The 141800-nt window shown below is 33.3% G+C and overlaps 19 protein-coding genes and 2 long non-coding RNA genes across 28 annotated transcripts in view; 9 read left to right on the forward strand and 12 right to left on the reverse strand.

Moving 5' to 3' along the window:
• Positions 1 to 1437: 1437 nt before the first annotated feature.
• LOC131015401 (GATA transcription factor 12-like) lies at positions 1438 to 3529 on the reverse strand. Its single transcript, XM_057943782.1, has 2 exons — positions 3021 to 3529; positions 1438 to 2559 (listed from the first exon to the last, which is right to left on the reverse strand). The coding sequence occupies exons 1-2, from the start codon at positions 3339 to 3341 to the stop codon at positions 1759 to 1761; spliced, it is 1122 nt and encodes a 373-aa protein (XP_057799765.1). The 5' UTR covers positions 3342 to 3529; the 3' UTR covers positions 1438 to 1758.
• Positions 3530 to 8406: 4877 nt separating this feature from the next.
• LOC131015434 (uncharacterized) lies at positions 8407 to 11853 on the forward strand. Its single transcript, XM_057943837.1, has 11 exons — positions 8407 to 8658; positions 8736 to 8780; positions 9036 to 9092; positions 9540 to 9609; positions 9806 to 9847; positions 10037 to 10110; positions 10660 to 10730; positions 10829 to 10911; positions 11065 to 11174; positions 11381 to 11443; positions 11565 to 11853. Exons 1-10 carry the CDS (start codon positions 8494 to 8496, stop codon positions 11441 to 11443), a joined length of 780 nt encoding a protein of 259 aa, XP_057799820.1. The 5' UTR covers positions 8407 to 8493; the 3' UTR covers positions 11565 to 11853.
• An 8889-nt stretch (positions 11854 to 20742) lies between these two features.
• On the forward strand, positions 20743 to 26452 carry LOC131015330 (homeobox-leucine zipper protein ATHB-8). Its single transcript, XM_057943687.1, has 19 exons — positions 20743 to 21156; positions 21871 to 22084; positions 22192 to 22351; positions 22491 to 22591; positions 22685 to 22775; positions 22873 to 22968; positions 23058 to 23171; positions 23276 to 23359; positions 23476 to 23631; positions 23711 to 23785; positions 23922 to 24028; positions 24096 to 24288; positions 24377 to 24562; positions 24653 to 24733; positions 24813 to 24947; positions 25022 to 25347; positions 25641 to 25746; positions 25829 to 25978; positions 26167 to 26452. The coding sequence occupies exons 2-19, from the start codon at positions 21873 to 21875 to the stop codon at positions 26311 to 26313; spliced, it is 2520 nt and encodes an 839-aa protein (XP_057799670.1). The 5' UTR covers positions 20743 to 21156; positions 21871 to 21872; the 3' UTR covers positions 26314 to 26452.
• Positions 26453 to 31261: 4809 nt separating this feature from the next.
• Positions 31262 to 34461, forward strand: LOC131019169 (cell wall integrity and stress response component 1-like). Its single transcript, XM_057947855.1, has 2 exons — positions 31262 to 31331; positions 33962 to 34461. Exons 1-2 carry the CDS (start codon positions 31262 to 31264, stop codon positions 34459 to 34461), a joined length of 570 nt encoding a protein of 189 aa, XP_057803838.1.
• Positions 34462 to 35831: 1370 nt separating this feature from the next.
• LOC131015328 (leucine-rich repeat receptor-like serine/threonine-protein kinase SKM1) lies at positions 35832 to 40522 on the reverse strand. Its single transcript, XM_057943684.1, has 3 exons — positions 40180 to 40522; positions 37258 to 39841; positions 35832 to 36417 (listed from the first exon to the last, which is right to left on the reverse strand). Exons 2-3 carry the CDS (start codon positions 39761 to 39763, stop codon positions 36044 to 36046), a joined length of 2880 nt encoding a protein of 959 aa, XP_057799667.1. The 5' UTR covers positions 39764 to 39841; positions 40180 to 40522; the 3' UTR covers positions 35832 to 36043.
• Positions 40523 to 49214: 8692 nt separating this feature from the next.
• On the reverse strand, positions 49215 to 51103 carry LOC131015506 (uncharacterized). Its single transcript, XR_009098566.1, has 2 exons — positions 50867 to 51103; positions 49215 to 50105 (listed from the first exon to the last, which is right to left on the reverse strand). It is a non-coding gene; the product is annotated as an uncharacterized LOC131015506 (long non-coding RNA).
• Positions 51104 to 58131: 7028 nt separating this feature from the next.
• On the forward strand, positions 58132 to 58956 carry LOC131019171 (aspartyl protease AED3-like). Its single transcript, XM_057947856.1, has 3 exons — positions 58132 to 58153; positions 58534 to 58755; positions 58837 to 58956. The coding sequence occupies exons 1-3, from the start codon at positions 58132 to 58134 to the stop codon at positions 58908 to 58910; spliced, it is 318 nt and encodes a 105-aa protein (XP_057803839.1). The 3' UTR covers positions 58911 to 58956.
• Positions 58957 to 60062: 1106 nt separating this feature from the next.
• LOC131015451 (uncharacterized) lies at positions 60063 to 60961 on the reverse strand. The gene has a single exon (XM_057943865.1). It carries the CDS (start codon positions 60754 to 60756, stop codon positions 60169 to 60171), a length of 588 nt encoding a protein of 195 aa, XP_057799848.1. The 5' UTR covers positions 60757 to 60961; the 3' UTR covers positions 60063 to 60168.
• A 7422-nt stretch (positions 60962 to 68383) lies between these two features.
• Positions 68384 to 71897, forward strand: LOC131015392 (caffeoylshikimate esterase). The gene is given in 8 exon segments (XM_057943773.1): positions 68384 to 68924; positions 69855 to 69893; positions 70004 to 70074; positions 70424 to 70488; positions 70600 to 70689; positions 71081 to 71092; positions 71094 to 71174; positions 71273 to 71897. Coding segments are annotated over 8 exon segments (1218 nt in total). The 5' UTR covers positions 68384 to 68502; the 3' UTR covers positions 71711 to 71897.
• A 251-nt stretch (positions 71898 to 72148) lies between these two features.
• On the reverse strand, positions 72149 to 81483 carry LOC131015323 (ribosome biogenesis protein bms1-like). The gene is given in 21 exon segments (XM_057943677.1): positions 72149 to 72779; positions 72911 to 73114; positions 73198 to 73254; positions 73256 to 73468; positions 73849 to 74058; positions 74700 to 74759; positions 74761 to 74940; positions 75035 to 75253; positions 75323 to 75428; positions 75787 to 76133; positions 76292 to 76373; positions 76375 to 76480; positions 76644 to 76740; positions 77652 to 78115; positions 78262 to 78502; positions 79053 to 79263; positions 79353 to 79543; positions 80053 to 80171; positions 80325 to 80415; positions 80497 to 80643; positions 81231 to 81483. Coding segments are annotated over 21 exon segments (3651 nt in total). The 5' UTR covers positions 81369 to 81483; the 3' UTR covers positions 72149 to 72611.
• A 4210-nt stretch (positions 81484 to 85693) lies between these two features.
• Positions 85694 to 86502, reverse strand: LOC131015457 (lachrymatory-factor synthase-like). Its single transcript, XM_057943875.1, has one exon. The coding sequence runs from the start codon at positions 86378 to 86380 to the stop codon at positions 85856 to 85858; it is 525 nt and encodes a 174-aa protein (XP_057799858.1). The 5' UTR covers positions 86381 to 86502; the 3' UTR covers positions 85694 to 85855.
• Positions 86503 to 91489: 4987 nt separating this feature from the next.
• Positions 91490 to 92274, reverse strand: LOC131015455 (lachrymatory-factor synthase-like). The gene has a single exon (XM_057943873.1). The coding sequence runs from the start codon at positions 92135 to 92137 to the stop codon at positions 91607 to 91609; it is 531 nt and encodes a 176-aa protein (XP_057799856.1). The 5' UTR covers positions 92138 to 92274; the 3' UTR covers positions 91490 to 91606.
• Positions 92275 to 96613: 4339 nt separating this feature from the next.
• On the reverse strand, positions 96614 to 101460 carry LOC131015352 (casein kinase 1-like protein HD16). Its single transcript, XM_057943726.1, has 16 exons — positions 100837 to 101460; positions 100336 to 100467; positions 100184 to 100257; positions 100023 to 100092; positions 99869 to 99924; positions 99681 to 99752; positions 99068 to 99162; positions 98905 to 98971; positions 98678 to 98807; positions 98385 to 98603; positions 98136 to 98278; positions 97889 to 98063; positions 97680 to 97770; positions 97440 to 97597; positions 97162 to 97350; positions 96614 to 97085 (listed from the first exon to the last, which is right to left on the reverse strand). Exons 1-16 carry the CDS (start codon positions 100921 to 100923, stop codon positions 97026 to 97028), a joined length of 1818 nt encoding a protein of 605 aa, XP_057799709.1. The 5' UTR covers positions 100924 to 101460; the 3' UTR covers positions 96614 to 97025.
• Positions 101461 to 103395: 1935 nt separating this feature from the next.
• On the reverse strand, positions 103396 to 106799 carry LOC131015436 (protein SAWADEE HOMEODOMAIN HOMOLOG 1-like). Of its 2 annotated transcripts, none has more exons than XM_057943839.1 (9): positions 106641 to 106799; positions 105767 to 105852; positions 105637 to 105682; positions 105412 to 105547; positions 105268 to 105331; positions 104698 to 104749; positions 104334 to 104477; positions 103774 to 103893; positions 103396 to 103694 (listed from the first exon to the last, which is right to left on the reverse strand). In XM_057943839.1, the coding sequence occupies exons 1-9, from the start codon at positions 106692 to 106694 to the stop codon at positions 103635 to 103637; spliced, it is 762 nt and encodes a 253-aa protein (XP_057799822.1). In that variant the 5' UTR covers positions 106695 to 106799; the 3' UTR covers positions 103396 to 103634. The 2 variants fall into 2 exon arrangements, with proteins under 2 accessions (XP_057799822.1, XP_057799824.1); XM_057943841.1 differs by having other exon boundaries at positions 105412 to 105541; positions 106641 to 106797.
• Positions 106800 to 110552: 3753 nt separating this feature from the next.
• On the forward strand, positions 110553 to 116039 carry LOC131015467 (histidine-containing phosphotransfer protein 4-like). Of its 2 annotated transcripts, XM_057943889.1 has the most exons (8): positions 110570 to 110823; positions 110899 to 110969; positions 112163 to 114697; positions 115080 to 115210; positions 115315 to 115383; positions 115462 to 115533; positions 115690 to 115762; positions 115854 to 116039. In XM_057943889.1, exons 3-8 carry the CDS (start codon positions 114638 to 114640, stop codon positions 115872 to 115874), a joined length of 426 nt encoding a protein of 141 aa, XP_057799872.1. In that variant the 5' UTR covers positions 110570 to 110823; positions 110899 to 110969; positions 112163 to 114637; the 3' UTR covers positions 115875 to 116039. The 2 variants fall into 2 exon arrangements, with proteins under 2 accessions (XP_057799873.1, XP_057799872.1); XM_057943890.1 differs by having other exon boundaries at positions 110553 to 110969; positions 111834 to 114697.
• Positions 116040 to 117481: 1442 nt separating this feature from the next.
• LOC131015426 (cell division control protein 2 homolog A-like) lies at positions 117482 to 121071 on the reverse strand. Of its 2 annotated transcripts, XM_057943820.1 has the most exons (9): positions 120991 to 121061; positions 120195 to 120817; positions 119933 to 120117; positions 119612 to 119732; positions 119239 to 119412; positions 118718 to 118881; positions 118502 to 118589; positions 118362 to 118415; positions 117482 to 117896 (listed from the first exon to the last, which is right to left on the reverse strand). In XM_057943820.1, exons 2-9 carry the CDS (start codon positions 120201 to 120203, stop codon positions 117807 to 117809), a joined length of 885 nt encoding a protein of 294 aa, XP_057799803.1. In that variant the 5' UTR covers positions 120204 to 120817; positions 120991 to 121061; the 3' UTR covers positions 117482 to 117806. The 2 variants fall into 2 exon arrangements, with proteins under 2 accessions (XP_057799803.1, XP_057799804.1); XM_057943821.1 differs by lacking the exon at positions 120195 to 120817 and having other exon boundaries at positions 120987 to 121071.
• Positions 121072 to 123407: 2336 nt separating this feature from the next.
• LOC131015480 (early nodulin-93-like) lies at positions 123408 to 124766 on the forward strand. The gene is made up of 4 exons (XM_057943904.1): positions 123408 to 123573; positions 123711 to 123772; positions 124117 to 124192; positions 124593 to 124766. Exons 1-4 carry the CDS (start codon positions 123525 to 123527, stop codon positions 124679 to 124681), a joined length of 276 nt encoding a protein of 91 aa, XP_057799887.1. The 5' UTR covers positions 123408 to 123524; the 3' UTR covers positions 124682 to 124766.
• Positions 124767 to 127845: 3079 nt separating this feature from the next.
• On the reverse strand, positions 127846 to 130982 carry LOC131015441 (syntaxin-51-like). Of its 5 annotated transcripts, none has more exons than XM_057943848.1 (7): positions 130884 to 130982; positions 130616 to 130664; positions 129969 to 130189; positions 129300 to 129505; positions 129120 to 129220; positions 128995 to 129039; positions 127846 to 128204 (listed from the first exon to the last, which is right to left on the reverse strand). In XM_057943848.1, exons 3-7 carry the CDS (start codon positions 130184 to 130186, stop codon positions 128073 to 128075), a joined length of 702 nt encoding a protein of 233 aa, XP_057799831.1. In that variant the 5' UTR covers positions 130187 to 130189; positions 130616 to 130664; positions 130884 to 130982; the 3' UTR covers positions 127846 to 128072. The 5 variants fall into 5 exon arrangements, with proteins under 5 accessions (XP_057799831.1, XP_057799830.1, XP_057799828.1 ...); XM_057943847.1 differs by having other exon boundaries at positions 130562 to 130664; XM_057943845.1 differs by having other exon boundaries at positions 130545 to 130664.
• Positions 130983 to 132509: 1527 nt separating this feature from the next.
• Positions 132510 to 138265, forward strand: LOC131015339 (uncharacterized). Its single transcript, XM_057943705.1, has 9 exons — positions 132510 to 132899; positions 133237 to 133597; positions 133757 to 133981; positions 134225 to 134484; positions 134789 to 135009; positions 135438 to 135563; positions 136462 to 136635; positions 137527 to 137664; positions 137732 to 138265. The coding sequence occupies exons 1-9, from the start codon at positions 132725 to 132727 to the stop codon at positions 138071 to 138073; spliced, it is 2022 nt and encodes a 673-aa protein (XP_057799688.1). The 5' UTR covers positions 132510 to 132724; the 3' UTR covers positions 138074 to 138265.
• A 275-nt stretch (positions 138266 to 138540) lies between these two features.
• Positions 138541 to 141376, forward strand: LOC131015425 (protein REGULATOR OF FATTY ACID COMPOSITION 3, chloroplastic). The gene is made up of 5 exons (XM_057943819.1): positions 138541 to 138979; positions 139158 to 139215; positions 139672 to 139728; positions 140437 to 140514; positions 140837 to 141376. The coding sequence occupies exons 1-5, from the start codon at positions 138704 to 138706 to the stop codon at positions 141268 to 141270; spliced, it is 903 nt and encodes a 300-aa protein (XP_057799802.1). The 5' UTR covers positions 138541 to 138703; the 3' UTR covers positions 141271 to 141376.
• A 398-nt stretch (positions 141377 to 141774) lies between these two features.
• The window catches only part of LOC131015483 (uncharacterized), a 598-nt gene continuing 572 nt past the window's right edge, over positions 141775 to 141800 (reverse strand). Inside the window, exon 2 of the long non-coding RNA XR_009098517.1 lies at positions 141775 to 141800. This exon is cut by the window's right edge and continues 296 nt beyond it. This is a non-coding gene — a long non-coding RNA (uncharacterized LOC131015483).

Raw genomic sequence — 141800 nt, forward strand, 5'->3', positions numbered from 1 at the left:
TTCTGAAATCTGAACTGTATTAAACCTTGGAAATTCAAAAAAATATAAATATAAATATAAATATAAATAGAAATATTGAAGATTGTGGTTTCTCACATGGAGTGCATGAAAGTAGGCACGTCTGACTCTAAAAACTCTCCCTTTTCAAATTTTATGTATTCTTTCTCGAAAATCAATGCATATTGGGTGGTAGAATTGATTTCTGTGCTAAAAGATATCATTGTCAAATATTTAACCCCAAATTTCTAATTTTATATGCATCACAAAACGAGGTAACTAAAGATAAACACCAATCCAAATGCTGTTAAATAACTAACAAAGATGAAATAAATAAATAAATAAATAAATAAATAAATAAATAAAGAATACAATAAAAAGTATCTACTTCTGTACTATATTAAGTTAACTAACATTCTCTGTAAATTTATCTTTCGAAATTAACATCTGCCTCACTGAAATTCATGCATCTAAACAAACATTTACTTGCATAATTTTTGTCAAATAAATTAATTTAAATTTTCTTCTTGGAGTAATTTTATTTTGGATACATGCACATTTTTTGCTCATTTCAATTAGAAATGACTTGTTTTCCTATTAATTAGAACTAACTTGTATCTTTGGGAATTGGGACTACAAAAAAAATATTTCTGAATAGTATTTTCAATTTTTAATTTTTAAATGCATACAAAATACATAAAGAAATGGATGAAGAGAATAAAAAAGTATTCAATGAGTTGAATATCACATAAAATAACTTAATTACCACAACCAAATGGTTATGAATGTCTTTCTTAATCATCTAAATGAGCAATAAATTATGTATGCTTTATTATCAGAAGAATAAATCATTAAAGGTTTAGACAAGACGACGAGGAAAATAATTCGAAGAATCATAACACAATATAATTGTACAAATAATTTCACATAAAATAAAGTATAATAAAGTATTTCTTCATAGAAGTTTTACTTGTAAGTTGTAAACCCTCATTTTTTTACACAATCACATTTGTAAATAATTATAATTAATTTTATATTGTCTAGGAAAAGGCGAAAAATTGAAGATGCCGACGCTACCGACATTTATGTATCAATTGGTAGTTCAGTTTGAAATAAATGCATGGAAATATTATCGTTTACCTCACACGACTAAAAAACAAACTAGGCCACAAACATATATAGATAATATAATACTATACTCAAATTTTTTTTGAAGGGATAATATACTCAATTTTGAAAACAAATATTCAAGTGTAGTATCTCAATTTTTTAAATTCTTTTTTTTTTTGTAATAAATCAATTAACAATAATATATAATAACAAAATTTAAAAATTATTAACATAAGGAATCTCATCCACACGCACATGCAATTATACACAAAAATCGAACTTAAATTTCAAACGACTAAAAAATAATTTGAGGATAAAAATGCAAATATATATGAAGCTCTTCGAATTACGAAATTTTGTTCAATAATTATTGCTCAAATACACTTCAATTTAGGACATTAGTCCCTCCTCCCTACCCTCTTTTCTCTCTCCCTTTTCTTTTCTCTTTCTTTTTTTCGGGCTTTTACTATTTCTTTTCCCATTTCTAATTTTGATAAATCTGAAAGTCAAAAGCCCGACAAAATCCGATGAGTTAGGATTCGATTGTCCTAATAAATTAACGAACTAAAAAAAAATCTCTAAATTTTCAAATAAAAAAACCTCTACCCATAAATAAAATAAAAAGAAAACCCTGATTTAATTAATTAGTCCCTAAATCAGCTGGCGAAAATCCGGCCCAATGTGTTGGTGGATCAAGTAATCGTCCGCCGCGGCGTTGGACACGTCGAAGATGACGCTCTGGTGGTGGTGGTGGTGATGGTGGTGGTTGAGGAACTGGTGCTGGTGCTGCTGCGCCCGCACCATCTCCTTCTGGCGCCGCAGCTCCAGCACCTTCCGGTGCGAGTTCGAGTGCTTCGTCAGCACGAACGTCGGGCTCGCCGCGGGCCGGTACTCGGGCACCAACCGGCCCGACTTGTACCGGACGCCGCAAGCATTGCAGAGCGTCTTCGGGCCCATCGGCCCGGTCCGCCACTGCGGCGTCTTGTCGGTGGCGCAGTGGAGGCACCTCCGCCCCTCCCCGCCCCCGCCCGAGCTCTCGGGCCCCGCAGCGGAGGAAGCGGCCTCCTTCCTCCGCTGCTGCGCCCCGGGCGGCTTCGGCGACTTCTTTCCTCCAGTTCCCGCCGTCGCCGTCGCGTCGGACTCCGACGAGGACGAAATGGCGGGGACGTCCGGCGCCGTCGGCGGCGGCGACACCATGAGGAGGCGGGAGGTCCAGTTGCCCGGGGCAGCGCGGGAGCGCTTGCTCCGGGCCTTGGCGGGAACCGACATTTCGGAGAGGAGCATCGGGCCGGGCCGGGTCGGTTCGGGCTGGAAGTGGTACTGTTGGGCCTGTGGGGCCTCGTTGGTTCGGGCCTTCATGCCTTGGATGAGCTGCAGCTTCTGCAAATCCTCGCTTGAAAATGATTCGTCCACGAAGCTCGATAGCCACTCCAACTCAGCCAAATCATCATACTGTAAAAAAAATTAAAATTACACAAAATTAAAATTAAAAAAAATGTATAATCCTTCACTTTGTTTTCCTTTCTACGTAGAATTTTCTCTGAAACATATATTCTAAATTCCATGCTACTTCTCAGCTAAGAGACAAGAAAAAAAGCTCACGCTTTTATTCTTTTATATATAGAGAGGAAAAAGAAGTAGAAAAAATTAAAATTTAAACATTTACGTACTTAGGGTTAAAAGCAAGACAAGAAAAAACTATTAAATATTTATTAATTTCCTAACAAAAAGAAAAGAAAACAAGAATTTGATCGCTAAACTTATACACATTGATGAATTAATTGTCGTAGGTTGCATGAACCGTATAACATTTTCAATTTCAACTATTTGGCATAGCCGTAAATGGTTAATTTCTAAGGTTAAAGGTCGATAAATTTCGAGTTATTTATATTAAAAAAAAGGTATAGACTCACCGGCACGCAAAGTTCGTTAGAGAAGTGGCCGTCGGCGGCCTGAAAATACGGCTGCTGGCCGCCGGCGGCGGCGGCGGCGGCAGCGGCGGTGGAGAACGAGGAGTTGGAGGAGGTGTCGACGGGCGTAGCGGTGGAGGAGTCGGCGTCGGCATCGGCATCGGCGTCCGCGTCGACGTCGGCGCCAATGCCGTCGTCGTTGGGGAAGTCGAGGAGGTCCTCGATGATGAAATGGTCGGCGGCTTTGGCGTCGGCGGCGAGGCGCTTCTCCGCCGGGAATTGGGAGTTGTAGTAGTCGGTTTGGAAGAATTCCGGCGTCTCCATTGTGGGGGAGAGAGAAAGAGGGAATGGGAGTCGTTGGCGTTGAGAAATAGGAAGTGGAATGTGTGTGTTTTTGGTGAGAGAGAGAGAGAGAGAGAGGAGTGAGAATGTGGGAGAGTGAGAGAAGTGAGGAGAGGGGGTTTATTTGCGCTTCAAGGGGGACAAGGAGGGGAGGGCACCTAAAAAATTGGAATTTGAATAGGGAAATTATGGCTTTAAAAAGAGCTAGGGATAGTTAGTTTTTTTTTTGTCAAGAATATTATGGCATGTAAATATTATATGTAGGAAGAGTCTACGAAATTAGGAATATTGGTTTAAAATTCCATACAAGATTCTCTCTTCTCAACAATATTGTGTCATGCACCTCCTATCTCTATGTTACTATAGTTTTTAGAGGGAAAATGGATATAATCAAGATTAGAATGAACAATGTCTAGGAGCAATGAAGAAAATTCTAACTTTCAGATCATTACATTTAAGAAAAAAATATAGTAAATTATGAGTTGTTCGATGAAATTCTCGCTGAGCATATAAAATTCATGTTTGCAGGTATGATAAAAAGCTTTGTATCATTTGTGGCTCAACGAATGCGATCCACGATGTGTATTCAGACGACATGTGAGGAGAGAATCAATCGCAAATCATTTATTAAATACCTAATAAATTAAGACGACGCCAATTCCAAATGGTCATTTTCGATTAAATGGTTATAATTTGGGTTATTAAGATGTATATGCCCTTATGTATACTGCACATTGTATATAGTTAGTCTAATTACTACTTTAATTAATTTATCATAGGAAAAATAATTGAATTCTTATTGCACACCGAAAGTAGAGATTGTGAGTTCCCCACATAAAAAATAAGTTCAATTTACTCAATTAACCCAAATGAAAATTCAAAAAAAAAAAAAAATCCAATTTCTAGAAAACTTAAAAGCCCCAAAACTTGTTTTGCATATTATTATTTCATTTAGATATTGTGGAGACAAAGTGAGGGAGTTTGGTGTTATGATTGGGGCATGTATAAATTTGGTGGACCACACGTGAGGTGGTGGTCATAGTGTTTACTTAAGAACTAGGTCACCTCAAAATGTACACTTTTCTTTCAAAATAAAAATATATAATAAAATAAAACAAAAATAAAAATAAAATAAAAATAAGAAGTTAAGAGTGTTATGGGACCATCCAAAGTAGGGGCTCGGAGCTAGGATTTTATGCTTGTGTTATTTTATTAATTAACAAATTATTAGCACACAATATTTAGCATTAATTTTGTCAATGATTACATGTCACTTCATGTCAAAAGTAGGGCTCTAGTATGAATTTTGTGTTATACTATAACAATGACACTTGTGGATTTAATTAAGAAAATTAATTATATGTCGCTTCAAAAAAAAAGTGTATATGTGTATGTTTGGGAATTAGCTAGGTATTGTAATTTAAAAACGCTATATATTTGTTTTGGAATTTTCATAGTTTATAGAATTGGTTGATCGCATCCAATTTGGTGATAAGATTAATTGAATTTCAATTGAGAAATTTACTAGTTGGGAATTTTGGACGATTATACATGCATATATATACTAAAGAATTGGAATTGAAAATTCAATTAAAATTTTATTGAGGGAAATCTTATTATAGCCGTCTTTCATAAAAACATAAGTTTTATAGCCCTAGTTTATAATAGATAAGTTATATAACCATTTTAAGTTTAAAAGACTACAACACCCTTTGACTTTTTTGTACTCGATGGTGTACACGATAGCACCACCGTGTACACCATCGAGTACTCGATGATGTACACGGTGGTGCCATCGTGTACACCATCGAGTACTTCGATTACTCGATGGTGTTATAGAAAATTTTCAATTTTTTCAATACTCGATGGTGTACTCGATGGCACCATCGAGTACTTCGAGTACTCGATGGTATACTCGACGGTGCCATCGAGTACACCATCGAGTACAAAAAAGTCAAAGGGTTTTATAGTCTTTTAAGTCTAAAATGGCTATATAACTTATCTATTATAAACTATGGCTATAAAACTTATGTTTTTATGAAAGATGACTATATGTGATAATTCCCACAAATTTTATTATTCTATGATTATTTGAACAAAAAAATTTACAAGCATGATTTCTTATTTTAGCCTTTAAAAATGGCTATACTTTATATACCATGCTTTGATTTTTATGGAATTTGTAAATTACTATTGTTTTAGTCATAATTTATAAGATATATATATGATCTATTTTGTATAGATACAAAACTGATATTGACCCCAACTTTAATTACAAAGATGAAATATTAGTTATGCTATCGCATTCACTATATATGTGAGAATAGCCTTACATGTCTATCTACTATAGAGACGGTATAATCACTAACCATTTACCCTCAATGAATGTCTACTTTTAGATAAGATGTTTCAGTATTTATTTATTTATTTAATTAATTATGAATTTGAATCAAGAGAAACTAGAATAGAAAATACGTAAACTGGCAACTTCACATGCAATGATACTTTTCTTTGAAGTAAATAACAAATATCTAGATCAAAGAAAACACATTTGGGTATATATGCTAATAATCACACTAGTAGATAACACTATTTGAAGTTATATATCCACCCAAAGAAAAAAAAAAAAAAAAAAAACTTTTACATATATACATTAAGGGTTCGTTTATTTTAATGGAAAAGAAGAGATTTTTTTTCCCCCACCATTTTCACATGTTTACTATAATAGAAAATTTTCTCCGAGCATGGTGGAATATTTTTTTGAGCAGCTCCTTTTCACTCATTTTCTCTTCAATGTTGGTACTATTATCTTTGGATAGTGTTGTGAAAATATTTTTCAATATTTTTTTTTCTAATAATCATATGATAAAAATATATATACATATTTTTCATCTTATTTTATTCATTATTTTTCAATAAATTTTTTTTACAATCAAAGTAAATGTATGTAGCCTAAAGAGTTAAAAATCTAAATTAATTAAAAGGTGGGTCAAGCCAGAATCTTCATTTAATTAATTTAATTAAACAGACGCTAGTGGTGCGTCATTATTTCAGATAAGTTTAATAATTATAACTCCAAATACATTCACAATCATGTATGATTTGCTTGCAAGTTAGAATACTATTGTCTATTAACAAAGTAGTCATAAAAATTATTCACAATAATTACAATAATATAGTATTACTACAAAGCTAAAATGTTGATTTAAATTTCACCCACCGAATTGTAAACAATACAACTGCGATTAAACCGCACAGAAAAGTAGTTCTATTTTTAGGATTAGTGAAAATTGGATAAAACTAAATGCTCCTTAAATTTTATAAATTCAAAAACAATTTTGTAAGAAAAAATTTAAGAAGTTTGTCTAAAACTGCACGTGACAAAGGGTGGAGAGAGTGTCAGCTTAGCATGTGAGCGAGCTAAGCTTGTTTTCAAAGCGAGAAATGGTAGTCAATGCCACGTGGCGGTCACTGATTGGGTTTCGTCTTTTCTTTGATGTTTCATCATATTCGTAGCTCGCAACAACGTGTCAGCACGTGCCTCCCCTTCGCACGTGCGCCTTACCAAGTCACGTGCAAGGGACGCCTTCTCTCCTTTCCCCCCTCTATTATTATTATTATTATTATTATTATTATTATTATTATTATTATTATTATTATTATGTGAAATGGGTGAGTAATTTGTGGTCAAATCAAATACTATGAGTTTGAACTAAACGATATCGTTTCATCACAAAAATCGAAAAAGATTAATGACTTATGTTTAATGTGATCAATTAGCGTCATATGCAAGATTGTTGAAAAAAATATTTTAAAAGGAGATTATAAACTAATGTTTGAGAAATACATTATACACAATTATACATTATAGCTAAACTAATGTTTAGTTATGACATTGTAGCTAGAATTACTTTATGTAACTTTAAGAACAAATGTTGAAAGTCTTGTAAAATTGGAAATTATGTTTATAGATTTACACAACTTAAATTGTTTTATAATTTTGGAATAGGAATATAGCCTTAAATATTAAAATATGCCGCCGGAATTTTACGTGGATATAGATATAGAGATGTGGATTTCATACTATATATTTTTGCTTTTCTTATCGCGCGAAAATATCATACCAATAATTGATATGGATTTCATAATAAAAATTTGATATATGATTTTTTATTCGCCAGAATTTGAGATTCGTGTTTTTATTAACAAAATGTTGATTTGTTGTGTACCGATTTGTCAAATTTAAAAACGTGACATTATTGAAAAAAAAATATCAAATATTAAAATTTCCCTAAATATTACATCATTTTTATAATTTTTTCTAACGACTACTTCGATCACAAACACTGTCATATTTCATATTTCTTTATTTTTATAGTCAAAAGCATAAGATCAATATTGTTTCGGAAGATTGCAAATAGCCCTATATTTTTTTTGAAAGGAAACGAAAATTTAATAGCTTAAATCCCGACTAACCAAATCTAAGAGTCAAGCCGGGAAGCTTGATTCCCAAAACAAATCATCAAAATTAGAAAAAGCAAGATGAGCTAAATGGTAAGCTACAAAATTAGCTTCACGTCTAACATGGCAGAAACCCACTACGCAGGTCTTTCGCGCGAAAGAAAAAGCCTCGCACAAAACTCCGCACAAATAGCCCTATATTTATACTAGTCCATTTTAAATGCACAATGTGATGAAAAGCAATTCGAATTAAGGATCTATTATTTAATTTTTTTAAAAAAATATTTTTACTATGAAGACAACTTAGAGGCGTTTGCGGAATTGTAACTTGTGACACAATATTGGCTTTTCAAAGGGATGTTTAAAAAGAACAATTTATTTTCTAAAAAAATCCCAATTTTTTTTTTAAATAATAATAATAATAAAAAATTGGTAGTATTACTTGATGTATTAATCTAAAGGCCCGTTTGTACGGGCCTAATTCCAACCGGGTCCGTTTACAGCGAAAATATATATTTGTAGGCCTAATCAACCGGGTCCGTTTACAGCCCAAATATACATTAATGGGCCTAAACAACCGGCCCGTTTGCAGCCCGAATTATTGCTCAGAAATTTCAAGGTGGAAATCTAAAGCGAAAAATTTCCGATTTTGCAGAGATCTGCGGATTCAGCGATGTCGTCGATCGGCCAGAACGCGAATCCAGTGAACTGGATGTACCGCATGGTTTCGGAACCGCACTATTTGCTGCATTGCTTGGCTTTCTTCTCCTACATTCCTGTTCGCTGCTCCGCCGCGCAAGTCCTCTCCTCTCGCAGCTCAGCTCATCTTCTTCACCGAGTAATTTTGATCGGAAGTTTATGTGTTTTTTTGGTTAAGGTTTTCCGGTTTGTTATTGATATGGTTGTTTGTTGCAGGAGATTCAAGCGTTGCTTTCCTTTTGTGTTTTAGCTGCTATCAAGGTAGTCCGCCCCCACTATTTTGGTTAATTTCGATCGAATTGTTTGATTTATAGGAGATAATGAGGGTTCGTGTCGATTTCTAAGCATCTGTGTTGTTAGTTATGTTGGAATTGGTCTTGGAATATCTATTTGATAATTTAGGAGAAATAGTAGGAGCTGAGTGATGCTTTTGTTATTGTCTTAAATTTTTGAATATTTACTGGAGATCATCGTTTCTAACTGGTTATCCTAATTTATCTCGATGCTAACTTGCAGGTGGTGAGAACGGAATCTTGGGAGGCATTTGTATCAGATGCTTTATTTTATGCAAAGGTATCATAGTTGCTTCGTTTTTTTTATCTTGGATTTGATATGTGATTGAGATGTCATTAGACAAGCTGGTGATTTTGATAGAATACGAGTACGAGTACAATCTCATGCATTATGCACGCATTACTTGTAAATAGTATGCATTTTCCTTAGGATCAAAGTTTGATGAATAGAGAAGAAACTGAACCTTCTGTAACGGAATACTGAAATGAATTGAAAGACGGGTATGAGCCCAAAGTATTTTTTCGAATTTAATGTTTTCGTGTTAGCTTTGTGTAATGTGCAAGCAGATTGCTTGCAAGGAAGTAGTGTTTGAAGAACTTTGTGTTATTTGGTGAAGAAAAGAATTGAGGATAATGTGAAATAATATTTATACTGCATATAATTTTCGACTTGCGTATCGTAGGCCTGCTTTGTAGTTTGTATATATTAACTTGATTTTGTGTTCAGATTTTCCTTGCTGCTATTGCTTTGGTCCTGGACTATCACTTGGCTTTATGGTATGCTCTAGCGTTTTTAGGTATGTCTTGCACGATTTTGTATTTGTTTCTCTCCCAAATTTGCAGTTTCTGTTTTATGTTTATATATAAGAGCTTGAAGTAGTATACTAAGCAACGGATTTGGACTAACTAATATTTCTTCAATAATCAGCTTTAATTTGGTATACCTAAATTTTTTTCAACTCCTAATGTATTTATCTTGCTTCTTTATGACAGTTATATATATCATTGCCCAACAACCTGCATATGAAGGATTTGGTAAACTTATTTTAGAGCTCAAAGAAGTTCATTCTTTTCTCTTCTATGTTGACTTTGTTTCTGTTCCATTAAGTTTATAATAGCTTTTGGGACTTTCAAAGTGGTGAATATGCATAGCATAACATTCATTACTTTGATATTTACCGTTTTTTCATTTTTTTTTCTTTTTCTCTTCTTTACTTTAACTAGGTGCATCAAGTCCTTTGACACCACTCCAGTTGGAAACCTTGCTTACTGAAGTGAACACATCAAAATTTTGGATGGTTGGTGTGTTCTCTCTCTTAGTACTTGCAACAGCAGCACTACTATGGTTGCATGTGTGAGCATGAAGGATGGTGTTTATGAGTAGGTCTAGTGAGCTAGTTAGAAGACAAACAGAAAACATAATATTGATTGACAACTCCATCTGTAATTGCTCTAATTGAAAGGGTCAAGAAACGTAATTCTAGCCTTAAAGGGAAAAACTTGTCAGAACTATCTTATTACAAAGAGCAATACTTTTAGTTAAAAACGTAGTGCTTTTATAACCTGAACTATTACTTCTACTGAAGTAATAGATTGGGCCCTTTATTTATGGACTTCATTCATGTTTCATAAGAGACTTGTTGGTTCTTGTATAAATTACCGTGAAATTCATTTTAATATTCTAATGTAGGTGGAACTTGTAGAATTTCATCTTTTTTACAAGTGCCAGATTGATATTTCTAGTACTTTGTTATTTGTGCTTTTCTATTACTACAAATGCTTTGTCTGTTGGTTGGTTATTTCTCCTTGGCAGAGAATTCCTCAATTAACTTTGTCCAATTTTCCAGGTGGAATTTCGTTCTCTGTCTACTTCCAGTTGCATCCGAGCAAGTTCCTTTATTCCTGAACTCTCGGTTACGTGAGTTTTCATTAATGTTTGAACTTATTCCTCTTGTTAGTCATGTGGATGTTATCTCATTTCTAAGCCGTCTCATACTTGACTTATTTCCTTTGCAGATTCTCAAATAAAAATTTATCATTTGTAACAATCGATCTTGGACTCTTTCCAAATGCTGCTGAGAAGTTCGGAATCAGCCTTGGTAGGAGCCATTTTCACTAAAAGCTCATGGTTGTTGCCACAAATGCTTTTGTAGCCGTCTTGAAGTCAATTTTTGAGTATTAAGTTTATAACATTTTCATTTCTGTTGTATATATGCCTATTCATGATTGTTTGATGGGGTAACTGATAACAGGAAGTCTACACCAACTTCCGACATACATATTGTTCCATGATGGAGCTGGGATCTTACGATTACCTGAGACGGATTATGAAGCAAAACTTTTTGATCCTCCTGTGTCCAAGGTTATTTTTGCTAACCAATTACATTATCCTATGACACAATAGCGGAATAGCTAGTTTATTGATGTTTTTGCCTATTCGAACCTACGTTTCATTCAGTGTGACCTTGTTTCTTACCTGCAGTATTTCTCATGAAAAACAATGTCTGATGGCATTCTTTTATCCAATTGCTTCTGTTGATAATCATAGTTGTCGAACTATTGTTGCAGAAACTTCTTTGCCGGCATTTTGAGCTTGATAAACTGCTCCTCGACTACATAAATGGTAAATAGGTAAGCAACAGAATTCTGCCCATCCCAACACAAGAGAGTTTCCATGCTTTATCATGTTCAAGATTCCGGTTTAATCTAACAAGCGTCTGACAATTATTTATACGAAGTCACGTTTTTGCAGGATATCGTTCCATCTGCTAAACTTTGGTTGATCGAGAAATGTTTAGTTGGTCAAAACTTGAACACCGTGGTCCGTGGCAAAATCTCTTATTTAGAGCTATACATATTTACTGGAAACATTGCTACTGGAGGTAACATGTTGTAGTTCTGTTATCTGGCATACTTACTTTTGATAATCAAGATTTCTATTTTAGTAGGAAATTTTGAAATATTTTTTTACTGCTTGCTTTTGATTTCTGTTCATATCTGAATATCGCCTGTTTATCTTTTATTTATCATAATCTTCTTTAGCCTGAGGTGCAATATTTATAAAATCAATAGTTTAGAAGTGGAGTGTTTAAAGATGACATACAATATTAGGTATCACAGATTGAGAAATAGTGTTTTTATTCCATGACATGAAATATATTATCATCCCAACTATGACCTTGTTTTTGGGCCACTTTAATAACCGAGAATTAAAATTAAAATTTAATAATAGTTGTGTCTTTCTAATAGAGAAAATGACCTCTATATTTCTCCTAAAATAACCTCAAATCTCACATAAAAAACAAAGGCAATATTTTAGTTTTTTCATGGGCCTAGTTTTTACATGGGCTAAGTATTTGGGTACTCTAATATCCGATTCTAATATTTGAATTGGATATTAGAATACTCGACAAGCTAAATCGGGTCTGGGTATTTTGAAGTTAAAAGAAAAAATAAACAAATCGAGTTTTGATTTTTTTATGTAATTTACAAAATTAATAATATTAATAACAATATATGAGATATTAAAATCAAATTAAATGTTTGAAACAAAAATGATCATTCTAACTTGAATCAAATGTGAGTGGTGCTCACGTAAAGAATTGTAGGATATTTTTTTTATAAAAAAAGTGACAAATCATGTACTACTATTTACTATATTTCCTACGTCTACAAAAATATTGTCACAGTCTGAACGCCTCAAGTTTTACTATATTTTTCGTCCACGTAAGCACCTTCCTAATCTATTTTTGAAAATAACCTCATTAACTATCACTTTTCCACATATTTACACACATTATCACTAATTAACTCATCATTTTTGAAAATACCTCTATTAATTATCATTATTTTTTTTAATTTATGGACCTGGTCCTCTTTTACACTCCCAATTTCACAATTTTCATTTCTTAAAATTCGTGTTTATTTTTTTAGGAAGATATCTTGTCGTCGAGAGCGTAATTTTTAGATACATTAAATATTGAAATATAAAATCCTATTTGTTTCCCTGAATTTGTTGGCACCGATTTGTGCCATGTTAAGTGCAAAACTGCCAGAACATAGTATTTCCCATTTAGAAAAATGAAAAGATTAAAAAAAAATGATAAAAATGAAAAGGAAAAGGGAGGGGGCCGCCGCCGAATATTCTTTCTTGGCGCCGCTTTCGTGGGGCCCGAGCCACAAGGTGTCGGCTCACGCCCAAGCCGACCCACTGACACCTTCTTTTCATGCTCCCACTATATGCCATCCGCGTGGACCGTATTTTTGTACGTATCTCTCTGCGCCGCACCGTATCCGAATCTCTCTTTTGTCGCTACGCCTTCATTTTATTATATATTTCACATTCATTCAAATCTACTATTACTACTACTAGTAGTCATTTGATGTTGAAACACTTGATTTTTTTTTTTGTCCTCTTCCAAAACGTATTATTGGCTAATCATCTCTTAATTCAAACATAGTAAGAATTTTTATTCTCTTTGTCAAGGATTTCACATGGTGGGTGTTGTATGTGAATAATTTCTTAGGGTAGGATTAGGTAGTAAATCTATTTTAAAATATGAATATACGATGAATTTAAAATAATAAAATTTTGCTATCGTACGATCTGAACTATGTGTCGCAACATGAATCTATCGTCAATCTGCATGACTTAAGAGTTGAAATAAATTTTTATTTTGATCTAATTCCTAATTTATGAATCTATGTATTTGATGATTTTTGCATCTTATCCAAACACATGGACTAGTGCTAGATTTCTCCATACTTGTGGCGTTACTTGAAGTGTTAATATATTAAAGTACCCACTTTCTTATAACAAAAATAAATTTTACCCACTCAAATTAAAACTTAAAATTTTACCCACTTTTTTGTTGAATGGACTAAATTACCCTTCTATATAAATGGGCAAACCCTAATTTTATTTCATTCTCTCATTTCTCTCTCTCTCTTCTCTCTCTCTACCCGCTGATCTCTCCTCTCTCTCTCTCATTCATCAACGCCTCTCTCTTTCTCTCATTCATGTATATCGCCTCCCACCTCCTCACATTCTCCTCCATCTCCGCCACGGGAGGCAGCACGGCGGTGGCCGCCGAGGGCGGCCATTGAGGCGGCGGATCGACTGGAGCACACAGCGGTGGCGGTCGAGGACGGCCATGGCGACATCGGCGTTGCCGCCGCGCGTTCCTCATAGCAGATCGTCCCTCCGCCGCCGCCTTGGACTGGATCTCTCGATCTGTTATGCCGCCGCCGCCTTGGACCGGCGAAGGTTCGATGCCGCCGTCACATCTCTCTCTCTCTCCTCTCGCTCTCTCTCTCATCGCAGTTCTTCTCTCCCTCTCGATCTGTTCTGCCGCCGCTGCCTTGGACCGGCGCCGCCCCGTCCTTCACCTACGACGCCGCCTCAGTGCCGCCCTGCCCCGAGTCTGCATCATCGCCTCGCTCCGGCTCCGATCTGAAACCCTAGAAGTTCTTAAAAAATGGTTAATTTGGTGATGGATTGAAAATGGAAAATGGTTAATTTGGTTAATTTCCTGATTTCCGATTTGGGGGAGTGGCAGGAGCAAAAAAAAAATGGTTAATTTGGTGATGGATTGAAAATTGATTAATGTTCTTGTATTCAAAACTAGATCTATAAATTCACAACTTAAATGTTCTTAAATTCACAAGTAACTTGAGGAATTCACAACTGAATTATGAATTCACAATTGAATTATCAGCATTGAATAGTGTTGGTTGTGAATTCAAGTTTTATTGGTTGTGAATTCACAACTTGAAATAGTGTTGGTTGTGAATTCACGCGAATTCACAACTAACACTATTTATAGTTGTGAATTCAAACTTTAAAACTTGAATTCACAACCAATACTTGTTATTCAGTTGTGAATTCGAGTTTTAAAGCTTGAATTCACAACCAAAATTTATTTTGGTTGTGAATTCACTGGTTGTGAATTCGTGGGTATTTGTAAAAAATTTATATGCAAGGGTAAAATGGTCAATGTGGGTATTTTTTTAAGTTTTTATATTAGTGGGTAAAATTTATTTTTACTATATAAAAGTGGCTATTTTCAAAATCCACTCTTACTTGAAAGGAAAACTTTAATATTTTTTTTATGTAATGTAGAGATATAATAAAAAATGAATTGATTTTATTATTTGAATGTAGAGCCTCCAAGTTGCTTCCAACGAAGTTCTTGCATCAAATTCTTCATCCTTGAATCAAAAAAGGCATATGCCTTGAAAAACTAATGTTTCCTATTTCTTATCACAACTAAAGAATAAGAAAAGACAAGGGGGCACAATTTCAGGTAGATGTTCTATTATTTATTTACCTTTTTATGATAAAAAAATGCAAAAATAATAATATTTCAGTATCCGCGGAATTGGAATTTTTCTTATTATATAGCATTAGAAAAGGTATGTAAGGCAAAAAACAGATAAAATAAGCCGGGAAAACTGTGTATGATTATGTGAAACGAGAATAGTCCGTGACTTCTCTCAGAACGCGACAAACTATGTGAAGCGAGAATAGTCTGTAACCTCTCTCAAAGCGTGATGATTATACGCAACGAGAATAGTCTGTCACCCCTCTGAAAACGTGACAAGACAATTGAAATAAAAAAATAAAAAATAAAATAACAGTTACAAATATTTTTCCCTTCACTCACACCTGTCTGATTCGCAATTTTAGAAGGTTAAAAAAGTCGTTAAGTGAGGCCAATGATGAATAAAATATGCCGGAAAAACCGTGTATAAATGATTATATGAAACGAGAATACTCTTTCAAAATGTGACGAGGCAGAGAATCAAATCCTCGAACCCAAACAGAATTTTTCAAAAACAATAGTTACATATCCTCTTTCTGCAAAAATGCACTTATCCGTTATCCCATCTACAATTTCATTAATTACACGACGAGATAGACCTAATAGATTATTAATAAGATATAATAATCAAAGGGAGCTTAACTACATGTTGTATTCTATATTTCTATGTCTATCTGTTATTTTTATCATAAATAAAATCATTTTAATAATGAAAAAGCGGAACCACGTTTGGAGCGCACGCGCGACGGGGGCGAGTGGAGGGGGCGACAGCGTTAGCGTGAGAAATAAATAAGAGGAAAAAGAAAAGAGGAAGGCGGGGGGCGTGAAGCACGATATAAAGTTACGCCCAATCTTCACGCGTGCGGGCCACACTCCTAGAATTGTGGGCCCCCACTCCAGATACGGTCTGCTCCCGTTAACCACACGCCAGACATATTTCTGCGACACGTGCCTGCTCCTTTTTATTTTATTTTGTAAATAAAATTAAAAAAAAATTATTTTTATTTTTTTATTTATTTTTAATAATATATTCATGAGTAATGTTTCTACTTACTATGATTGTGAATTTGTGTTTGGGTGTGACGTGGTTTGAAATTTGGGTGTTGGAAGTGTGTGTGTGTGTATATATATATATATAAAATTATTATATGTTTGTTGGTTAGTACTTAGCATATATTGAAAGCACAATCATTAACTACGAGATGGGAATTATAGATGAATGATTTAATTTTGCGGTGGATTTAATTTGAATGAGACGAGGAGAGTGATAGTTAGGTGAAGTTATGTGGATATTGATTGGTAGCCTAATTAAGTAATTCACATCTTCTATTGTACAGTCTTTTTCAGTGTTATATCTATTGTCTTGGTGGATGATTAATACATGACAATATTAAGGGAATATTATATAGATAAAAATATTAAGAGCTATTATTGGACATGAAGATTAAAAAGAGGGTAATTGATGCATAAAATGAGTAGGTGGAGAATATTATTTTAAAATTATTTTAAGTGAATATTGATGTATAAAGTGAAGTGGGCCCACTGTTAATAAAATTTTAAATAATTATTTTTTTTATTAAAAAGATATAGGACATTACTAGTGGAACGTCCCAATATAATAACTGAGAATAATGAGATGGAGAGATATAACATATGACAATATTAAAGAGGCTTTTACTTTTGGGAATTAGTCTAAACAGATAAAAATAGTATCTAATCAGTTATTTACTTTGAGAACTGGAATTTGGATATTCTAAGGTCCTTGATAAAAATTATCATTTGAATTAGTTTTGCTTGATTCATGCGTGGGATTGAAGATATCTTTATAATGACGACAAGAAGGTTTATGATTTGGAGTTTATATAAGAAAAATATACACCATTAACATTTGATAATTTTAACCTTCATATTTGCATACAATAGATAATGTCACATGATTTGACAATTAAAGGCAATTAAAAATGATGGTAACCCAATCCTCCAACAAAAAAGTAAAAATGAATAGAGCAAAGGCAATTGAGTCTTGGAAAAGGATTTTTTTTTTAAAATAAAAAAATAGGAATTTTCAAACTCAATAGTGCATGGGTAGAAACTTTATTGATTGACCACAAATTATATTTAGTCTAATCGAAGGGCACTAATGACTAACCCTCTATCAACGGAAAAAGCTTAATTATTCCATAGGTAAAGAAAAAAAATCACCTAATCTTTCATGTTGGTGCTTACACGTTTTTTACCCCATTCACAAAAGGTTTTGACAAAGTTTTGGATTATTTTATATTGATATAAAATACTACTCCATCCGTCCCCACGAATCTTGACACGTTTTTCTTTTTGGATAGTCCCACGAATCTTGACACATTTTCAAATAATAATAATTATTACCTTCTCTCTCCTACTTTATCACCTTTATTACATTCTCTTTCTTATTTTATCAATTTTATACTTTATTAATTACACACTTAAAACATTAATCTACAATTTCTTAATTCTCGTGCCGAAACTAAACGTGTTAAGATTCGTGGGACGGAAGGAGTACTACAAAGTATCGTTTAATTTACGCATTGTTATCCTTGAAACTCATTTTTGTTTGGTCTACATTAGAGTGCTTAGAAATGGTAAAACCTAGAGATATATATAAGTGTATTGGTATAGCCACTTCGATTGGTCTGCCATTTTCAACCAAAATATGTTGGGATTTTAATTTCAAAGTTTTAGTGGGCAGAATTTGAGGAAGACCAGTGCATGATATGGAAATTTTTGAGAGCCTATTTTCTACAATAGGAACAACCATTGTTGACTTGGTATAAATATTCCAGAAGATATATAGGAAAATCCCATATATATATAGAGAGAAAAGAGGTTTTGTTGAAAATACACGAACAAGTCAATTATTTTATGAATAAGTCAATATAACAAACGAATAAGCATTCTCATCTGGATTCAGATTTTGGAAGAGACGAGATTTTCACCACATTAACTGAATACAACTATTCGTGAGCTATGACCATATCACTTTTTTAGGTGATGATGGACCATGGATTTAATTATACAAACTATATAAAATAAATTCATTATAATTAAATTTGCTGTAAAGTACTATAATGATTTTTTTTAAAATAAAATTTTTGTCATTTATGAGATTTGAGCTTTCGGCCACAAATATAAGTGATTCGAACCCTGGATCACAAATTCACTCAATAAGTTATAAATTTATGAATTTACAAAAAAATTTCCTAATTTAAGGATTAATTTTTTTTAAATTTATTTAAAACATTCTCCAATACATATAAATATATATGGGATTGGATGTTGAATAAAATGGTGTAGCATGTAGGTAGATATCTGACATGACATTAAATGGGGTGGAGAATCAGAAATGGTAAGTGATGATATATTTAATTTAGAGACAAATGGAATGTAGGAAAAAATGTTGATACTTTTAATAAGTAATAATAATGAGAGGTGTCGAGAAATGATGAGGAATGAAAAAAGAGCATGATTCTGCCCCTAAAAGCTTACGAAATTTTCATCTAAGAAACGCATGCATACCCTCTTTCATTATTCTGTCCTTCCTTCCATTTTACCCCAACCCCCCCCCCCACCCCACCCCACCCCACCCCACCCCCCAAATAACTCAAGAATTTTGTAATTAATAGTTACTATACTGGACTTCATTATACATGTTGTATACTATTAACCTATAAAGTTATTCATTATAATACTATGGATTATAATTCATATAGTATATAGTAATATGTTGAGATAGTGAAATATTTTGTATGAGTATTCACTTCATTTTGTTAGGTCCGAGTGTCGAGGCTGTTTATTGTATTTGGACTTCGAGAGGAGGTGTATGAAGGAAAATAATTTGAAATTTAAATTAAAAATGGATTGCGAGTATTTTAGTGAGAATGAGAATCACATTTTTTTTAGTTACATATTTACTTATTAAATGGAGGGGAATTTCTTATTTTTTTGAGCGGCATTTTGTTATAAATGAAGACGATAACATGCATAGAATGAGAGACGTTTTCATAGTCAAGGTTGCATTTGGATTTTGTGGAAAAAAAGAAATGAGAGACGTTTTCATAGTCAAGGTTGGGATACTAAATAATTTGTCTTGGAGATTAAGATTAGACTGTGGTGTTGGAATAGGATCTTTAAGATCATTGATAAAGAGATCGAGTTGGACTCCTGGTGCTCCAACGATTTATTATGTAAACTGCTATAAAGTCCCACCTTGGTACCGCTGGTACCTTTCTTAATATTATCCTTTTTTTCTGATAAAAAAAAAAAGATAAACATGCATAGAATAAAGGGAAAACTTGTTACAATTGTTTGTAAAGAAGTTATAAAGAGATGCTTAGTTGAAAATCACAGAAACAAATACAAGAATTTAACTTGTTTTTGAAGATTGAACTTTGATTCTTTATTGGCCAATACTTTTTTTTTAATAAAAATCATATTCCTCAAAAGAAAGTAGGCGTAAATTTTAAGAAATAAAACTTTGAATAATTATTCAACATATATACACATGGTCTTTTCTATTAAAAGATTCCAAACTTGATAAATAAAATAAATAAAAAGATTATCACACACTAGTTCTCAAAATTCTACCATGGCACACTCAAAAACAAATAATAAAACTTGCCAAACGCGCCATATAAAAAAGTGGGATTTGGCTTTAGCTCTTTTTTGGTGATGTTGATATGAGTAGTAAAGATTTGATATATTTGGGCAGACACATGTTTGGGAGTGGGGAAATGAAATTCTTGCATTTCAATCACCTAACATATTTTTATATTAGATTTTGATGAAACGACATGTTATATTAATAATAGTGAAATAACACGAAATCCGAAAAACTTTACTGATTTTTGTTTACTCCTCATGAGTTATTCAAGGATATTTTTTTTAATCAAATATTCAAGTGATGTGTATTGGAAATATTACTAAAATAATTCTTATAAAGTTTGATCTACCTATATCATCTTAGCTTATTTTAAATTCTAAAGATAGTTTAGCAATCTATTATATACATATATAAATTTCACTAAAAGAATCTCTTTGTATGTAAAATTAATTAAAATTGTGACAAAATTTATCTATTTTAAGATATACATATCAAGAGAATGGATTTAAATGAATCTAGGCATCTACTGTCTAAAAATTTGTGATTTAAGATTCAAATTCCATTTTTTTAAATTTCATAATGTTTTATAGTGAATTTATAATAAATTTATTGAACTTTCTTCAAATTATGATTTTGCATGTAAGTTAAAAAGTTTCGCGTGTCAATTACTAAACTCTAATGATTTAATATGATTTTTCTATCAATTTGAATTTCAGTCTAACAAAAGTCGAATAATTGACGTTGTTTTACATGAAAACAACATCGTTTCAGCCAATAGTGTCATGCTAATTATTCGACCGGTCATGTTAATATTACATTTGGTCGTAATTATAATTGATAGTGAAATCATACTATTAAATCAATAGTTGAGTAATTATAAAATCAACCCTCATTATAATTTATATATAATTAACTTATAAAAGAAATTGGTAATGAATAATAAAAAAAGAAAAAAAAAAGCAAGAAGAGCAACAGCAGAAAGCAAAACAAGCAGCAAAAAAGAACATCCAAACTGATTTCACTCCCTAAAAATGGTCTCCACTTCCACCTTCTGTCCCCTCTCTTCTATATCTCTATACATACACACACACACACATCAAAACTTCCTCATTTCACTCCTACACACACACACACACACACACACCATATGTGTATAATATGAAATCTTGAGCTAGCGATCTCGGAAGCCGATTCAGCTCATTAGCTAATATTATTTCTTGATCGCGTAGAGAAAGAGGCTGCAATCTTTCCCAAAAAGGGCCGTCTCTTGAAATTCAAAAAAAAAGTTAGGAAACGGCGAGCATGGAAGATCTGCGTTTAGTGCTTCACGCTGCGAGCTTCTGAAGAAACAAGACGCTACCTTTTGCCTTCAAACAACCCCACAGGTTAGTTAGCTAGCACCCCTTTTTTCTGGCTTTCCTGTTTTGCAAATTGCAGCTCTGTGTGTGTGTGTGTGTGTGGGTGGGTGGGTGTGTGTGTGTGGATTGAAGAGAGGTGGAAGTTTCTAGACGCTTCAGACGCAAGCTTTTCGCCTAGAATCGGATGTTTATGCTTGATTGAGAAGACACATGTGATTACTGGGAAGAAACAAAAACCATGTATATTTATTTATTTTATTTTATTTTATGTGAGTATATATGTCTCTATCCATGTATGGTGTTATTTATTTGTATATGCAGAAGATAGATAGATCCACACACGCATTCCACACTGTAAGAGCCGTGTTCCTCTCTCTCTCATGTGGTGGGATGCCATGGATTTGTGATTTTATGACCATCTTGAGAGAGAAAGTTGCCAACTTTACTCTATTTTAGTGTTCACACATGTAGATGCAACCTAAATTTGGTATGAGTTTCAAGAAATTAGGGATGATGGGATTGAGGGATTTCACAGTTTGATCAAATGAGTCTTCCCTTTTTTCCCTTTTGGATATAATTCGTTAAGGCAGAATTCTTGAAGATGGGCATAGTAAAGTGTTGCAAGATTTGGTTTTTGATGATTTGAGCTGATTAATTGGGATATTTTGTCGTGGGAAGAAGTTGGAAAAAAGAAAAAGGCTTTGTTTCTTTGTCTGAGTGAAATCTTGATTTTGATTGAAGTTATGATGGCGGTGACCTCTGCCTGCAAGGACAAAATGGGGATAGACAATGGCAAGTATGTGAGGTACACCCCGGAGCAGGTGGACGCTTTGGAGAGGTTGTACCACGAGTGCCCGAAGCCGAGCTCGTTGCGCCGGCAGCAGCTCATCAGGGAGTGCCCTATCCTCTCCAACATTGAGCCTAAGCAGATCAAAGTTTGGTTCCAAAACAGAAGGTATATATAAACATATACTATATGATTGAAGCTTTGGTTTGAATAAGGAGATTGAGCTTATGTAACATAGTTAGTTTGTTTTATCTAATTCTTGTTTCTTGATGCAGATGTAGGGAAAAGCAGCGGAAAGAGGCGTCGCGCCTTCAAGCTGTGAACCGGAAATTGACAGCCATGAACAAGTTGTTGATGGAGGAAAACGATCGGCTGCAGAAACAAGTCTCTCATTTGGTGTATGAGAACAGTTTCTTCCGACAGCAAACTCAAAATGTAAACAGCTTATCCTTTTGAATTCTTTGATTTGATTTGATTTGATTATCTTTTATGCTATAGTATTGTCCTATGATAACTAACAATCTTGGCTTCATTTCCATATTTATGATGATGATATTGTCTTCTCGTTTTATAGGGAACGCTCGCCTCCACCGATAACAGTTGTGAATCGGTGGTAACAAGTGGTCAGCACCACTTAACTCCTCAAGATCCACCCAAGGATGCAAGTCCTGCAGGGTAAGGAATTTTATCTGCTGTTTTTCCTCGCTTTAGAAGAAAAAAGATCACCTGTTGCTATGATTTAAAAGTCGTGTTTTGTGTGTTTTCTAGACTGCTGTCCATTGCAGAGGAGACTTTAACAGAGTTTCTATCGAAGGCTACTGGAACCGCTGTGGAGTGGGTCCAAATGCCTGGGATGAAGGTAATTTGATCGAACATCTCACATTTATCGCCTGATTCTTATTTCTCATAGTTGATTTGTCTAATTTATCTGTGATTCTACCCTCTCTCGCTCGCAGCCTGGTCCGGATTCCATTGGAATCATCGCTATTTCTCATGGATGCAGTGGTGTAGCATCACGTGCATGTGGCCTCGTGGGATTAGAACCTACTCGAGTAAGCTTATGCAAACCATTTTTAACTCATTTCTTTTCCCCTCTTCAATTGAGTTGAGTTGATTTTGAATATTCTTGATGCTTGATCAGGTGGCCGAGATTCTCAAAGATCGGCCTTCATGGTACCGTGATTGTCGTGCTGTGGACGTGCTCAATGTAATGTCTACCGGGAACGGTGGAACAATCGAGTTGATGTATATGCAGGTAAGGAAAAAAAAATCTTCTTTTTTCATCTCTATGTCTTGGCCTTTTTTTCTCCTTAACTTTCTGCTTATCTTTACTGAATACTTCCACACCTAATGATTCAGCTCTACGCGCCAACTACTCTTGCGCCGGCTCGAGACTTCTGGCTGCTACGCTACACTTCCGTGATGGAGGACGGCAGCCTTGTGGTATGTATCTAAATCACTAAAAAAACAGAATATTGATATCTTTCATTAAGGTTTAGTTTCTTTTATGTGAAGGGAAGTTTTAGTAAAGACTGAGATTCCGATTTCTGCGTGTATAGGTGTGTGAAAGATCTCTGAACAACACTCAGAATGGCCCCAGCATGCCGCCTGTGCAGCATTTCGTACGAGCAGAGTTGCTTCCTAGCGGATACCTAATAAGGCCGTGTGAAGGGGGTGGATCCATCATTCACATAGTCGATCACATGGACTTGGAGGTATTTTATCCCCTCCGTTGATTTGTATCGATGCCCGATTCTTGAGCCGATTTGGGTAACAGTTTGATTCTTCTTTCAGCCTTGGAGTGTTCCTGAAGTGCTCCGCCCTCTGTATGAGTCATCAACGCTGCTTTCTCAGCGGACGACCTTGGCTGTAAGGATCGATTTTGGTCGTTTCTGCCCTTATTATTACATGATCAAGAATTGCAACTTATGTTTCACTTGTTTTTTTCAAACAAGTTTCTGTCATTTCACCTCTATACTTAACAAGAAATGCTTCTTCATCTCAGGCTTTACGCCAGTTGAGGCAGATCTCTCAAGAAGTTTCTCAGCCTAATGTAACGGGTTGGGGGAGACGACCTTCTGCTTTGCGTGCTCTTGGCCAAAGATTGAGCAGGTCAGTATAATGCTCCTCTCTCTCTCTCTCTCTGGTGCAGTATAGTGATCTTAATGTGACAATGCAGAGGCTTCAACGAGGCTGTAAATGGCTTCACGGATGAAGGGTGGTCGATGATAGAGAGTGATGGCATTGATGATGTTACCGTGCATGTAAACTCCTCTCCCGGGAAGCTGATGGGAACGATTCTAACATACGCAAATGGATTTCCGTCTATGAGCAACGCGGTGCTATGTGCTAAGGCATCCATGCTGTTACAAGTAAGCACATCGACTGTGAATCCAAATTTCGTGTTTCAGCAAGATTCGATCGAACCAAAAACCTTACATTAGTAACGCCTTCTTGCAGAACGTACCTCCTGCTATACTGTTGAGGTTTCTTCGGGAGCACCGGTCCGAATGGGCCGACAGCGGCATTGATGCCTATTCCGTTGCTGCTGTCAAAGCCGGGCCTTGTAGCATCCCCGTTTCTCGCGTTGGATGCTTCGGAGGGCAGGTGATCCTTCCCTTGGCTCACACCATTGAGAATGAAGAGGTGAGTTTCCACATTTTATATGTTAGTTTATATCATATTTTACATAGATTGTGTGTGATCTCTAAATTGTTGATATCTTGCTTGAAATAGTTCATGGAGGTGATTAGGCTTGAAAATATGGCTCAATATAGAGATGATGTGGTTATGCCTAGTGACATCTTCCTCTTGCAAGTAAGTAATTAGCAAAAACTATAGTAAATTTTATTTTGTTTCTTTTGTATAACTCCTAACACGGCGATCTCGTGTGCAGGTCTGCAACGGCGTGGACGAGAATGCTGTCGGGACGTGTGCCGAGCTCATCTTTGCTCCGATAGACGCCTCTTTCTCCGATGATGCTCCTCTCCTTCCATCCGGTTTCCGCATCATCCCTCTCGAGTCGAAAGCCGTATGTTTGAATGTTTGTTTCCCTTTGTTGTTCGTTCTCATTCCTTGCTTACACCGTTAGGGCCGGTCGTGCAGGATGCCTCGAGCCCTAACCGTACACTCGACCTCGCGTCCACTCTGGAAGTCGGGGCTGCGGGCGGCAGAGCGTGTGGCGACCAAATGAGGAGCCAGGGGACCGCGAAGTCCGTCATGACGATCGCGTTCCAGTTTGCGTTCGAGATCCATCTCCAAGAGAGCGTAGCGGCCATGGCGAGGCAGTACGTTCGTAGCATCATCGCGTCTGTTCAACGAGTGGCGTTGGCGCTCTCGCCTTCTCGTCTCGCCCCTCATGCCGCTCTACGCCCCCCTCCCGCCACACCGGAGGCGCAGACGCTCGCGCGTTGGATCTACCAAAGCTATAGGTATCGTTCCGTAAAAATTAGAGTTGATTGCATCTACTAACACGAACTTTTACACGATCTCCGGTTACAACGTGACCGTCGCACTAAACACGACCTTTACAATTTTTGCAATTTACGATACTGATCTAATTTCCGGCCGGGCCGGATTGACTTTGCCCTAATGAGCGGACAAATCCTATGCCACGTCACTTAGGCCCGACCGGAAATCGGATCAACGTTGGTAAACCAAAAAACGCGTACAAAAGAACACGTTTTTCGAGAAATTCTCGAGCTCATAATCTCTATTTCCTTAGGTTTTTCTTGGGCGTCGAGCTACTCAAACCCGCGGCAGAAGGCAACGATTCTATACTCAAAACACTCTGGCATCACTCTGATGCTGTGCTATGTTGCTCACTAAAGGTAATAACATCATCTACTCTTATGCTCGTCTCGTGTTCGTGTTCGTGTCATTATCATATCTGAACATTCTCGATTCATGCAGGCGTTGCCGGTTTTCACATTCGCGAACCAAGCGGGGCTCGACATGCTCGAGACCACCCTAGTCGCCCTTCAGGACATCACGCTCGAGAAAATCTTCAACGACGATGGGAAGAAGACGCTCTTCGCGGAGCTCCCTCAAATCATGCAACAGGTAATGCAAAATAAAAATAAAAAATCTTCACTACTAGCAAAGTACGTGAAAATTTTAAATTTTCACGTACTTTTTTTTTTCTCGTAAGTACGAGTACAAGTGCTTGATATATATTCATCGCTCGTTTCTTGAACTCTGCTCGTCTCTTCAAAACCACCTCGTCCTTAACCCGACCCTCGTTGCTGCAGGGCTTCGCGTGCCTACAAGGCGGCATCTGTTTGTCGAGCATGGGGCGGCCGATCTCGTACGAGAGAGCCGTCGCGTGGAAGGTTTTGAACGAGGAAGAAGATGCACACTGCCTCTGCTTCATGTTTGTTAATTGGTCGTTTGTTTGAGACACAAAACATACAAATTTCGCAGGAAAATCAAAACAAGAAAAAGAAAAAAAAAATGTTAGAGATTTAAACATCACATTTTGACCTCTTTGTATGGATTGTGATTCTCCCTTCATTTTCAGCTGGCTACTTGGCTTAATTATCCTCTCTTTAATTTATTATTATTATTAGTTTTGTAGTTTAACAAAAAATATCCTAAATTTATGTTAAATTCTGTCTTGAATTTATTTATGCCCATCAGGATATCCTGCTTTTCAATGTTATTTTGGGTGAGAAATAATTTATGTAATCTATTCTTCAGTTCTCTTGTACATTGATTAATTTAAGGGTTAATTGCTATAAATAATTTAAATTTAAAACAATTACACCAACACTACTTTTAATACTATTTTGCCGTTTTTAAAATTAAGGAATACCCCCTTTTTTTTCCGGCAAAGTTTGTTTGACGTGTACGTTTAAAACGACATTGTTTTACCGGTAATTTTTTTGAGAATATTATAATTATAAAATAATAAAATATGATATTGTAATTGCGATATTTTATAAAAATGTAAATTTGGGTAAAAAAATACATATTGTTTTTTCAGTATAATTAACCCGCAATAATCTATACTATATTAAAAATGGAGTTTCCAATTTAAAATCAATTTCAAATTGATTTCAAAATTGAGTGACAATATTGTAGTTATAATAAAATTGAAGGTTTATGTTTAAACTATATATATATATTTCTTTAACTTCTTACTTGTTGTTACATTTCTTTCTAAAATTGAGAAATTCGATTAATTATAAAATATTTAATATGCATATCAAATTAAATATCACGATAAGAGCTTTAATATGATATATTTTACAAAAATATTTGATTTAAAATGTAAAAATTAAATTTGTTTAAATATTAAAGTTTTATAAATTTCTCTATCCTCTCTCATCTTTTTTTGAATAAATATATTTTTAATTCTTTTTAATTAGTATTTTATTTTTAATTTTTTAACTTATTTTTAATTTTTATTTTTCATAATATCAAATTTATAATTGTGATTTTGTTTAATATTAAATTCAAATAGATTCAATTAAAATTAATTTTTTTTTATATTTATAAGTATAATAATTGAATTAGTATTAATTTTATATAAATATAAAAATTAAAAATATTTTTCCGTGCAGTGCAATGGCTAGTTTAATTACACTTTCAGTTTCTTGATTAAATAATTACAAAAAATGATCTCGTCAAACACATTCAAAATTATTGGACACGAATCGTTAATCAAGAAAACATCCTAATTCCTAAATTTCAAATCAATGAAAACTTTGGTAAATAAAAGACCTTTAAAAAAAAAAAAAAACAATTAACCAAGAATAGATAAAGAGTTTGTCAAATGTTAAACGTGATGTTGATTTCAATTACTAAATTTGGGAAAACATTTCACTAATTCTAAACAAACGTCACAATCTTGCGATGAGTGGTGTCTGATTTCTATTGCTCAGAAATTCTCACAGCGACCCCTCCATTATAGAAAATTTGCCTTTTCCTCCTCTTTTTCTTTTCCCCTTTTTTCTTGAATGAGGAGAAACAATATTTGATGGAAAAATAAGAGTACATTATTACTTTGCCTTATATATATACACACATTGTGGGCACAAATATGTGAATCGACACTTTTTTTAATATTCATTTCTTTATTATTTTATTTAATTTTCATTATTTTTTTTGCTTCTACTAGTTCACATCTTTTATTAGTTTTAAAACATTGATAGTTAACTTTTGGTTGTTTTTGTCTACTATATAAGCAGGGACGGAGCCAGTATCTATGCTCAACTCGGCAATCGCCTGGATTTTTTTTAATTATTATATTTAGATTGTATATTTTGGTATTTTTTTAATAAAATTATAATTTCGCTCGCTCAAATTTGTTTCATAAACATAAAAATATAATTTCGCCAGTCTATTTTTAAAATTCTAGCTCCGTCTATGTATATATAAGGCTTTAGGGTTTGATGATTTTAGGGTAAACTATTTGTGCTATGCTATAAATCAATCTTGATTATGATTTATGAGTACACAAATATTTGAATTAACTCTACGTGTGTAAAAGCATACAGTTTAGAAGGTTCACACAAATTAATCATTAAACTTTAGGATATTAATTTTCAGTGATATTTACAAATTAAGCATCATAAACTAATTATTAAAAATATATAAAACCACATATAGTTCTTCACGTAATTAGTGTTCCATCCTAAATTTATGGATATATTAATAATCATCGAAAGCTCATCGTGGGCACACCAATATTTTGTTTTCCCTTTTACCTCTTTTCATCTTATCTCTAGCTGCTTAAACAGCATGCTTTGTTTGACAAAATATAATTGAGTGGTAAAGAGGTTTTCCACTAAGTGTTATTCACATTTAAATATTATTACCAACACTTTCTCCAACAGTTTGAAGTTGTGAAATTAATTTCCCATTGAATTTTGGCAACACCAATTTCAAGAAAATCTTGTTATGATTATTTCACACATCTTTTGTACTTTGAATGTGGTCAAAAGTTTCAAAAATATTCAAAGGCCCTTTAGATGTTATATAGTATGTAAGGAAAGTGGCTTTAAGTAGAATTTAAATATTTTCTTATTTGAGGTTGAATTTACACTTACTAAGTCGCCCCAATTTGTTCCCCACAAACACAAATATTGACTTGAAAAAAAATTCGAATTTATTTTGTTACTTTGGCATGTGTTTTAAAAGAGTGGTTGCATGATTGGTCCATAGCAAATAGGCGTGCTTCAAATATGTGTGCCAAAATATAGTTCAAATTGTCGGTTATAATTTGGAATTTATATTCACATATAAAAATAAAGAGAGGAGATCATGTACTACTCAAGCTTTAATTAAGAGAATACACTCGGATGTATCGTACAATCGGGTTACACCTTCACTTAAACTTTGATTCGTACCTTAATTTGAACTCATATCTTGACCCAACCCATATAAATAATATTATTCTGGATACGGGCCAACCCGGTTGTACGATACACCCAGGTGTACTCAAGATTTTGTGTAACTTAATAGTACTTGAATTCATTAGTTGATCTTATTTATTTAATAATTGAGACTCTTTGAGTTTTCAAAGTTTTAACGGGGTTTAATAATAAGAATGGTATAGCCCCTAAAATTTGGTAAGAATGGTATGAACGTATTTTTTCATTGTTAAATCTTAAATATAAAAAGTTGCATACTATAAAAAAGAAGTACATATTATTGAACACAAACATGCATGATGTTGAACACAAACGTGTATTAAAGTGAATTCACGAGTAGATAATACATGTCATATTTAGAAGAAAAAAAAAACCCTGATTGATCAACGCAAAATACATCTAATATATCGTCCAAATTTTCACTATGAATAATTCAATTGAGTACTGTACATTATATTTTTATTAACACTCATATTTTATACTCCCTTCGTCCCATTAATAACGTCCCATGTACTTTTTGGCACAAAAATTAAGAAAATTATAGTTAGTTTATAAAATGAGTTCGTGAAAAATATTTAAATATTATTTTAAGCGTAAGTGGGCCACATTGTTAATAACATTTTAAATGATTAATTTTTTTATTAAAAAAGGTAAGCGACATTACTAGTGTGACGTCTCAATATATAGTAACTGAGACATTACTAGTAAGACGGAGGGAGTAATATATACTTTAGCACACATATATAATTAATACGTAGGATTATATTAATACATAAAGTATACATTACTTTTTAAAAATAATCAATTCATACATATATACAAATTTTAAGTATGTACTTCATGTTAATTAGTACATACAAATTCGTAAATTAATAAATATACATTTTCGTTTGCGTCATACCATCTATTTTTCCTACTTAAGTCGTTTTCTAAATTATATATATACTCGTAATTTATTTAGTAATTTGGCAACCGTAGATGATCAACAGATTCAACACCAATAATTTACGAAATTAGACTGCAAAATCTTTGTTTATTTCTAGGAGATTTCGATGTCTATTGTGGACATGATACAACCAACTAAATAACCTTTACAGATGTGATTTATGTAAAGATTTTCATGTGATTAAGAAAACAGTAGTTTAGCTGTAGAAACTAATATAAAAAATAATAAATATATGACAATAAGTCAAGAAAGTACTCAAATATAATTGTTGTCAACTAGATCATAATTTATCCAGACAAAAAGGTTTATCCTCTGACAAAAAAAAAGGAAAAAGAAAAAAAAAAGATAAATTTGCAAAGGGTAAATCTATCTCCTCAGACAAAGATTCTTAATAAACACTTTGTTCTATACATGCTTTTGGTCTTGTGCATGTCAAAGCTCAGGCACCAAATCTCTTATTATCAGAAAGCTATAATTCATTACTTTCTTTTACCCCCATTTTATTCAATTATATTTGAATTTTTCTGGTTTTAATATAGAAAATTAATGCTCTTGATTGAAGTGGGTTGGTATGCATGGAGGATTCCCATAATTGTCTGCACGTGTGTCCCCAATCAAAATTTATCATTACACAAAATCTTCAAGAGAAAAATAATATATACATAGGTGTCTGCTAAAATAAAAACACCCCTTAAAATAAAAACACTTCTGTTGGATCATTATAAAAAAAATGAAGTTAAGTACACATTGAGCTTCCACACCTACTTATTTTTTATTTATTTTTTAAAATTATCATCGAATAAGGTAACTTTATACTCCCTCAATCCCAACAAAAGCGGTTCGTATTCTTTTTTGAACCGTCCCAACGAAAATGGTGCATTTCTTTTTTTGGTAATAATTTTACACTACAAACAATGTGACCCCACACACCTTTACACTGCAATCTTATTCTCCTTAAATCTTGTGTTGAAAAGAAGCGCACCGCTTTCGTTGGGACGGAGGGAGTAATATATATAAGCATGCATGGATAAAGTAAGCGCCACATCGGCTCGGTATTACCACGTAGGCGCCATTGTCAGCTCGGTATTGCCACGTAGGCGCCAGCTAAGACCGGACCTTCACCAGAGGTAAAAACCGTGGAAAAATTGTTCAGGCGTTTAAATTCAGGGAATATTTGATAAAAAAAATAGTTCATGGAAAGTTTGAAAATCACACCAAAGTTCATGATTTTTCACGTAATTAACCCTTTATATATATTATATTTAGTAGGTATTTGATAATTAATCAATAATGAACCTGTATAACCACTATGTTGAATGATAGTACACCATAAATTAACATATATCACTATTTTAATTTTCAATTATGCAAATTGCAATAGAAGGGATAAATTTATTCTATAGTATATCAAAAGAGAGAAGTGACGTTCTTCCATCTCTTTAACTCTTTTGATCAAAAGTCGAATTTCTTTTTTTCCAAATAAGAGGAAAAGGGCCTTTTTCAACGGAAAGAAGAAGAGAGATGAAGAACTTTTGTGCATGGTCTCCAAGGAGTTATGATTGTAATTCTTGAATCTTGTGAGATGATAGCAAAAATAAATTTTTTTTTTACTATAAGAAAAAAAAAAGGGAGGAGGCAAAAGAAACTTCATATTCATGACAGCAAATCTTAGCTGTTTGATCTTTTTCGTATGTCAGATAATTTATTTCTATATGCTTAGACTCTTCTTTGTGGACAGAATCTTCTAGTTCTCATTGTTTTAGTATGTTAAAAAAATATTAAAAAAAATGAATAAAAAGAATACGAAAGAATTGTGAAGCACCATGATTAGAATGCAGAAAGAAAAAGTGTGTTGAATATTAATAATTTTATTTTTATGGATAATTTTTAAATTCAACTGTCAAATGGGATTGATACTAGTTTTACTATAGGTCTGGAACTCATGATTTTGTGGCTTTATAATTGTAAAATGATATACTATACTACTTATTGTTAGACCCATATATGATATATGCTAGGTATTTATAGAACAAAAATTTTGAAATCAAAACTTGATAAGAAAAATGAAGGATTTTATTTCTTTCTTTAAATCGTTTATATATGTACACTGAGCTTGTAATTTTTAATTTAAAGCTAATTATAAAGCTGATTTATTAGTACTACCATTTATTAATGCCACTTTCAAAAATGACTCACATGCTAGAATAAACATCTACTATATGCTTATGCTATAATGAAGTAAAAAATTAATTAGATGATTTTTTATGGTTTTAATTAGTATTTTTTTTTAATTGTATGACCATCCAAACTCGATTAACACGAAGAAACAAAAGGCGTGGGTATAAACTTTAAATTAGCTAGAAAAAGGTAGTTATGGAATTTTTTTTAAATAATATATAGTATATTAATTATTTATAGGATGTGTGTGGCCGCCTAATGCTTAATCAATGGAGCCTTCTATGGTTTATCTTATAATCATATATTAATTGTACATAAAGTGATTATTACAACATCAGCTGCGCAGCCTGTAACGTAATGGAAAAACATGATTAGAAATTATGGTGTTCTAATTAATTATATATATCATTTAATATTGATTTTAAACTATATAAAAAGCAATAAGCCTCGTAATTATTTTTAATCTAATGATGATTTTAAAAATTGAATACATCATAAGACGTACCAAGACTAAATGAATTTAATAAGCCTATGAATTGTCCTCGATCGAAACTATATAATTGGTGTGCCCTTCAAATTAATAATGTGAATAATTTTCTCAATTAATTTAAAACATAAAAGTATTATAATTGATCAGGACTACTTTGTCTAAAATTAAGCAATTACTCATTGTCATTTTGTATTAGTTTGACCTAATTAAAGTTCTCGAATCCAAATTCACAATCTCATGAAACAAAATTAAAAAGAAAACTAAGGAGCTAGGTTAAGATGCATGAGATGAAATTAAGATTTAATTTTTTATTGACTAATATTATATTAAAAATAGAAAATCTAATAATTAAGAAAAAAATTCGTATATCAATTTCGTGCTTTGTACATTGAACTTTTGCTCTCTTTCTATCATAAAGTAGTGTTAGACAAAGAGACAAAGGTATCATCATCATTATTTATCAGACCATAGAAAATAAATTACATATATTTATATAATTTGTAATATATGGTCCCTCTCCGGCAATTAGAATTTCTTTTGTTTTTTCTTGTTGACATAACATGGCTGTTGATCACGACCCTTCAATGTTAAACCATATGTTATATTGAATTTCTGTCCCTTCTTCCAAAGAAAAGTAAGTTACTATTATTATATATATAATGTGAAAAAAAAAAAATTAAAAGTGAGTACTATTGGAAAATGGCCTTTCGACAAAAAGAAGAGGAAACTATATACATATATGTTGGAATTGAATACAATGTGTGACATCCTAACCTAAAGAATAGGGTTTGACGTTCAAATTCGAATATATATATATATATATATATATATATATATATATATAATTATTCATTTATATATATGTCTCCCTTTCAAGTCTTATTTTTTACTCCCTCCGTCCCACTCCAATAGGCTCGCTTTCCTTTTTGGGACGTCCCACTCCAATAGGCCCAGTCTAAAATTGGAAATAATTAGGGCTTTAATAAAATTCAATAGTTACTTAATTAAGGGAGATATACCCCTTAATCTACTCATTCAAAATAATTTCACTTCAGATTTTCCCCCTCTCTCTCTCCGGAACCTTCCCCTTCCCCCTTCCCCCTTGCCCTTTCCGTCAACTTCCCCACCGCCGCCATTCTCCGTCACCGCCGCCCCCTCCCCCTTCTCTCTCTCTCAACCGCTGACTCTCCAGAGCTCTTCCGCTTCGTCGTCGTCTTCCTCCTCCTCATCCTCCAGCGGCTCCTCCTCCGCGGCATCTTCTTCGTCCTCCTCCTCGGCCAGCAGCAGCGCCGACGAAGATGAAGAAAACGACGCCAATCGCGGCGAAGTGAGGTCCGGCCACACAGATCCGCCGCCGCCTCAAGACTACAACCCCTATTGTGCCGCCGCCGCCTCTCCTTCGTCGGTGGACTGTTCGGAGCCCCCACCGCCGCCGTTCTCCGTCTCCGCCGCCGCCTATAAGGGTTCTTCATTTGCAGATCTTGATTTAGGGTTTTCATTCTCATATCTTGATTTAGGGTTTTCAAGTCTCAAGTCTACAACCTCTGTTGCTTAATTTGTTGCTTAATTTTTGTTGCTGAATTTTTGTTGCTTAATTCTGGCCACACAGATCCGGCCCCTTTTCTCATGAATTTTGTTGCTTAATTCCGGCCACACAGATCCGGCCCCTTTTCTCATGAATTTTTGTTGCTGAATTTTTGTTGCTTAATTTGTTGCTTAATTCGTGCAATAAGATCTTGATAATGAAGCAAATATGATTAAGAAAAAAATAAGGGAACACTTAAAACCTTAATTATTGGTGGACCACATCATTTACCTACAAAAAAAATGAGTTTCTTAATCTCCATGCCGAAAGGAACTGGGCCTATTGGCCTGGGACGGAGGGAGTAGTATAATCAGTTTGATGCTTGAGTCCAAATTAAATACATATAAACCTAAATAATAGGGTTTTTTTTTTTTTTCATATTGGTTTTTCAATTTCGTGATGGTCACCCGTGCATTTCACAAGTACTACCATGATTGCTCACTAATTAAATATGATAATGTTGAGTGGTTTCGCAAAGTATGTGAGATTGCAAACCTATACTTTATATAGTAATATATACGATACGTGACACTAATTAGGGCCGCAAATGAACATATCTACTCACAAATTATTTGAGACATGACTTAGAAAAAGTTCGTTCGGAGTTCGAGTCGAGCTCAAGCCTGATAATACTTAAACGAGTTGAGTTTGAGATCGAGTCACATATTAATTAATTAAGATGAAAAGCATAGTTGAACATTTATATATCAAGTTTTTCCCAACTTTTTAACGAGTTTGAGCTCGTACGTCATATATACGAACATCTAACGAGTCGAATTCGAGCTCAAGCTTGAATTCGACACTATCAAGTATCACACGAGTTCGAGCTTGATAAGTGGGCGACGAGTCAAGCTCGACCAACAAAACATAAGCTTGAATTAATCGAATTCAAACCGAACTCCAACACTCGGATATTTAAACGAGCCAAGCTCAAATCTGTTAGTATTCACTGCTCAACTTCTCAGTAATCTCATTGAAAGAGGAGGTGAAAATTTATTTTTCGAAAAATTGTTTAAATATTGGGAGCGTGGCTTAAGTCAAGCTTAGTTTTGTCAAGTTTAAGTTTAACTTATTTAATTAATTCATATCGAGTCAAACTTATTCAGATTTGATCAAGCATATAAACAATTTTTTAAACAACTTGGAATCTTTGTATATAGATTGGAATGTAAATATTAATATATTATTTCCTGTAAACTATATATGCACATATATACATACTCGACTCATTTATAATTTCAGTTACCACACTGTACACAACACAAAAACTTAAAGAAAGTAAAAGGAAAACAACAAATTCATTCTCAATAGAAATTAAAATTAGCTACTTAATTATAATGATATATATAATATATAATATATATTCGAAACTTCAATATCCTATCTACAATTATACACTCAGTAGCATGCCATTATTACAGCATCAACCAAAAGATTCATCAACAACCATTTCTCTTATACTTTATGGCCATTAAAAAAAAACTAAAATCAAGAAGAAGAAAAAGAAAAAAGATAAAAAGAAAACCCTGAACAAAATCATGAAAAAAAAAAACTAAATAGTAGCAGAAAAAAGCTTATTAAACCCTGCAGATACACAGGAACTCGGTCTCACGATGGACTCCAAATTCTTGAGCAAATCCGCTGCAGAGGGCCTGGCGGCCGGATCCCCTGCGGTGCACTGCAGCGCAAGATTCATGGTCTCGACCATCTGATTCTGGCGATCAGCCAAGGCTTGATGATCGCCCTTCATCGCCGTATCAACCCACATCTCCACGTGGCAATCGGAGTAGCAATACCTCGCCCATTCCACCACGCCGCCGCCGACCCCGAGCTCCGCGTTGTCGGCCCGGTTCTTGCCCGTCAGGAGCTCGATCACGAGAAGCCCGAACCCGAATACGTCGCTGCTTCGGGTCGGGCCTTTTGATCCTGTAGAATTTTTGCAAGAAAGGGTTTTTTTTTGTTAAAAGAAAAAAGAAAATGAAAAAATATGTATACGTTGCATGGACATATGATTACATGCAAAAAAATAAAATAAGATGAGTTTATGAAGCTGCACAATGATTTGTAGCACCCTTTTCTTTTTTATTTTTTAGTATTTTTTATTATTTGTTTTTTTTACTTTAAGTACACCACCAAAGATTGTACTTGCGACAAAAAAAAAGTGAGACTCATTTCGATAGCTTTCTTGATTGAATTTATGCATGCACGAATGAGGGATTTTGGATTGTATTGTTATATTTAATTATTACTTATGAGAGTATATATATACAAAATTGGATTATAGTAATAAAAACCTGATTTTTGTAAAAATTACAAACTTTACACTTAACTTATGCCTTGTAATTGTATCAATTCGAATTCAAGACTACGAAATTATAAATACTTTATAAGTTAAATGCAAACTATTCGTAACAATTTTATATTCACTACTATTTTTATTTAATACTATAATCCTATATCTATATGTTTGAAGAAATGAAAATCCACTATATCTATATGTTTGAAGAAATGAAAATCCACTAGGAACACGATCGATTCAAATAACTCAAAGAATTAATCACTTAAACCACTAAGAACATCGATGTTTGCATTTATCTTGTAACATATGAGTGCATGTTAGAATTAATTTAATTTCTAATTAAGATTCGAATTCGAACTCAATTTTTGTCATCTCATAACCTAATTAAGTATCTTCGCAGAAACATGCACAACAACAAAAATCGAAAAAAATTTAAAGAAAATAGTTATTTGTGGAAAATTAATTACCTTGATCAACATAGGAATTGAAACTCAACCTCAAGCGCGCTTCTTCTCTCTCATCCACCATCACTCTCTCAGCTGCCACCTCTCCCACCACCACGCTAGGTTTGCAGCGGCAATGCAAATACTTGAGCGCTCTCGCGATCCCCACCGCGATCTTGATCCGACGGTCCCAATTCAATCCCCCCATAATCTCGCTCAAATTCTTCCCCTCCACGTATTCATACACCATCACCGCCGCCTTCTCCGACCTGCAAATTCCCAACAGCTTCACCACGTTGGGGTGGCTGAGGTGGGCCCACCGCCCCCACCACTCGGCCGTCGGAGCCGCCGCCGCGATCTCCTTCGCGAAGAAGTTTTTCCGATTCGACGACGATTTGCCGACGTACGACAAACCTAGTTTCCCGCTGGCGACGAGGTTTTCCTCCCTCATGGCGGAAACGACGTCGTTTGCGGTGATCGACCGCGCGAGTTTCGAATTCGCGCGCTGCAGCTCCCAGCCGCCGCCGCCGCCCTCGCTCTCCACCCTCTTCGCCACGGGCCCGCTCCGCCGACGCGCGGCGAGGACGGCGACGCCGAAGACTAGCACGGCGGCGAGGAGGAGGGCCAGCACGAGCCAGCGGAGGCGGGCGGTGCCTCCTCTCCCGCCTCTGCATGGCGGCAGACCGCTTATCTCATCGCCGCCGCAAAGGCGCGTGCCCGCGACGGCGGTCGCGTTTATCGCGAGGAACCCCGCTGTCGCGGGAAGGCCGCCCCTGAGGTGGCGGTTGTGGGAGACGTTGATTTGGACGAGGGACTCCACTTGCCCTAAATCGGATGGGATTTTTCCCGCCAATTCGTTGGCGGAGAGATCGAGCTGTCCGAGCACCGGCATGGCGGCGATACTTGCCGGAATTTCTCCGATCAATTCGTTGCGGCTGAGGTCTAACGCGACCAGCTTCTTGCAATCGGATAATTGGTCGGGGATTCGGCCGGAGAGCTCGTTCCCGCCTAATTTCAGGTCCACGAGCTGCGAGAGACGCCCGAAACTCACCGGAATTCCGCCGGAAAATTCGTTCGCGGATAAGTCCAAATTCTCGAGCTTCTGACTGCCGAAATCCACCGGCAACGGCCCCAAAAACTTGTTGTTCGCCAAATTCAGCATCTCGAGCTGGGGCATGTCCCATCTCCGGTCACCGATCCCGCCGGAGAGATTGTTCCCCGAGATATCCAGGAAGTAGACCCTCGGTAGCTCGGTGAAATCCGGCGGGAGCTCACCGGAGAGCCGGTTTTTCTGGAGGCGGACGCGCTGCAAGCTCTTGCAACGGCTCAAATCCGCCGGAATCTCGCCGGAGAAAGAGTTGGAGAAGAGGATCAACTTGAACAAACGCCCCGACGCGCAGAGATTCGCCGGCAATTTTCCTTCGAGATTGTTCGTGGAGAGGTCCAACACCGTGAGATTGTTTCCTTTTCCGAGATCTTGAGGTATTTCGCCGGAAAAATTATTAGACCATAATTGAAGAACTTGAAGATGCGGCAGCGACGATAGAGCCTTAGGGATTTTTCCAGAGAAATTATTCGAAAATAAATGCAGAATCTCCAAATTCTGCAGATTCTTTAACAGCTCAGGAATCTCGCCGGAGAAGAAATTATCACTCAAATCGAGCGACACCAATTTCTCGAGATCGAAAATTTGCTTCGGAATTTCGCCGGTGAGCTTGTTGAAGTAGAGGAACAGGTGCTCGAGATTGGTGAGATTCCCCAACGACGGCGGGATTCCGCCGCTGAAATTATTGTACACTAGATCAAGATGCCGCAGCGCCGCCAGCCCACCGATCTCCGCCGGAATCTCGCCGGTGAAGTTGTTGTACCCGAGGTAAACCCACCGCAGTCGCTTCATCCCGGCGAGATTCCGCAGAATCTCGCCGGAAAACTGGTTCGACGCCAGCGTCAGGAATTCCAGCTCCGTCAGATTCGCGACAGAGCTCGGGATTCTTCCAACGAGAGCGTTCCCGCCGACATCGAGCACTTTGAGACTGGGAAAAAGCCGCCCGATGTCGGCGGGGAGCTCCCCCGAGAGAATGTTATCCGACACGTCTAGCGTCTCGAGCAGCGGGGGCGGTCCCGTGGGGACCGCCCCCGTGAGGTTGTTGCTGCTGAGGTTGAGGTGCTTTAGAGAGAGACAGTGGGAGAGATTCCGCGGGATCTCTCCCGATAGCTGGTTGTTGGAGAGGTCGATGGAGTCGACGTAGGGGAATCTGAAGATGGATTCCGGAATCTTCCCCGAGAGATTCTTTCCGGGCAGCTGAATCTTCGAAACGTGGGACGAATCGAAGCTGCAGGAGATTCCGTTCCATTTGCAGAAGGGGACTGAGGAATTCCAGTTGCTGAGTGCCCCAAATTGATCATTGATTGAAGATTTCACTGATATAAGTAGTTCGAGCTCCGAACCTTCGAAACCTCTGCATGCAGAAAACACGGACACGAACACGAACACGAAGATTCCGTATGTTTTCGAGATTCCCTTCGCCATTTTCGAATGAAAATGTGAGCTAGCTCGAATCAAGTAACTGAAACAGTTTTCAGCTAGTGGGAATAATGCTTCATTTTTCTGCAAAAAATAAACAAATAATGAAATTAAAAAAAGCGAATAATTGTAAGTGTAATTCTTGGATCTGATGATTGCATATTAAAAAAAAATAACAACATGAAACGTAACAGAAGCAGCTTTTCACGTAAATAGGCGAATAAAAAACGGCATTTGCTATCATAATTAGGACTAGAAAAGCAACAGCAAGAAAGCATAACACACATAAAATCAGGAACTTTTGCATGAATACAAAATTAAATAAACTGAAACAAACCCTCGCAATAATAGGAGGGTTTTTTTTATAATAAATGCAGACGACATTAATTAGTACCATATTTCACAGTTTGGATAAAACTTACCAAAAACTGCACAAGTTTGAAGAGCAAGAAACAAAGATTTTTTTGTTACAGAAAAAGTGGATAATTGAAGAAGGCAAATATAGTAGTGAAGAGAAATAGTAGTGTTTGTGGCAAGAATTTGTGAATTGGTGATGCATATAAATAGATAAGAGGATGTCACCCAAATATTTGGACAGAGAAAATTGTAGATATATACGAGAATTCAGCTTCTCAACTAGCTAAGCTTCACTTCTTAAATCTCTCTCTCTTTTCTCTCTCTCTCTCATAAAAATATATAAGGGGGAGGGGACAGATGTTGGGTGAAAAGCCATAGCTTTTGTGGGATATTACCAAAATACTCTTTTGACTGGTTTGGAAAGTGACAAAGGGAAAATGCATAGTGTAACCGTTGAAGCTCAAAAAGTTGGTGAAGCCATGCTCAAATTTTCGCTTTGAGATTTGGAGTTATTTGCATCGACATTGCAAAAATGGTGTGAGCTATTTTTTATTCTGAGCTGTCAAACAAAAATGAAAGGTTTATCATTATGCAGAAGGGAAAGAAAGATCTCTTGCAATAATTAATTCGTGTAAATGTATAAATGTCTTTTTTCAAATTAAAACCATATAGTAGTATATTTTTATATCCAAAGATTGCAAGTTAGAGATCTCTTTTTACTAATTCTATTATGAGTTATGAATGAATGAATTAATTAAAGGATAATTAATTATCATATTTTAACCTAATCATCTAGCTACAAAATTGAAAAATGTCCTAAACCTATAAAAAATAATAAAATGAGTGGGTATTCTGAAGGCCACGTTAAATTCGAATTATATCAATATTTTTTTGATTGAGCATGTCACACCTGATTTTTTTCAAGTGTGATTTGCATACAGACTCTACGATGTGCATGTTTAGTAGAGTTGGGCCGCACAGGCTCAACATTGCATTTGGGTTTTGGCCCAAAACATATTAGGTAGCAGTCGAAAGCCCTAGTACACAACCCAAGGGCTTAGACTAAGGCCGCAGACGAGTGTGCGGCAGGGCACGCTTGTGGGCTTAAGTATTTAACTGCTTAAGTCCATAGATATTCCTCATAAATTAATGTTATTTCTTCAATATAAGACTATAGCATTAATGAATTTGGTGTTAGTAACCCTAAAAATAAATAACTTCTGGATCAAAGTATTTGTGACTTATACACGCAATTAATAACTATATATCTTTTTTTGTAGAATAACAACTATATACTATATCTTTTAGAATATTTGTTTCTCACCCAAAAAAAGGACATTCTTGATTATTCATTTATTCCATAGTATGTAATAAGTAGATAATTTTCACTAGATTTCTTGAACACTGCGAAAAATTATGTCAGCTGTGGTTGCAGGCAAACATACTAAAGCAAAAAGTAGGTGGAAACACAATGGGATTGTAAAAGAGTAGACATATCCACATGATATATATATGTAGTACAAAAGTTTATACATAGTGAGAGGGAAAATACATAAGGTAATAAGGAAGAACATATATATTTGTGTATATGTATAATTAAAAAGTGGAATATCTTTTTGCTAATCAAAATGGGTGCTTTTTGGGACCCTCTCATTCTCTTTCTCGAAGGAATATGCAGTGTGCTGTCTTTGTCAATTTAGCATGCTTTCTTTAAATCGTCTTCTTCTATGTGTATATAAGTATAATATATATAGATGAAGAATCAAGTGAGAACCACATTTTTTTTCTCAAAATGAATAACTATGAATAAATATATAAAATACATTAATAATAGAGAGTAAGATCGTGAACAGTCAAATATAATATGTATATAAGATCTGACTATCTTTTGTTCATGTATTTTATGTATTTGTCTATAGTTCTCCATTCTCACGAAAAGATATGATTCTCACTTGATCCTAACTCTATAATATATATATATATATATATATATATATATATATAGGGGGCGGTTATTCAATAAACCACCCTTATTTTAAGAATTACGAACAAACAAAAATGCATGAATTTTATGTATAACACGCATGAATAAACTGTATAAAGGTATGAATTGCGAAAAATAATTTTTTGCTACCTTTGGGATTCGAACTCGGGACCATGAATTTATCCAACAAGGTGATGAATCAACCGTAGATCTTGATGATCTAAGGGCTGAAAATGGTTCCTAATTTATATTTTAAGAAGCGTTCTTATTTTAGCCTTCCCCTATATATATATATATATATATATATATATATATATATATAGCTCATAAACTTGTAATTTTTTCTTTATTTTTTTTTTCATATTTCTTTAATTTTTCATTTTTTTTGTTACTTTGAAAATTAAACTAATGGTATTTGTTCATGTTAGAATTTTGGAAATTTGTTTTCTCAACTAAATCAAGAAGAACAGAATTTGAATATTTTTTAAAAAATTCTACCAAAAATTTTTTGGTTTCTTCCAATGAACTTAAAAAATCTTTATATGTTCATCGATCAAGTGATGTGTAATAATCAATCATTATTGGCTTTCTTATTTTATTTTGGGAGGGATGGGGTTTAAATTAATTTATCTGTGAAAGGACTTTGAATGTGGGAAAGCAAGTGCTGCTTGGGCTGGTTAGTGGGCCGTGACATTGAATCCATTAATAAATAAAAATTTAAACTAGTGAGCAAATTAGATAAAATTAACAGTAAAAACTAGTAGTTTATAATTATTCCAAAATCTAGTATCAAATATAATCTCGATAATAATGCTCTAATACAAATACTGCTATTACCAATTTACCATATAAATCGTTGCGTGATTATAAAATCAAAGTGTGAGCCAACAAATGGCAGCTACATCACTACATGTATTTCCAAAAAAAAAAAAAAAAAAAATCCAACATTTTCAAGATCATATATGTAATATTTAACATGTTACCTTAATTAAATATTCAGCACGATGAAGTCGTAATGCAGTTCAGCCACTTTCATGTGATATTGGAAAGTTAACTTATGCCATCTATATATTATATAAAAGAGCAGTTTAACGGCTATTTTTTCTCATCGTAATTTTAAATTTAATTATTTTTAAATTTTGGTTATTACAGATCAATTCAATTCTACCAAAAAAGTGTTAAACAAAAAAGATTCTACAAAAACGTGGGTAGCAGTTTTTTGTTTCCAAGTTAAAGTTCTTTTTTTTTTTCCTCTTATTGTTTTTTTCACTTTTTTATCTTTCTTTTTAAAAATCGTGTAATTTAAATAAAAATAAAATATTCAATATACATGTCAAATTAAAGATCATGAGATTAGCTTTAATTTGATGTATAATAGATATAACATAGATTTAAAATAATAAAGATATTAAAATTAAAATTTTCAAATTAAATTGTCTTCTCTCTCATCTCTCTTATTTTAGTTCTTTTTCTTAAATGATCTATTTTCATTTGATATTTTGTTTTATTTTTCGTTATATCATTTACTTATTTTTTTCATTTTAATATTTTTTATCTTTGGTTAAAAGATTTATTTTCTTTTTTGTGCATAACATGTTTAAGTATGATTTCATAGATATATTTGTAACTTTTTTTGCTACGATTTCATGAAAATTTTAAGAATTTTTAAAATTTCAAAATCATACAAAATAAATTATGATAATTCAAAATTTTAAAATATTTTTTTAAACTTTCCTCCCTACTCTTTAACGAATTTTTTAAACCCTCCCTCCTTAATGAAATGTTTACTTTTTTCTACTAAATTTGTTTCTATATTTGTATTTATTTATATTTTTGTGTATTAAAATGTAAAATAAGTAGATACCATGTTTTGTGTTTTACATATTATTTTAATTCAACAGTTTAAAATATAAGAAAGGTGAAGGAAAATATATTGGTTCATTATATAACTCTCTTTTCTAAATTATATTAATTTTAATATAACTTTGTAGATGAAAGTTATAGATATAATAAAAATATAATTTCAAATATAATTTTGTTATTTATGTTTGTGTTTAAAAAGATTTATTTATTTATTATGACTTGTAATATTCTATAATAATAGTAATACTAATTTTATCAAATAATTTTCAATTGTTTAATAACTATAATTATCATTACATTTTATATAAAGTCGAAACTTTACATTTTCAAATTTGAATTTTCATTGAGTAAATGATGTTGATTAATTATTTTATTTTTAAAACATAGGAGTAGTATTTAACATTTGCTTATATTTTATTCTCTTTAATATTTATATTTATTTATTTATTTTATTTATATATGTCGTATAATTTCGATGCTTGCCGTGCATCGCACGGACGGGCGTACTAGTTATGCTGTAAAGAGCACCACAATCCAAAACATAGTGCCCTAGCTTGTTTCAATGAATTTTTTTTAATTTTCTACCTTTTGTGGATTTAATTTAAATTAGTCCAGCCCATAGGTAGAAGAAAATAGTAGCCTATTAATTTATATGTAAAGTTGTTTTTTTAGGGAATAAAAAAAATAACCAAGTTCCTATTAAGTAATCATTAGGTTGTTGCAACTTTAAGTATTTTGTATTCATTATCAAAAGAGTGGTGCTTAGGGCTGCCTAATTGGTTATCGGGTTTTGGATAATCCGTTAACCGAACCGAAATTTCTGGGTTTGGGTATCCAATAACCGAATTTTTTGGTTATCGATTCGGTTTCGGGTATCATTTTTAGAAAAATTTCGGATATCGGTTAACCCAATAACCGAAACGGGTTAACCGAAATAACCAAAAATTATTTAATAAACTATTTAATATATATATATATATTATATATTTTAATTATTAATTCATTAATTAATTTATTTAAAAAAAATATTTAGATAACCGAAATAACCCAGTAGTAAATTATTTACAATTTTGATTTTAACTAATTTATTAGGTGAGATGAGGTAGGCGTGACGAAACCGACCCAATCCCACTAAACAAGATTTGTCCATAACTTTTAATTAAGATAAGGGCTTGGAATTTAGATAAAAGTGATCAAATTCCAATCTCACCATTAAACAAAACAAAGTGCAATTTTTTTTTTACAAAATTGTTAGTGTGAACAAGGATAGTGTTCCACTTGGCTAGGTTGTGCGTGCTCAATAAAAGATCTTAAAATTTACCTACTTTCACGTAACAAAGGCCAAAATTGAACAATGCACTTCTTTTTAAGCAATAAAATGCATTATTTTTATACTCATCATTCATCAAGAGGGGTATATAGTACTCCCTCCGTCCCTGAAATGGCTTCCTCTTTGGGGACGGCACGGGTTTTAATGAAAAGTTGTAAAGTGTATTGATAGTGGGGAAAAAGTGATATAATTATTATTGGAAGTTGTGAAAAGTGTTATAATTAGTATTGAGAATGGTGAAAAGTGAAAAGTAAGAATAAATAAAGTATTATTAGTGGTGGGGTAGGTGTCCAAAAATGGAAAGAAAGAAAGAGGAAGTTATTTGAGGGACGTCCCAAAATAGAAAAAGAGGAAGTTATTTTAGGGACGGAGGGAGTATTTAATATCACTGGCCTTTGAGCTATGCAATTAGGTCCATATATAATGATATCGATTATAAAATTTATTCTTGAGTTAAATAATATCAAAAAATTATATAATGTCTTAATAACATTATTTTCCATTTACAAATTTTAAATTAATTATTCTAAGTGGTGAAAATATTTGAAAAAAATTATAACTTTATATGGTTATATGTTTCAACACCCTAGGATAGGATGCCACCCAATTTTGAAACCTGAAGTTATAAATCAATGTTCCACTAAATCGACTAGCATTATACTCCATCCGTTCCATTTGTATTGCCCCCTTCGTGAGAGTAAATGGGCCAATACAAATGGGACGGAGTGAGTATAAAAAATAGCAAAAGTTTTTTATTAATTAACCTCCTAAATCAATTCCAGTAATTGCTAATAAAAACTCACTTACAGTCTGTACACCCATCAGACATCACTACTCAATTTTTTTTTCTTAAAATTAAACTATTTATGTTTTCGAAAAAATATTCTTTGGTTTCTTAGAGAAATTAGCTTTTTCTTTTTTTTGATAAAACTGTTTAATTAAATATTCATTAGCTATAAATGGGCCAGAATCTGATGGCCCAACTGTTGTGTAAAAAGATAAATATGTGAAAGATACGGGCCTGGCCTGGGCCCCATCGATGTCCAATTTTATTTTTATTTTTTATTCTTTTTTGGTCCAATTATTAATTATCCTACGTTGATTATTTATCATGGCATGTCGACACATATTTTGAATTAAACCATTATTAACTAGAATTCCCTCAACGTCTCAAAAAAAAAAAAAAAAAAAACAACAACAACAACATAGTTTTCCCTCAAAGTTAAGGATCCATCACCTATGAGAAAACAAAATTAATTAATTTTCTCTTCAAGATATTATCTATAGTGAATGTTATGTAACGTCTCGTTATAGAAAATATATAGTATATTTATAGGGATATGAAATGCCTCTAGATTAAATTCAAATGCATGCTTCCACATCTCAAAACTTAATCTAGATTTCACATAAGCAAAGGATATTTCAGTAGTGAATGGTGGATAGCATCTTTTCCTTTTTGAATTGATTTAACCCTTTCAAGTCTTATGATTGAATTCACATGCAACTTTTGAAAAAATAACCAAGAGTGGTCCATTATTTTCACATTCAAAACCCTAAAGCAAATAGAAGTGCACGTGTGAGACTCAGTTTCTAGGGTAAGAACTTTGAATCAACTTTGGCTTACCTTCTATAATGGGGTGGTAAAGCTTTTCGGATTGAGAAGCATGCATGGGACCATATCTCTCTCGCTCTCTCTCTCTCTCTCTCGTATTATATATATATATATAATACGAACTAGCTAAAATGTATGAATTGTATATAGAACACGTATGAATTCGTTGTGTAACTAAGGGCTAGGGTTATAAACACTTTTTAATATATAAAATACAAACTAGCTAAAATGTATGAATTCTATTTAGAACACGTTGTGTAACTGTATGAATTGCGAAAAATACATTTTTTGCTACCTTCGAACTCGGGACCATGAATTCATCCAACAAGGTGATGAATCAACCGTAATATTGATTATCTAAGGGCTGAAAATTATTCCTATTTTTGTATTCTAAGAGGTGATTTATTTTAGCTCATCTATATGTGTGTGTGTGTGTGTGAGGACAGAGAATCAGAGATGTTCAAGTAAGAACCACTAAATAAAATATGAACGGAAAATCATCTTCAGTCTTTTGATCATTAAAATTTATGGTAGATACATCATCTTGCTGAATGAATGCATTGCTTGGGTTCGAATTCTGGAGGAAGCGATTTTTTTTCTTTCTTTTCAAAATGCATTAATTTTAACGACGAATGCATTAATTATACTAGCTAATCTTACTAGAACCAGGTCTGGACCCTATATGAGGAGGTTGAAATGAGAACTATTTTTAAAAATATGATCGTGAAAATCACTTTCAACCCTTAAATCGCCGAGATCTCTTGTAGATTTATCACTTTGTTTAATTTATTGGATGTAGCTCTCAGATTCAAATTCCATGAGGAGCAACTTTTTTTATTTTTTATTTTTTTAGTACAGTCAATTTCATGATAAAATCTATACGTTCCATTTAGTATTTAGTATTTTCAATTTTCGCGATAAAATTTAATTTTTACGTTAATTGACCTGTATATATTTGTATCGCGGTTGTTGTAATTAGTCGGCTATTGAAAATGAAGCCTATAAATTAGGGCCACGTAGCCAATTAACATCTTCTTTATCGCACTCTCGTATTATACTTTTAATTTGTTTTATTGTTCTTTAATTAATTTAATAAAATAGAAAGTGCATAATTCATTTTGTAGAAATTGATCACACATATATAGTGGAGTAGATATAAGAGATTTTATTGGTAAAATAACGGGTTTTTTTTTAAGATAAAAAGTGAGAATTGTGTTTTATAATTCGTGAGATCAAATTAAACATAAGTTTTACACATAGATGAAATGTTTAACATAACAGAACCCTATATATATATTTATACATCTCGTTTCAAATTTCGATTGATAATACTATTCACATAATTAATTACCTATGTTATTTCATAATTTTCATTAATGCATATATCAAGCTTATATACTAATTAAACGAGTGTGTTACATCAGTTCATGTGCAGATTAATTAATATATATATATATAGAGCAAATTAACTTTCGCTAATAACCTAATAACTTGAAATTAAAACGAAAAAATTAACCTAATAACCTTCATCTAATTGGTCCATTTTTTCTTCTTTTTTCAAATTTCAAGTACAACCTTAATTACCTTAGCTTGATTCTTGTCAGATGAGTTTTTTCATCCAATTAATATCTAGATTCTTCGTGAAAAAGGAAAAAAAATCTAAGATAAATGTGGTTTGTCATTTTCTATAACTATAATACTGAGCATTAATGGATGTAGATAGCTATCTCTATGGACCAATTCTCAAAGCAAAGAGCAATAATTCAATGCTCGAAGTCGAACTCCACATAAGCAAATATTTCCTAATATTTTTCTGTGATGAGACATAGAAAAAGAATAAATAAGATTTTTGCGAGTCAAGTAAAAAGGCTAGAGATTACATATACATACACACACGTATTATATACCTTTAAATATTTCAAAGATTATTGAAAAAGAACTTCGACATAAAATTATTAAAGGGGAGTATTAGGTTTTCACATAAATTCAAAATTAAAATTGTCAAATAAATAAATTAATAAAGTAACAATGGATCTAACGACGAAATCTATAAAACAAAAATTGTTAAAAAAAATCAGAAAATAATAAATTTAAACGATAGATATACTACTTTAAAGAAATATAAAAAATAAAATAATTTGTTAACGAAGAACTAAGGGCGGATTGCTTCAAATCTTAAAAAAATAAAATATACTAGTATAAGTTTTAACTACAAAGTAACGACGGAATGTAATATTCTACTAATAAAAAAAAAATATTCCGTCGTGAATCCCCATCATTAATTTGGCATTTTATTAGTAATATATTTTCATATTCCAAATTTTAAAAGATTTACATATACAATAGTACTATTTTTTTAACAATATTTATGAATACAATAATACATTCTATCTACTCCATTACAATAATATTATGGATCACACTTAATAGAATAAGGTCGATTTTCACCAAAATCCAACCCTATATCAATCCATCACTCTCTCTCTATATATATAGGAGTAATTAATAAACATTACAAGTTTATTTCTATAATCTAGTACTCGCACTACAAAAAAAAAAATTCTAGTAGTGACATGAGACTTGGTAGCTAATATTCGTGTCACAAAAATTAGTGGCGTTTGAAAATATAACTATTAGTGATTAGCTACATCATCGAATGTCATTAATTTTTATGACACACATAATAGCTACCAAGTCTCATGTCACTAGTGGAATTTTTTTTTAGTAGCGTCGATCGTGTTTCGTGTTAACTAAAATCAATTCTAGCAGCACAGCTAGACGCCCGAGTTATCTTTATGCCGCCGCCGCCGCCGGATAAACCATTTCTTTTCTCTAAATTTCTCTTGGCAATATCCCTCATCATCCATGCCAATGACAACTTGGGATTAACCCTAGTTGTGGTGTTGAAATCTTGCACAAAAATTTTATGATTGATTATGGCATCTTCGATGCCTATGGGGCAACGGTGTAATCTCTCTTTCACTGCTTCGGTGCATAACCCGCAAACCCATTTACCCGAAAACGAGGTCCGGATCCGTGAAACGTATTCTTTTGTGTAGTCTTCTTTGAGCCCACAACACTCACATTCTTCTTGCAAGATAATTGTTGCTTCCTCCAATTCAACAATTGTCTCCAAATCTTTACCTATTTTGTTCATTTCGTTTGTCACGTCGGAGACCGTTTTTCGTAGAAATTGATGATCCTGCAATCATATTAGGGTTAGTTTATAATGAGAATACTAATTTTTATAAAATTGAGACTAATGAATAAGTCATTATAAATCCATGAATAATGAAGTTGTTTGTAACGCGTGAATAACGCATTCAGATAATATAATGAAATTTTCGCTACATTCAGGATTTTGAATCCAAATTCATGCATTATAAAAAGCTTATTCATATACTTTACTGACTTTTTCAAAATCAATTCTCATTCTCACTAAATCATTTCTCTATACTATTATATGTAAGATTGAAATATATGTATCATATGATCTTATCATTTGTCATCAATATATGCACGACGTGCAATGAAATAGTAAAATATAGATAAAGTTAATGAAATAGGGGCCTTTACGCGCCACTATATAATTAACCAACATTGGTTAAATAATACTATAATTAGTTTATCCTCTTTAACAACATGATATCACTAATATATGGCAATGAAAAAAGAAGTGTTTTTTTAGAAAAATATCCTTTAACTTACGTTTCCAAGTTCAATTTATGTCTCGTGTTACAGACTTCGACGATGTAATGACAAATCACCTTAGGTAAAGGTGACTCATTATTCCATTATCGAATTCAGTAAAACGAGATATAAATCAATTTTTTTTTTGGAATTCAGGGTTTTTGAAGTGAAAACGTAAGTTGCGATCGAGAATTTGTGACACGAATTTATGATTGGCCCTAATATATACATGCATATCTAGATATATTGATGAAGTGAAGCTAGGTTGCATACCATGGTTGGAAAGGATATTGCTTTCTTCTTCTTCTTCTTCTTCTTGAGGTCTCACACAGTCATCTCTTACAATGAGAAGAAAATAAACTCTTGAGCTAGAACAACGTCGGCTATTTATAGTAGGTGTAAGATCATCAAAGAATGAGATTGTGAAGAAAGTGACTGTTGATCATCATCAACAGAAGAAACATGAGATATCAGCATTGCTTTCAAATTTTAAGTTACTTTTCCCATTCCAAGATAAGACCTTTTACAGGTTAAAGTGTGTGTATTTAAACGGATAAGAGTTGCTTTCTTGGCATAGCCATTAATGAATTCATTGCAACTACAGACCTTTTGCAATGCAATTTGCAGTAGATATTAATTTATTATGTGGCAAATATTCAATTTTTATGGCGCATGTGATGGAATGGTGAGGCTAATTGGTGAGAGATGTGTATATACTATGACTATACAAATACAAGCAAAATAATTACTTGATGATGGAGGTCGGAGACTCTATCTATTAGTCGAGCTCAATTTAAATATAATTGAAAAATATTATAATGCCGGCGTTTTTGTTTATATAATCTTTTAATTTAATGCACAATATACAAAGTTTAATTTTTGTTGCAATTGTGGTGAACTATTGTATTCACATAATTTTCTAATGAGTTAAAAGCTTGAGTACTTGACTAACAAAGTTAAATATTCATAATTTTCTTTAAAAAATGAACTATTGTATTCACATAAAATATAACATATTTACATAACAAAAATTAAGGTGTACCTATATTAATTTATTAGTTAGTAATTATAGCAAAAATATATGTTTGTATCAAGTTCATAAATTTATATTTTCAAGGTAATTCATCGAACGAATTTTCTCATGAGTTAATGGGTCGAGTATTGTTAAGTTCAAGCTTGAGTACTTGACTAACTTGGTTAAGGAGCTTCATTTTTCTAATTAAACGAGCTAGTTACATCGTAACTTTACAAGGTGAGATTTGAATAATTTGACTCATTTATATTTTAACGTAATCTATTTTGGGGAAGGAGGAGATGCATGTCATCGGTTATTCACTACGGATTTCCGATGAGATTTAAAAAATTAAAAATTAAAAAGAAAGAAAAACAATTTCTCATCGGATTTACGATGGGAAAAAAATAAATAAAAAATAATTATTTTTATATTTTATTATAACGATGGGAAATAAAAATAATTATTTATTATTATTATGTGTAATATTTACAACGGATTAACAACGGGAAGGAAATTAAAAATAAAATTTTATATAATTAAATGTATGTCGTTAACCCCGCAACGGATCTGTCCCGCCATTAAAATCCACCATTAATTTCGAGTTTTTTTTTTTTTTTTTTTTGTGCAGTGATATACTATATTATACATATATGTTTCTGATGAATGAATTCTTTATATAGCTAATATATGGCTTTTGCAATGTCGATTTGGAGTAGATTAGCTAGCATGAGGGTCATGTGATTCATCTCTGAAATCAGACTATGGCAACACAAATTTGTTATTCATCAGTGTATATGTCTTATTCATTATCAATTTTTTAAATTTTATTTTTCATCAGTATATATATCTTATTCGTTAGATATGCGTCTTGTTCATTAGTATTATATGTCTAATTCATTGTCCTCAGTGTTTCACGAAAAATAGGGGGTCTCACTGGAGCGCGCCCCTATATGTGTGTGTGTGTGAATAAAATAGGGTATTTTATTTGGGGAAGTTAATGCATGCATGCACAGTTTGTTGAGATTAGCGTGAACTGGTCCACTTGAAAGCCCAGTTGTTCTAAATGGATAATCGTTACAATTGAAAAATTATGTATTTGATTAGAAAGCCATTATATGATAATATGATATAATTGATTGGAATTTGATCTCAATCTTATCAAAACCATGCCATTTATGCGCGGCATTGCGAATGCATGCCATTTATTGTGTTTAAGCATGTCACGCTATTTAATTTTATTATTTTATAACTATATATTATAAAAAATAAAAAAATATTACTGATATAATGAACTAATTATATTGAAGATTGAAATTTAAAAAATTATACTATATTCTAACTTTGGATGAATCAAACCTAATAATCAATTATTGATACAAAAACTAAAAAATAAATATAAATAAATAATTATAAATTATAATTAAATTAGTGAACTCTAATTAATTATCTTTAAAATACACTAAAACATAATAAATTAATATTGAAGAAAAAAATTTATTAAAAACTGTATAAAATTTGGAAGTAGAACACTAAAAGTGGATCTTATGTGCATTTTTTGACTATTATTTTTAGGAAGTAATTACATTTTGCCTATGAATGTAGACTTTTCTATATTATACATAGTCATTTTTTATATTATGGAACAGAACAAGATATAATTCAGTCATCGTCCACATATTTTATGTGCATGTTAAAATAATTTTAAAATATAAAACACCTAAATGAATTATTGGAACATATATATATATGCTATGCTGATCCATAATATGGTTGATATGTTGCATTTTATCAATATGACCCAAAGAAACACAATGGGCCCACAGAAGGCCCAACCCAACAAATTGTGGGTCTATAATTTAGACCCGTTCCGGTTAAACCCAATATTGATCCAAAAATTAGGCCCAAATTAAATCGAGATCGAAACCAATTCTCTTTGTTAGTAGTCACCCATTTTTTTTTAAGTTGTTGGTATCTACAACTAGGGATGGCAATCTACCCGCGGGTAACGGCTATCCGCGAAATCTCGAACCTATTAGGGTGGGTTTGGATACCATTTGATATCCACGGATAGTTTCGTGGTTGCAATTCACTATCCATTTAGTTCGTGGGTACGGGTTTGGATACTTACTATCCATACCCGCGAAACCCGTTTACCCTCGAAAAATACCCGCCAATTACCTGTCAATTATCCGTGAATTACCCGTCAAATATCCACAAAAAATCCATAAAATATGGGCTTTGAATATATATTTTGATATTATGGACTAGCATATTATATCTTAAAATAGGCCCAGACAGAAACTCAACCAAGACCCAAACTCTAATAGTCTAATTTAAATTTGAATTTTGTTGAGCAATTATAGAATTTTGTTGGATTTTATATTTTAGTTGATGAATTTGAATTTAAACATTGTTCTTTGTGGATTTGAACTATGTTATTTGTATTGATTTTTTTTTCTATTAAATTTGTTGTAAATTTATATTTAAATTTTGTTTCGTGGGTATCCGGCGGATAGTAGGTGGCGGGTATCCGGCGGATAGTGGGTATCCGACGAATAGCGGGTGATGGATACCCGCCGGATAGCGGGTTCGCGGATACCCGACGGGTAGTGGGTATCCGCGGGTAGTGGGTACGGATACCATTTGATATCTATGGATAGTTTCGTGGTTAAAAATCACTATCCATTTAGTTCGTGGATATGGGTATGGATAGTCACTATCCGTACCTGTCGTACCCGATTGTCATCCCTATCTACAACAAGGGGAGGGCTAGAATAAAAACACTCTTAAGTGTATAAAATATAAATGATTTTCAGCCCTTAGATCATCAAGATCTACGGTTGATTCATAACCCTGTTGGATGAATTCGTGGTTCTGAGTTCGAATCCCAAAGGTAACAAAAATTTATTTTTCGCAATTCGTAAGTCTGTTGGATAAATTCATACGTGCTCTACATAAAATTCGTACATTAAGAAACGTTTATATTTTATATATTTAAGAGTGTTTTTATTCTAGCTCACCCCTCTACAACACTAAGGTGTTCACATCATCCAATTGAATAGTTGGATTTCTTAATTTCTAGTTCTCGTAATAGGACTAGTTCTTGTAATAGAAAAATGTTTAAATGAGAATCATAATTATTGTAAGAATTTACGATGAACGCATCATCTTTAGATGAATTTATTACCTAGAATCGAATCACACATAGGCAATTTTTTTTCTTCAAATATAGTATTAATCTAATAGTGAATACATATTGTTGTGTTATTATGAAAAATGTAGTTCTGACGATAACCAACTCAAATGATTTTAATAGTGAATGCATTATTATCGATGTGCAATTAATTGCACCCGGAAAAAAAATTCACACCCTCTAGGATTCAAATTCAAGTGATGTATTCATTCATCAAGATGATATATCCACCATAGATCTTTATGATCCAAGGATTGAGAATGTTCATTCTCATTTTAAATAAAAATTTACATTTGAACCTCTCTATGTATATAATGATCACATCAAAATCGTTCGTATTTTATTAACTAGAAATCAGGTTAGACCAATAATATTGATCAATGGATAGTCAAGATTGAATTTCAAACGAGATTATGCTTTTCTATACATAAAATAAAATAATGTTATATTTATGATTATACTTTTGTACGTACTCGTAAAATAATATTCTCTTTATATATAATAGTAACTACGATCATGCTCTTTTACGTATAAAATCATCCTTTCCCTAAAATTGTGTTTTTACGAATAAAATAATATTTTTTTTTATGTATTACAATACTATTTTATTCGATTTTGTTTTCCACTCAAATAATATTTCTAATTAAAACTCATCGAGCGTGACGGAGTGAAGTGCATGCAAATTAACATAGTCTTTATTGTTCTAGCTGCTTTACGTAACCACAAGTATAATTAATTAACATTCCACAATCGGGATAATTAAATTAATTGTTAAAATAAATTTAGTGTAAACCTACATATATTTAAATTTCTTAATTACTTGGGTTACGTACTCAAGTATTCTTTTCTTCTTATTATTTTTCCTTGGACATATGTTTCTGATTCGATGCATCATATTACTTAATTAATGATGGACGAAATTATAATGAGATCATAAATATTGCAAATTAATTAAAAACTTCTTCCCTCAACCATAATAAATTAATTAGTCCTCTCCATGCACACGAAAAAAATTGTACATATCATACGGTTAGCTAAAGACGTGACAAAAGCGCCCTATATATATATTAATTACTAGCGTCTAACCCGTCGAAATTCGACGGGAATTATTTTATGTTATTATTTATAATTATTTTATATTATTTTTTATTATTATAGCATATATAAATTATTTCTTTAATTAATTTGATACGATCAAATTAAATTAACAATATTTGAAATAATATTAAATATAGGTTGTGATAATAGAAATACATTTTTATATAAATATTCATTTGATGAAGTTTATAAAAAATTGATGTGGGATTGAAGATTTTAGAAGAAATAAATATGTAAAATTGAAGTATGATATGATGTACGATTAATGTGTCGCATCTCCTGTTAATCGTATATCGATAATATTTACTCCATCCGTCCCTCAAGCATTTTCCTCTTTTTCTATTTTGGTTCGTCCCCAAAGCATCTTCCTAACCTAATTTTGGAAATAATTTCACTAATTATTATTTTTACAATTTCACTTTTTGTGGGACTCGTTCTCCACTTTCACTAACTATCACTCTTATAATTTCACTTTTTGTGGGACCTATTCTCCACTTATCAAATACATAACTAACTTTTATTAAAATCTGTATCATCATCTCTTAGGAAGATGTTTGGGGGATGAAGCGAATATTCAGTTTGTACAAATTCTTTAAATTTGACAGATAAGAAATAATTTAATTAAACATATATCATCTGAGTATCATCTCATATGGACATAATAAGACCAGATAATCATCTGAAGCTCTAAAGGCCACATATGATATTTGAACGTCAAAATTCTGAAAATCATATTCTCTGGAGTTTGAAATACCACACCTGACTTTTGAGTATCATTTTGTATGGAGCTTGAAGATTATAACTTACTTGTGAGTATCATTTTGTCTAGAGTTTGTGAAACTATAATTAAGTTATAAGAATAATCTCGTTTGGCGCTTGACATGCCGTCTCTGACTTTTGAGCACCCTCTCGTGTGGAACTTCAAAAATCACAACTTAGTTTTGAGAATCATCTTGTCTGAAACTTAAAATGCCATAACTGAGTTTTGAGCATTATCTTGTCTGAAGTTTGAAAGATCATAGCTGACTTGTGAGCATCATCTCGTTTAGAGTTTGAAAGATCATAATTGAGTCTTCGTAATCTCGCCTATTACTTATGAGCATCATCTCTAAAACTTGAAAGACGAAAATTGAGTTATGAGCATCATCTCGTCTCAAACTTTAAACAACATCGTCAAATTTGAAATCATATTCAATAATCTATAATGATAACAACTTAAATAATAGTAATAATTAAAATTTTAAATACTCCCTCCGTCCATGAAATAGATATATATACAAATATATATATAAAAATAAATAGATATTCACATAATACATAGATAATTAGTACGTCATTTAAATTAGTAAATTAAAACTATCTACATATATGTGTAATATGTATATATATATTTATATATATAGTTAATTGTTTAAGTAATTATATCTATATATAAACGTATTATATATATATAAATTAATTTGTGAGTATGAAGTGATAAACTTAAACTAATATTATATAATAAATTATACAAACTTAAATTTTTTTTAGATATGAAAATTGATTAAAAATTTAGAAAAAAAAAATAAGAATGAATGAAAATTGAGGAAAATTAAAATGGAGTGATTATACGACGCCACGTAGAATATGATTTATTTTGCTATTATATATAAATAGATATTGATTCAAAATCAATGTCTCTCTATCAAATTATTTATTTTAATAGTTAGTATTTAATGATATACAACCAAATATTAATAAGATCATATTATGTTTAGGAGTAAAATTTTGGAATAGCCAAAATGAATCATAAAACACAAATTATGGCCACTCATTGAAAAAACATAAATTTTGGCCATTTTTATAGCTTTGGGACGTTTTTGCCCTTAATTGGGCGGACTGGGTAGGGTCAGGAGCGCGGGTCGCGTACCGGGTAGGATCAGGCACGCGGGTCGGGTTAGGCACTTATGGCACTATTAGTGCCATAAGTGCCAAGCTTGACACTTATGGCACTTATAGTGCTAAGTGCCATAAGTGCCAACGAATTTTTTTTTACTCCCCCTGCCCTGTCTACCCCCCCAGACCCCCGACCCCACCCACCCCCAAGCCAAAAAAAAATTACTCCCCCTAAATAAAAATAAATCAAATTTTACTTTTGTTATTTTATTTTATGGCACTTATGACACTAATAGTGCCATAAGTGCCAATGAAAATTCAAAATAAAACAAAGTAAAATGGTCTTTTTTGGCACTTATGGCACTATTTAGTGCCACAAGTGCCAACGGAAATTCAAAATAAAAATAAGTAATATGGTCATTTTGGCACTTATGGCACGTACAACACAAATACAGAAACAACATCATTTAAACCCTAAATGGAACATCTAAACCCTAAATGGATAATCTAAACCCTAAATGGAACATCTAAACCCCAAATAGATAATCTAAACCCTAAATGGAATATCTAAACCCTAGGGGGAAGTGTGCACTTATGGCACTTATGCACTAATAGTGCCATAAGTGCCATACGTGCAGCACAAATACAGATCAGATCAGATCAGATCTGTCGATGGCTGAAATCGAAGGAGGCGGAGATCAGATCTGCCGATGGAGGAGGCGGCGCAACGATCAAATCAGATCCACCTCCAAACCCTAGATCTCGGCTACAAGTCCGTCAATTTCGCCGGTTCACTGAGGCTCGGGCCCAACAGCCAGCCCAAGAGAATCAAAACCACCCAACTTTTGAAGAACCCTAGAAGATTGTCTCTCTACTATGTCAATCTCCTCGCCATCAGAGTCGGGAGAAAGGTCGTCGCAATTCCTCCCTCTGTCTTCGCCTTCGATCACAACACCGGTGCCGGCACCGTTTTCGATTCAGGTAATTAATTGTGATTTTTAGTTAGAGAGAGAGAGAGAGGTCGGAGAATAGATCTGATTGAATTTTCGGTTGCTTTGACAGGCACGGTGTTCACGATCCTGGTGAAGCCGGTGTACGTGGCGGTGAGGGACGAGGTGGCCGGCAGTTGTGGCTGACGGCGGTGCTCTCCACCGGGGAATAAGGGGGCGGCGTCAGTCTTGGTGTGTGTTGTGTTGTGTGTTGAGAGAGAGAGAGAGAGAGGAAGATCAGAGAGAGAGAGAGAGAGAGAGAGAGGAAGATGAAGAAAAGCTGGATCCAACGGGTCAAAGAAAATTGAGTTGGATCTGCTGAGTTAAAAGGGTAGATTAGGCATGACACATAAAAGATGGCCAAATATTGTGATTTTTCATTTTGTGGCCAAAATTTGAGTTTTCATCTTCAATAGGGCCATCCGGCCCTATTGTTTCTTATGTTTAGTGCAAAATATTAATATTTTTTTTCTTATTTTGTGTATGAAACTGTCTTTACGTACTATTATTTTGGGTATTAAACTTTTTCATTAGTACAATAGATTAATGTTCTTTGAAATTGATGCTTAAATTTTTGTTTTGATGAGTAATGTATTGATTCAATTCAATGTCTCTCTATCAAATTATTTATTTTAATAGATCATTAATAACATTTATAATCAAAAACTGAAATTTTATACATCATATTTTTGTTTTTATCGACCCTAACAATCAATCATTAAGTAATAAATCTGATGAAACCAAATGCTAAAAGTAATTATGTTATCATTTGTAGGATAATGAATCGTCCCTCACTAATATCCATTACATCAATTTCATTAAACAAATTATATCGAAAAATCTTCAAGTTGATCACTAAAATCATTTTTCTTTTTAATTTTTACTATATAATGTATTTTTTAAATTCGGTTATATCCCAAGGTGGGGTTATATCACGTCAAGTTATTTTTAGTTTATATAATGCAAACAGAGATGAATAGATGGGTTTTAATAATTTCGGATGAGAATAATTCTAATTGAATTTAATTAATGGTTATTTAATAAAATTAAGAGATATGGAAAATTGTTGGAAACGTTGATTAAAAATTTAGAAAAAAAAAATAAGAATGAATGAGAATTGAGGAAAATTATAATAGAGTGATTATACGACGCCACGTAGGATATAATTTATTTTGCTTTTATATATATATAGATTTCCAAAACTTGAAAAAAAAATACAAACTTATAAAGTTAGAAAATTACACCACCAAATCAAACCGAGCAACGTACAAACCAATTAATTACCCTAGTAATCACAAATTGAAACAAACATTACCCTCTTTATTGACATCTAATTAACATTCATTCATTAATTAACTACATAACATTAGGTTAATATATATATAGATATAGCTATAACATATATCTAGGTCTTCTTGTGTTCATTGATCTCCTTGGTAATTGCCGGTATGCAGCTTGAACTCCTAGAAATTCCACCTCTAACCGTTTGATTCGTTCCTCCCTTATCTCTAGGGCTAAGGGATTTTGCCCTATTTTTCCTCAAAATGTCTCTCATGGCCTCCGCCTGGAGGAGCACCGGGTATGCTCTGCCCAGGCGGTTAAACCTAGCGCACGCGCCCACGTGCGCGTGCAGGGCCTCCTCCCTTTTCCCGCCGTTTTTCTCCATCTCCTCCTTGACCGCCTCCGAGCAGAGCCCGCAGATCATCTGGCCGTAGGTCCCGCGCACCTTCTTCACGTATTGCGGGGTGCACTCCTCCGACATCCCGCAGCACTCGCACTTCGCGTCCTCGACCTCGGAGATCGGGGGCAGGGTGGCGAGGGTGGGCTTCTCCGAGCCGGCTAGGGTTTCCTGGCTCAGGAGCTCGAACGAGATGTCGGAGATCGTGCGTTGAAGGGTTTCCATCGACAGCTTCGGGGGCTTCTGGCTGACGTTGTTGTTGTTGCTCTTCGTGAAGCCACCCTGGAGAAAGGTGGTGTCTCTATTGGGTGCCATTTTGGTATTACAAGAGGTTGGAAGGGTGTGTAGGGCTTGTTAAGCTTGAATTGTTTATATAGAGAGTTGAAGTGAGTTGAATTTGTGTCAAGTATTGAAAAGGTGTTGGTTAGGTTGAAATTGGTGTGAAGAAGCATGAAGAATAGTAGAAAGCATATAGTGGAAATTCAAACACAAAAATAAAGATTGTGTTAATTAATGTGGAGAGATGGCTATATATTTATAGAGTGACTGTTGAAGTTTATGTGGACAAGATTTTAGCTATGTTTGTGTGTTAGCTAGAGAGAGAGAGAGAGAGTCGACTGGATTTTTCATGAAGATGTCTATGGTAATGCAAATTATTAACTTAAATAAATTTCCACTTCTTTTAATTTATCACTATACCAATCACTTATTAATTCCAAATCCCCTTTCATAGTTGTTTTTCTCAATATTTGATATGAAATATTTTTAACAATTTAGCTAGCATTATTTAATAAATATGGCCATTTTTTTGTGTGGAAATCTTGAAACCCTAAGCAAAATTAGGTAGCAACATCATCTAATGCACGCTCGATTATTATATAAATATTCGCAAATTACTAAGATGAAATTAAATTATTTCTAATTAATTATTTTATGATAATGAATTAATAATTTGTACACTCCGTGAATTTATGCAGTTTTCACGGACACTGTATTGTAGCCATGCACTATTGCTTTTGTTGATGAACACACGATATCATTAAAACCATTGCATCAAAATGTTTCAATATTTCTTTTGTTATTTTAAATTTTTTAGGGGCCCTTTTTTGCTAAATATGTTATATGGGATTTTGACATAGTATATAATGAGACCGAAAGAAGACAGGCCCATCACGAGAAAGTAATCAAACAAAATTTATGGTATAACTTGTAAAGAAAATAAAGTATGCTTTAGCATCAAATCAACTCACATGACTCTTGATGTGTAGCCAAAACCAGCAACTTAATTGGCTTTCTATAGCAATTTTTTTTATCACTCAACCACATATGGATTGTATGGTCATACCGCATATATATTATCCTATACAAATATTCATATATGTGAATATTCATTCAAATTATGGAAGATTTATAGCTATCCACAAAAAGTAATCCTAGTAAAATATGACACGGGTTTTATAAAAATGGTTTTGTATTGTGAGTGGAGATAATGACCGACCAAATGAAAGATAGTTTCCAAAAATAAAAAGGGACTGATTTTTGAAGTCATCTTGAAATGGCAAAAATGAACTATTTTTTGTGGACGGTGGGAGTTTATTTTTGGGGATTATATAAGCTTCTTGAAAGTGACAAAATAAGCTCTTATACAACTTATAAGCTCTAAAAATAAGGTTCTCAAAAAATAAGTTCCTCTACCTCAACTTATTTTTTCATAGTCTTATATACAACAATTGTTTTACAAACATTAATCAACTACAAGTTATTGTTTTCATTATATATCATTTTAAGTTCATCTCTATTCGATTTTCTCTTTCTAACAAAGACTTTAACAACTTATATGTTCCTGAAACATCTTATAAATTGTTGGAGCGTATAATCACTTTAAGCTTATAATTAAGCTTGGCCTAACACCCTCATTACACTCACTGCCAAAATCAAGGTAGATGTATATTGTAATTGAGCTCGAGCTTTATCGCAAGCTTAATTGAGGCTTTATGAGCTTCTAAAGTTAAATTTAAACCTAACTATTTTCTTTATTAAATGGTTTATCTTAATGCTTTAATGTAATTACTTAAATCCACTAGTTTCTTTAAAAAATACATGTCACAAATTAAAGTATAAAAATATAAGCTATATAGTTATATTAGTATTTTAAAAGTAGCTCATTTAACAAGTCTGCTGACATGCTAACTAGACGAGTAATGACAAACTGAGCCATTCATTTACGTTAACAGGCTCGGATAAATTTTTATAGTGTTGTGAGTGGAGAAAGTGGTCCGTACTTGTTATAAATAAGTTGAGATATTAAATTAGAAAATAAGGGATGATGAAAAAATAAAAATTGCATATTTTTGTGAAATAGATGAAAATGACAAAGTATGTATATTTTTGTGGGACGGATGGCGTACATTATATAATTTCTTGAACTAAGTGGGCCAAAATCAAGGATGTTCCATGGGCCATAACATGATAACACAATCTTTCTTTGGATTTTTAAAGAGGGCTTTCTCTAATATGGGCCGCATAAATGTAAATGCAGCTCCAACGGTCCGGCCCACAATTTCGGCCCGTAATAAAAATAAATAAAGAAGTTTATATATTCCGAAAATTCTAATACATTATTTCTTTTTTATGCTATCTACTACGCCTTGCATGGCCAATTGGCCATTTGTGACGTGCACGATTCAACCTATGCCATTTACAATTAATGTAAAAGGTTTTAAATTCTAATGCTTCCTTCGTCTCATAAAAATATACATAATTTTCCTTTTTCGTTCGTTCCATAATAATGTGCATAGTTCATTTATAGTAATAATTCTTTCACTAAACATCACAATTTATGTAAGATCTCTTTTCCACTCACACTACACTTTACATGATTCCTTAAAACTCGCGTCATCTCATATTATGCATTTTTTTATGAGACGAAGGGAGTATATTATTCACAAGCTCAAGATCAGATCATTTAAATAATTCAGTTTGATAAAATCTAGTCAATACAGAGGCGGTTTTGGCCATGCCAGAGGTGGTCGACTGCACAGGGCCCCAAAAAAATTTTAGAATATAATGATTAATATATAAGGTCAAAAATTTTAGAATCAAATTCATTTAGGCACAACTTTTAAAATTTATTTATTTAAAAAAAATCTGAATGAACTTTACAAAAAATGGACCCAATTTGAGCTCCCTTTAGTATTTTATCATTTTCTTTTTGTATGGTAGGAGATGACCCTTAATCAATAATTGAAACAAAATGAAAAGTGGGGAAATAATGTAAAATACATCGGACCCATAAGAATTAGCACATAATTGGATTTAAAAAGCTCATTTATATTCCTCCACTAGACTACTAGTAATACTCTTTTCTTTTTCTTTTTCTAAAAGTTTTTTTTTGTTAAATCATGATATGATTTTTTTTTTTTTTTCAATCCATGTACTAACTCGATTTAGAAAATATTACAAACACACGAGCAACATAATTAGTGGTTCTACAATACTAATTGTCACACTCTTTGATATAGCACTAAAGTCAAATTTAAAAGGTGTGTTAGTTTTCAGCCTCAAATTCTATATCAAGGAATTAATGAGTTTGAGCCATGGAAGTATTAAATTGACATATGAAGTTGAAACCACAAATGAAAGGATTATTTGGAATTATTCAATATTTATGTAACTATCGAGTGAAAGAGAAAAAGGGACAGCACTGTGTGATGGATTATATATAGGTCCACTGCATCTTATGCATATGTATTTAATTTTAATGGATTTGATACATGCCCAGATGTCGTTTATTCAAAATCTTAGATTTATTATAAATGAGAAGATTAATTAAAAATAATAATTACTTAACCAAGTGAAATTTGACAATGAAATTTTAAAAATGGATCATTGTCATTTAAATCATCAAAGTTTTATCCAATTTAATAATTCTAGCATTACCCCTGAGAATTTACAAATAAAGAATTCCCTTTTCGATTCGCACATTATATTTTTTCTCTCTTAAGAAAAAAGAAAAAAAAAACATTGAATTGGGACTTTCCAATTAAAAGGGTGTTTGACTAAGCTTATTTTTAAAAAAATTATAAGATGTATTTTAATAACATATTGAGCTTATAAGTTATAGAGCGAATTTTTACTTAGAGAGAGAAAAATTTTGTTGGAAAGATAAAATCAAAGAGATATGAAATTAAAATCATATATGATGAAAATTAAAAATCACAATTAAATTATTTTTTTAAAATAAGTGTTACTCATAAGATAAGTTAAAAATAAATTGGGGTAGATGAACTTATTTTTTAGGAGCTTATAATAAGCTCTATAATTAAATTCATAAACAGCTTATAAAACACATTTTAATCACACTTTAATTAACACTCTATGAGTGTTAAACAGCTTATTGTAAAGAGCTTATAAGCTCAATCAAACAATTAACCTTAACCACACTTTAAAAACAAAGAAAAAGTTGAAATTATCATCAAATAATTCTTGAAAATTGTCATTTAAGAAAAATAAGCTAGAAGATTTCTTGAAATTTGCAATTGATATGTTCACATCTATGAAAGCTGACATAAGCTAATTTCTTAGTCGATAATATATAGACCTCGATTTTATCGTGTAATATTTTAATTTTGGCGCAACGAAATCTTATTTACCGATCAACATCATACCATATTGTGCTTAAATATTTTTATATTTCGAGATCAAAGGCAGTTACAAAAATCATATTTTATCATAATTTTAAATACCATGAAATCGATGGAAGTTGGAGATCTGACATAGTTTAATTCAAAAATAATAATGGACCACAATCAAAGTACTGACCACATGCAGACCTCGATTAAATTTATGAAATAGAATCATAGATTTCTCCAAACTACTTCATCATGCATATCCACAAAACCTGGCCTATTTTAGTATATATATATAATAATTTTCATTTAACTCATTCGATAAATTAATTTTCTACAGCTACATATGTGTACGATCTTATCTTGATACCTACACATCATCAATCATCATCACATGCTTGTTGAGCTCTATTCATTTTAGCGTTGATCGGTGAAGTAAGCTAATAATCAAAATTAATTAAATTGATTGTTTCAAAGAAAAAAAATATATATTTGATGACGAAACTCGTTTGATAAAATACTTCCTCTCCGATCAATATAACAATCCGCTTCAAATATATATATATATAGGGAGAGGTTCAAGAAAGAACCATAAATAAAAGAAGATCGGAGAACCATTTTCAGCCATTCGATCATCAAGATCTACGGTGGATGCATCATCTTGTTGGATGAATGCAGATCCTGGGTTCGAATCCTGAAGGGAGCATTTTTTTTAATTTTTTTTAGTGCATTAATTTTAACAGCGAATGCATTAATTTTTACCGTGGATGCATTAAATTTGATGGTTCTCCCGTTCTCACAAATAATGTAGTTCTCTCTAGAACCACACACATATATATATATATATATATATATATATATATATATAGGATGTGTGTATGTGCAACTCAATGAATTATGATTATAAAATAAAATATTAGCTATTTTATTTAATCAATTATTGCGGAAAAATTCATGATTGATGGGGATGTCTGGCTAAACTTATTTAAAAAGCTTATGAAATATAATTTTTTAAAGAGCTTTGAGTTGTTAAAGTGGTTGGATAAATTGAACTTATACGTTAGAGAGATAAAATCAAAGAAAGATGAATTTGAGAGGATGTACGTGCAAAATCAAAAGTTATAACTGAATAATATTTATAAAATTTACATACTATAAGATTATGAAAAAATGAGTTGAAGTAAAAGAAGAACTTATTTTTTGGGGAGCTCAAAAATTTTGAAGCTTATTTTACTAAGTAATTTGAAAAAAAAAATTATAAGCCCCTAAACACCTTATCAATTAAATATATCACACATTATCCAACACCACGTATGAAATGAGCCCTTACAATATTACGGGATTTTCAAAAACGCAATATTTTTCCAAATGACGTAAACTCCCACAATAAATTCAAGAAAAATACTACTCCTCCCGTCTCATATGCTTAGGCTTATTTTCCTTTTTTGAATGTCCCATTTACTAAAAAGTAAATGTTTTTAGTAAAAGTAATATTTTTTTTACTCATTTACTATTATATCCTTATTTAATTCTTTAATTTACTCTCATTTTAATACATCATTTACTATTATATATTTTTATTTTCAATGATTTTTCTTAATCTTTGTGAAATCCCAATCAGCCTATCATATGGGACGGAGGGAGTATATAATAATAAATACTTAATTAGGTGAAATATCTTTCCTCGGCTACTTCAATACAGCAAGAATCCAAACCGATTAGAAATAAAAATCAAATTCTACCTAAATGAACTAAATCGGTCACCAATAAAATGAGAAAACTTAAATATTAATGATCGCAAAAGCGAGGAACGAAAAATCGGTGACCAATAAATCATATTTTCACACGCCCATATTTGAAGGCATTGATTTTGCCCTCACGACCGATGGGTCCCACTCTAAAATAAAGCGATTTAACAAAAGGTGACACGTCAGATAAAGCATCGTATTACTGTAGCCCCATCCACAGGAAATCCCATCCGCCATTTCGGACATGTCTATCTTTGAATAAAAAAATCCACAATCTTTTAACAGGTAAAATTCCGCCAAAGACATCTTTCCCATCTTCTGTGAGCTGCTTTCTCTCTGCTGTTAACCTCCCCTGCTGTTCCCTCCAATTCTCCTCAACTGTTATTGAATTTGATTTCTGTTATTCTTCGAGTACAATTTCATTTAATATTTTATTGAGATAAGATCTTCTTATACTTACAATCACGTGTAGGGATGAAAATCTATAATTAATGTAAGATTTGCAGTCGTATGTTTAAAGTAATACTAGTGCTGTCTATAAATTTATTTCAGTTTGTTGGAATTCAACAACTATTCTAACTAAATTGGCATTCAAATGGAAGAATAAGTGGGAAAAAAAGTTGATGTACTTGTAACTTGTAATAGGATTAAATTTAAATATTTTATTAAAATATAGAGACCATCATTGGTACATGCATTTCAAAAAGGAACAAAAAGGATAATGAAAAATACAATTAATTAAACGCATAAATTTATATAAAAAATTGACAATCAAATAAAATAATAATATACTTAAACCCATTAAACCTAAGGTCTTGGCTTCGAGTCCTTCGTCGTGCTTCTTTATTTATTTATGCAATTTATCAAATAAAAATAAAAATTGAAGTTGTATCTTTGCAATTTGTTGAAAGTAATAAACTATTCCAACTAAATTAGCCTTCTAATATAATAATAAATGGAGAAAATAAAAATAAAAATTACATTTGATATATACTCTCTGCGTCCCATAAAAACATACATAGTATATGATGACACGAGTTTTAAGAAATCCTGTAAAATATAATATGAGTGGAGAAAGAATCTCACATTGATTGTGATGTTTAGTGAGAGAATTATTACTATAAATAGACTATGCATGTTTTTATGGGACTGACGAAAAATAAAAATTATGCATGCTTTTATGGGACGGAGAGAGTATATAATATAATTATAAGATCAAATGTTGATTATTTTATGAAAATACTGAAATTCGAGCATTCATAGAATGAAAAGCATCAATAATAAATGCATTTAAAAATATGAAAAAAAAAATTACTTAAATTTCAAAATAAAATGTACATGAAGTGGCCAATTTTGACAAATAAAATAGTACTACGAATATTTTTATTTCTTTTTTTAAGATTTGAAAACGAAATCCTCTTTACTCAATTTGTCCGGATACGAAGATTCTCGCTCGGTGACAAGAGGGAAATTGAATATTCGAACTTGACACACTGTAAAACCGGAACCGTAGACGGCATCCGCACCATCGAAATTTCGTCTATAAAGAATCCCCGGTAACGCGTCAAAATTCTACCACCAATTCTCTCCGTAGACCTCCGCTTCAATTTTCTCTCTCCACACCATTCCATACATAGACGACGAATAATTGCACTCATTTTCACCGCGAAAAGAGGAAGAGAGAAATGGACGCGGCGGCGGCGGCGGTGCCGGTGGAGGAGCTAACATCCGGCGCGAGCGGCCGCATAATTCCGGTCTTCAAAAACCTCCGTCAGTCGATCCTCTCATACGAGTCTCTGCGCAGATCGCTCCTGCTAATCTATTCATTTTTCGTGTGGATCCTGCTCCTCCTTCCTCGCCTCCACCGAATTTCCGCCGCCGCCTCGCCGCCGTCCTCGCCGCGAACGGCGTCCGCGTCGGTCAGGCGTCGGAAATTCGGCGTCCGGAGAGATGAGGAGGACACGATGAGGCGCAGGGCTCTAGCGGAGGCGATTGAGATGGCGGCGGAGGATAGCAGCTGGTGCAGGTGGACGACGTCGTTGTTCTTCGGAGTGAGGCGGAATGCGCTCTTCTGCAGGTCGTGGCTGCCGGTTTCCGGTGAATTGAGGTACGATTTAGGTCGTTTTGATTGCTGCGTGAGGGCGAATTGAGGAAAAATTGATTTTCGTGCTATCGCTTATTGAATTGCTTTATTCTCGCTTTTTTCCGTCTCCGCAAGCAATGTCTGAGGTCGTACGCAGCTGAATATGTTTCTGTTAATCCTTGACATGATTGTGTGAAGAAGGTTTAGGTTAGTTGATTTGGAGGTTTTGTATTCAAATAATCTCAATATAACAATTGGACCGTTATGTTGTGGAAGTTCTGTTAGCACTAGAATTGTGAGCTAGGAATTAAGCAGTTTATTTGGTTGTATGTTTAATTTGATGCAGATTTAGAATTGGACTCGTTGAGCATTAGTTTCTGCATTACCTCTGTCCTACTTTTGGTGAAAATATCTGTCTCGAGCAAAGAATAGTTTACATATTAGAATTTGCAGTATAGCTTGTTGAGTTCGTATATAAACGGACAATATTGTATTGGTTTGTGTACTTGATCCATAAACAAGCTGATTTTAGTAGTAGAAACTCATATCGTGTGTGTTAATTTTTTGTATTCAAGTGTGATCCTCTCTCTCTCTCTCTATAGATATCAATACCATTTCGATGAGCTTCTAATAACAAACTTTCTGAGATTTCTTTTATGGATGAGCAGCGTACGCATGAGCTATTATGCATATATTTAATCTCAAGATATATAGTAGTAATCACAGCATAATTCAGGCCAATTACAAGTTATGGTTATACATTTCATAACTGAAGCTGCAATCCTTGCTAAATATACAACTAAAATCAAGCTCTCCCGAGTATTTTAGCAGATTAAATTTCTCCAAATCCTACTTTTTATTGTTTACACACCTCGTATCTCTTTTTTTTTCCCTGGCAACGGCCTGCTTCATTTGCATTTCTTATCTTTTACTCATAAGTGTCTTATATTTCAGGGGCATTCTTATAATCATACATGGGTTAAATGAGCACAGGTACGGCATTACTTGGCTCATCTTTTTCTTTCAAGTGCCTTAGACAAACGAGAGCTGTTGCTGCTAGCTATGATTAGGAAATCCTAACCATACTAATGCTCTCCTTGCAGTGGGCGCTACTCTAATTTTGCTAAACAACTAGTCTCCTGCAAGTTCGGGGCATATGCAATGGACTGGATAGGTAAGTGCTCGAGTGTTTTCAACCATCTTCTAGATCTTGAATTATTTAAACATCCGCTGCTCATGAATCACCAAAGCATGTCACAACTTAGTTTCTCTTAGATTTCCTTATTGATAATAATTTGTCTGATTAAGAATGATAAACGGACTCTGTTTATTTTTGAACTGTCGTTTCAACGAAAGCCATGGGTATTATACTACCCACATTCCTCCACCACATAGAATTAGAGAAACATTGAATCTCTTATGAGATGTTATTCTCTCTACTGTGATAAATGAAATGCAAGTGATTCTGAAGTCCCGCCACGACTTTAGTTGCAATAAAATTGATCTTGTCTCTCCTTTGGTAGGTCATGGTGGAAGCGATGGATTACATGGATATGTGCCTTCACTCGATCACGTTGTTGCAGACACTGTAAGTTCAGCTGTCAATGTGTCAGTTCATCTATTCTTTTGTGCTGTGCTGGTGTTATATTATTTAAGCATATGTGATTTAGTTAACGATAGATGTTGCTTCTTTTGAAAGGCGGCTTTCCTGGAAAAGATCAAATCGGAGAACCCAGATGTACCGTGCTTCCTGTTTGGACATTCGACTGGAGGGGCAGTTGTCCTAAAGGTATGTACAGGCTACAGCCTTCGCAAGGCCATCTCAACCCAAGATCCATTTCAATGTTATAAATTACTAAGCTTTCAACTAGTTCTCATTTTGCACACACTTTAAAATCTGTATTAAAAAATTTCGACGTGGTGACATAGCATAAATATGATCGCATGGCATAAATAGAACCAACATCGTATTGTATAGTTGGATAAAAACGGCGTTGTTTCAGCCACAAAGTTTGGCCATAAAATGGACGATTATGCATGCAAAATAAAAAATAATAGTTGAATAATTTTAATACAGATTTTAAAATTTGTGTCTGAAAGTTCAATAAATTATATGCAATTAACCATATACTTTGTTATGCTACCCTCATTGTGTCCAATATCCGATTGTACGAGAACAGGCTGCTTCGTATTCCCCACGTAGAAGAAATGCTCGAGGGAGTCGTATTGACTTCACCTGCGTTGCGCGTCAAGCCAGCCCATCCCATTGTTGGTGTACGTTATATTTTTCATTCTTGAATACAATTCCAATGAAAAGAAAAAGGTGATATTATTAGTGTGGATGAAACTTAACGCGCAACCACTTTGTGCAGGCCGTTGCACCAATATTCTCATTGGTGGCACCAAGATTTCAATTCAAAGGTGCTAACAAAAGGGGGATCCCAGTTTCGAGGGATCCCGCGGCTCTCTTGGCCAAATACTCGGACCCGTTGGTCTACACCGGACCAATCAGAGTCCGTACCGGGCACGAGATTCTGCGCATTTCCTCGTACCTGATGCGCAACTTCCGTTCCGTCACGGTCCCGTTCTTCGTCCTCCACGGAACGGCCGACAGGGTCACGGATCCACTGGCTTCTCAGGATCTCTACAACGAGGCGCCGTCTAAGTTCAAGAACATAAAACTTTACGAAGGCTTTCTGCACGATCTCCTCTTCGAGCCCGAGCGCGAAGAGATCGCTCAGGACATCATCGACTGGATGGAGATCCGGCTGACTCGTCCCAACTTGGAGGATGCCGGTGGCTTCTGGTGAGACGATACCGGATGGTTATCGGTGGGACGGAATTCCATAGGATAATGCTTCGACATTGGCGACCAAGGGTATATTAGCAGGCCTTCTGTTGGGCGATGATTTTGATCGGAAATTTCAGTGTGTAGCCTGTAGGTCTGACATTATGTGATTCGAACTTGTATATAAAGGAAAGTTTAATTATTTGAAATCATGCTTTTATAAGAAAAGCCCATATCTTGTTTGAAGAAAGTAACCCACAAACGATCGCGCCATCATTTTCCCGCGTGTTACTGGTTTTGGCTGTGACGACTTTCCCGCTTGTGCAATGGGTAACAAAACGACCCCGCTTCCCTTCTATTAATCATATTCTCATTTATTAATTTTCAGTTAAAATTTGTTAATCATAATTAAATAAATGCACCGTGCATTTTTCTAGGCAAATTATGGAAGAAAATAGTATGTCATAAATGCTATTCTTTGAAAAAAGGGTCGCAGCAAAAGGAAGAAAATAGAAACAAATAAACGAAGCCGAAGAATTACACACTACAAAGTACAAAACTAAGGTCTATAAAGTCGCATTTTGGGACCATCCAATGAGAATGCTAGGTGCCAGATATAACTCTACAAAAAATCTTCAAGATGCAAGCTGTTGTAAGTAGCTTTTTGGGAGTAATTCAACTTCAATTTATCACGCTATGTATACTAGGGTGCATCAAAATTTGGACCATCTATAACATATATAGACACGGGGCACGACATAGGACGCAACTTCTAAAACCCTTTTTTTTTTTTTAAGAAACGCGTCGAATGCCGACGTGTCTGCATGCACATCAAGTGTAGATGAAGGGGGCTTCATCTACACTTGATTGAGAGATTTTGAAGGCATACCGTTTCAGTAAGGCGCATGAACCAGCTAAAACGATCATGATTGTGGATTCCTGCGGATCTTCTTCTTCTTCATTTTGTCCTCTTCTCGGTACCTTACCCGTCGTTCCTCCCGTTGTCTCTTTTTCGAGATCTGCTCTTCCTTTGATTTCTCCGCTTCTAGTACCTTCCTCTTTTCCGCTTCCTTCAGTTTCCGTTTTCTCGTCTACAGAAAGGACACCCCGAATCTCAAATTATTAGAATTATAACTTAAATGGTTGGAAATGGAACGACTTGCCAATATTGAACAAAACATACCGAGGAAAATATTAAAATAAATTTTATAAAAGTTATTACCTTCTCAGTTTTAATGAGTAGAAGTTGTTGGACAAGAGCATGCACTTTTCTTTCATGAGGCTCCATGACCACAGCTCTCCTATCCTTAAGCAATGGCTGTTGTCGAGCAGGTAAGTCCTTCGGTTTCGATGCAAACGGGAGAGCTGCCTGTAGTGACTTGGGGATAACCAATGGATTGAACTTCCTCGGCTTCCTTTCAACGGGCTATAATCGCAAAAAAGGGGTTAATTAAGTAAAATAGGCATGCAAGTGGAAATCAAATTCTGTTTAACAACTGATGTTCTCACCCTGTAGAGTGAATCCTTGTTAACTGGCACTTGAAGGTTATTTTCCCTCCTTAGCTCAGGCAACTGTTTTCATTCCCTGCCAGGTCTTATCACGCGGCTGCAACGCTGTTGTCAGAGGGTTGTAAAAACGAGGAACTTCCACCTGAATCCAAGCACGCAAGAAAACGGTGTCGCCCATTTTTATTCTATCCTCAAATGTGCATCTAACAATGCCGCCCTTCGCAACTCCACCCTTCTTCGTGGACTTGTTAGAAATCTCTTCTTTAGCAGCCTAGAACAAAATTCACATCCAAAAGAGAACTTCGAGAATAAGGTAAAAAGAGCAAGAAACATAAAAAGGAAATTCTGAATTCCCTGACAAGAAGGTGAAAGTAATAAACAGCAAACAAGATACTGCACCTACAGTGATTATTATTATTATTATTATTATTATTATTATTATTATTATTATTATTATTATTATTACTATTGAAACTCCTTCTGCCAACTATTTAAACATAAATATACTAGCCGACACTACTACACATAATAACATATACCGTCATGTGAGTTTCAGCTTATTATACTGCATGAAACAACACGACCGTAGTAGAAGCCTCACCATAAACATCTCGATTATAATAGAAAGGAGTTGATTTGGAGAAAAAATACCTTCTTCACTTGACCACGGATTCCACTAACAGTTCGAATAGCAGCGCCTTCGAACCTAGCTATTTCAAGATCTGAAGTAAACATGTCCTGTATGAAAGCCGTCTTCTTGAAGATTTTACAAGGAGTACCGACTAGCTTGAGCTTCTTTACTATCTTTGCAGCATGGTTGAACTCTAGGACTGTAGCAGTAGCAGTAATCCTAAATGATGCCTGAAGGCAGGTAGAAAAAAACAATTATCACTACAATTAGAAATATGAACTGAACATTTCTCAAAAAAGAAATATGAACTGAACCAAATATCAGGAAAATTGTAATCCTCTTACGTATGCAAGTAAAAGGCAAGTTATACTGCTTGAGTGAGTATTAGGGTCAGTAATAAACATGCTGTTCATATGTGTACTCCAAAGGAGGTAAAAGCATGTGAGGTAATATACAAACTTCAAAACACTGCCCAATGCAAGCTCTGTAGAATTGTTAGTTTGGGAAACATTAGGATTGAAGCTAAAAATGCGATGCGGACAAACAAATTTCAAGCAATGTGAAAAGCAGAAAGCGAACTACTGACTACTGAGACAACTCTAATTAGTGGAAAACCGAAAAAACATGGAAAACTTTCCAAACTGATTTTCAGGTGTTTTGTGGAGCACACTGAAGTCATGCTCCACAACAAAGCTTGATTCCTTTAGCACTGCTCCTTATTAAAACATGAAAGCGAGCACATGTGAAATTTACCCGACACTGATTCTGTATAATATCAGTAGTTTGTGCGCAGAAGAAATAGGCTGTATTTCTTCAACAGCCCTAGAGTGATACTCCTATCAGAATAAGCCCAAAAAGATTACAAAGTTACCTGATTATTAGCTAAGTTCTGGATAGCAACAACCCCAGTATGAGGAGGAGCAAGTGCGCCCCCAAAACATTGCCACACAATGCATATGTTCTGGAGTATATTTGAGCATGCGAAGACGCCCATTACGGTCCTCAATGGCATATATTGGTACAGTTTGGTAGCGTCTCCATCCAATAGACATGATTATAGGGTCTCTAGTCTTCAATACTTTCTTGTGCCATCTATGCCGCTTCAACCGTACCTTCAGGCATAGAAGTTGAAGCCACAATACTTGTAAGATAAGGAAAGATAAAATACATGGCAGCAAAGGGGTAAATTTAAGTATATTCGCCTACCTGCATATATCCCACATTTTCCTCCCCCAGCGCAAGACCACCGACAAGAATAGGATGAAAAGGATCAAAATTATCAACCATTTCATAGGGCACATCACGAACTTCAATTCTAAGGTAAGTCCCAGTTCTAAAACCTTCTATCTCAACACGAGTAACTTCATCAAGTTCATTCAATTCAGCAATGTTCATTTGCTTCCGCAGTTCAATCTCCTCCTTTAACTACATGAGTAGAGAGTGTAAGTACCAGTTTCAAGATAGTTCATATAAATAAACACCAGAGGAATTTACCTTGTCAAAGAAGCCACCTCCATTGCCACCTCCATTGCTTTGACCACGATTATTCTTGGTGTCATTGTCACCATCATCTTCTTCATCGGCAACCTCTGAACCATTGTATGTGAGGTAGATTTAAGGACACAAATGTTTAAAATATAGAATGCTAGGGAAAGTAGCTCGACAGCATTTATTATCATCCTGCAATATTGACAGTCCTAAATCAGAAAGATCCTAGACCAGGCACTCATCTCAACGAGAACTTCACAAGCGCCATAAAATTATGTTGCTGAAAAGGTACACATGTCAGATGAGTATGTTCACCACTAATAAGTAGCATTCAATTTGTGAATGCTAAGGAATCCACTAATTCGCTATTGAAGCACTATTAAACCCCCAACCAATTAGTTGACGAAACCCAACTTCAGAAATGAGACTACACATCTAAATGGAAGGGAGCAGCAAATTGTGAGAAAGGATATTGAGCATCAAATTTTGCACGAAGAGCCAATTTTTTCAGCTTTCGTTCCGCAGCAGCCAAGGCATCATCCTTGCTGGAGTTACCAACGTCATCTGCTTGATCGCCCTCATACTTCTGACCAGTTTCCAAGTCTTCAAATTCAGCAAAGACTTCATCTTCATCACCAGCGGTACCTTCTGAGAGTTGATTTCTCAGTTGTGCCTTAGACCAGTCTCCAGTGACAAAACGATCACGAATACTTTCAATCCTGTCCTCACTCTTCCAATCCTCAAGACTTCCACTACTTACAAATTTTGAGCAGTCATCACTATCAACATCATTGTCATTTATTCCTTCCTTCAATTTCTGTATGCCAATCGAAATAATAAGAGCAGTTAAAAAGAAAGAAAAGAAACTACACAAGGACTATTGCACCAGACTGATATAAAAAGTACAAAGTTTGATATAGTTATTTATGAGCAGTTTACACAATAAAGAAATGAAAATGACATATAGATGTAAACCTTTTTTCCTTCCCCTTTCAGCTTAAAAATTTCGTCATCACTTTCCTCGTCAACATCGTCCTTCATATCATCAGGAAGATTTTGATCCAGGCGTCCCATAAACAAGTTGCATAAGATTAATATTCTGTCTAGAGGCAGTTCGTTCTAACAAGGATTCCTTCCATTTGGAAATGTTACCCATCTCATCTTCTGTGAGAGCAACCATAAAAAAATGAGGATATAGAAGAAGAGAGGTGATTTTTTCGAAAGCAGAGAGTATAAAGGAGATGCAGAAAAAAGAAAAAAACCGATAATTACCAAGCCAATAAGCCATCATACTCATGATTCCAACCAAAAGCAAATGTATAGTTACCTTCTCCATCAGCTGAAAAATCAGAATGAGAAAGCACATCTTCATCTCCTTTTTCTGTTTCATCATTGTCACTTGAATCATCATCTTCACCAGAATCCTGAAGTCACCATTTTTTTATGAGAAACATATTTTGTTAGGTGACAAAGCATCCACCAAATCACAAGACATGCAAAATGTATTTTAAGAACATTGAATTCTACTGATGTCAAATAACAAATAGATGCTGCATTCAACCACATGAATTATGCTGCAGCTCAGATATTTAAAATCTTCATTTCCACATTGAATTTATTAGAACAAACATCAGCAAAAAAGAAATCCAGGAAAGAAGCACCCAGTAAGACAGACAAAGCATATAACAACAGTATGAGTCACGGAAGATATACAACAATCTAAGTTGCATTGACAATCTAACACGTATATGTTTCTGTTCTTCAATCAAGTCGAGCACGAAATACATAGCTGATACAAGGTGATAAGTGATAACTAACAAGTGTCTCAGAAACAGCCTCATTATGCATGGCAAACCTCAAGCAGACAAACTTCTTTTATTTGCTAGCAAGCCTATTAGTAGCATCTTGCCATAGAGAGCTCATATAGCTTGATTCAAAAGAACTCTTTTCTAATTTCTACAATTCAAAAGTATATAACTAAGTTACCTTGCAAGTGCAGTTAGCCTCATAAGTAACTGTGCAACTTGTTGTCAGATTATGCAATATGTGACCTTATTTCAGTAAAAAAATTGTAAGACCCTTATCAGAATACTTTACACATTCACTTGTTCCCAACACTGACTAGCAATGGGCTGGTAGCATAATGTATTGGAATCAGACTTATGCTTGAGAAAGAAGGCCCAAATTTGATTAGATGCCCTGGTGATTCTTTGCTTTATATTTTGAGTTTTCTAATTAATGCCCCCCAAGATCGCACAATTTGCCTTTTCCAAGATAATATCAAAGACAAAATGAAAAAATAACAGATCCAAATATATACTTGCCAACAAATTACCTTATTATCAGTATCCATTTCATTTTCAAAAACAGCTTTTCTCCTCACCCTTCCCCCATGCAAATCACTCTGTTCCTTGAAGTTGCCTTGTGTCACACGATCTTGCTCTGCCTCATAGAAGGTTTCCTCATCAGAGCTATCATCTATAGATTTTGAAGATGATTGATTATTATAAGCTCTCTCCCTATCTAAGGATTCCAGACCATTTTCATCCTCAGTATCACCCTCTTCATCTGATTCACTATCATCATCTTTCATGTCAGATTCATAGTGATCTACAGGCTCCAATAGTACATCCCGATTGACAACTTCCTGAGCCTCAATCACACCAGTTGGAGGTTCAGATATGTCGACAGGTTTTTTCCCAAAAAGTGAGATAAAACTTTTTTCCAACTTCTCATCAACAGAATATTTTGTGTTCTGTAATGATTTAACCAATTCGACACCAACATCACGTTGTTTTCCTGCCAGAGAAAAGAGCAAGGCTTTAGATGAGAAAGAAGAAAATAAACAAGACGTGAGAAAGGTAAGCGTTGGATAGATTACAAAAGGAATAAACATGATATCCAGAATTTTCACTAAATCCAGTTAAGGCAACTAAAAAGTTAACCTTTTTCTGTCCCTTCTGCCTTAGCTCCATCATCTTTAGAGAACTGTACAAAGTGATCATTTATGTTTATATAGACAGCGTCTTTGTCATAAAGTAGTTCCCCTAAGCCGGACATAGGGGCATAAAATAGTTTTTCCTTATCACGCAGTCCCTTCTTTTTGGCAACTGAGGGAAGAGGGCAAGGATCAGCCAATGCTGTTACTCCAGACAAAGGATAATCACCCACGCCAGCAATATGTGCCTATATCATATTATTGGTTAGTAATACGTGAATGTATAGAGTGAAAAAAGGATCGCAGGCTCAATTTTCCAAACATATAACAATTAAATAACTGGAGCACGTAGATACTGGAACAAGTTAACAGCTAGAACATAATAATCAATATCATAAGCATTAGAGACATGAAAATTTTGAGATTAGACAATTTCAGAAATAATATATTAATATCCCCTATCTAGTGCATGCTAGTCAGAAACCATCCTTGTTATGGGCAGTGATACACATACTATACTGAACAAGTTTTTACTAGTATTTCATGCTTTGTGAAAGAGAATAACAAAAGAAGTGAAGAGTGGAAAAGCAAAAGCAACTGCATATAAATTATCTAATCAAATAGAACAACATAAATTAGTCATAAAATACATAGATACTAGAAACTATGGCCGCACACTACTGAACAAAGAAACATGACTAGAGACCAACACACACCATCTAGGATTAGAAATTGCACATCCACTTGGACAGAAACACTTTATAATCATTAAGATGAAAGGGTGACCAGACTATTTACGTTTGTTCCCTTCTTCAGATTGCAGCCTCGTAAGTATCCATACAAGGTAACATTTCTATCACATTTGCCATTCATGTGAACCTTGTCTGGGGGTGTGACATCTTCAAAACGATCTACTAAGATGTAAGGATGAGAAGCTCTCCATGACAACGGGGGGAATTTCATTACAGAAATAAACCTTGCTAGATTATGTACTTCACGTTTAGTGTACCTGTTCACAGGCAAGCCAAAATAAAGCACTTTAAGATGTCAACCATCAAACTACAAATTACCAACACAAGAAACATAAATTTTGCTTACTTTCCATGAATAAGGCCAGATAAATAAAATAATTTTGCTCCATCATAGATCTCAGTCCAAAACCGGTGCTTGAGTCGTTGTTTTGTTTTCTTAAGTTTCTTTACATCCTCAAACTTGTCCAGGTGAGTAAGAACACCCATTACTCTGGGAAATCCATGATTTTGTAATATGTTAAGAAACTCAAATGTTTCCTGCAAGTGAAGTTAAACAAATGATATGAACATGGAAACAATCGTTTCACCAAAGAGAAGAACCATAAAATGGAAATCCAAAAAGAAATGGTAAACATAAGGGCATACAGTCACAATATATATTTATAATATTTGGTACCTGTGAATAATTCAAAGAGAATGATGAATATATTAGGATATCTATATCAGTTACTTATTAGTTGCCCCTAAGAACTTTCTCTGAATTGTGTGAACAGGATTCTCCTGCAGTGTGTATAAGCCCATGACCTTCTAGTTTAGCAAACCAGTATGCTTATTTACTATTTCAAAAAAAATCCCCATTGAGACAGGATAGTTGAGCACCCAAAAAAAATTATGCATCACGCCAGCATCCCCTTAGAATTTGAAATTTCATATACTCTTCCCTAATTAAATAGTATATGATTGAAGTCCATGGATCGGCAACTCTAACTAATATCAATGCCCTAAAACAGGATGCACTCTACAAAAAAAAGGTACTGGAAGCTTACCATCTCAAAGCCATAGCTCCCATCAATAAGTAGCAAAGCTAAATCAGCAAACTTCGCACAATCTATCATCCCATTGATATCATTTGGACACTCCACAAACTGCAGCCTCCGTTGCTTGCCTAAATCATAAAGTCGATTAATCAATAATCATATAACAGGTCAATCCCCAATCCAACTCAAATCTGCAGGATTTCAATGTTCAGAAAAAATCACTTGAGTTCTCAATTTATAATTAGGTCAAAAAATGTGACAACCGGAACAAGTCACTCAACCTGATACGATTGTAATTGGTCCACGAACTTCAGGTAAATTGTGCTTTGTGTAATGTTTTACTAGACACTTGATCAGCAATGACTTCCCCACCTACAACACTCTCAAAAATTAACCAAGAAAATACATAATATATACGTAATCAAGGACCAGTAGAACTTCATGCGCACAAACCTGAGGAGGTCCCTGAACTACAACAACAAATGGAGCAGGTTCTCCTGTATTCCGATCAATTGTTGGTACATGAAGCCTTTTCTGCTCCTTCTCTGTAGCTCGTGATTGGAGCCGCTTGGCTTTCACAGAAGAAGTGAACGCAAACGCCTATGGAAATGAATGCATTAATATAAACACAATTAATCCTGATAACCTAATTCACCAATTTGCTCACTAGCACATAGAAATCATATCAATCAAGCTAGCGCGTCACAGCAGCAGAATTTACCATACAATATTCAATATAAATCACAACCTGAATCTCAGTGAACATCATAAACGCTAATCAAAACGTAAGCAGGAAACAAATTCTTCTATTCCTCTAACACATCAATAAAAATATATGCATCCAGAACAAACAAACAAAACAAATTAATCACTGGAGCCGCTTGGCTTCCTATGGAAACGAATGCATTAATATAAACAGAATTAGTCACGATAACCTAATTCACCAATTTACTCCCTAGCACAGAGATATCGTATTAAGCTGGCGCGTCACAGCAGCAAAATTTACCGTACATTACTCAATATAAATCACAAGCTGAATCTCACTGAACCTAACGAAAGCTAATCAAAACGTAAACAGGAAACAAATTCTCCTATTCCTCTAACATATCTCTTCCACAAAAATAAAAAATATATGCATCCAAAACAAATTATCAAACTTATAGAAGATACACTCTTCTGAATGATACCTTAGGATTGTTTATCTTCTGCTGCTCCTTCGAAAGGCCTTCGGCCGGCTTCGACTTCGATTTCTTCTTCGCGGAAGCTCCAGACTTTCGAATCCTATGAGACTTGTGTGGCTGCTCGCTGTCGCCGTCTTTCCCCATACTTGCGCCTCCGTGTTGTACGGGTTACGGCGGGGAATCGCAGATGCGGCGATGCTTGAAAACTAGTAGTAAGATTTTAGAATTTGGGGTTTAAGAGAGGAAATCTGTATCTATTTATATATAAAAGCTGAACACGGAGTATGTTTTTAAATTATACTATATATATATATTCATTAAACTTAAAAATATTACTAGTGTATATAAAAGCTGAACAAATCTATGTTTTAAAATTAAACTGTATATTCATTAAATATAAATAGATATAATATGTTAATATACATAAATTTATATTGTGTATACTTTAGTATAATTTTTATATTAGTATGTTGATAAAGCATTTCTCCTTTGAGTCACCTAGAAAGTTGAGTGTGAGTCTATTGAGGTTCGAGTCATTTAAAAGATTAGAGTGTGAGACTGTGAGTGTTGTTTTCTTTTTTTTGGTGTAACAAATTTTTAAAAATCTATGTATCATTACAATAATTTCACTACCTCAGTTTCAATTTTGGCGAAATATTTTATAAAATATGAATCTATTAAAATTAAATTGTCTAGGGCTATCTATTGAAAATTCTAAAAACTACTTGTAGACTAATAGAAACTTTGAAAGGAAAATATCTATATATATTTATTAAAAATTCAAGAAGATAATAATAATATTCATTAGATAAATAATATGTTGTCAAGGTATTGATAGTTGATTTGATTTGGCCACTAATTATAAAATGAATTCATATTTATTTTAACAATATCATAATTATTTTATATAACACGAGTCAATCTTATCTTCCTTGAAAAATATATTATAAATTAAATTTTTCACTATTTTAATTAAATATGCATCATTATATATCTATGTGCATATGTGTGTGTTGGCCAAACCATAAGGCTTTAGTATGCCTAAGGCTAAAGGTCTTGGGTTCGAGTCTCCTGTGGGGCGACCTATATTTGGTCCAACACAAAAAGAACAACTTTTATTTGATCTTCGTCACTACTAACTACCAATACCATCAATACCATTGCCGTCATCACCTGAATAACAATAACAGCTTTTATTTGATCTTTGCCGTTACTAACTACCAATACCATCAATACCATTGCTGTCATCACCTGAATAACAATAACGGCTTTTATTTGATCTTCGTCACTTCACTACCGACACCATCAATTCACTATTTAGATTCATCCATTGCCGGCATCACCTGAATAACAATAACAGCTTTTATTTGATCTTCGTCACTTAACTACCGACACCATCAATTCACTATTTAGATTCATTTGATCTTCATCGCTACTCACTACCAATACCATCAATACAATCGTCTTTTATATTATTATTAAAAAAATAAACATATGGAATAACTATTAAACAACTTTTATTTGATCTCACACTACTAAAAAAGAAAATAGGCATAACGGTTCATACATAACGGTTTGTTTCAAAAACCGTTATGTATGAGCGTTTTTTTTAGAATAGAGAACGGTTTACTAAACTTTCGTTATGTATGTAGTGTTATCCTTATACATATATAACAGTATCAAACCATGCGTTATGAATGAGCGTTATCTATTAGTCGTATGCATAACGCTATTAGTGAACCGTTATGAGATACGTTATCTATGAGCTTTTCTTTGATAACGATAGTTAAAACGTTAAGAGAAGCGTTATATATGAGCGTTCATTTATAACACTTATTTCAACTGTTAAGTTAACTGTTATGTATGAGCATTATTTTTTTTTTCATTTTTTTCCAGTTTTTTATCAATTTATTTTTTCAAAATAATAATATATCTATTTTAAAAATAATAAAAAAGTTTTTATCTAAAAATTAAAAGTTACAAAAGAAATTTATTTGAGTTAGTACTTAACTAAATAAAAATTAATTTTAATTATTAAAAATAGAATAGTTCAACATTGTTACATATTTCCCTAAAAAAACATTATTATAGATAAAGTTCAAAAAAAACACAAAAAAATAAAAAAATAAAACAAAAGAAGTATGAAAGCCCTAACTACATTCAATAATCATCCTCCAATAGTTGCCCTCCTCCCACATCCGCCCTCCTTCTCCTCATACGCCGTCGCCGGCACAAGTCACTCAATTTATAATTAGGTCAAAAAACGTGACATGAATCACTTGAGTTCTCAATTTATAATTAGGTCAAAAAATGTGACAAGCGGAACAAGTCACTCAACCTGATACGATTGTAATTGGTCCACGAACTTCAGGTAAATTAGCACATAGAAATCATATAACAACAGCAGAATTTACCATACAATACTCAACATTTCAGCATGCTAAGTAAGCTTTAATTTGCTCGAAAATAGAATTCGTCTTAAAATTACTACAATCAATAAGTTGGTGTATTTTTTGACACTTTTTAAAGTTCATGTTAAAAACCAAAATCCATCCAAAGTTAGTGTATTTATATGCCAATAACGTCCCATAAACAACTTATAAGTTAATGAAAGAATTTCTATTTGTATATCTCTTTCTTAACGACATTCAAATAGTTCATTCAAAGTAAATGTCACATAAAACAACTTATGAGTTATGTTGAAGAGCTTATAAATTGAGTCAAACATCATCTATATCAAAAACAACTACTTTGATATGTAATTTTGTAATAATACATTGTTTATTTTCCATTATGGTCTATACATCAATTAAATCCACTTGTCACAATTAGCACATATACATATATATATATAGGGGCGCGCTCCAGTGAGACCCCCTGTTTTTCGTGTAACATGAGTACAATGAATAAGACATATAATACTAATGAACAAAACGTATATCTAATGAACAAGATGTATATACTGATGAAAAATAAAATTTAAAAAATTCGTAATGAATAAGATATATATACTGATGAACATAGCCATATATACTGATGAACAATGCAGTATATACTGATGAATAACAAAATTTAAAATATTCTGCTCCCTCCAGGATTCGAACCCTGCGAAAAAAAATCACCCTCCAGATACAATCTCAGCCATAGAATTGATAAAATAAACGCATCAGATCGTGCCCTAGATCTCACTAAAATTAGGGGGCCTCATTGGAGCGGCCCCCTATATATATATATATATATATATATATATATATATATATAGGGGATATATATATATATATATATATATATATATATATATGAACTCATAATATTTGTAGGAGACATGAATAATGAGAATTGAGTCTTAAAATTCTCCATCAACACAAAAAAAATCACTACTTAGATCGATTTATTTCAAAGAACTACACCGTGGGAATGTGCAATATTTTAAATTTGAAATAAATATGATAAATATATTTGGGGAATCTCCTATCTCCAACATGCAAAATATTATTACCAATACGATAAAATTCCACAACAAGACTTAACAACCACAAATAGTCCAAAACTCGCAAAGAGACATTTGATCCTACTAGGATAACGCCGACGTAACGAAAATAAAAAGGAACTTAAAATAAAAGATGAGAACAAATCAAGCTTTTATTTGGATCTTCGTCGCTACCAATACCATCGCCGTCATCACCTCAATCCCATCTTTTAGACTCATATAATTATTAAAAAAGATAAACGTATGGAATAAAAAATAGATAAAAACATAATAGGCTTTATGCAATGGAAATGTAAAAGGAACTACTCGGACATTTTCAATAATTCAACTTCTTCAAACAAACAGTCAACGTTTAGAAAATGATAGTTACATATAAAATTATGAAAAATAAATAAATTGTGACTTAACTTATAAACTATTTATGAACTTATTTTATCAGACATTTCAAAAATTTATAAATTTTTAAACAACTTATAAATTATTTTTCTTTTTTTAGTCAACTGATAAATTTATAAAAAAAATAAGTTATAATGAGGAACATATTTTTCAAAAAAAAACTTGTATATATTTTTTTTCAAACACTTTTCAAATATATAATTATATAAACTCCTAAATAGCATATAAATTATTCTCATTTTAATCAATTTTATAAATTATTTAAAAGAAGTTATAAATTTGAATATGTTCTCTTTGATTTGATAATTAAATTTATCATTAAAAAATAAAGAATATATATATTTTTAAATCACTTATATTTCGTTTTCCCTCATTTCATTCAAAAAATAATTTTTTCCTTTCTCATTTCTTCTTTTTGAAGAATAATACTATCCATCCATTTCTAATGTGGTAAAAGATGAAAATTATATCTTTTATAAATCACTTATATTATCGCATTTGAAATTATATCTTTTATAAAAGATGAAAATTTTATTCTCTTTTATTTTTTCGTGATAAATTTATAAACTAAAACAAACACAACTTCAAAAGTTTATAACCTCCACCAAACACCTCCAAAGTTTCTTCTTCTTCTCAATCCCAACACAAATACAACCTCTACACATACAACAATCCAAGACAAAAAAAAAAACTGTGATAACATAGGAAGAAATTAAAACACACAAACTAAAATCGACATTATCAATCAAATTAATTCCAAAGCAGCAGCAACAGCATCAGATTGAGTCGTCAAAGCAGATTCCATATTCCTGGCCATGCCTTGCAGCCCCATCGCGACATACTTGGCCAAATCCTCGCAGCTCAAGCCGTCGACGGGGTCGGCCACGAACGACCACTCGATCTCGCAGCCGGGATCATCTCCGCCGTCGATCGGGACGACTCTCAGCGTTGACTCGTACGACTTGAACCCCATGTTGCTGTCGACGACCTCGTAGCTCAGCCGCCTCCCCGCCGCGTCCACGCCGGTGAGGCGCTCGCGGCACCACCGCACCGCCGGGTCGCCGCCGCGGGGGGAGGCGGCGCAGTGGCGGACGAGGCCGCCGCTCTTGCCGTCGCCGTCGTCGACGACTTTGAAGCACGTGTCGATGGTGGGGAGCCACTTGTGCAGGCTGAAGAAATCCGCTAGGAGCGGCCACACCTCGTCTGCGGTGGGCTTCAGGAGCTTCGCGGTGGCTTTGCCTTCCCATTTCAGATTGCCGTCTGCTTCCATTTTTCACAGTTTTTTTTTTTTTTTTTTTTTCAGAGGTAAGAGGAAATTTTGGTGAGGGAGAAGAGTAGTAATGCACGGTCTACGGAAAATGGAGTTTTTTATATAAAGGCAAAAGGAGTTTGTTTGTAACTTTGTCGTTTAAGGTTAGAGAGTTGGTATCTTCAAAAAAAAAAAAAAAAAAGGTTGGAGAGTTGGAAAACTTGGAATATTATCTCGGTATATATTTTTATGTGGGAGTATATTGAAATAGGGTAATTTAATTTCAATAGATAAATTTTCATCTAACATTAAATTTTACATGGGTGCATTATCTTTGATTATAAATTTATTGTAAAAAAATGAGAGATAAAAAAATATATAAAAATTAAATATTTTCTATCTTTTTTTTATCTCATGATTTTCAAGGTGAAAAACATAATTTATCACATCAATATCTAAGGAAAATATTATCACATCAATTCTCCATAATAATATTATAATTGGAGTGAAAAAAGATTTAAAAAAAAAAGGACTGCCCGAATTCTTTTCTATCATGTGCGAGGAAAATTATCATTCCTATATAATATGTGGAAATGATGGGAAAATGGTGAAAATATATATTTTCCATCAAAGAGAACGCATCATGAGGTGTGTATTGACAGTATGGTTAAAGTTTGAAGTTAAATGTTTTAAGTTTATATTAATGTAATTAATAATTAAATTAATTGTTATTAATAGTGATATTGATAAAGTTTTAGTGAGAAAATTTTGGACAATTGATTTAATTTATACAATTATCAATTTATAAAATTTAAACTCTATGTACTACTATTATACAATAGCTAGATGGTTGATGTTACCCTAGTCTTCATGGCAACCATGAGCAGGAGAGGGCTCATACATGTCCAAACAAGATATTAATTATTTATGGACCAGTGCATTAATAAATTCAGATATATTCAACGGTTTTTGTTTTGTGATTTTAAAATCTTCACCAACTACAAGTATCATCATATACTCCATTTGTCTTCACATGTCCATTTACTACTCCCTCCGTCCACCAATCAACTACCCATTTGATGGTCGGCACGGAAACTAAGAAAGCTGAAAAAGGTGGTGTAAAAGTGGTGTAAAATACTAAAAGGGTAGTGTTAATATATTTTGATTACTTTTACTAATCTTTCATTAGCTATTTGACATACATTATGCCTTGACTTATTAAAGTGTTCATTTTTTTATAAGCTATTTCTTTCTTTCTTTTTTTACTCTTTAATTAAATAAACTGAAAAATTCAGAAAATAAATAAACTGGAAATAAATAAATAAACTGAAAATTAGAAAATAAATAAATAAATTAATTAAAAACTGGAAAATAATTTTTTTAGAAAATAAATAAACTTAAAGTTCGAAAATAAATAAATAAACTGAAAATTCACAAAATAAATAAACTGGAATTAAATACATTAATAAACTGAAAATTCGAAAATAAATAAATAAATTAAAATCTGGAAAATTATTTTTTTAGAAAATAAATAAACTGGAATTAAATAAATAAATAAACTGAAAATTCGAAAATAAATAAATAAATAAAAATCTGGAAAATTATTTTTTTTAGAAAATAATTAAACTTAAAGTTCGAAAATAAATAAATAAACTGAAAATTTAGAAAATAAATAAACTGGAAATAAATAAATAAATAAACTGAAAATTTGAAAATAAATAAATAAACTGAAAATTCAGAAAATAAATAAAATGGAATTAAATAAATAAATTAACTGAAAATTCGAAAATAAATAAATAAACTTAAAATTCAGAAAATAAATAAACTGAAAATAAATAAATAAATAAATAAATAAACTTAAAATTCGAAAAAAAAATAAACTGGAAATAAATAAATGAATAAATAAACTGGAATTAAAATTTTCAGAAAATAAATAAATAAATAAACTGAAAATTGAAAAATAAATAAACTGAAAATTCAAAAAATAAATAAACTGGAAATAAATAAATAAATAAATAAACTGAAAGTTCGAAAATAAATAAATAAATTAAAATCTGAAAAATTATTTTATTTAGAAAATAAATAAACTGGAATGAAATAAATAAATAAACTGAAAATTCGAAAATAAATAAATAAATAAATTAAAATCTGGAAAATTATTTTTTTAGAAAATAAATCAACTTAAAGTTCGAAAATAAATAAAATAAACTGAAAATTTAGAAAATAAAATAAACTAAAAATTCAGAAAATAAATAAATAAATAAACTGGAAATTCAGAAAATAAATAAGCTGGAATTAAAAATTTCAGAAAATAAATAAATAAATAAACTAAAAACTGGGGAAAAAATTAGAAAATAAATAAACTGAAAATTCAAAAATAAATAAATAAATATACTGAAAATTTTGAAAATAAATAAATTGGAAAATAAATAAGCTGGAAATTTAAAATATCTTACTCCATTTAATTAACATCAAAATTGGATTAAGTAGACAAGTAATGGTAGAGTGTGGTGGGTCCAATTGGTAAAGTGTAGTAATTTAAAAAGTAAGGGAGGGTATATATGTCCAAAAAGCAAAGTAGGTAGTTAATTGGTGGACAAAATTTTAGAGGCAAATGGGTAGTTGATTGGTGGACGGAGGGAGTATAACATTTCATACATATTCTCTTAAATGCATTAAATTTATTTGAAAAATTATCATATAAACTTTCCTATTACACTCTTAGTTACTCGTCTAAAATATGAAAATAAAAATTATTTAAATATGGATAAATTAAGAAAATTAAATTATAATGCAAAATTAGTGAGGAAAGTAGTAATATTAATTGTTTAAAGTAATCTATCTACGTATAAAGTTTTTCATAAGGGTTAATTGCATATAAATTACTGAACTTTCAACAAATTCTCATTTTGCACATGAACCTTAAAATCTTTATTAAAATTACTCAATTATTAATTTATTCTCATTTTACATATTTGTTCATTTTCTGGTCAAATTTTGGGGCCTGAAATGACGCCGTTTCCATCTAACTATACATTACAACGTTAGTTCTATTTTTCCACGCGGTCATATTTGTGCTCTGCAAGTATATTCATGCCAAGTGAGTATATTTATATCATGTCATCACGATGAAAAAATTAGTAAATATGCAAAATAAGAAAAAATTAATAGTTGAGTAATTTTAATAAAGATTTTAAAGTTCATGTGCAAAATGAGAATTTGTTGAAAGTAAAACAATTTATATCTAATCAATCCTTTTCATAATTATTATGATTATTATAAAATCATTATTTTCACTAATATTATGTCATTATCAAAAATTAATTCGATTTTAGAAATTGACACGGAATCTTAACCAACTGGAATTTGCGGTCCAACAATTTTTATTGTGGAGCATTTATAACAAATACTACACACTCACACACACACGTAAATGTATATAAAAGGGCATATTATTAAGAAGATGAGTATGATTTGATTCTTTCATTCTTTGTGACAATTTTATTAATGGAGGAGTTATTATTGTTATGCCTTAGCATTTATTCTCTACCCCACCACTAATATAGTGCACCGCCCATATCAAATTGAGCAAAGGTGTATGCTATAAGAAAGGGAAAATAAATAAATCTATAACTATATATAAGTTTTTGCAAATCCCAATTCAATGATGATGGAACAAATATTAATTCCTTAAAAAAAAATAACAAAAATTAATACACTAACTTGTAGCTAAAGTGGATCAATCGTACACTAACTTGTAGCTAAAGTGGATCAATCGCACACTGAGACACAACTTTTACTCGTTTTTCTGATTGATTATATCACTTTTGAATCATTGCATAAGAAACATGATATTTAAAATTTATAATTTGTGTGGTTTATTATTATAACCCCAATTGAAAGTGGAAATAATTAAATATGACGTGGAAGCTGAAAAAATAAATCTAATTTAGCATGATGGCGATCACTTTAAACGACGTTGATTCAAACTTACAAATAATATTATGAATTTTATATACAATTTTTATTTTAAAAATTGAATTAAATCGATTATATATATGATAATAAATAAATTGATAGATTTTGGCAAATGCACCACCAATTCAATTTTGGGTGAACTTTTTTAATTAGATCATTTTTTCTATGATATTTTTTCATAGTTTGTAGATAAGAAAATGTGTAAAAGTGGTATTAATAAATATGGTATATCCATGGGTGGCCAATCAACTGATTTCACATTTTGAATGTAATGAATATATACATTTTTAATGGTATAAACGCTTCAAATATATAGCAAATAGGCTAATAGCAATAATTATAAATCAGTATACACTTGAGAGAAAGTATAATTAATAAATAAAGACAAATCCAACTAATAGAGATATAATTTTGCTGATTTGTATTCTACATTTTGGAGTTCCTTATATAATTTTTAGGTTGGTGAATGTGGTCACAGCTTATACTATCGTACACGTATGGCGTATTGGCGGTATATATGTACGCATTAATTCCACGAAATGAAATATCGTTCGAAATGAAATATTTCATGGGTAGTTTTTTTTTTAAAAAAATAAATAAAACTCTAAAGTTTAACGTCGGTAAGTTTTTTGTAATTTAAATTAGAGTTATTTAGTAACATTATTTAATTATGTGCAAATCTAGACTGTCGCTGATAAAAGATAACTGTATAATATATATCTAAATTGTATGCTAAATAAACGTGCATTATTGGATTGCACCTTTGGTGTATTTTTCGAATAAATTTTATCTACATACAAGACACATTCCATCCGTTCCATAAAGTTAATTCTTTATTTATTTTAAAAATTTCTCAAAATATAATCACCTTTCTTAATTAGAATTATCTTAAAATTTTATTTTACTAAAATAACCTTATTTAATGTTTACGAAGATAATACACAGAGTAATAAAAAAGAATAAAATAAAATAATTAGACATGAATCATATTTTTAAAATAATATTAAATGTATTCTTTTAATACGTGCGAAAACATAAATGAATTGTTTTGATGGAACAAATGAATAAGCATTTTTCTTTATTTTATTTTTGAATTCAACTAAATTATCAATCATGAGCCGGCTAAACACACTTCACCTATTTTACAATCACTAAACCACAACCAAATTAGGGTTTCATTCATAAAATATAAACAATTCCAACACGAAATTCAAACCACAACAAAATAATTAAAAAAAACACACACACACACAAGTTGTGATTTAATAATCATGAAGATCCAAAAATAGCATCCTCCATCTTCTTCACCATGAGCCGCAGCCCCACTTCATACTTGACCACCAAATCCTCCAACTCGCATCCCTCCACCGGCTCAAGGCTGATCCACCACTCCACCGCGCATCCTCCGCCGCCTCCGTCGCCGTCGCCGCCGCCGGGAACAACCTTAATGGTCGAAACATAGGACTTGAATCCTATGTTACAATCCACTATCTCATAAGTGAATGTTTTTTGGGCATGATCGACAGCGACCAGCCTCTCCTTAGACCAACTTACCAAACTGCTCGGGCCCGACTCGCTGTCAGCATTCGCTGCCTGCTTGAGCCCGAAGCCCGAGCAGTAGCGGATGCAACCGGGCTCCCCATTGGCGCCGTGGACCCCGCGACAAGCAGGGAGGCCCGGAAACCATTTGTGGAGCCCGAAAAAGTCGAGGAAGAAGGGCCAGATTTGGTCGGCCTCGGCCTTTTCTAGCCTAGTGCAAACTTTTGCCTGCCATTTCTGGTTTGAGAGGTTTTGGTCCATTTTGAAGAGAGTTTTTTATGAGAAGGAATTGTTGTAATGTGTGTGTATGTATAGAAGTAGGCTATATGTGATCTGACGTGTACTTAATTAAATAAAGAAAATTTAAAGGCATCGTATGGGATTCAAACATAAAATCTTTGGCTTTCGATATTAACTTTGGCCTTGCGAATTAATTTTTTTATAAATGAAAAAAACCATGTACTAAATAATGAGTAGTTGTGAATTAAATGTAAAAGTAGTTCGTTGTACGTGGCAGTGGCAGTGGCATGTAAATTTCTAAAGAAGATTCAACATTTGTCCAAAATATGTTTTAACTTTTTTTTTTTATATAAATTTATAATATTAAATAAAAAAAATTAAAAAGTTGTATCCACAGAAAACTTGAATCCCAAGACCTTTGATTTTAGACATTAACCTCTTAATTCTTGTCCAACACACGCACACATAATATGTTCGAACTTTAACACTACAAAGACGAGTGTTATTATTATTTTTATGAAGTGTTATTCAGCCGATGATATGATTATATTGATAATTTAGTAATAATTTTTTGGGATCTTGGCAAGGTAATGATTATAATTTTAATGTAATTTTTATAATGTGACAAATTAAATTATCACCTTTTAATTTTTATAATTTCATCTCTAATTTTTTTTCAATCATCGAAGTATTAATTAAAGTTTATGTGGATTAGAATTTAAAATAGTATATAAATTTATTTAATTATGTATACAGATTATTTATTTATTTATATTAACATATTTGTTATATTTTTCCTTTTTATAATTCATATTTTTCAATTAGATTTGAGAAAAAATAATACAATTTGGACTCAAACTTTAAGAGCCCAAAATTGTTATATTAAATGACAGCTATTAATTTTGTTATATTGATAAATTATTGTTATTTGCTCAAAATAAAATTGACTTAAATTATTTGCTTTAGAATTTAAAAGTTTAATTATTATTATATAGTACTGATTAAATTTAATATTAGGCTCATTAAATTGATAATAATATTATTATACACTATATTAAATCAAATACTAACATTTAAATTAACACTATTTTTTGTTACCAATTAATCAAACTCATAAATAATAGAGGTAATATATAAAAGTGGTCACTTTCAGGGGCGGAGCCAGGGGGGTGCCCGGGGGGGCTGAAGCCCCCCCCCCAAATTTTGAATTTTTTTTTTTTTTAATAATATGTCTAAAAATGTTGTTATTATTGTTATTATATTTGTATTTTAGTAAAAAAAATGTCTAAAATGTATTGAATGCCCCAAAAAAAAATTTAGTAAATGTTGAACTATATTATCTATGAAAATGTTATTATTATTATTATTATTATATTTGTATTTTAGTAAAAAATGCCTAAATGTATTGAATGCCCCCAAAAAAAAATTTAGTAAATGTTTTGAACTATATTATCTATGAAAATGTTGTTATTATTATTATTATTATTATATTTGTATTTTAGTAAAAAAAATGTCTAAAATGTATTGAATGCCCCCAAAAAAAAATTTAGTAAATGTTTTGAACTATATTATCTATGAAAATGTTGTTATTATTATTATTATATTTGAATTTTAGTAAAAAAAATGTCTAAAATGTATTGAATGCCCCCAAAAAAAATTTTAGTAAATGTTTTGAACTATATTATCTATGAAAATGTTGTTATTATTATTATTATATTTGTATTTTAGTAAAAAATGTCTAAAATGTATTGAATGCCCCAAAAAAAAATTCGGGGGCTACCGCCCCCGAACCCCCGTAACAATTCAGCCCCCCCCCAAAAAAAATCCTGGCTCCGCCACTGGTCACTTTGATATTGTAAAATTAAATTTTAGCCTATGAAATTAAAAGATTAAAAAATGGCCAATTTTTGTGTAAAAGTACAAAATTACCCCTAACAATAAAAAATTAAAAAGTAGCCATTTTTCTCACCCACTCTCTTCTCTCTCTATTGTACACTCATTTTCTCTCTCTCTTCTCTCCCTCTCCGGCACTCCCTCTCCCTCTCGTCCCCGCCGCCGCTCCACAGTCGCCGGCCACCGCCTCCGCCGCACAGCGAACCACCACCACCGCGACGCACAGCGGCAGCGGATCTCTGGAGGCGCGCGGTGGAGGATTTCGACGATTTTTCTCTCCCTCTCCCTCTCGTCCTCGCCGCCGCTCCACAGTCGCCGGCCATCGCCTCCGCCTCCGCCGCACAGCGAACCACCACCACCGCGACGCACAGCGGCAGCGGATCTCTGGAGGCGATGGAGGATTTCGACGATTTTTCTGTCCCTCTCTTCTCTCCCTCTCCGGCTCTCCCTCTCGTCCTCGCCGTCGCTCCACAGTCGCCGGCCTCCACCTCCGCCACACAGCGAACCACCACCACCGCGACGCACAGCGACAGCGGATCTGTGGAGGCGGTGGTGGATTTCGACGATCTCTCTCTCTCTAGGGTTTCGTTTGGTCCTCTTCCTCTCTATGAGATCGTTTCTTCTTCACCGAAGAATTTTCCAGCGTCCGAGGAGGATTGAAGAATTTCCAGCGTTCGACAAATGTGTTCAAAGTTGTAAATAGGCACATCATTGAAGAATTTCGATTTACTTTTCCTTCACAATTTTTGTCGAGATTTTTGTTTTTAGCTTGATGAATGAGAAATAGATGTGAAAAAACAGAGGAAATTTATTTCACTGATGTATAGTCGATTGATGGTAGATTGAGTTGTTGTATTTTGGTGTTGTACACCAATTTGATTGAGCTGTATAATTATTTTTTTAATGTTCTTAAATTCACAACCAAATTTATAAATTCACAATTTAATGTTTTTGAATTCACGACCACATTTATGAATTCACAACTAGATTTAAGAATTCACAACCAGGTCGATGAATTCACAACTTAATGTTCTTGAATTCACAACTAGCTCGATGAATTCACAACTTAATATTCTTGAATTTACAACCAAATCTATAAATTCACAATCAAAATAAATTACAGTTTTAATTGTGAATTCAAACTTTAAAAACTCAAATTCACAACTACTTGAATTAACAACCAAAATAAATTCTAGTTGTGAATTCGACTGATTGTGAATTCACAACCAACATAAATCTGGTTGTGAATTAAATTTTGGTTGTGAATTCGTTTGTTGTGAATTCACAACCAAAAAATTATAGTTGTGAATTAATTTTTGGCTATGAATTTGACTAGTTGTGAATTCACAAACAAAAAATTCTGATTGTGAATTCGACTGGTTGTGAATTGCGGGATTTTTTAAAGGGGTGATGTAAAGTGGCCATTTTTTTAATTTTTAATGTGGAAGAACATTTTGGTAACAGTGGCTATTTTTTAATATTTTTATCTTAGTGGACAATTTTTAATTTTACAATATGAAAGTGGCCATTTTAAAAATCCACTCTAAATAATAATGATATTTTGACATTATTACATTTTCACATAATTTAAATTTTTAAAATAAATAAATAAACAATAAACATAATTTACAACAGCAAGATATTCATAAAATGCTTTATACCGTAAATTGGTTTATAGCATGAGAACGCCGCTGATAACTCCAACAGCAGCATGCTCTCAAGGTATAGCTGCTATCTCACTACGAAAAAGAATTGCTAGAATGATCTGAAAAAACAATGAAAAGTAATGAACACAGTTGGTAGTGAATGAGAATCAATGGCAAAACTGAAGACAAACCAAAATTCACACCACCAACCTTAGCAATATGAAACCAATAGCATAAGATTACAGATCACCATACCCTAGAAAAGATATTACATAAATGCAAATGATCAATAGATAGATAGATAGATAGACATTCCAACCCATGAATAATGAATATTCTTGAGTTATCACCAGGCAACCACAGTAAACACTACAGAGATTAGGCCACAACAGACGGCATTCTCCAGAAATAGGGTCTAAACATCCTTACCTTTTGCCGTCTGGAATCCAAAGTCATCACATGAACATAGCAAAAATGAATTTTAACCGTGTGAACGATAACATAATACCAAACTGACCAGATCAGCGGGGGAGTTTTGAACAGGAGCCTGCCAGCAGCCTAATAGAAGAGTGGATCATACAAATTACAAGAAGCCAAAGTTAGTAGAAGAAATGCAGGGGCAACGAGCTGTAGCTTCGGAGGTCAGGAAGTTGTTGATGCAACTCATAAATCTCCTTTTTGTCAATGTGCCAATGCAACATAGATAAAAAGTCGGTTAGCAAAAAGAATTATTAGCAACAGACAGCAGATCTCATTTGCCAAACTATAGATGTCATCAATTCCTGTGAGTAGTGATGTATTCAAGTAAGGAAAGGATACAACACAAAAGGCCCCCACAAATTATTATAGAATCTTAAGTTATCATTCAGATAAGTAACCAACTCCAGATCCCAAATCCCATTCCTCAGAATCCTTTGGGCCGGCTCAGCAAATAAAAATACAGCACAGAAATGAAGACTGAAGGTAAAAGGGGAATTTAATTTAAAGAATCCAGCCACATTGCAAAATCTGAAGCCATGTACCGTAGTACCACCAGCAACGAAATATGGCCTGTGCACTATGCTTTCAAGTAACTACTGTCCAATGCTATACAAACTTTAATCAGTGTGGAAACAGGAACACAGGGGATCTAAAACACCTAAGTAATGTAGACGCAGCTGCAGTACAGTGCACAGGTTTTTACATATAATATTATACGTTGATGGTCAGAGTAAGCATACATCAAGCTCCCAGTAGCTGCAACAAGATCTGAGCAGCAGGAGAAAATGGGATCCTGGTTCTCCAATGGAGACAAAAACTGAATTTGTTCATAACCCAATGAGTAGCTGACAGTCCGCTTTAAGTCAATATTCCAGCAAAATACTGACGCCTCAGGATACAGTTCTCCCATAGCAGACAGACGCAATGTATAGATTTTTGGCCCATTTCTCCTGCATATAATAAACACTCTAAGAACCAAGAAGGAGAGAGCAGACACAACAATGGAAGAAATATAGGGAAGCCAACCTTAACATGTGTGCTCGGAAAAACAGAAGTTCGAAGAGTCTCCTGTGTTTCGTCTACAGGTTTCCTTCTAGGAACACTAAGAACAAGAGCCGCTTGATCCCATGTTGCGGCAGTTGATGTGATACGGTAGCCAGCATCCCACCTCTTATGAATACCTTCACTTGGATAATGAAAGTCTAATTCCACAACCTGAATCAAGTACAAGAATGATATTCATTACTTTGGGTCAGGTCAGCTAAAACAGGCCACAATCTGAAAGTAATAATGATTCAACATACTTGATCCGAAAACCCAGCCCCACGAGACATAACGATTGCCCATCTAGTTCCTGCAGTAGCCATTGAGGTAACATAGAAACCCTCTCTCCATTTCTTGGTGATCCACTTAAAAGGAAAAGATTCGCTAACTTTATATGATTGCTGCAGATAATGGGTACCTGTGTTTTTTTAAGTTGAAGTCATTATAAGATCATCCATGCAATCAAAATAAGATTTCATATATTGTACTACAGAACTAACCCTTAGACATAACTATCAATGAGCTCCCATTATTAGCCCCAGAAATCGCACTGATATAATAGTTTTTCTCCCATTGTTCCATAATCCATTCCTGCAATTAATTCGAGAAAAACAATCAATTACATCGGACCAATAACTATATACAAAACACCAAAATCATAAATAAGCAAACTTTTGTTTCTAAAAAAAATTCGGATGTGGGGAAAAACCTTGTGAAGGAATTGAGGTGACAGCTTATAAACTTGATGACTAAAGCCAGTCCCTGCATCCATAATTAAGGCCCAGAGGTTTGAACATGATCCCACACAGCTGATAAATAGTCCATCCTCATTCCCTTTATCAACATGCTGAGAAAATCTCACATCCGCAACATTGTAGTGATATCTACAAGAAGAGATTCAAGGTGGAGCCATCATTGTTCTGAAAACCTAGCAGTAAACAGTTAAACCATGATACCTTTGCTTCATTGGTCGTCGAGCATTGTATATGCTTATCCATTGTGTTGCAGGTATTCCCATACGAATCTTTTTCTTTGGCTGTTCATCATCATCATCGTCCATCATAAGCCGTCCCCTTTTGTGTCCGACTTGATATACAAGCTTCAAAATGTGGCAAATAGGTTTTAAGAAAAAAGACCATAACTTCCATAAAGTTTCAAGCTCAGGAAACAAGCCTAAGTCATGCACCAGACTATTCAAAGAATACCTTTTGAGCACCTTCAGTTTTTATTGGCCTGATATCAGGATTTGGACCAACTATTCCATCAAAGAGGGCTATATATTTTGCGTAACTAGGCTGCTCATCAAACTTTAGGTTAACAACATACTCCACAAACTGCCTAAATGGTGCAGGACAGAAGCTACAAAGAGATTCTGGAGAGGTCGACATCTTCTTTTTGCACACAAGGAAGCCTTTATTCTCACCCTACATAGACCATAAAATAAGTGTCAAGTATATGTTTCTGAAAAGTAAAATATGGATCCAGACCTGTGGCTAACCTGGAATCCTTGCCAAGGAAGCCGACCTCTGAGAAGAAAAATGAGTGTGTAAGCAAGGGACTCTAGATCATCCCTGCGGCTACCAGTTCTTCCAAGATGGGCATGTGCACTAGCATACCGGACAGTCCCTCTGCAACATTAATGTCCTTGTGATGTAAGAACCATGAACAGAATAAAATATCAATATAGATGCAGGGACAAGAAGAAACTATAAAATCATATTTCACCTGAACACATCTGGGCGTTGATCATAATCAACATGAAGACCAGTAGAATTATCACGCCAACGGGTTGCTGCAAATAAAAATGGCAAATAAGGATTTTTTCTGTGACATTTGTAAAGCGAGCCAGTTCTTACAGATAAAAAGCTTAGCATGCAGGAAACCATACCCAGTCCAAGATCCACTAAGAAAAGTTTTTTCTCATCCACTGTTCCAGGTGGACCAAGCAAAAAATTCTCTGGCTTTACATCTCCGTGCACATATCTGCATTTATAGCAATCAAGATTACGTAAGACAATCAAACAAAAGCACATGAGAAAACTCTTGCTAGTCTCTAGATCACTCTGAAAACTGGTACAACTGATATACTCCCTAAAGTTCCAAACTTCCCTATACCACAAATCACATGGACAATTAACCATCAGCATCTGAAAACACTAGTTCACATTGGTATGGCCCAAATCATGATCCATAATCACAAAACTTAGGTTTAAATCAAGATATCTCAATAAGCTTCTGAGTTCTGAATCTCAGCACTCTTAAAATGGCTATTTACATTATGTTCGCCATCTACAAGAAACAAATGCAGAGAGGAAATATATATCATTGTAGCAGTTATGTAATGTGTATCTTAGTATATATATGCCTAGAACATTAACATTTCTTTCATAAGCCTCAAGTCAATTCCTGGGAATCTTGCATGATTACTGAAAACGAGTTTCATCAAAAGGTCATAGCCAAATTAAATTAAAATAGGAATAAAGGCACTTAGAAATACTTACCCTTTAGAGTGCAACTTCTCTAAAATGGAGATAGCTTCAATTGCAATACATGCCACCATTTCTATGGACATTCTGCAACAAAAAGGATATTTTGATATAGCAGCAAGATCTCATATATCAAAAAACGAAACAAGTAGGAGAAACAAAAACAATCTTAATTTCTTGGAGTCTTGGAGAAAGACACTAACGTGTGGGAATTGTTATTCCAGACATCCCACAGACTAGGGCCAAGTATATCCATAACCTGAATGAACAAAATGTTAGTACCAACCCAAGGAGAGAGATTGAAAAATACTTATAATATATATGGAAAAAAAAATATGATATTTGGGGATCATATACCATAATATAGTATTCATTTTGACGTCCTTTGTAGTGTACACGTGGTATGCCATGACTTCCACCAAGTGCACTAAGAAAACCCAAGAATTTATTCATTATGAAATTTCTCAAAGAAGCTTATACTAAAATTTAACAAACTAATGAAAAGAAGTAATACTCACTTGTAGACTTGCCACTCATAGGGTGGTCCATAATTACAGCCTTTGCTATTGCGATGCTCAAATTTCAATGCAACCTACAAGAATTAAAAAAATGTATCATTGAAACAGAAATGCCTGCAGCATATAAAATAATCAGTAGATGAAGTATATACCTCTAAAGCTCTTGGGCCTGTTCTTTCATGTGGGGTTGGAGGGTTGATTCGACGACCTACATACACTTGTCCAAATCCTCCTTTCCCCAGTTTCCTCCCAACCCGATATGGATGAGAACCACCAACCTGGACCTGTTCAAGATAAATCACTTGCTAATTAACACAAGGCAATTTAGCAGAAAAAGTTTGAACTATGGAAGATTTAGGTGGAAGATTTAGGTAAGACTTATTTTTCGATGGGGCGTGTCCCCTACTACACAAATTAACACATTAGAATTAGAACTTCAATATAAACAATATATGTAATTCCTAACACTACACCTTCATCCCACAAACCTCTTAACACATTTCCAACCCTCACCGCCGCTGCTCAAAGGCAAAACCTCCCCAACCTCATCAAAATCAAATCGATGCAACAAAGTTTCATAAAATGCCGCATATGAGGAAACAACTCCGGACTTTTTCTTTTCATAAAAAAAAATATAGACATATAACACTAACCTTTTCCGGAAGGGGAGTAGTGCTCCCCTCATCCTCAGCTTCCAACCCTTTATCACTGCCGGGGCCGCCGCTATCGAACTCATCCATATTCTATCTTACTATTCTTCCAGCTGCTCAACTACTATTCTCAGTCTTCAACAAAGTTGTCTCCACGAGCACAGCATCTACATTTCCACTCACCCAACCATCAATAGGCGCCACCAAAATACTTTACCCTTCCTACTGCTGTCGATACACTATTCCCCTGTAAAACCGTACAATTTCTTCCCCGGGTCGGGTTATTTCCTTATCCGGGCCGGGTCGGGGACATCTGCGCGTGCCTCTACAGAATTTCTTACTATCGGCGATCGTCTATCAACGCCGTCGCAGATTTCCCGAGCTATATCTCATCAAAATCTCAGATCGGCGGCGTCAGGGTCAGAAATCTCAGTGAAACAGAGAACCAAGCTACCAATCGGAAATCGAAGATCAAAGTTATCAAGTAGATGGTTTGAAATAGATATCTGAAAGAGAGGAACCTTTTTGGAAATTAGGGTTGAGAAATTTGGGGGGAAATTAAAATCAAAAAGGTAAATTTGATGTGGGAGGTGAGATAGTGGAGGATGGTAGTTTTTGTATCACCCAAGATATTTATTTATTTATTTTCTTTATTTTTTTTTGGCGCGGTGGAATTCAATTGCTTTGTTTTAGGGCGCGGATTATTTCGTGGGGAGAAGGTGACGTGTCAAGATGTCAGTGGCTGATGGAGTTTTCATGAATTCTATTTTGTTATTTATTTTTTTGAGGGAAGATTAGTACTGCCTCCATCTCTAAAATAAGTTCCTATTTTTTCTTTTTGGGACGTCCCCAAATAAGTTTCTCTTTCTTTCTTTCCATTTTTGGACAACTATCCCACAACTAATAATACTTTATTTATTCTTACTTTTCACTTTTTCACCACTCTCAATACTAATTATACTCTACTTTTTCACCTTTTCAACAATCTCAATACTAGTATAACATATTTTTCTCCACTATCAATACATTTTATCATTTTTCCTTAAAACCCGTGCTTTGGGGACGGAGGGAGTATTTTATATTTTTGTTTAGTGGTGGATTAAAAATTCCATTCGAAGCCATCTCCCATTGAAAATTCCATTCGAAGCTTCAATCGTCAGTGAGGGTCAAAATCTCTAGCCCTCAAATCATTTGGATTTAGTCAAAAAAATTAAATATAGTATATATATATATATATATATATGCTTTATGTTTGATTCAAATAGATATATTGGTAAAATTCACCGTTCGTATGCAATGATGTAACTATGTAAGGAATCAACTTATTTTGGTGCTTGAATTATATAGTGTTTATAGATCGATTTAGAACAAGAAAAATAAAAACTATCAAACCATATCCTTATATATCGCATAGTTCTATATTTTTTCCTCTCCAACTTAGTTATTTGTAATAAAATAATTACTAATAAATTGTGATGAATGATAAAACATTCATAAAATAATTTTCTTGAACTTGGATATGTAATAATTTTAATTGTTCATTCTCCTTTTCAAGATTCAACTAATCTTATACACTCTCCTAACTGTGCATGTTATAGCTAACTCAAAGGAAGAAAAATAACTTCTACCTGATGATATTGGAGATATTTTGCAATAATCTCGCGATAAATGTTTTCCACAAGTTAAGATCGATTAATAAAGCAGCTCATAGCTTCGTTTGAGATTTTACAATAAGCTCGTGATGAGTATTTTTCACATACACACTCTCTCCAAATTGTGCTTGTTATAGCTAACTCAAAGGAAGAAAAATAACTTCTACTTGATGATATTGGAGATATTTTGCAATAATCTCGCGATAAATATTTTCCACAAGTTAAGATCGATTAATAAAACAGCTCATAGCCTAGCTCAGTTCGCTAGGCTAAATTTCCATCAATATGGATGGCTTAGGAATATTATAACTATTGACATTTCTTGAGTTATGATAAACGTCTTTCCTTAAAAAAAATTAAATTAATCTATCTTAGTTATGGACCTAAATGGACAAAATTCCGCTTAATTACAATGCAAAATAAGGTAAAATGCATTAAATGTGCCATTCTAGATTTGATTTTTTTCTACTTTTTTTGCGCAAGACAAATAACATTATAACTATTGCGCGTAGAGAAATAGAATAGCTTTTCAGATGTGAAGCCAAGAAAAATTATAATCAATGTATTTGGTCCAATATTTTTTTATAGTATTAAGAATGTTCAAATTGAAAAAGAATGTTCACATTCTCTTATTCAAAAGCTCTTCTTCTTTAACATCTAAAAAAGACAACTTTTCTTTAGATTTCCCAATTCCCCCCTCCCAAACAAAGCTATCGTGTTTTCAATTATGAAAAATAAGTGAAAAATAACAATTAAAATTTGCACAAATGTTTAAACAGATATACAAAGTTGCAAAACAATCAACGTGATTAGGTATATGGGCATTTCTCTTGGACATTATTTTCAACACGTTTTTTCCAAATTCAAATTTCATTATGCATCTGAATTGGAAGAGCGAATAAGTACACAATAAAGGTAAATCTTGCACGTTTCAAACTACGTTTTTTTTCTTTTTCTTCCAGAATTACAGTACACAAATGCAAAGATCATATTCATAGTTAGCAACTTGGACTAATACGAGCATAGGACGCGATAGACAGTAGAGCCAAGAACGAGCAAATAAAGAAAAGAAAACCGGTGGATTGCACGACGACTCAAACCTTTGAACCTTGATGTGTATAAAACAGCACATCTTCACGGCAGCTAATATTACTTTAACTTCGCCATTATGGTAGGCCGGCGACATAGTCTCCTTAAACGGACCCTTTCCTATAAAACGGATACATATATCAGATGGCACATGGCAAAAGTTTGAGTTGATTATTATCTAAAAGTGGAAAGCATTCACCTCTGCATTGTCATGTTCGTATCTAATCAAGAAAAGACATCTGCAACCTCTTATATCATGCCATCTTCTTTGAATTTCGAGAACATGAGCATCATAATATCTTGCTTGATCTTGTCTCTCCTGATTCAAATACATATATGTATATGAGTGCATGCCGTCTATCACCAGAAAATGACTTGTTCAGATTTTAATAGGTCACGACAGACATAGCGTTTATCAGCATATTTACCTATGTATTTGTACTACGTGTGATCCTGTAGTATGTTTTCTACTCTGATAGAACAAATCAGCAATCCCAGATTTTCCCCATGGTTTTTCACAAGTATGCTGCCGGTAAATTTGAGTCGTGTTATTCATCCTAGCATCTTATTACAAAACGAGGTAAACTGTTTGAAGTCTGCGTACTTCTCACTGTACCTCTATTCTATATTTCTATCTGTATCACTCGAACCTTCCAAGGACATTCTATTTGTGATCTTGCCGACTCTGATATAACTTCTGATAGAGAAAACTCAAATACAGTGACGGCATTTAGACCCAAAATAGAGGAGAAAATATACCTGGAAGCACACTACTAGATCCCCAACCTTTACTGTCTGGCATTCTGTATGCTCCAAAGCAACAGACCGCACCCTCACAGAATCTCGTGCATTCACCCATTCATCTTCGTCAGCTCCAAAACCCACATATCGTAAAAGGAGTTCCTGCATTTAATTAAAGATATCACACTTCGAGTTGATACATACATACAAATAATTTGTCGCTCTGATAAATTCATTGTAGGATGAAGAATAGGACTAGGCCAAAATTAATAGAGAAACGAGTAACCAAATGATTGCTATCAGCTTCAGAAATTTATAGCAGGAGCCATCTAAAGAAAAAGACTGGTATGATTCATTGCAAGGTAAAAATAAAATTACTCACAGCTTCTCCGGAACTGAGAAATCTGTGGGAAAGAAATGTATCAACATCATACCTGTAAAAAAACATCAAAGAAAAAGGTAAATAAAGACCCAAGTAACTAGGTGATTAACTATTGCAGGTATAGATCTAGTGTTTAGCTAAAATAGGAAAACATGTTGCTTCTTTTTCTCTCACTTTAAACGGATATTGTATTGAGGAAAGGAAATCTAGCTCGAAATCTATGAAATCGATACTTTCTGTTTCATTTAAATAAGATCATAAAGAGACATGAAAATTCAGTAGTGACATAGAAGATTCAACAAATTCTGACCTTCATTCCTGAATTCATGTAGTTATTCTGTGATTAACCCGTAGGCATTCCCCATACTTTTCAAGAACCAAACAAGAAATATTCAACATAAAATTATTTGCATAGCTGATGGAAAGATTTTATTATTCCATTAAATCGACCTAAGGCATAATTAATAAAATGCAAAGATGCAGATGACTGATGAACAATTCGAATGAGAAGATAAACTTCAAATGCAGAATTGGACAAAGAGACCAGTCGAATGTTAAATTTAGGCCTACCATGCTCCATCCTTCGAGGACCTCGCTTCAAACTCCAGCATAGAAAAATCTGCATCCTCGACTCCTGCCATAATTACAATGTCAGCCAGGATATAACGCGTCAGCTAGTCATTAAGATGATATGAGAAATTTTGTCAACAAAACCCTCAGGCATCTTCGCATTTTCAGTTGCTTTATTCTGAGTGAGAGTTTCTGGGGCAACAGGTAACTTCTTAGCTTCACCAAACGAAGCCTCTCTACAGAGGCCCCGCTGTTGATTTTCCTGGAACCAGCTCTGAACCTTCATATTGGGGAATGAAAAAACTGTTACAACATTCCATTCAAGTCTAAGAGATCAACTTATGATAGACGGAAAGGAAATGATAAAACCTCAGTCCACTTTACAGCTGGTTTTCCAGCACGACCGCTCGTACGACTGCATAAATGCAAAAGCTGTGAACCATCACACATTTTTCTGAAGTAGGCACTCCTTAAAGCAAAATTTTAAACGAATACTCACTTGAGAAGTCTTGCAAATTTCTTACAGAACTCGTCTTCTAGAGTTTGCTCTTTATAATCGTCAAGTAATCGCTCCATTTTTTGAACCTGGTCAAAGGCATAATATGAGTTCCCCATGGAAGAGATTGAGTTACTCATACAATGCATAACTTAACATAAAAAAAACTTCCAATACTTCAACAAACCTTATCGCACAATTTGAAGGCATTCTAGCATCCCTAATAAGTTAAGGCATTGACACCTAAATTTGAGATAAAATTACAATTAAGTTAGCTCATCACCACCATTACTTAGTTGATTTGTGTCAAAATATACAACTATTAATTTGTTCATACAGGATCAAATGGTTTTGATTCAAAACCATCCAACTACAATATACAAAAAATAGCCAATAAATCTAAACTACCAGAAAAATAATATCAAATGTAATTAAACTTATCCTTATTCCTTACAACCCAAAATTCTAGCCTCCTTTTCGAGTATGTTAATAAAATGTATCTAATGTGCTTGTAAAAGTAAAACACCTATTTACCTTTTTTTCATTGAAAATAATCATACAAATGAATCCCAATGAATCCCAGTTTCTTTCCTTTCATCTCAACATTTTCAGAATACAAATAATTTCGGCTAATCGAATACCCAAGCATGAATTATGTGCTCTATCAAAAAACTTCAAAGCCCCTTTCTTCAATCATGCATGCACCCACAAAATTAAATCATTCAGCAATGCAATTGGTAACAGATGACTTCAGAAAATTATACAAAAAAGATCAATCGATAACAAAGATCATGAGTAGCAAGTAAATATTGAGGGCGATATAGATCGAATTATTTAGCACATATAACTTCAGAGAATAATATGAAGAAAAAAAAACCTCGAATTTCGTGAAGCCGGAGAAGGATTGTCGAAGCCTCGGCCTGAGGTCCATTTGCCGCTTAAAACCTCAACACTGACAGCTTGTTTTAGAGAGAGAGTGTGAGACAGGAGAGAGAGTCATCAAGATTAGCCGCTCTCTTCATAAAACTATAAAATTTAAATGGAATTTCGCTTTTTTTTTATAGAAAAAGTAAATAAAACAATTTTTGTTAATATTTCGAGGGTTTTCCCTTTTTTGAATATTAATATTTCGAGGTTGAATTGGTGCTAATTTCCCCTCTCTTGCAAAGGAAAAAAGAACAATTATTTATTGCATGCAAATCTCACGTGCAATATCTACCAGATAAGATGATTAATTTGATTTTTAGATCATTACATTATTAAAGAAAATAACAAAATTAATGAAATTATAAGTAATGTGATTAGCATCTTTTCGAGCATGATGAAAATTCAAAATCACGTTCTTCTTGAAATGCATGATAACTCATAAATGATTAATTCGATTTTTAAATCATTACATTACTAGTTACTTAAAAAAATAGTAAAATTAACGAAACTATGAGTAGTTTGATTAACATCTCTTTGAATATGATGAAAATTCAAAATCACGTTCTTCTTAACATGCACGATAACCTCATAAATGTCGTCACATAATAAATTCATGCCGTCATAATCTTCGTAATTTATCTTTTTCTTAATAGCTCTTATACTTAAAAAGGCATTTTCAAACTAGCATGGCAAATTTTAAATTTTATTGATAAGTGACTCGAGAGTTTAGCATGGCAGAGTTCAAGTAATAATTTGAACGTTCGCTAATAAGATTGACAAAATCTTATAATAAAATTGATAATACGTGTCTCAAAAGTTATTAATCAATTTGAATCTGAAGTTCGAACCCGTGTAAAAAAAATAAAAAATTATAACAAATCAAAAAATTGAAATGTTGCTAAAACACGTTGACAAACTCTTTTAATTTGCAATGATTATTACTATAATTTGTCATTTAAATTACAATTAATTGTGCCCCTACGCTATGCACCGAACTACGTATTTATCTAAAATTAAAAATAATTTAATTTTTTATAATTTACTATTATTTGTATTTACATATGTACAATTTGTTTTCTGTTTCTTTTACAAAATGCAATTACAAAAACGTATATTGATAGATTTATTGAAAATTATGAGATTATTAGATGAAAGTAAATGTGATATCAGATAACTAAAATTCATTATATACAAATTTTATTGTAGAGCTATTATTGGATTTATTTATTTTTTTTGATAAATTACACAAGTAAATTAAATAAATAAATTTAAAAATTGTACAACGGTTGACTCAAACCCAGAATCTTAGATTTTGGACATTAATCACTTACCGTTTGGCCAAGACACGTATCCTTTATTATGGAGTTATGTAGTGCTATTATGAATGGAGTACATATATTCATTATATATACACACATCCTTTGTATATGGATAAGTGAGTTTTTTTTTTTTAAAAGAGTTGGAAATAATTTAGAAAATGGGGAAAGAATTTAAATAATTTTTAATTTGGACTACTTTTTTGAGGAAAAATAATATTTAAAAATACAGGCATTCCTTTTGACGAAAAATCATAAATGCACGACTTTCTTTTTAATTTGGAGTATAGTAAATGACCTATTATAAGAAAATGATACATTATAAATTATACTAGTAAAAATAAATGATACATGTGAATAACACTTTTAATGTATGCAAACGATATTTTTCATATGAATTGAGAAGGATCGTAAAAAAATTAAAAAAATCGGATCGACCAAACCAAACTGAACCAAATCGATTGCACTAAACATCCCAATGTACATAAAAAATTGTGTTTATAAATTGTCTCTAGCCTAAAAACATGACTGGAAATCCATTTTACTATACAATCCTCATGCCTATATCTATTTTTTTTTTTGAATCCAAAGCCCATATTATAAGCATCTAAGGACAAATATAATTAATTATTTTTATATAAAATAAACTTGTGTAGTAATATATAATTTTACGTTGATATTATGAATCGTTTCTCAACTAAATAGACTATGTGTGGCTCACTGTATTTGATTATCTTTTTTTTTGAAGCAATAAAAATACCGTATATTAATATCGAAATAATAAATATCTAGAAGTCATGACGAGAAATCAGACTTTCAGGTCATTAAATTTTGAAAAGTAATAGCTAGACTAGCTAATTATTGGGCGACTGCCTTCACAGTTCGCCTCATATGACGAAAATCAATCACCAAACCTCCTAGTATGTTCAAACAGTTCCCAAAGATTGTCACTAAGAGATTCAGAGCTCTTGTATGTATTGTGGAGCGCGTGAATGGCCAAAATGGAATCTGAAAGTAAGACAGTCGGCCCCAAATCATCGGCAGATACAGAGTGGGGCGATTGTACCCCCAAATTATATTCATTTTTAGTAGTATTATGTATGTATTCAAATATTGTTTAGTGTATTTTAGCACCCCCAAGGCCTCAACCGAGCTTAGCAGCCCTTTCTCATATGATTAATGACTATACCTTATTTGGGCATGCCGCCCAAGTTAAAGTTAAAAATTGAAAACCACGGCTACATACGTTAACAAATAATAAAAAAAAATTACACAATTTTTTTGAGGAAATTATTACACAAATTAAATCAAAGAGAAAGGGTTGATTTTTTTAGATAGAGTCGGAGAAAAAAATTGCGATTATCCATTGGATGTAATATGCGCCGGCTTAAAAAATTAGTGTGTCAAATTGTTTGAGAGTTTTAGAGTTAAGAAAAAGATTTTAATAGTTTCAAATTTATTTGGATGATAAATAAGATAGTTATGTATTTTTTATTTTTTTTTGTTTGGAAAATATTTTGGAATGTACTATTTTTAACACTAAAATACTCCCTCCGTCCCTGAAATAAGTTCCTCCTTTTCTATTTTGGGACGTCTCCCAAATAAGTTCATCTTTCTTTCTTTTTATTTTTGGACAACTACCCCACTACTAATAATACTTTATTTATTCTTACTTTTTCACTTTTTCACAACTCCCAATACTAATTACTAACACTTTTTTCATTTTTTCACCACTCCCAATACTAATTATAACATATTTATCTCCATTATCAATACACTTTACCATTTTCCTTAAAACTCGTGCCGTCCCCAAAGAGGAACTTATTTTGGGGACGGAGGGAGTATTTTTTACATTTAAGTTTATCAGATTATTTTTTCGTACCCCCAATTTAAAAATCCTCGATCTGCCCCAAACCATTCTCAACGTAGAACCCAATTCAAGCAATAGGGCGTGCAACTCTCCCAATATATTTAAATATTTTTATTTCAATTATACATTTATCATCTTGTGTATTTTTTTTAAAAAAATATAGTATAGTATTAGAATCAATTTCTACACATTCGATTTTTTGATAAAGATATTCCCAATTGTCAATCACAGAAAGCTTAAGCAACACTGTTTCATGCCCTTTTTTTAATATATATATATATATATATATATATATATTAATATTATAGTGAGCCACATGATAGATCGAAGATTCAAATCACCAAAGATAAAAATAGAGAATTATTATTAATCATCTTTTAAAAAAAATTATGACGAGCCACACATGATATTTTTATAACTGATACTTGGAATTCGAGAGTCTTTCACTAGTTTTGTGATAGCTCGGGTAATTATTTATAGTTATGTGTAGTTGGGGACAATTCCATTATAGTATCAATATTTCAATTATTTAATTGTGATTATGTGTAGTCATTAGTTTTGTGATAGCTCGGGATAATGATGAAATCGAAATTTTATTCAAACAAATAAACAAAAATAAAACCTAAACGCTTGAAAGACCTTATTAAAACCTTCGGCGGCAAATCCAAAGGGGAAAATATAACATGGAATATGAAAGAAATTAGTTTGGGTATAAAGCTATACATGCATACAGCACACTGGCAAACTAAATCCTATTTTGCTGCATCTGAAATCGTAGAACACGCGATACAATATCACGAAAGTTTCATGCTGGATATGCTAATTACAATGTCCATTTCCCTAAGAAAGCAGCAACAAATCGAAGCTCTCGATTTCATTCATCAACAACAGCCGATCTATCGATCCGTAACACCAGCCGATTTCTCTTCACCAAAGTTAAATCACCGGTTGAATGTCGTTTTTTTTTTTTATTGTAAATGTAATCGAGTATCATCATTACCGTAGAATCTGCAACTTTTTAGGTTTTCATGCTAAAATTTTCGCCGAGGAGCTGGTATTTTTGCGAAGACGACTGTAATCACTTGTGTGAACGGTAAGTGATTATTGTAGCTCAATAGTAGGTGACACGATTTTTGTTTAGCTGAATTTCGGTTTACGATGACGAGATTGTTGTTGATGCGAAGGGGAAAATAGTAAATATTATTTCGAATGAGTATAAAGTCATATATGCTCATTTTGACCGCTCATTGCGTGGATATTCTTCTGTTGTAGGTTTTAGGGGGAACGCGTTTTTGTGTGTAATTGAATTGGTTAAATTCATGAGTGACGATTATGCTGTCTGTCTGCTTTCTGGAATTTATTCTCCTGAGTTTGTTTCGTTGGTTTCATTGTGATTTAATCTCATATTTGGTTCGAAGAAATCATTAATTGGTTAAATTCATGACGATTATGCTGCCTGCCTTTTGAAATTTATTATCGTGAGTTTGATTTTTTGGTTTTGTTGTGATATAATCTCAGTATTTGATTTGAAGAATTTTTTCCAGCCTATATTTCGTCACATATTTGATTTGCTGAAGAGTTGAGTTTTTTTCTAGCATATATTTTTGGTTTAATTGCTTATATTTAAGTTGTTCGAATCGGTGAATAATTTGGTGGAGAAATGAAGCCATATTAGTGTGAGAAGCAGGTTGGATATTGATGTTTTTAGGTAGAGAGTACCGACATACTGTACATCACCTACTTGCCTGCTATTATGAGAATCTTTGAGTGTGTAATGTGAAATTGTTATGCAGATGATTGAATTTCTAATATTCTATGACTTTCTTTGAATGTGAATCATGTTAATACAATCCTTCACCATGCCACAAGAGTTATGCAAGCAAATATATGTAGATTTGAGTCCCAAAAATCTGAGGCCCAAATATGATGTATCCGATTTTGTTTTGCATATGCTTAGAATCGAGAGAGGAGGAGGTTTGAGCATGCTGAAACATGATTATGGCTCCAAAGAAACATCATTTACAGTAGCTTGGGGTTTAAAGGTTTGGTAGCTTATTGGATGCAAAGGAATACTTCTTTTCATATTTACTTTTGTTGTGGAATGACGTTGTGCATTTGTGAGGATTATCATATCCTCAGTGGGTTCCTTATCACAACACATAGGAAAAGAGAATCCCATCTGTCTGTATAGAGTGAAAATCACATTCTTATGGATGCCTGAAAGCATTTGTTTCTTTAAAAAAGCTGGTTTTGTGACCACTCTCATCCACATCAACACGTGGACAGAGACTGCTCATGGGCTAATTATTCATGGAACATCTCTGAACCCTGCTTTCACTTTGCACCTTATGGTGGGATTGCTGCAATGCTGATAAGGATTGCAGGCTGCTTATTCAAAGGTAAATGCACTCTCTTTCTAATCATTGGTGAGTTTTTTTTATTTATTTTTATTATTTCTTTCAGTTTTCATCCCTTCCTGGATTCCTCATTTTAGTAGTTTATTCCTCCTGTTAATTATTGGTTTGTTGCTTAGAAATGTGAAATATCTATGCTACCAGCCTACCACTACCCGAGCCAAATACAGAATCTTTTTGGGGAGTTTTACAGCTTGGACAAATTTGGACTGTCTTCACTTATTATTGACTGTAGGCTAGGTTTACATCTTTTTTAAGCTTTGTTCATGTCTGCTCATCAATTACTAGGGATGATTATGTGCTGGTTCTGAAAATCAGCAATAGTTTTTCGTGGAGCCATAAATATAATTCATCCTTATTTGTTTCAGTCTTAGCCCATGTTTGGTTGAGTGTTTTTGGAGGTTGGAAAGGGAATCAATTAATTGAATCCATTACTCATTATTTGGTTTGGATAATAAGGTAACCATTACCCTTACTTAAGGGTGATCCAATCACCCAATTTGTTACCCCTCAAAATAGAGGGGAAACAAAAGAAAGGGAATCTCTTACTAATGATTCATTTCCATTGTTAAACCAAACACTCAATAAAAGTAATGTTTATTGTTACCATTCCACCCCTTTATTTGATTCCATTCCCTTTCCATTCCTCTACTCGAACCAAACGACCACTTATTGTATTTCACATTACACATAAATATGGCTATGCATCAGCTGTATGACATGTAAGTATACATGGACGCTAGTGATCGTGTTTAGTGAAGTTTGGTGTTAAATACTGTATTAAGAAATTAGGGCAGTGAAACAGTACAAGGGGAGGGGGGCCTGGTGGAGTAGAGAAACTGTGATATTTTCATTGATCCCTTGGAAGTGGCACACAAGGTATCCTAATTTTCTGGCAAAAGTTACAGAAAGTTATATGAGCTAAAAGTGGTATCCCAATTATAAACAAGCGACTGAGTCAGAAAAGTTTGATGAGGATAAGAACTCCTTCAGGTCTTTGTCATTGCGTCTTTCTAGTTTCTCTTACAGCATCCACGATCATTTCATGATTGGCCATCAAGAATCATCGTTCTAACGTTTAAATTCACTTATAGCACACTAATTATGCTGAAATGTATATCTTTAACAGCTTGTACTTTTTGGTCTTGGCTTGGCTATCTCAAAGCATCAATATTTTGCAAAGTGTCAATATTTGTACCATTGGGTAATATATTTCCCTTTTTCTGCCAAAACTATCAATTGAGTTAACCATTTATATGTAATTAGATCCTATGTAAGAAATACATGAATTAGATTCCAATTCAGTGAGTTTAGAAGAGAGATTACTGCATAGTTTTTCTTCGAATGTTGTGTACGTTCACATGTGTGTGTTGTGTGGTATCATGGGGATTTTGGAGGTGAGCAAGAAGGGACCAGGACATTAAAACCTTTAATGGTGAAGGGACACATGTTAGAATGTGCCGGGATGACAAAAACCTCAGCTGTAAGAGAATATTGTGTGTGTGTGTGTCTCACTCGCACAGTTTCTTCATTTCTAAGTCTGACACCACTACTTGATATTCTTGAGGGTGTTTACTTTCAGTGATAGGATTTGATAAGAAAAATATAAGTTAAGCTGCTATATACTTTGATAGATTCATTAATTTCCAACTTGTTTGATCATCTAATCCTTCAAAATACTTCAATAATATGGTTTGTCTATCTATCCTATCACACAAAGTAAATGTCCATTGGTGGTAAAATACCAATCAATACTACAATATATGTATAAGCAATAAGTAATCTTATTAATATTAGTAGGATTTATATATCTGAGGTTAAATAGTCAAAACATAAAAAAAATCCTGATTATGGAAACTATAGCATAGTGTAAGATATTAGATGTGGTTGGTCCATGAAAAAATTTAGTCATTATTGAGCTCAATGTCTCCATCTATCTATGTCATTGGATAGCTCTTCATTAAATTATGTCTTACTATTGAACATGTTAAAGCTATACTTCTTTAACACATCCAAGCTATGTTTTTTGAACATGTTAAGTTAATAATGTTTCCTAATCACATAGAGCGATGCTGTATTTTGCATAATTTTTAATATGCTTTCAAATGTTTTTTGGACATTTCAAAATAACTGCAAGATGTTACAATGTTTTGAAACCAAGATAATACATACACAAAAAGTACACATGGAAATTGGGGGCCTTCCTTAGATCTTTTTCTCCATTTATGCATCTAGTTTTCTCACCTATATAAACGCATGCAACCTTAGGCTCTTTTCCTATCACATCCAGAAATCCCATCTATTTTATTTTTCACTTGCTTTGTGCTATTTCTTCTTATTTTATACAATGGAGAGTAATCAACTGCAATGCCAAGCTTCCTACATGAGAAACGCTCTATTCAGTCAGGTTAGTTTCTACTTTACCACAGAAAAATATTTTCTTTAACGAAGTTTGGCAGTGTTTCTAGCCCATCACATTTGAATCGTATGAAGTTATTTGGAACTATACGAAGTTGTTATTCAAATGAATTTGTTTTAGTATATTATCACGACCTTTCATATAAAATTCCTAAAAGAGGAAACCATCCCCATAAGATTTTCCTCTTAATACAATCTTGAAGAACTGTAGCGCTTTTATCCAAATTCTCGGGCATTTTAAATAACAGTCTTTCGAGAACTGCAGATATATAATTGATCAATAACTTTGAAGGTGATGTATTGATATGCCTTCTATTTCTCATTATCAATATCATTTCTGCCTCCTTAACTAAGTGTTGCTTCTCTCTCAGGGATACCTTGATGAACAGTTCCTTCAATTGGAAGATTTGCAAGATGAAGCTAACCCCAACTTTGTGGAAGAAGTGGTCAAGCTATTTTACACGGACTCGGCCCGCCTTATTCGAAACATAGAACTGACACTGTAAGTCATAAAAATATCATCGTCAGATTCTACCTTACTAGTATCACTAAGAGAAATTTTCCTCGTTGAATTTTGTTATTTCCTAATGTTTGTGCTCGGTTCAGAGAAAATACTCCATGGGACTTCGAGAAACTGGATAATATTATGCATCAGTACAAGGGTAGCAGCTCTAGGTACGTATACGACACCATTGTCTTATTTTCCTAATTTTTTACAGTGCTTATTTGATCATATTTGGTTTGTATCTGCAGCATTGGTGCCAAAAAAGTGAAGAAGGAATGCACACAATTTCAAGAATACTGCAAAGTTGAGAACATCGATGGGTATTTTTTGTTTCCCTTATCTCATGTATACATGCCAACTTTAACACTTGAGATGTATGCCCATATTTTATAATATCACACCATTTTGGTAGGGAATTTAATTATTTCTATTTTTTTTTAATTTAGAGTTATAATATGTATAAGCTATTATTGTAGGTGCGTGAGAACATTCCAAGAGGTGAAACAACAGCATGCAGCACTCAAGAGGAAGCTTGAGAACTATTTTCAGGTCTTCATCGTTGTGCGTTTGTGTATATATACATGTATATACCTACAAATTAAACGTTGATATATTTTTTTTTTTCTTGTCGTAATTTCAGCTTGTAAGAGAAGCTCGTTAACTCGCCTACGTGGAAGTGGAGGAACGACGATGATGCCAAATAAGTGAATGAACGTTAGTTTCTACTCGTAGAATGTAAAAACTTTTGAATATATAAGAGAATGTTGCTTTTTGTAGAATGAAATAACTTTTGACTCGATGAATACGGATGATCAGTTTCCGTACATTCTTGTGTTGGTTTAGATGCTCCGATCTCTAAATTTAACTCTTCTTCACATAATTGAAATTGCTATCGTAATTATATTTAACAAAGGGGTTTTAAACAGTCTAGAATAAATTGTTGAAGTCTCATTTGTCCGGTATCAACTTGACAAAGATCCTACTTTCAATTGGATAAGCCGATTCTAATACTTTACTCCGTCCACAAAAAATAGTCTTAAAAGAGGATGGCACAAATTTTAATAAAAATGATTAATATATTACGAATGGAGAAAATATCCCATTTAATAATAATAATAATAATAATAATAATAATATTCTGAATGGAGAAAATAGTTCACCGTGTGATATAAAGTTATCAAAAATGAGAATGGACTAATTTTTGCGAACGTTTCAAAATAATAAAAAGAGAATTTTTTAATGGACGAATAGTTTATAAATATCTAAACATGGATTTTCGGACTCGAGAAACTTCGTTATTCAATTGAGATCACATAAATACCGTGATGGCCCATTTCACATATTCCATTCCGCATGATGTAAAAGTTTCTTTCAATGATAAAGTAATATGGTTCAAAGGCATTTTTTGTGAAGGCCCAACGTTAACTTACTGGAAAAGGGAAGAATAATTGAATCAGAACTATTCCATTATGATTTAACTCTAAAAGAGATGAATCGAGGAAAATACATAGAATAAGAGTTGTCGATCTCAAAAGAATACATAAAGCCAGCTCATCCACACAAAATCAATAAATTTGTCACTGGGTTGCAATTAACCGTTCAAGTTTAAACTTTTGAAATCCGATTTACGATCACTCCTTGCCCGTGAGCTTGTATATTTATTGAATTCATTTATAAGTTGGATTTGAGACGTGCAAAATAAATGCAGCGCAAAAGATTTAATCAACAAATATACATGTAAAAGATAGATACATATTATCATTATTATCTTGTACTAAGGTACAATATATATTGAATTATTAAAGAGTCCTTCAACAATGAAAATAAGTTAGGATATTACATGTATAGTCAAATTTTATTACTATACACACTTCCATGATAGTAGCAGATAAATATACACATTAAAGTTAAATTTTGTAAAACAAACCTCTTTTATAATAGGTATATAAATTTATTAATTCCATGATATAAAGATGTAATTCTATCCCATTAAAGTAGTTTTTCACATCTTTTTCAGATACAAATCAGGTTTTTAACACTAGTAAAAAATAAAAATGGCTTATAGTAGTACTCAAGCTTTGCAGTTATTATTACCAAATCTATTCAAATTCAAATTCAAATTCTTTCTTCACAGTCAGTCCCTAATAGTCCTTTTAGCATAATACTAATACTAGTATTCTAGATAAACAAAAAAGGAAAACAAATCACCCCAAAAAAACATAGCTTATAAAGTAGTACGTTGAAACAATGCCAAAGGTAACACTTGAATAAGCAACCAAAAGCACACCATAACATCTACTATAAAGAGCAAGCCAAATCTAAAATGTCTTACAACAACCCGATCCTACAACGAACCCGACAAAAATGAAGCAACCACAGAAGGAGGGCGATAAGCAAGTGAAAGAACGAGCTACTGTTAAGTCCGGAATTGCTTTGCCCATAACAACAACCGAAGCACACCCAAGAAACCAAAAACAGGGAGGTAACATCACCCGATTCACCCGGATATCATGCGTTTCATATCTGATAACTTAGAACCTCACAGATGCACATAATAAATATACATTTGCATCGGGATGAGGATAATACCGTATTAAGGGACAAAGTCAATGTCCTTGAAGTACTCATGCTCAAGAGCAGCCCTTGCCGTGATTCTTTTGCTAGGATCTAAGCACAGCATTTTCTGCAAGAGAGAAACAATACATGAATTGTCTTAACATCACTATCTTTTCTTTGATTGTAAAACATGCACACTGTGTCAGCCACGTGCAAAACTGTTTTCAACGATCAACTAAAATAGAATCATTGTACAGACTACTCTTATGTAAAAGAATAAGTCAGGCTGCCAGTCTCTTATGTAAAGCTGGTGAAAATTAAACTTTTAAAATAAAAAATGAATGTTGAAAAATTGCATGCCGGTGATTTGCAAAGGCAAACCACTCTAATGCAAAACAAATATATGGTAGAAATGAAGGATTAAGTGATGTAATCTTCATCTGAAGTTCTAATACTATATGAAGAAGTTTTATATTAATATCGTTCTAAGCAACTCAATGAGAAACTCAGAACTTCTTTACAAGAATGATTCTAAGTACTCTTTGCGAACTCTAGATGACTCTAGAAAATTCTTCAATAGAAACGAACTTACACGAAGGAGGTCAAGGCCAAATGAATCAAGATTTGGTACCACAGTTGCCAGATCCTGCATATAGAGATATCAATTAAAACTTGAATATTCTGATAGTTTCAAAGAAAGAAACTGAAAAGGTAAAGATATACACTAATCACCTTGGACGGCCACTTTGGAAATGATGATTTAAAATCGGGCAGGGATGTTACTCCAGGCCATGTGTCCTCAGTTGGGGTGCCCATGACCCTTCATTACGTTAATACACAGCATAAATATGTAACTCTGGTACGAATCTTATTACAAAAGATGAAACTCGGTAGTGGAAGGAAAAGTTGATGATTGTGAAAAATGATTTGTTGTTCCACATGTATCACCTAAAAATTCTGAAGAGTTCATCAATTTCAGAGTCCCCAGGAAACAATGCCTGCTTGTTTACCATCTCAGCAAATATACAGCCAACGGACCACACATCAACAGGAGTAGAATAGTGCCGCGAACCAAGGAGAATCTCTGGAGCCCTGTACCATAGAGTCACAACCTGCCAAAGAGATTGATGGTTGAGAGAAAGAAAAGGAAACAATTTATTGGCCAGTTTGTAAGAGATCCTTTCTTGAGTCAGGTTTAAGATGATCATATATACTATTATGCGAAACATCCAGACCAATTTTGTTTGAGATATACAGCCGGTGACTCTGGAAAGGAATAAGGTCATATCAGGAGCACAGATAGAATATGAAGCAGTTCGCAAACGTTGGGTTTGTCATGTAGTCATGTTTTGGAAGATCAGAAACAATTCTCACAAGTCACAAATAGAAACTACACAATCAAGGCAGTTAAAAATTATTATTTAGGTAGAAAATCCTGCAAATATAGTATCAAGTTTTGAAGCATCTACCTCATGTGTAAATGTCCTGACAGGAATACCAAATGCTCTGGCCAGTCCAAAGTCTGCAAGTTTCAGTGCATTGGTACGCCGATCTATTAGCAAGTTTTGAGGTTTCAAGTCTCGATGAAGAACACGATGAGAATGACAATAGGCAATTCCACATAGTATTTGATACAGAAACGTCTGTAAGAGTGAAGTCAACTTAGTGATAATATCAATTTGCAAACAAAAGACTATTCACAACACTGTATGAATTATTATAATTTTGTAAATACACACACACACATACATTCTTTCTAGTATGCTTGCATGGTTCGAAATTTAACTTTTAAATCTAGCAGTCTTCCATAGATAAAGGATAAGGCAGATTGAAGTCACTCACTTTTATCAGACGAGGATCCTGTGAGAACTCTGGACAAGAATCCATGTGTTTCTTCAAATCCAAGTCCAGGTATTCAAATACCAAATACAAACGCTTCTCACTGTGCACCACATCCTGCAACCTGCAACCCAAGCATTAGAGGAAGTTTAGTGCATGAATCCTGGAAATCAGAGATAGGTAGATTGTATATTGAAGCGATTGGATTTCATTAAGGTTATCTAAAGCATAATATCATATGGACGAAAGAGAACATTCCGTGCAATATTCATTTTTGACGCTCTAATGTGCTATGCAGCCAAACCATTTGTGTTTTGATCGTACCTTACAATATTTCCATGCTGCATCTCTTTTAAAAGAGAAATCTCTCTGATAGCAGTGCTTGGCACCCCCTCATCCTCTTGCTCCAGCCTGATTTTCTTCAGGGCAATGGTTTCATTAGTTACACGATCACGAGCTTTGTATACTACTCCATATGTTCCCTCGCCAATCTTCTCCACTTTTTCATACTGCATCGTAAATCACAAAATATCAGAACTCATTACGTTACATTATTAATACAGATATTAGGGCGAACGAAATTTACCTGCTCCATCTGTCACCATTGATTTTATTCATGGTCAGTCGCCAGAACATGAACGGAAGGACAAAAAGAAATGTCAGGACACAATGCACAAGCTACATCAGCACTATATCTACCGGTGTGTAACACAAATAAATTTGATAATAAAAGTAGCACATCTCATGGATATTTCTACTTGATCGACGAAGTTTACTAAATATCATACAATTCTTAGGAAAACAGCGCTGAAGTCAACTATAGTAGCTAAACTATCTTCAAATTTGCATAATCGCCTAGATCCGTGATTTTAAATCAATTTCAACCAGCCAATCACACATATACCATCATGAAACAAATTCCTATCCAATGTAGATATCCAGCATACAATGCTAGTAAAACAACAAACCGATATGGCATTGATTCACGTCACAAGTAAAATTCCGGCCCTAGAAACTACCAAAACAGAACCAAAATTAGTAAAATCAACATGCATTCTCCTCATTTCCAGAAATTAAAGCAAAATTAAAGTAACTGCACAAATCAACCGCAAATCAATACTCAATTCAGTAAACAACAACCGATTGGTATGAATCACCGTCGCATCCACCAATTCTCCAGCTAAGATACGCGAACGAGATCGATCAGAGCTAATCAGTCAAAAGCAAGTAAATAAAAAAACAAAAAACACATACGAGCATTAAAATAATCAGGTGATGCGACAAAAAAAAAACACAGTTAACTGAGTTGCATTTTGATTAAATGCAAATAATGCAAAATCAAGCAGAACAAAAACTCGAGAAATGATGGCGTTTTTACGTACCAGAGATCGATTAATTGCAGAGAGAGAAAGAGAGAGGAGTGAAAAAAAGGAGGGAATGGGCTGAGTTTACTGCAATTTCCCGAGACAGAGCTTTCATATAGGGTTGCTCTTTTAATTTATTTATCTTTTTTCCATTTTACAATTCATCCATTGGTTGAACGTTTTGACCAAAGGTAAGTCAAGTCACTTTCTTTGCTTTTTCTTTTCTCTTTTATTTTTTTAACCTTTTAGCAATTTTAATTATTTATTTTATACACATGCATGTTAATTATTAAAGACAAATATAATTTCATATATTGTATCCCAACATGTGCCAAATTATAAATTAAGATTTATATTATCAATATTGTTAATGCTTTTACATATCATTTCATCTTCCGATAGCTAACGATCGACTGAACGTACCTAAAATACATGTTCATAAACACATCAAAAATTGAAATAGAATTTAAATATAAAAGATTCGTTTGTTGTACATGATAAGAGCGAGATAAATACAACAATACCATAATATGTTGTTTGGTAAAAAAAAATGAAACTCTTCTATAAATTAATTACTCGTTATTTAGTATTCATATTTTTGTTATTCTGTATTATATTTGTGTGATAACATAACACAATTTTTATATATCTTATCAAATATGATGTTGATATCTAATAAATTAATAAATATCTTACTCAAGTATATCATACATTATTCCAGATAGTAAACGAGCTCTAAAAATATAGTTATTAATTACAATATATACATACAATATAAAACAATTATTTAAAAAAAAAAATATATATATATATATACTCTTTCCGTCCGTGATATGGTTTCCATATTTGCCATTTCGATCCGTCCGCAATATCGTTTTCACTTTCATTTATAGAAGTGGGGTCCACAAACTTCCACTCACAACAATAATGAGACTCAAACTTCACGCAGTACATATTCACTACTATCCACTATTTTTTTAAAAATTCACGCCGTCCATAATGTGAAAACGATATCGCGGACGGATGAAATAATATTTTCTCCATAATATTTACATTACTCATGTGTACACGTATTTATGCATGTGAGAGATCCTTCATGATTTGCCGTGGAGTGTTTGTACTTTATTTTAATTTTGCTCGGGTGTTAAATAATTTAGAAGACCATTAGTAATGAAAACCATATTTTTTTTTGGAGATAATCATAATTTATTATGTCGGCCGGAAATAAAGGCGCTCGTAACTATAAGTACACGTTTTGCATACGTCACAACTTTCATCTTTTGAGGTAATCATAGTCAAATAAATCATAATTTGCTGGATCAAATTTTGTATTTAAATTAAAACACATTATTATTATTGGATATTTATATGACTACACAATGGCGCTGACCATGAAGGGAAGTTTTTTTTTGGAGATCGAACATGAAGGGAAGTTGTTCTATAATATTAGTGTCGTTTTGTATGATATTGATATATGCTATAATTATTTATTAAAGCATTCTGACTTTCTCCCTTATAATAATTTTTCTGCTGTTCATTTGCATGTGATTTTTTCTGCAAAATAATATTTTTTATCCAATTAATTTTTTGTCCACCACACCCCAACAAAATTTACTATATGGATTCGTGGATAATATTATTTTTAGTGCTCAATACATTTAAATAAACTTTTAAAGAGCATCAAGCTACTCATAGCATTGAAAAATCAAGATTAGTACACAAGGCCCATGAAAAGTAATGGGTCATATTTGGGCCTCGGGTACTTATTTCCATTGTTATTCAATAACCATTAATGAAAGTTTATCTATTCTTTTTTTTGTTTTTTTTGACAACACCCTATTTGAAATCTAAACTTACAAAATTAGTAGTACATTTTATTTTCTATTCGATCTGAATGATTAGATATGAACTTTTATATATTTTTAGTTTTGTATATGAACTTAAAAGTTTGTCTTCAAATACATTGATAAACATTAAGGTAGAAGTCGGAATTGTCAGCGTGGTTTAAATAAAAGTCTTCGTAAATGACGTAGTTGAACATAAGGTAAATTTATGTACAAGAATATAAAATTATATCAATGAGTCATTCGTCGAAAATTTTCATCATGTGTAAATTCATATATTTAGAGGCATAATTTTAAGTTCACGTGTAAAACCATAAAAATAAAAAAGTTCGTGTATTTTAGCGCAATTATGGGCGCAACTACCCATATAATGTATTAGAATTCGAAAAGGAGTATTAGAACGTATGGTTCTCAATACTTTTATGTATATGTTGTAATATCACATTTGCATGACACATTTGATATATAATTCGATATATAAAAAATACAAAATTTGGGAAAAGGCTATGAGAGGTTGTTGTCCTTGCAAATAACGCAGGACCATTCATTGAATTTCTGGTCAAAGTATAAATGAAGGCAAGCGACCTCTCCAACTATATTTTTTTAGTGCTTCTTACTTTTTTTTTCTTTTTCCATTTTTTGGTGAATTATACTTATTTTATTACAACTTATTCAGAGGAAATTAACTTATTTAAACGCCAGTAAACAATGGGATCATCTAGAGAAAATCAAATTTCTGCTCAAAATTGTGTCCAAGGTATGTGTTCTATTTATTTATTACAACAAATACATTTTCTTTTCACATTTTATCTTAATTTGTCATGATTTGATTTAATTTTGTATAGCAAATTCCCTCTTTTTTCAGAAAGTGTAAATAATTGTGTCAATTTTCAGCCAGTGCTATCGCTGGATTCAAATCTGCATTTATCGCAGGCGTTGCTACATCAATTCCTACTGTAAGTTTACATAATTATATATTTTTAAAAAATAATATATACAGATACATAACCTACATGATGAAGAACAATTAAATATTGTAATCCCTTTCTCCTACTAAAAAAGTTAAAGTACTTGTAATATATATACTTATAGTATGTTTTTGCGTAATAAAATAATTATGATGATTGATCTTACATTAAAACAGTTGCAATATATAACGATAACTAAAAATAGCAACCTCCATAATTAGTACTAAATGATTTGTCTACAAAAAAAAGAAAAAAAAAAGAATATTTCATCACCCAATTTTATAGACCGACTGACCGCGAGTATTGGAGTATTTCTGATTATGTGATTTCAGTTAGTTGCAGTTCGTACAATTCCTTGGGCAAAAGCAAATCTGAACTACACTGGTCAAGCTCTCATCATATCTTCTGGTATAATTTTATACATTTTCCAATAATTTTAATACTATATTAGCAATTATCAGAATAAATAATAAACAAATCATACTTCAAATTCCCATATAGAAAAAGCTGTATTTTAATTTTATTTTTTACTTTTCCGGTTTAGTAATGTGTCTAGCTAAAATATTTTAAGGTTTTCATCATTATAATTAAGCATATACGTTGGAATTTTAGTTATATACTATACCCTCCTTTTCACATTTAGTAAATGATTCAAATTCTAGTTTGATTTATCTATTGTGAGTGCATACAACGATATGATTTCCCTGATTAAATACGCTAACAATTAATAATAAAACATAATATATGATGCAAAAAATATAATACTATGAAATCTCATGCGGAAATTATCTTGTTGGATGAATTGCAGCGTCTATAGCAGCCTACTTCATTGCTGCGGACAAGACTATCTTGGAGGGAGCAAGGAAAAATGCCGATGCTCGCTATCGTAGAAACTAGTTGTACGTGTTATTTTTTCATGTAAAAAAATCAAAAAACAATTGTTATAATTTAATATATTTTTAAATTTGAATTTATATGTATACACAGTTTGTCTATTCTTTAAATTCACTTTTAAAAAAAGTATATAAAATTCTCACATGGATAGATTTATTAAAAAGTGTGACATGATCATTGATCAGAGACAAATAAATGTGATAGAATCCCCTCACAAAAAAAATGTGATATTAGAAAATACTAAATTTTATTATACATAATTTTTTAAAGTAGAATCACGATTGAGATTTCTTTCATTGCGTGTATATTCGTTATATATATATATACACACACACATTCCATCATATCCGAAAAGAACTTTTTATCATAATAAACATTTGAAAATAATGGAAATAGGTAAAAATATATTTTTTCTTTCCTATTCCATCAAAGTAAACGCACCTCTATACAATAAAAATATAAGCGATTAATTGCGAATTTTCATAAAGAGAAAGAAAATAATATATAAATTACGAGGCATTACATATATATAACATTGTTACTTGTGGGTAAAAGTTTATTACAAGTGCATTACTAAATTGACAACACCATTTTATTGGGGAGCCTAATGAAATAAAATTAAAAGATGTATATTCATTAATTATTTGCTAAGTATTTTATTACATCCGCCATATTCACAAGTACATGCATCGACTTCCAAACAACGCCCGGCGGCAAGCTCACCGTGCCTTTTCTTACACTCCGCCATACATTTATTTGGGTCGCAATTTTCTGCTGTCGGAGGAAGTTCTTCTTTACATTTAGCTGCAGTTAGGCTACCTGCAACGAACAACTCCAACTTCAATGAATTATATAAAAGTGGTGTGCGTATGTTGGCCTTAGCGGTAAGAGGTTAATGTCCAAGACCTGAAATATTGGGTTCGAGTCCTCCGTCAAAGTAAAGTATATTCAATTTTTTGTTAATTAATAAATAAACTTTGAATTTTTTGAATTCAACCCGAATTAAAATTATGTACACATTTAATTATACACTTTTTTTATAAAGCTAGTTGTAACGAAGAAAGGTTCGAGTCCTCCGTCATGCAGTCTTTGAATTTTTTTTGTTTACTTATATAATTTATCAAAAAAAAATTATATAAAAGTAAAAATATAGGGTTAATTGTATATAAATACACAAAGTAAAGTATATTCAAATTTTAATTAATTAATAAATAAAAACTTTGATTTTTTTGAATTCAACCCGAATTAAAATTTTGTACACATTTAATTATACATTTTTTTTAATAAAGCTAGTTATAACGAAGAAGAAAACGAGAGTAAAATTTAAGCATTCATGTAATAAACTATAGTGCCCGCATAAGATAAAATATTGTCAGAATTGTAATTAGGGCCAAATCCCGAAAAATTCAAAGTTTATGTACTAATTGACGAAAAAATAATACTGATTAAAATCAAGATTTAAGTTTACTTTGTGTATTTACAGATAATTAATCGTAGAATATATGCAGATTTCTAAATGGATTAGTTTCTTTTTGCAAAAAAATGTAATAAGAATAATTATATAATGCGAGATTGAACTGGAAAAATAATATTACATGTATAGAGAATGAGAACAACGAGAAGAGCAGCTGGCAAAATGGAACGCTTCATTTCTGATTTTAGTTTGCTGGGAAGAGCTATAGGTTGAAGTAAATATGTTTGCACCAAATAATAATTATAACAATGATGATCATATATGGGAATTGAATATTTTTTTTTTGGTGTTATATATAGGGTTGAAATGGGGGTTGAGAAAAAGATCGAGGACCGGATTATATATGGTGATGATGAAATTTATTTGGATTGAGAAAATTAATTGAAGATTTCAAAAATCGCAAAGTTGTTCACAATCTAATTACTTTCACTTTCTCCTTGAAGAAGTAAATTATCTATAAAAGGTGTAAGAAAATAAAAATAGTCATGCTCTATCAATATAAAGCTTCTAGTAAGATTATATTAATTGACAATAACTTTACATTGTCTTGAACCATTTATTCCACTTTATTATATACTTTATCCGTTTTAATTCAATAACTATATTTTCTTACTTGAACATTCCATTCTATTAAATCATTTCGTAAAATGGAAAATCAATATACTAATAAACAAATAATTATCTATCTTCATTTTGAAGTCATTTACATTAAAGTTATTATGATCCACAAATAATTATATCTTCATTTTAAAAAAGAATATATTTATTTATATCCTTATTATTTTTTAATAAATATATCATAAAAAGTTGAATTCTTTCACATAACTTATAAGTACCTCCATCCACACGAAAAAAGAGTCTCGTGTCATGCTATACACGAATTTTAATAAAATTGTTAAAGTTGTTGTAAGTAGAATAAATGTACAATTTATAGAGATAATGCTAGTACATAAAAATATAATATTAGTTAAAAAATGGAATAAAAATATAATTTATAGTTAAATATATGCGAAAATGTAGAATGCGATATTTCAAAAAGTAAAATAAGAATACTTTTAGTGGAAAAAAAAAAGGATAAGTGAGACTCTTTTTCGTTGACAACTAAAGTATACATTATTCTTTTCTTTATATAGGTATCAAGGAATTGTGACTTGTTGAATTGAGAATAGGTATTGTATCATCAATCAACGAAAATTGTAATGCGGTATGAATGACAAAAGTTTATAATTAATGTGTTAAATAATTTAATATTTTATAAATATCGAGTGTAAATGAAATTGAAAATATAAATGATAATTTTGTTATAATTTTTATGGATGAATGTAAATATTACTCCCTCCATCCCAATTTAATAGGCTAAAAGGCTTGGACACGAATATTAAGAAATGAATAGTTTATAATAGTAGAAAGAAAGTAATTTTTTGTTTGTATATATTTGTCAAAAAGTAAGATAAAGAAATAAAGAAGATGTACTTAACTATTGACATAATGACATTATGTCAAGCAAAATTAGGCTTTTTTATGCATAATATAATGCTTTTATATATTAAATAATACTAGTACTTTATTCAGAATAAAATTAATTTTCACCAAAATCCAATGTAAAAGAAGTCTGTTTTTTTTATTCAGCAATAAATTAGTGGAAATTCAGAACTATGATAGTAAAGGATAAGTTCTAACCGAAGGCAAAATATACTCCAAAATCAACAAGAGTTCATAAGCTGCAAATACAGGTTTTACAGTTACAGTGCAAAGCCTCAAAATTTGGGAACCATACACTTAATCAGCAATACAAGAACCGTATTCGTCTCAGTTGAAACATACATACAAAGCTTTCCACACAGCATAACATTAACCAACAAATCATAGCCGTCTTTGAAAACACAAACGCGCAAATAGAGAAACTATATTTGATCGAATTTACAAATATTTGACTAGCATATATATAACAGCAACCAAAATGACAATCCCTATAACTGATAGAAACAGACACATGCAGGAGCAGCCACCCTTAGTCCGCTTGTTCAATATTGCGAGTCTCTTTTGTACTCGCTGTTCAGTTCACAATAATGATAACAACGAAAAAAAAATTAAACCTCGTTGATTTGCAGAATATAAGGGGAGGAAGATGAGATGAAAGAAGACAAAGGTTTACAATTACACAGATGCAGGTTTCAAAATGCAGAAGTCTCTTACTTCCAGATTAAACTAATCCTTTCGGGGGTGTTTACTTTGCATGATTGATTATATGTATGATTGAGTATTTTTATCCTTAAGAGTAAGATTTCTCCAATCCCACCCTTTCCATGGGATAAGAATCAAGAAAAACTAGCTTGAATGATTAAGTAAACAAGGGATTAGCCTTACTATATTTATCTATCAAGACTAATCCTCCAAAGTAAACGCCCCCAAGGGGGAGGGGGCATTTACCATGAGGGACAAGATTTATCATCTAATCCTTCAACTGCTCAATCTTATATTTTATCCATCAATCATATCACACAAAGTAAACGTCTCCTTAGTTTTACAACATGACGGTACCATCTTGGCGTATCATGATTTTTGTGTTGTTTTCACAAGCACATTGTTGGATTTAAGAAAAATATCATCTAGAATCTAGAATCTCTTATAAAGCATGTATTCCCAATATTACTTTATATTTAATTATTTTTTTCTCATAATTCTATTAAATCAAAGTGAACGAGCTACACCTAACCTCATTTCAAACTGAGATGAAAGCATTATTTTCAACGTACTATGTTATGCAAAGGATTTAATATTAGAGGTAAATTCACAACAACCATAAAAAATACAGCAGAAATGTGGATATACAAATTTTTACCTGTAGTCTGGAGTCTGTAACCTCAACATGCTGGTCAAGATCATCCTATAAATCAACAGATATGAACTTCATAATCAGAACACACTATGAGTATAGTTTACAAAATCAAACAAAAGAAAACCCACAATCAGTCTTGTATGCAGATCAAGTTCTTCATTCACTGCAAGTGCAATGTGTTTGGTGCTTATGACTGTCTCCTCCAATTTTTCAAGACCCTCATCTTGCTCTGCAGGGTCAGAAGAATATGAATCAATATTAGAGGGGAAAACCAAATGAAGTTGAAGATCATAGCTACAGAAACTAGCCTCTCATGACTTGTCTTTGAAGACCAACAACCCCTTGGTTGTCAAGGCCACTAATTCTGCTCATCGCATCAGCAGGCTTTATCTCCGGGCCAAGTAAGCTGTCTCTATTAGCAAAGTTTGACATGCTCAATGTGGAAGCCATCTGAGTTACTTTTGATCTCAGATTATTTACCATGTCGCGGCGACGATTCATTTCCTTCTCTGTCCTGCATACAGAAGAAAGCAGGATGAAACCAAGTACTACATCAGCATAACCCAAACACAGGAGTTTTACTGTCAGACCAAATAACTTGGTGATAAAAAAGTGTATTTAAACAAAAATAGAATTTAAGAAACTATATAGTGGTTCACAAATGCAGAAAGAAATAAAAAAGGGAAGATAAAACAATTGGAAGCTCATAAATATACCACGTTATTCTCCCAAGTCATGACTGAAATTATGGTTGCTATTCGTACCGGTTATTTATCTACTAGATAATCATTTAGGGCTTGGAATGTGAACCATTACAAGAGATTAAGCCAAAGTTGAAATACAGGAAGGCAATTAAAGTGTGTTTAACCATGGAAAGGCAAATCGGGACAGATGAAAATAATACTACAAAATAAACTACCTAATTTGAGTCTTACAATAAGTTTCAAATTTTAAGAAAGAGCAATTAAACAACTTACAGAGATTGCTTTCCATGAAGCTTTTGTAGAAGAGACTGCAGGCTATCCAATCTGGTTCCCAATATGGTAATTTTCCTCCGCGTCGTCGATGCATGCCGCTGTGCTTCTGGCCCAGAAGGTGGCAGTGAACTTCTTTCAGATATCATGTTAGTGATATCGTCAGCAAGTCTAATTGCTTCATTATATTCCCTTACCCATGCGTCACCCGAAGCTGCCATTGTCTGAGAAAAAGATAATAAACCATTCACAACTGAGTCACCTATACAAGAAAGGTTATGCAACAAATCACATCAAATCCAAGACAATTTTTTACAAGATACTCGTTCATACTCATGTAGGTATTGATCATCCAAGATTTTGCAATTAAAAAGTCGAAACTTATTGCAATTCACAGATGTAATTCAAATAATTACGAGCACAAAGCTTCAAAGATAACAGCAAGATGGACATACAAAAGAAATCGTGATAGTCTTGCATCTATTGGATTGAACACAAAAAATTTCATTATTAATAAGAAGTATTGACCTGTTCTAACACCAGTAATTCACAAACCTAGTCTTGATTGAGCTAAATTACTTGATAAAGAGGCCAACTTGAATCGGAGTGAAAAAAAAAAAGCCTCAGAATCTGATGAAGTCAACCAATACCGGCCCTCCAGCAAAATTTCAACGGCAACGCAGCTGAAACACCTGTGATCTGTTCAATTGCATATACAACAGAAAATGAAAGAGATTATTATTTGACCTTGTGATTAGAATCGACTCTTTGAATTATCGAACCCGTAAGAGATAAATTCTGACAGGAATTGCACGAAACCTAGAACGATTATATGATTTCTCTCGAGAATTTTCAGGAAAAGGGATTTCTTGAGAATTTTCAGTAAAAGGGGGACGCGACGGGCGAAAATGATCGTACCTGACCGCCGGCTTCGTCAATTGCGTTTACACCACAAATCTACAATCTACAATATATGTTTAAATTAATGAACGTTCATACACTATAATATCTAGATTATCAGAACCGATCACCTATCCACCGTGGGCATGCATAACGTGCCCACTATGATGTGGCAATTGTAATTATAGTAAGATAATTTTAATTAGAGTAAGATTTATTAGTTATCTTTCCTAATTAAAATTGCCACATCAATGGTGGGCACATTACGCTTGCCCACGGTGGGTATGTGATCGGTTCTGTCTAGATTAATACTATATATATATATATATATACACATACATTATATAGAATATATCATTTATATAACACAATATATTATTAATTGTATATAAGTAAATCTTCATAAATTTATTACATGCCACTATAGAAATGGCATTCAATTAAAATATTACTAAAATTCATTTATTGTTATGAATTATGCCATCGTAATATTAATTATTAATTATCCATTCAAAATTATCAATACATAAATATGATATGTCATTTATACATATCATTTTTAGAAACTATATACGTATGAAACATAATTAAAAATAAAAGTTATTAATTACGATAATATGTAGTCGTTATTATATATTATATATTATATAGATATAAGTTATAAAGGCTTGATTATTTTTAAATGTTTAAAATTTCTTTTATACTTTTTTTTAAGAGAAAAGTACTCATATATTAAGAAATGTCAGAGAGAGCAATATCCGAAAGCCATGTTATAAAACTCGTTTTCCAGATCATTACATCATCACACACGAAAGCAAAGCGAGCTAGCTCATGGGCAGCTCGATTAGCCTGGTGTGAAGAAACTCAAGCACCAAATGATCCAGCGCATGCGCGAAAGCCTCAACCGAATCGTCACAGAGGGAGTTGGATTCGTGATGGGACACATGAAGTAAATACACCGCCAGGAGAGAGTCCGTGTAGAGCGCCACCGGACCAATATCATTCGCTAAACAAAAGCCAATAACAACCAGCATTGCATGTAATTCCCCGAGCAGCGTAGTGGCTGTACAACCGATCTTCTGGCAGCCCGCCGCAACGATCGCGCCCCGTGAATCTCGAGCAATGAAGCCGATCCTCACACGACGGCCAAAATCCCGGTGGGCCACATCCATGTCCAACCTAATAACGTCTTCTGGTGGAGGTACCACTTTCGGCTACCTTCTATACTTGTTGTCTAAATATTTACGAAAGAAAGACAAATAAATTCATATTTTAAAAGTCCATATATGATCATAAATCTTATCTATATTAATATTTTGATAATTTTATTTATATTTATTAAAAGTTATATATATATATATATAATAATTTATGATCATAAAAACAATATATTATTACATATTTAATTAAAAAATATGTTGTTACATACTTAATATGGCCATATAAAGTAAAATTAGCTTACAAATGTATTTTAAAAAATAAAAACTATAAATCATAAAAATATAATAAATATATACGAGTATAAAAAATTACAATAAAAATATATTTGTATCATCTATAGTAGATGAAATAAAGTAACAAATAAAAATTAAAAATATAATATTTCCAAAAATAATAACGTGATTTTTGGCGAAAAAATACAACTTGCTGATGGTTAACTTTAGAATGAACTAGTTTAAACCCTAAATTGGAATTTCTGTCTTAAACCCCATTTCACCTCACCGACTACGTGTTCCGGCAAAGGTATATTTCCTTCAGCTTATCCAGCAGCATCGAGCATCAGAAAATGCCAGAGGAAATCTGGGCGCAGTGAGAGAGTGGCCGCAAATATATGCGGATTACACCACTTAGTTTTGAAAATGAGGGGATCATGGTTTCGGGCCGTCTCGGGCCGAAAAAGCCGCCATGCCCTTGATGGTCTATGCTCGAGAAACGCCCCCTTACAGTATACAATGCGTAACCTAATTTCCAAATTCTTGGGTAATGTCGAAAGAAAGTTCTTAAATGCTACCGCTGAAGTAAAATTAAAGCGTGGTAACCTTCGTATGCACAATCATTTCTGAATGTGTTTGACTCTGGCAGCTGTTTCTGAATTTATGCGTGTTTGGTTATCTTCTTGCAATTTTCTGAAATATTTTTCATATGATAGTTTTCGCTGTTTCTGAATTTATGCAGCTATTTCTGAATTTATGCTTCATATGTTTGAAATTTCTTTGCAAGAAATTAAGCTCTGGGAGCTGTTTCTGAATTTATGCGTGCTTGGTTATCTTCTTGCAATTTTCTGAAATATTTTTCATATGATAGTTTTTGCTGTTTCTGAATTTATGCTTCATATACTTGCTTTGATATTGTTTGACATAATGTTGCTTAGGGTGTTGTTATGCGGTGTGCGGCATAGGAGTGGCGCCTTGCAAATCCGTTAATGGGCCATCGCTCTTGGCTCTGTGCTCTTATTTAACTCGCAATGCAGTAAATTTTTGTTCTATGCCTGAACATGAAGTCGGGATTGAGTCGATGGGTTCTGTTGTTTCACCTCCCTTGGGTGATTCAAGCAGTGAAGTGAAAGAGGAGGTTCGAGTTGCTGCTGATTATAGTGATTTTGATGAGCCAAAATCAAAAGCTAGAGCTATTACTCGAGAATCTATTGACTTCACTAAAATTCCTATTGAGAAGCTTCCCACCGTCCTAATTATAGGACGTCCAAATGTTGGCAAGTCAGCATTGTTTAACCGGTCAGTTTTGATCACCGAGACTTTGTTGGCATAGGGTCCATTGCTATGAAGTCTTGATTGATATTCATATTCAGTTTATATTTGGAAGTTTGGATATCATGTTTCAGTCTTCCATGCTTCATTGACTTGTATATTCAAGTTAGCTTGTTGGATTTGTAGTTTGATTCGGAGGAGGGAGGCACTTGTTTACAACACCCCTAATGACCACGTTACACGTGATATAAGAGATGGAATTGCTAAATTGGGTGATTTGCGGTTTCGAGTTCTAGATTCAGCTGGCTTGGAGGCAGAGGCTTCTTCAGGTTCTGTTCTTGGTAGAACTGCTGCTATGACCGGATACGTGTTGTCAAAAGCCCATTTGTCACTTTTCTTGATCGATGCAAGGTTAGGCTTATTTTTTCTATATTTACTTTCTTCAAATGCTTGTAGAATTTTCCATGCACGTGTATGTTTAGAACTTCACTTTCTTACCTATGCTTTTTCTTTGTGATATGCAATTAAAGATCAAAAAAGAAAGTGAAAGACTCATGACAATTTGTTTTATTTGTATTTGTGTTGCTGAGAAACGCTTTGTTATTGATGCTTAAATTATATTCTATTAATTTGGTTTGCATGTATCAAGTGCAGAGATGGACTACAACCGTTGGATTTGGATGTCGGAAAGTGGCTAAGAAAGCATGCACCTGGTATGAAGACTATAGTGGTAATGAATAAAGCTGAGTTGCTTGATAACATTTCTGGTTCTCTTGGTTCTGCTGCTGGGGAAGCTTATACATTAGGATTTGGTGACCCTATTGCTCTATCTGCGGAGACTGGATTTGGGTTGGCAGAGCTTTCTGAAGCTTTGAGGCCACTGCTCGAGGATTATGTGCTCCAGAACGTAGATGGTAAATTCTCAAGGTTCTGTTTATAGCTATTTGATCATAGACTTTAATTCAATCATTTCAATCCAATTTTGAGATTTTAAAGACTTATAACTAGTCGTGATTTTTTTGTGTTTTCATGTGTTGTATCAAATTTGCTATGTTTATCATTTAATGTTTTTTTATTGTACTTGCTATGATTTTTACGGGGTTTTATGATTTACGTCTCGGGCTTCCTTGAGGCTAAAAACACATTTTAAAACCTTGGGCCTGTACTGATGTGTCTTAATTTTTGAAGTTCCTGATGGAATATGCGTTTTTGTTCCAGTTCTAGATGAAGATACTTGCGATGATAGCTCCTACTTGGATGAGAATATTGACTCTAAGCTTCCATTGCAGTTGGCAATTGTTGGGAGACCAAATGTAGGGAAGTCTACTTTGCTGAATGCTCTCTTACAAGAGAACCGAGTTTTAGTAGGACCGGAAGCTGGTTTAACTCGAGATTCAATTCGAGTTGAATTTCAGTATGAGGGGAGAAACGTTTATCTTGTAAGTAAGAGATTATCTGTCATTAGTTTCCTTATTGTGCTAGAGATGTTTGTGTTGATTGCATAAGATGATTAATGAAGGGGACGAAAATCCATTGAGCTTATAAGCTCCCCTAAAAATAAGTTTCTCAACCCCAACTTATTTTTTCATTATGTTATAAGCAACGATTGTTTTAAAAATATTATTCAATTATGATCTGTGATTTCCATCATATATCCTTTGAAAGATTTTCTCTCTCTAGCACAAAGTTCTATCTCTAGCTTATAAACTCAATTATCCAAACACATTGACAACTTATAGATTCCAACTAATTCATTCCCCATGGATAGTCCGTACACCAAAATGAAGTTTCCCAAGAATAATTTCTCGGAGTGCATAATAAAACAACACCTAACATTGTTTTCACGTTTTGATATTTTCTTTTCCAGGTTGATACCGCAGGTTGGTTGGAGAGAACAAAACAGGACAGGGGACCATCATCCTTGAGCATTGTGCAATCAAGGAAAAACCTAATGAGGGCCCATGTGGTTGCGCTAGTTCTGGACGCAGAAGAGGTCGGTTTTCTGTAACTGACATTTGCATTAATTGGTCTCCGAAGCACAGTTCTTATCTTTGTATGTATTTTTGTGCTTGCTTTTAGTTGGACTAACAGTCACAAGCTTCATTATGTTTCAAGTATGCCATTGTAATTGAGATCAAACTTTTTTTTCCTTCTAACTGAAAAGATGCCTGCCTGCATCCTATATGGTGGATGCTTATCACACTTTTTTATTGCACTAAAGGATAAATGAAGATAATCGAATATTTCATGCATGTTCGTCAATGTTATGTTCATATCTCAATGCGTCTTATGCTTTTTTGGGCATATGATGATGCATATGTTCCATTATCTATTGTATTTTAGAATCTTAAGTATTTAACTGCATTTGCCTCCGGAAAACTCAGATTCATAGGTTAACAAGGACACTATTGGTTGTCTCTACTGATTGCTTATGCCCCTGAATCCTTACATTAGCTTCTTGTTCTTCTACACTAATATTAGTCCATAATACTATTAGTACCATTTTTCATTTTTTCAGGTACTTATGTTTTTGAATAATATTGAGGTTGCTTTGTTAAACACTTTGTTTGGTTTTGTTGCCAAGGTCTGTTTTAAAACATCTCAATGAAGATATTAGATATTGACTCCCTTTTTTCCTTTTCCCCAAAAATGTCTAGTACAATGGAGTGCCCTTTCTTAATGAACTATGTAATACATTTACCTTTTGTTTCTAGTCTACTATATTATCTGTGGTTCCGTTTCATATTTTGGGGTGGACATCGGAGCCCCAAAAGTGCAGTATGTGAGCTACCCTTTAGGGTTGATATAAATAGACCTACTCTTGATTACATTTGGAATGCTCTAGTATTTTTCTTTCCAATATAACATGCTGTATTATTTTCCTCATATAGATTGCCAAAGCTAAACGAAGTATGAAACATGCTGAAGTAGTTATAGCAAGGCGAGCAGTAGAAGAAGGGCGAAGTTTGGTTATTGTGGTGAACAAGATGGATCTTTTGAACGGTAAACAATGTGAAAGGGTTCTCAATGCTGTACCTGAAGAAATTCAGAGTGTAATTCCCCAGGTCAGTAATGAGAACCTACAACAATTTCTACAGTTATATATTTTGGTTGGTGGTTTACAACTTGATATTTGATGTAAATTTTACCAAAATCAAGTTTTATTGTTATTTTGCCTGCAGTAGCAGGTGTTTGAAGTGTTTTGTTCAAAGTTTGAGTCGTTGTTGGCATTTTTATTTTACTATCACAAGACCAACACGCGCACATGATTATGACAATTTCATGTGTATTTAATGTACAGAACTCTTTCCTATTGGGAACGATCTTGGAGTAGAAGCATAAAGCCTTCTCAAAGATATTATACTATACGTTTGTACACATTCTATTCTGCCTGGTTTACCAGTTAAAAGCCATGTGAATTTTGCCTACTTGTTTTTCGATAAACTAACAATTAAGCAATTAAATTTAAAGACTGTATCCCGGTGGATTAGAACCCAAGACCTTTGGTCTTAGCCTAGGCATTAACCACTCCACAGCTAGGCCAACACACACACATTCTTGCCTACTTTTGCTATATATTTGTGTTGCATCATCACTATCCTAGCATTTGTGCTAGGATAGTGTTCTTTTTTCTTTCTGTCATTTATCCTTGTTTCTCGTTGATGGGTGCACCTCTCGTGCATGGTTTAATAAATTTTACTTATATATGTAAAAAAAACCTCTTCTTCTTGCCTTATGCACCCAAAAGAAGAAAACAGGAGTCAAAAGGAAGGGAATATAATGATAGACTTTTGATAGCTAGGGATTCCAGTCTTGAATTGTTTTTGGAGAGCATAATGGCCAATGAGAGTAGTTTTATTTTGTAACTGGTCATACTGAAAATATTTGCTCGTCTCCAAAAGTGCTTCTGTTAAAATAATGTCGTAAGCTTTCATTTGATGATAGTTTGTGAGCAGGTGACCGGGTTACCCGTGGTATTTGTTTCTGCACTCGAGGGCAGAGGAAGGATGGCTGTGATGCGCCAGGTTGTTGATACATATGAAAAATGGTGCTGTAGACTGCCCACATCTCGTCTGAACCGCTGGTTACGCAAGGTTTGATTCCCCTACTCCTGTAAGACTCATGCAACTCGTCGTTGATTGCCGTCGTTTCCATTTGTAGGTTATGAGCAGACATTCTTGGAAAGATCAGTCTGCCCAACCCAAGATCAAATACTTCACTCAGGTGAAGGCCCGGCCGCCTACATTTGTTGCGTTTGTGAGCGGGAAGGTTCAGCTGTCGGATACAGACCTCAGGTTCTTAACGAAGTCGCTCAAGGAAGACTTTGATTTGGGCGGAATTCCTCTGCGTATAATGCAGCGCAACGTTCCTAGACGTGGCGATGGCAAACCTGCTGCCAAAAAGAACGCACGAGCTGCTGGAAAACCTACGCGACGCGTCACATCCGATAAAAGGGGCAGCGCTGCTGCTTTACAAGACATTGAAGCTGCATCACAATCTTAACTTTTTCTTCTCTTTGTATATCAGACTTTTTTCTTAGGGGAAGTAACCTTGGGACCTCCAGCATTCTCTGGTGTATAGCATAGTTTTTTTCGTAGTATTAAAAAACTCTTATGTTCAACATTATGTCCACTCTACAATCTCCCCTTCAAAATTCACATACCAATAATAATTAGTAATATAAGTCCATTTTAAGTGTCTATGTTTCTGAAACGAGTAATTGGAGTTTCAACTTTAAAAAATAATTGATGATTATGTGTATTCGAACACCTAATTTCATTTAAAAATATAGACGTGTGAATTTCAATAAAAAACATATATATTTATATTATTAGTTTGATGTATATCTTATTGAAATAATGTCATCGATATAATGATAATAAAATTCATCTATAATAAAGTATGCATATATTTGAGGAATGTATAAAAAAATATATGCATACGAGGGATGGGAAGCATATTTTATACTTATATTAACTCATTTCATAACTTAACCCATAAAAAACAATATCAAGAAATTTTGCTCCTCCTCTTCCAATACCTTCAATATCTTTACGGAATTACCAAAAACACGCTTCTCTCCTTCCTAAATCACAGCTTCTTCTCTTATCTACAGCTCCAAGAAACATAATAATGGCTTCCATCGCGCTAAAATCTACTCAATTGGGCATCAACTGCATCCCAAATTCGAACATCAATCGATGCAAAAGCGCTAATTTCTCTTCATCATTTTCCTGCTCGTCGCAGTTGTTTTCGCCAAAATTAAAGCTCAGAAGCAACTCGACAGTAACGGCGGCAGCGAAGAAGGAAAATAAACCCAAGAAAAAGAGAAAAGAAGATAGCCATAGCTTCATCTCCAGGCCCGATGAAGCCACTGGCCCTTTTCCCGAAGCTGTGCTTCTCAAACAGGTGTGTGTGTGTGTGTGTGTGTGTGTGTGTGTTTTTTATTTTTCTTTTTTCGAATTTTGTCAAGTTTTTGTCAGATAAATTGAATTGTTGAAGGTGGGTGTTTTCTTTTTCTTGTTTGCTTTATTTATGTAGATGAATGTGGTTTCTTATTTGATGTTGTGTTTGCTTGTTTGGGCAGAGGAATGTTGAAGAAGATGATGGTAGACTTATGCCGGAGTTTGCCGACGTTGAAGAGCGTGAGTTCATTGGGATGTTTCTTGTTTTGTTGCACAATTAAAATGATGATTTTTGCTTAGTTAAATGTGAAGCAGTTGTCTGTTGTTTCTTTGTGTTGGGTTTCATAGTTTTCTGCAGCATTAATTAAGCTAAATTATACTCCTCCGTCCGTAAAAAATAGTTTTAGGAGGGAGCGACACGTTTTAACAAGAAGTGGTTGAGTATATTGTCAGTGAATGAAGGGTCTTATCTTATCGGTAATGTCCATAATGATTAATTAATTGTTTTGTGAGCGGAGAAAGAGACACCTTGATGGCCGTATATGGTAGAATAGATAAATAATGATGTATATTGAAGTTAATATGTTATGGAGTAGTGTCTATAAATGAAAATTGACTATTTTTGTGGACGGAGGAAGTATGGTTGATAGTAGTTGAATGTGAACAAAAGTGATGTGACCAACTTCTGATTTGCAGGTGAACTCTTTGAGGCTTTGAATCTGCTGCTAGAAAGTGATACAGATGTTGATCAAAGTAAGAATTTCTCTAATGATTTCTTGGTATTTTGATTTTGATTTTGATTTCTAATAGATAAAGGATCAGTGTTGTGATACATTTGAACACGGAAACACTTAATGTAGTTCAGATCCTATGTTCGTGCCATAATCTACTCTCGTGCTTTGTTTCACAGCCTAATGACCTATGATATTATCGATATGAATATGATGAAGTGCGCTCGTAAAATGAAATCATGATAGGGAATCAGAAGGACCTTGTGTCTCGTTAGAATGCTGGCTTGAAGTGATTAGTTGTGTACCGTTTCTTGATATTTTTTAATTCTATTTGTAATAGATGAACAATCAATGATATGATGTTGGGGTTTGGGAAAGGTTTAGTGTTTGTAGAAAACAAAAGACAAACCACAGAAGTAGTTCGATTCCTCTGTTCATACCTAATGAATCTATTAGTATCATGTTTTATTTCATAACCTTATTGTATTATGATATTATCAATATGAATGTGAAGTGAGCTTGTAAAATGACAATACGAAAACTCTCAGCTTTTCCCAAACCCGAACATCAGAAAGCTGACTGTTCATCCGTCACAAACCAAAATGACGAGAAAACTGGACACATTAATCACTTCGAAAATGCATCTGTATGACAAACGAGATCCTTCCTTTCGTATCATCATGTTTTTCATTTTTTTTAAGTGATTGATCTGTCTTATTTCTTTGAACAGGGCGACATTATGAAGTCGTATATCTTATCCATGAGGATCACAAAGACGAGGTTGAGAATGTGAACACCAAAGTTCAAGGTATTTTTACTCTCCTTATATGGTGTCCGACATCTTATTGAATCAATCTTGTGTTGATAGTTGTTTGTGATGAAAGTTGGAAGCTCTTCTTCCTCTTGTACTCGCCTCTCTCTCTCTCTCTACTTGGTTGATCATGCTGTTTTTTAGAATATGACATGTTATTGAATCATTGAATCTAGCATTGATAGTTGTTTGTGATAATAGTTGGAAGCTCTTCTTCCTCTCTTAGTCGCCTCTCTCTCTCTCTCTCTCTCTCATCTTGGTTGATCATGATGTTTAATAGTAGTATGTTATGTATCTCAAATGTTGTCTGTTTTTTAAGAATTCTTGAAGGAAAAGAAGGGGAAGATTTGGAGATTCAGCGACTGGGGCATGCGTAGGTTGGCGTACAAGATAAAGAAGGCGAAGAACGCCCATTACATCCTCATGAACTTCGAGGTGGAAGCTCGATGGATAAATGATTTCAAGAGCTTGCTAGACAAAGACGAGAGGGTTATCCGGCACCTTGTCATGAAACGGGACAAGGCAGAGACGGACGATTGCCCTCCTCCTCCTGAATTCGGTACATTGCGCGCTGACATGGTTGATGATGATGATGATGATGATATAGACGACGAGGAAGAAGAGGAATACGATGATGAAGACGGGGGCAACGACGGCGAGGATGATCAAGGTATTATCTATGTGAATGATGTGGAGGAAGAGAGTAGTAGCTCTCTAAGCAATACGCCAAAGCCTCATAAAGTGGGACGATAGGTGATTTTGTTAGTGTAAACTTCAACTTATGATTTTGGTTTGTAATAGCTAGTTGTGTAAGAGAGAGAGAGAGATGAAGAAATATCAGACTTTTTCTTTGGGGAAATCTTGGGACCTCCAGCATTCTCTTGTGTATAGCATTTTTTTTTTCATGGCATTTGCATTTACTGATGGGAAGAAACATTTACTATTTTGCAAACGAAATTATTCAGAACTACAAAAATATGTTAATAAAATAATAAATAAATTACATTTTTTTTTTGTTACACTCAAAAGATTTATTAACCTAGTATTCGACGTGACACGCTAGTTAATTTTTAGAGATGGCTATAATTTATGATCCCTAGTATTTTTTCAAAAATAACATGAACTCTTGTAATTAATCACATTGTTTTTTTACAATTAATGAACTACTAATTAACCTACACTCAATCTAATTTGAACATCGATTTTGATTATAAAAAAACATCAACAAATTAAGCACACAAATATTAATATTAGATAGATAAATAATAACATGTCATGGGCAC

The sequence above is a fragment of the Salvia miltiorrhiza genome, chromosome 3, assembly GCF_028751815.1.
Source record: "Salvia miltiorrhiza cultivar Shanhuang (shh) chromosome 3, IMPLAD_Smil_shh, whole genome shotgun sequence".
Taxonomy (NCBI): domain Eukaryota; kingdom Viridiplantae; phylum Streptophyta; class Magnoliopsida; order Lamiales; family Lamiaceae; genus Salvia; species Salvia miltiorrhiza.

Bases quoted from the DNA above. Each gene is read 5' to 3' on its own strand.
- LOC131015480 (XM_057943904.1), top strand. From the start codon at position 123,525: ATGGGATCATCTAGAGAAAATCAAATTTCTGCTCAAAATTGTGTCCAA. The intron at 123,773-124,116 runs GTAAGTTTACAT...ATGTGATTTCAG, and splicing joins TTGCTACATCAATTCCTACT to TTAGTTGCAGTTCGTACAAT. The intron at 124,193-124,592 runs GTATAATTTTAT...GATGAATTGCAG, and splicing joins AGCTCTCATCATATCTTCTG to CGTCTATAGCAGCCTACTTC.
- LOC131015441 (XM_057943848.1), bottom strand. From the start codon at position 130,186: ATGGCAGCTTCGGGTGACGCATGGGTAAGGGAATATAATGAAGCAATT. The intron at 129,040-129,119 runs GTGGGTTTTCTT...GTTGATTTATAG, and splicing joins ATCTGCATACAAGACTGATT to GATGATCTTGACCAGCATGT. The intron at 128,205-128,994 runs GTAAAAATTTGT...TGAACTGAACAG, and splicing joins TTACAGACTCCAGACTACAG to CGAGTACAAAAGAGACTCGC.
- LOC131019171 (XM_057947856.1), top strand. From the start codon at position 58,132: ATGGCACTATTTAGTGCCACAA. The intron at 58,154-58,533 runs GTGCCAACGGAA...TCCAAACCCTAG, and splicing joins GGCACTATTTAGTGCCACAA to ATCTCGGCTACAAGTCCGTC. The intron at 58,756-58,836 runs GTAATTAATTGT...TTGCTTTGACAG, and splicing joins CGGCACCGTTTTCGATTCAG to GCACGGTGTTCACGATCCTG.
- LOC131015451 (XM_057943865.1), bottom strand. From the start codon at position 60,756: ATGGCACCCAATAGAGACACCACCTTTCTCCAGGGTGGCTTCACGAAG.
- LOC131015436 (XM_057943839.1), bottom strand. From the start codon at position 106,694: ATGGACCTCAGGCCGAGGCTTCGACAATCCTTCTCCGGCTTCACGAAA. The intron at 105,683-105,766 runs GTGAGTATTCGT...GCATTTATGCAG, and splicing joins AAATTTGCAAGACTTCTCAA to TCGTACGAGCGGTCGTGCTG. The intron at 104,750-105,267 runs GTAGGCCTAAAT...GTTTTTTTACAG, and splicing joins TCCTCGAAGGATGGAGCATG to GTATGATGTTGATACATTTC.
- LOC131015434 (XM_057943837.1), top strand. From the start codon at position 8,494: ATGTCGTCGATCGGCCAGAACGCGAATCCAGTGAACTGGATGTACCGC. The intron at 8,659-8,735 runs GTAATTTTGATC...TGTTTGTTGCAG, and splicing joins CAGCTCATCTTCTTCACCGA to GAGATTCAAGCGTTGCTTTC. The intron at 10,912-11,064 runs GTAGGAGCCATT...AACTGATAACAG, and splicing joins GAAGTTCGGAATCAGCCTTG to GAAGTCTACACCAACTTCCG.
- LOC131015352 (XM_057943726.1), bottom strand. From the start codon at position 100,923: ATGGATGAGTTCGATAGCGGCGGCCCCGGCAGTGATAAAGGGTTGGAA. The intron at 100,468-100,836 runs GTTAGTGTTATA...TATCTTGAACAG, and splicing joins CTACTCCCCTTCCGGAAAAG to GTCCAGGTTGGTGGTTCTCA. The intron at 98,972-99,067 runs GTATGGTTTCCT...TTTTATTTGCAG, and splicing joins CTTAGTGGATCTTGGACTGG to CAACCCGTTGGCGTGATAAT.
- LOC131015330 (XM_057943687.1), top strand. From the start codon at position 21,873: ATGATGGCGGTGACCTCTGCCTGCAAGGACAAAATGGGGATAGACAAT. The intron at 24,029-24,095 runs GTCAGTATAATG...GTGACAATGCAG, and splicing joins CTTGGCCAAAGATTGAGCAG to AGGCTTCAACGAGGCTGTAA. The intron at 24,734-24,812 runs GTAAGTAATTAG...TCTCGTGTGCAG, and splicing joins GTGACATCTTCCTCTTGCAA to GTCTGCAACGGCGTGGACGA.
- LOC131019169 (XM_057947855.1), top strand. From the start codon at position 31,262: ATGGATAAAGTAAGCGCCACATCGGCTCGGTATTACCACGTAGGCGCC. The intron at 31,332-33,961 runs GTAGGCGCCAGC...ATTTCACTTCAG, and splicing joins TGTCAGCTCGGTATTGCCAC to ATTTTCCCCCTCTCTCTCTC.
- LOC131015339 (XM_057943705.1), top strand. From the start codon at position 132,725: ATGAGGGGATCATGGTTTCGGGCCGTCTCGGGCCGAAAAAGCCGCCAT. The intron at 133,598-133,756 runs GTCAGTTTTGAT...TTGGATTTGTAG, and splicing joins AAGTCAGCATTGTTTAACCG to TTTGATTCGGAGGAGGGAGG. The intron at 137,665-137,731 runs GTTTGATTCCCC...TTCCATTTGTAG, and splicing joins TGAACCGCTGGTTACGCAAG to GTTATGAGCAGACATTCTTG.
- LOC131015328 (XM_057943684.1), bottom strand. From the start codon at position 39,763: ATGGCGAAGGGAATCTCGAAAACATACGGAATCTTCGTGTTCGTGTTC. The intron at 36,418-37,257 runs GTAATTAATTTT...AAAATTCTACAG, and splicing joins CAATTCCTATGTTGATCAAG to GATCAAAAGGCCCGACCCGA.
- LOC131015457 (XM_057943875.1), bottom strand. From the start codon at position 86,380: ATGGAAGCAGACGGCAATCTGAAATGGGAAGGCAAAGCCACCGCGAAG.
- LOC131015401 (XM_057943782.1), bottom strand. From the start codon at position 3,341: ATGGAGACGCCGGAATTCTTCCAAACCGACTACTACAACTCCCAATTC. The intron at 2,560-3,020 runs GTGAGTCTATAC...TTTTTTTTACAG, and splicing joins CTAACGAACTTTGCGTGCCG to TATGATGATTTGGCTGAGTT.
- LOC131015467 (XM_057943890.1), top strand. From the start codon at position 114,638: ATGGAGAGTAATCAACTGCAATGCCAAGCTTCCTACATGAGAAACGCT. The intron at 115,211-115,314 runs GTAAGTCATAAA...TGCTCGGTTCAG, and splicing joins CGAAACATAGAACTGACACT to AGAAAATACTCCATGGGACT. The intron at 115,384-115,461 runs GTACGTATACGA...TTGTATCTGCAG, and splicing joins TACAAGGGTAGCAGCTCTAG to CATTGGTGCCAAAAAAGTGA.
- LOC131015425 (XM_057943819.1), top strand. From the start codon at position 138,704: ATGGCTTCCATCGCGCTAAAATCTACTCAATTGGGCATCAACTGCATC. The intron at 139,216-139,671 runs GTGAGTTCATTG...TCTGATTTGCAG, and splicing joins GTTTGCCGACGTTGAAGAGC to GTGAACTCTTTGAGGCTTTG. The intron at 140,515-140,836 runs GTATTTTTACTC...CTGTTTTTTAAG, and splicing joins TGTGAACACCAAAGTTCAAG to AATTCTTGAAGGAAAAGAAG.
- LOC131015455 (XM_057943873.1), bottom strand. From the start codon at position 92,137: ATGGACCAAAACCTCTCAAACCAGAAATGGCAGGCAAAAGTTTGCACT.
- LOC131015426 (XM_057943820.1), bottom strand. The intron at 119,733-119,932 runs GTACGATCAAAA...CTTGGGTTGCAG, and splicing joins CAGCATGGAAATATTGTAAG to GTTGCAGGATGTGGTGCACA. The intron at 117,897-118,361 runs GTAAGTTCGTTT...TCTCTCTTGCAG, and splicing joins TTGGCCTTGACCTCCTTCGT to AAAATGCTGTGCTTAGATCC.